The following is a 144,179-nucleotide window of genomic DNA, read 5'->3' as shown; positions in this document are numbered from 1 at the left end:
GCCAGACATAACGGGGCCCATGTCGGCCAAAAAGTTCCACTTTTGACTCATCTGTCCATAGAACATTGTTCCAGAACTCTTGAGGATCATCCAGGTGCTTTTTGGCAAACTTGAGACGAGCATTCATGTTCTTCTTAGTGAGCAATGGTTTCCGCCTTGCTACTCTGCCATGAATCCCATTTTTGCCCAGTGTCTTTCTGATGGTGGAGTCATGAATACTGACCTTAGCCGAGGCGAGAGAGGCCTGCAGATCCCTGGATGTTGTTCTAGGGTTCTTTGTGACTTCCTGGACGGTTTTACGTCTTGCTCTTGGAGAGATTTTGGCAGGACGGCCACTCCTGGGAAGATTCACTACTGTCCCAAACTTTCTCCATTTGGACAATATGGCTCTGACTGTGGTTCGGTGGAGCCCCAGAGCCTTAGAAATGGCTTTGTAACCCTTTCCAGACTGATAGGCATCAACAACTTTTGTCCGGAGGTCTTCAGGAATTTCTTTTGTTCGTGGCATGATGTGCCTCTAGAACCTGTGTGCTGACAACTTCACTCTGATGGTAAGGGCCAAAGTTAGTCAGATTTATATTGGGCAGGGCTGGCCCAAATCAGGCCTGGTTGTTAACCAAAGTACTCAAACAGCTGACCCTAATTATCCCTTTAATTGGGTTGAGTTAACTCGGGGGGGGGGGGGGGGCAATAACTTTTTCACACCTGAAGATTGCATGTTTGACTACCTTGCACACCAAACAAATGAAAGAAGCACCAAACTTTGGTGTCATTTTTTCTCTCAGACTCTCTCTATATACTACTAAAATGCACAAAAAAATCTGACCAAATACAATGTGAAAAACGTGCAAATACGTTTTCACGGCACTGTATATATAGAGACTGATATGAAAACCTTTATCTTTAAATAGAAAATGTATTCCTTTCTGAAATTACCTTTCTCTTTCCTTTATTCTGTATTCCTCTAAAAGCTCAGCACTACCTCTTTCCTCTGTGCTTCTGTACCCTTGCTCGTGCAGCTGCTGTCTTTCTTACACTGTCTGTCAATCTAAACAAAACAATGTTTTTAATGCCTAAATTTAAAAAAGCTAAAAAAATAAATAATTCACCAATAACCTATGATGCAATGTATATATAATACTATAAATACAACTGTTTTGTATAATATGCCTTATAGTTACCATTACCGTAATTCCACCTCTCATTACTGTAACAGGTCTCATAACTGACTTGGTAATGAGAAATGAGTGTAACGGTAATGAGAAGGCCTACCTTAATTCTGTAAATAAAATGTGTCAGCCACTTTGACTTTGAGAAATTTTTACTTTGAAACCTCAGGCGTTTTTATGGCTCTTTTATAGCCAGTTAATTTTTTCTTAAATCTAATTCATTTCTTATATTTTACAAATTACGGTAATGAGATTCAAAACTGTAAAACATAGGATATACCAAGGTAAATTGTGAATTTAAAAGAAAAACACAGAGCACATGTTCTCACCTTGTATCCATCTTAAAGCTTGCCTCCTTGCTGGTGCATCATGGGTAAATAAAACTTGATTTAAATACTTCCTGGATTCTCTGGAGAAACTTGAACAATTGTTACGGTAATGAGACAAATTGCTTCGGACACGTAGTTTTTCTCCAAAAAAATCAATAATTTTAAGGTGTACTTTTTTAACCCAAAGATTATAGTAAATTATGAACAATTCTGAACAAGATAAAAAAAAAAAAACTTTGGACGCATTACGGTAATGAGATTTAAAGTGGAAAAAGCGTTAAAAATGTGAAAAATGAGGAAAATCAATACATTTTTATTTACTAATAGCAAAGAATTGTCCTTCTCCTTTGCAGTGATTATATTTTTTTGTTACAATTATGCAGTCTTAAAAAGATATCCACCACGGACATGGTTTTACAGCCAGTTGGTGAGAATTAAATAGGTCTGTTGACACAAAGCACCTTTACATCAGTAGTAAGGACTAGCTGTTGTGGAAACCTGTGTAACAAGATGGAAATTGGCAACTAAAAAATACTGTTTGTGCTCACAAAGTTTTTAAATTTATAGCAGTTGTTTCCTGCATAAGATTTTCCTGCTAATCAATAACGTATTGGGATCTGGGGATGCAGTATTTCTTCTATATGGAATTGTCTACATGCAGTACATGTGTCACATAGGTAGGTCCTCTTGGTCTACTTTTTCAAAATACTGATAGCTGGGGATAGAGAATGTCGAGCAATTTGAGATACCAAAGTAATATGTTCAGTGTTATGGAAATATAAGTTCCCCCTGATCTGTGATTCATTATTTGTCATGTGTCTGAGATGTTGTTCAGTACTATATTCTTTTGATTTGAAAGTGTTTGGTTCAGCAATGTTCACATGCCACATGCAGTTTCTGTTTTATAATAAATACTGTGGCAGTGGCTTTGTGTCTTCTAGCATGTTCATATATCCCCAGCACTGGGCTTGTCAGGCTCATGTTGGCCTAGTTATTGCATAAAGCTTGGTGAATTTGGTCATTTTTTAAATTTATCAACCCTCTATTTAAAAAATAAATAAATACAAAACAAAAAACTGTGCAAATAACATAATGATGGTAGGAAAATGGGGTAATTTAAAATTTAATTAAATTGAATTACTCCTGTTGTGCCTGCTGTGATTTGATTTTGAGGTTTTCTGTCGAACTTCACTGTTTGGCTCATTGACTTTTTTGTTAAAAATGTAAGTGAGAAGTAAGTGGTGACCTCTCAGCAGAAGTCGGTGAACCACAAACTAGTACTCAGTGCAGCTATAAACTTTGTGTTAAAGGAAATCAGCACCTGTAACATTCATCACAAGGTTGTGGCTGAAGCTTGTAAGTGAAATACCAAGTGAGATTCTGGGTTTTGCAAGTAAATGCAGTGACAGTAAGGGACCTACAATTGCTAGCTCAAAATAAACTCCAGATGCATGAGAAATGTAAATGCATTTGCTTTCTAGGCATATGGAGTCCCTTTTGAAAATGTTTCAGGATTAACACAACTTTGGAGGGGTGTATTTAATTGTTTTCATAAATGAAACCTTTAAGAAAAAATAAAAATTGGAAGATATTACTCCAGATCTTTAACACACATTTATTTAAATAAATAATCTAACGTTCCACAAGTGCACTTGTTCTACCATTGAAAAGTGACTGGATGGGGTGACTGCTGAGATTGGTACAACATCCACTGTTCATCAGATCCATCTTCGGAGGGATTTGCCTATTTAAGACGGAAATTAATGATCTATTCATCGATAGCAACAGGAAACAAATACCCCTCCTCACCCCCAGGTTTACAGGAAAATGTGCACCCTAGTTTTGAGATGTTTTAGATAATGGGTGGTGATTAAACCCTGTTGGACATGCCCATAGCAAGTCATTTACATACCAGAACATAAATAAAAAAAATTCTGGTACAACAGTTTTATTAAATAAGAACTGTGACTTTTTGAGCTAATAAACTTTATACTGCAATTTGTTATACATGCTTATCTAAAACACAATAAACATGATTCTTTAAGTATTTGCACAAATCAAATTGTGTAATAAAGACCTGTTTTTGTATTTGTGAATAGTCAGCAATGATTTTTAAAACATGTCAAAACACATGACTTTCAAAAACTTCTAATTACTATAGCTCCCACTGGTAATGGCACCGAGCAGTGAATTCATGACTAGAATGTAATGAGCCATCATTTCTAAATCTGTCAAGTTGTGGAATTAGTCCCCAGATATGACATGTTTGAATTGAGTTTAATTGCCCATATTAATGGTCTTTTGTGACCATATTTTGCCATTTAGCTTGTAGTCAGCAATTACCCTGTACTACTAATGTGTAAAAGATAAGAGCCATGTGCTCTGTGTTATCTGGAGTGGGTGTGAAGAAAATAGAACATTCTACTAAATTGACTTAAACAAGTGGAAGGCTTTTAAACGTCAATAGTACACACCTCATTATACCCAAATGTTTTGTTTTTTTAACCATGATTCAGGCACATAATCTTATAATTAGGTATCCCCTATTTTTTGTAATTCTGTGCAATCATCACTTCAACTGTTCCTATCTCAAATGGTTTCAGATTGCAACATCATTTTCAATGTTATGGAAACCCCTCGGATGAAATGTAAGGTTGACCTGTGACTTATAGCTGCCATATCTTGGTCATGTTACTGAGATAATGGCTTTGTGTTCAATGATATTTTATAGGCTTCTCTTGAGTTTTGAAAAGCAACAGCTACCATACTATTACAGCCTCATCTACAGGAATATTTGAGATAGTGTCTTCATATTTACATGATACCAACAGGTATCTCAAGCCAAAATCCTAGCTCATGTAAGCAGTAATAAGTGGGTTAGAGGAGACTCGCTCTTTCAGTAATGGTCTCTGTAGTTGTGTGACAGAGAGCAAATGAATCCTAGTCAACAGTCTTCCGACCTGTGAGGGCATGGTATAACCGGAGCAGAGTGCCCCATAATGGATGGTTTGGGAGTTCATTGCAGGATCAGTCGGAAGCCGACCATCCAGAAAGGGGGTGGGGCCATGATACCAGAAGTCATCACCTTAATGCGGTAGGCGATGTGTCAGTCACGGGTTGGCGGATAAGTGATTGGCCGCGCCATTGAAAGAGGGCGTGACTGAGGATATTTAGGGGAAGTGGCCCAGCGATCAGTTCCTTTGGTTGTTTACTGAAAGGACCCGTGGGAAAACGGATGTAATTAATAATCGTGAGTGTTATTGTGTTTATCCTTTGTTATTGCTGATGTCAAGTGACATTTGGATTATAAATAAACATCATCATTTCAACAGTACTTTGTTGCCTGTCTTTGTATTGAGCACTGCATCACCTGTACACCTGTGCACTACTTACCACTTTGCCACAAGGTGGCTACTTTGAGTCCTTGTATGGCTGTACTGATAGTAACAATGAAACTGCAGCTGTGGCAGCTGTTTACTGGCAAGAAGAATTCGATTATGTCCTAGTTAGGTTACTGCCCCAGATTTGTGAAGCTTTTACTCAAGCACATGGTGTATGTGTTACAAAACAATTTAGGTGCACTAATGTATTTAGCATTTTACAAGTACAGTTATAGACTTTAGGGGTTATTGTCAAAGCTTTTTTATGTTTATAAGAATTTGTATGTACCAGTTTTATACGGTTTTAGATTGCTCAAAGAAAGCTGTAACAACATTGTTAATACTAGGACAATTCCAGGACTATGAGGACAGTCCATGTGTTTAAAAGCGTGCTTATGGCTAGCAGATGGTGAAACAGTGCACATTGCCTGTAACGTGTTCCATGAGGTACACAAGGAGGGGTATTTGGTTCCTTGTCCCTACAACAGAGCTGAAGAAAAATTATGGCACAAAATCATGTTCTACAGTACAAATATAGTCCCCCATTTTATTAACTCCATTATTGTACCACATAAGGAACAGTATCATGCATCTGTGTGCAGAAAATGTGTCTTGCATTTAGTGCTGTAACCGATACCATGTTTCCGATTCCCCATGGTAAACCTGCTAACCTTGTACAGTGGCCCATGTGGATTTTTCATTAGCAGAACTAAAATAGTACACAGGGGGAGAATACAGCACATTTTGAGGACTTGGGTACATTAATTTATGTATAAAATCCCACCATTGTTTAATTTCTTTTTAAATAAATAGGTATCTATCAATTTTTTAACAAAAAAAAATTGTACTCCAACCAGATGATATGAATCTGTTTTATTTGACTGAGAATATGCTATGGCAACAAATATGCAATTGTAAACATCAGTGTATTTGCAAAGTGAGTGTTGGCAGTACCTATTTTGCTGTTGGCATTTATAATCTTTCCTTCTCATCCCAAAAACATTGATGGATTTATATCAGGAAATGCCATACTGATAAGTCACTTCAGTGGAGGTGTGTTATTTGAAGATGAAACTTCATAGCTATATTTCTAACCATTTTTTTTAATTCATCTTGGTATCCTGAATGAAATTGATCACTTTCACTTGTTTGTGTCCCATACAGACAGTATATTGCGTCATCAGTATCAGATATTGTGACATTATTCAAACCTGTGTTGTACATTTATTTTGACAAAATGCAATACCAACACTCTTTCTAGAAATATGTTCTTTTAGTTTGATTTTATTTTACAATACGACATTCAATAGCAAAGCTTGCAGAGGGAAACATTGGATTGTAAATGCTTACTTTTATTACACTTCTAAAACATTTCCACCCCAGGTAGTTATACCAAACTTTACAATTTCTTCATCACAAAGCTCACCAGACAATTGAACACATTTAGGTGCTGAAATTGTAAAAACATTAAATGAAATTTTGGTGCAGAAATAATGTTAAGATTTGATTTTTATTTTTTCCTTTGACTGTAACTAACACAGTTATCTAAATTAAGTGCTTACTGTGTGTGGAATCCCAATTATCTGTCTGTGACCTTTCAGATTTGTTGGCCTTATCTGAATAGTAAAACACCAACAGTAGGGGGTTAAAATAGCAACTGAGGCCATTTACTTTTTAATTTGACATCATGCAATGCACATACAAAAAACATACCAGTTTTCTTTCAGTCATTGTTAATGAGCTATTAGATAAACATTAATGATAGCCTAGGTCCATACCATTGATGCTAATGCATGAATAGTATCCAAAATACATGCTGCCAGGACTGTTTGAGGTATGAATTTATGACAGATGGTAAAATAAATCCAGAGTGACCTTTTGCTCTGCCTGCTCTCATGTTCAAATATGATTGTCAGTTAATCTCCGCTAATCACATTGATATGCCCCTTGTGCATAAGGCAGCACATGCTGCCAATTTCTGCTGCATCCGCTCTTCTGAAAGAGAGCAACCTTCACTGTAATTAAAATCTTGGAACAAGGGTCATCTAAAATGCATGTTAATCCTGAATAGACCGTGTTAAGATGGCAGCCCACAAGGCATTGGTTCTTTTAGAATCTGCATGCTGGTGTTCTGCAGTTTGAAATTTGCAGGATGCCTCAACATATCAAAACTGCAACAGTAATTTTGGGCAATATCAGTGATCAATTCACTTTCACATACAAAGTAAAAGCCCCACTAAACACTGAATCTTAGCCTTCACTCATCTCTTGTGAGGCTGTTCCTTGTGAAGCATCAGTAATTTCTGCAGTCTGGGATACAGAAGCACCGACTTACCAAGAACATACAGCATGTCCTCTTTCAGAGCTTGACAACCCTGCTGTCTTTGTTACTGAAATGAACCTGCAACATGGAAACGCAGCTTTCACATGGCCTGCTAGTTAGTTGGGTAACATTAAACCTGTTGTTTCAGAAAGTGCTTATTTCTGCAGATCCAAGATACAATAATGCTGTTTTAATTGGAAAAGAAAAATGTTGTAGAAAAGTTAACATTGGCTTTGGTTGTTTAAAAAAAAAAAAAAAACGAAAGAAAGTTGATTCTAAAATATTTACAGTCTACAATTATATAGGAGCATTAATTTATTTCTTCTTGTCATACAGTGTGTTTCTTTGCCATTATCCTGATGATTTTTAATATGAGGGCAAAGCTCTAAAGCATGTTAAACATCCTCTGGCCATCTGCAACTATCTGCTAGTAGGCTGATTTTAATGAAGGTCCAGAGCACTGGCACTAATTGAAGGCTGAGGAATGTTGGACAACAGCTGTGTACATCCTGCTTCTTTCCAGGTGGTTACAACATGTTCCTGTCCAGGATTAAGTTATTCACCATAAAAATGGCCTTCACTTCATGTGTTTATATAGATCAGAAAAATCTATCAACTATGATTGAGAAATCCAGTAAAGATATGGTAGAAAGAGATCACGTTAGACAGGGCTGTGTGCTTTAGAATGGCAGTATAATGATCGTCAGCTGTTTGGATAAGTAAAATAAAATCCCAATATGACAATATTTCACAGTGACAGTTTGTAAAAGTTCAGTTTGGACAGGTAAAAGGTACCTGAATTGGGCTCTGAACTAAAAAGACCCACACTGTCCCCGTGAACCAGAAGCTATGTGATTTGAGCGTTTGCTTTGTTTTGTAATTACTTCTTGAAGGTGGCACATCGAGAAATCAAAAAGTCACTTATTTAATGTTTTTTTTAATTTTGAATAATATATAGTAGATCCTGATATGAATTAATGTATGTATGTGATCTGTGATACTTTGTATCAGATAGAAATTATGACAGTACAATTAGCTATGCTGTTTATTATTATTATATACAGTATTATAAACAAATGTATAGTATACGGTGTAAGATACAAGCTGTTTTTCACCCAATCCACATCCCCAATATACAGTACTAACATTTTTATATAGTTTCAGAATTGTTTATTTTTCACTAATTTTTACAGAGTATGGACCTATATGTTTAAGCACAGTAACTTGTTTAAGCACAGTAATAGAATATTTTTAACATGATAATTCAATTGCTTTTTAGCTTATTAATTTCATTTATGACTATAAAAAACTGTTGATGTTTTTTTACTTATCAGGAACATAAATAAACATGTGCAAAAGGTTACGTCTGACAGCTGAATCTACTAGAGGAAATCTCACCTTCAACAAAATAGCAGCAAATATTTCCTGATGATGCGCAAAATTTGCTTTAAGCTGCCAATGAAAACTTTGTAAATGTATTTACCAGATAAAACAATTTTAATAACAAAACCACTGAGGATTGAAATTCTGAATGCTTGCTAAATCCAAGCTTGTTCTGCCTTTTCACTTCATGAAGGTTTCAGTTCTTGTTTCAGCACCACAGTAATAAAAAAAGCAAACCTCTGAACTGTATTATACACTTGTATATTATGAATATCATATACATTTTTTTTAAATAGCATACATTATTGTTGAAAATCTAAAAGCAAGACCAGAATAGTTGTTTAATTATGGATGTAAACTAACTAAAATTGTAGTTGACAAACATTTAAACACATTTTTTTTATGGATGAAAGCTGGCCTATAGAGAATTTTCAAGAATTAAATGCATTGTATTAATGCAAATCAGGGTTTGTGAGTAGTCCTGATAAAAATGCAATCTGATGTGAGTAAATAAAACTGAACAGTCCCAAACTGTTTCAGCATACCTTGGCCCATTTTGTGGTCTCCCCAGCTTGACTGTTGACTTTTGGTATGTGACGTTAAAACATAGGCCAAACCTTAAGACTGGATCCTCCAGAGGGAGTTGATATTAATACAGCAGCGAGGAAAAGTCATAAGATCAGGGTGTCAGACTACAGTGAGATGACAGCAGCAAGGCACTGTTTCAGTTAAGATGCAAATAATATCCATACAGAATAAGCAGAATGATCTAGTGTATTGCAGTATATTTGATGATTCAATTTAGAATGTTCCCGTTTGATTGAAAGTGCTAATAGTGCAAGGGAAACAGGATCTTGCCCTTTACCCAAACAGGACGTAGATCTTTACATGCTCCTCTGAGAAGCATCTATCCACAATTTATGTCAACAGCAGATCTCTAAGCACACATGGTTTACTAACTTGGAGCTTCTTCATGTCATTTTTTTAACATAATTTCACAAAGATACATAGTAAAAGAAACTTCATGTCAAGTAAAACTGATTAATTGTTCTTCACAGGGGAACCAAACCCTGTTCGGTGCAGATGTCTTGTTACAGTGAAATATTTGTTATCAAATATATATAAAACATGTGTCACAGTTTTCTAACCTGCAGTAGCTTTACAATGTAATTTATCACATAATGGATTCAAAAGGATAGCTCGAGCTTTAACAAATGTATACATACTCTACTAAGTGAAAAAACAACTTGAAAATGTAGAAATATATATGGGAGCATGATCAGTTTATCAAACTGGATGATGCTTTTACTCCACCAGCTGCAATTTAAAATCCCCTAAGCACAACTCAGACCAGTGCATGACAGCACACTGATTTATACTGACTGAAAATTGAGTGTCAAAGGAAATACTATTGAGAGGCAACATCTTACTTTCTTAAAAGTCTATGACATGCCAATGCTTATTTAGCTTGCAAAATATTTTATGAATTACCTATTCAATGTAAAGACGTTTTCAAGTTGACCTCAACACTGTTATAGTTTGCGTTCAGTGCTTCACTTTCTGTATGTTATCATAATATTACCATATTCTCACATTTATAGCAGAATCTATATAGTACTTGCCTGAAATGTCTAGTTTTAAACATGCTTAATAACTCTTTGTCTGTACAGTTTTGCATCACCCTACAGTAGTAACACATTTTGCTTCATAAAGTCGAATGAAACCTGCTGAATAATGTTATGTTAACATTGAATTACATACCGCTTTATAGTTTTACATATGCTTAATGAAAAACTGACAAGAATTGAAAAATGTGGCATTTAGAAATCCAACATGAAATACTGTACTACTATTATGGCTTCCGGTAGACTTTTGCAATATCTAAATCTAAATATATAAAACTGCAGTGTACAAAATTGAAGGCATGTGAAAGAAAAGGTTTTTTTAAAAGATTATATTTTTAATTAAATTACATTTTTTACTTTTAAACTTTTTGTGTACATCTGGCCGGGCGCCTGCGGGCTTGCCTGTAAGCTGCCCTGAGCTGCGTTGTCCTCCGACACTGTAGCTCTGAGGCCGCTGCACTGTGAGTCTGCAGAGTGTAAAGAAGCGGGCGGCTGACTGCACACGCTTCGGAGGACAGCGTGTGTTCGTCTTCGCCCCTCCCGCGTCAGCGCAGGGGTGGTAGCGGTGAGCTGAGCCTAAAAATAATTGGGCATTTCAAATTGGGGAGAAAATAATAAAAACTAATTGGCAACGACTACATTTTAAAAGAAAAAAAAAGAATACATTCGGTTTGTAGATCATATTTTTGGGGTTTGAACACAAAGAGAAGAATCTCTTTTCTAGTTTCATAAAATGGTAAATGAAATACACAGTAATATTAAGGTGGACCTTCGATGGACAAGAAAAGAAATATAATTTTTATATTTTTAAGATAGTTTGTAAACTCTTGCAGATTCTACATAATTCAGAAATAAAATTAAAAGTATTTCATAAGGCACCATTGTAGCATTCAAAAGAGAAGCTAATTTAAGTGATATTTTAGTTCACAGTAAACATAAAATAATAATTGACAGAACAGGTTATACAAATACTTGCAATAGTACATGTAAAGTGTGTAAATACATGGACAAAAGTAAAAATATAGTTAAACATAAGAACAACACACTAAAAATGAATAGCTACTGTAAAAATAGCAATGTTGTTTATGGAATAGCCTGTGAAAAATGTGATGAAATAAAAGATGTTGGAGAGACTGGAACAACTTAATTCAGAACTACCTTTCATTAATTAGAAATAAGAAAATTAGTGAACCAATAGTACATCACTTCACCAGAGACATGACATAAATGATGTAAAGTTTGTAGTATTGGAACAGTTAAAATTAGACAATGTGACATATAGAAGAATAAAAGAAAGTAAATGGATAAATAGACTGAACACAATTATCCCAACAGGACTCAACAGAAAAGAATGAACTAATAAACTCCAATAAATATATAACATTTAAATAAATAAATAAACAAATTCATATCAAAAGTTGTGCTGCCCTGGGAAGGCCAAATCAAGGCTGATCCTCAGAGACAGCATTGCATGATAATATAAAATAATATAAAAGTTCATATAAATAGATAAGTAAAAATGTTGCAATATATACAACACCATTAAATCATGTAAGAATAAATCATGGATTTGAATGTTTTGATTCAAACACATGCTCCCTTGAGAAAGATATGTATAACATATCGAAACATTGGGTAGCTGGCTTTTTGAGATTATATATGTATATATATTCAGTACCTATAGAAAGTCTACACCACCTTTCAAAATTTTCACCTTTTGTTGCCTTATAGCCTGGAATTAAAATGCATTAAAATAGTTTTTTTTTTTCATTTATCTACACATCCTACCCCACAACTTCCAAGTGAAAAAAATATTCTAGAAATTCACATGATTTCATGATAAATTCAGCAGTTCCTGTAGGTTCCCTCTGCTGGCTAGTGCATTTCAAAGCAAAGACTAAACCATGAGCACCAATGCGCTTTCAAAAGAACTCTGGGATAAAGTTGTTGAAAGGCACAGACCAGGGGATGGGTATAAAAAAAATATCAATGCCCTTGAATATCCCTTGGAGCACGGTCAAGACAATTATTAAGAAGTGGAAGGTGTATGGCACCACCAAGACCCTGCCTAGATCAGGCCGTTCCTCCAAACCGGATGACCGAGCAAGAAGGAGACTGATCAGAGAAGCTACCAAGAGGCCAATGGCAACTTTGCAAGAGCTACAGGCTTTTATGACCAAGACTGGTCAAAGTGTGCATGTGACAACAATATCCCAAGCACTCCACAAATCTGGCCTGTATGGTAGGGTGGCAAGAAGGAAGCCATTACTCAAGAAAGCCCACCTTGAATCCCGTTTGAAGTATACCATGTGGCAAAACGTTTTGTGGTCTGACGAAACTAAAATGGAACTTTTTGGCCTAAATGCAAAGTGTTATGTTTGGCGAAAAAACCCAACACAGCGCATCACCCAAAGAACACCATCCCTACTGTGAAGCATGGTGGTGGCAGCATCATGTTATGGGGATGTTTCTAATCAGCAGGGACTGGGGCACTTGTCAGGGTAGAAGGGAAAATGAATGGAGCAAAGTACAGATAAGTCCTTGAGGAAAACCTGCTGCCCTCTGCAAGACAGCTGAAACTGGGACGGAAATTCACCTTTCAGCATGACAACAACCCAAAGCACACAGCCAAATCTACACTGGAGTGGCTAAGAAACAAAAAGGTAAATGTCCTTGAGTGGCCCAGTCAGAGCCCCGACCTAAATCCAATCGAAAATTTGTGGCATGACTTGAAGATTGCTGTCCATCAACGCTCCCCAAGGAACTTGACAGAGTCGAATGGTCAAATATTGCCAAATCTAGGTGTGCAAAGTTGGTAGAGACCTATCCCAACAGACCCACAGCTGTAATTTATCCAATTATGATCTTTCAGTTTTGTATTTTTAATATATACTTTTTATCTCAATAAAAACTTTTTCCCCCTTAACAGTGTGGAGTATGGTGTGTAGGTAAGTGGGAAAAAATCCTCATTTAAATGCATGAAACTCTGAGGCACTGACACAGCAAAATGTGAAAAAAGTTCAAGGGGGTGTAGACTTTCTATAGGCACTGGATAGATAGATAGATAGATAGATAGATAGATAGATAGATAGATAGATAGATAGATAGATAGATAGATAGATAGATAGATAGATCGATCGATCGATCCTAAAATTCTAGTTGATGGCCAAAGCTGTAAGCTTTATCTGTACCTGTTATGTCTCCCTTGGTTATATTGTGTACTTTACTGAACTATTAGAAACACACACACTGTTAAATCCCATGTGATGTGATTACCAACTATATACACAATAATTAAACAGAAAGTTTAGACCTATATGGAATCGGTGTTGGTTTATCTGCCTTAATGACATTCATTTCTATTTTTGGACCAACGTTAAGCAATTATAAACTAAATAATAATAAATGTGCAAAGTTGTCCTAATGTAACTAATCACTGCACCTTATAGATCAGCCCTTATCAAAATGATTTTCTAATTGGTGTTTACTCATTAATGAACAGATGCCTGTGTGTGTAGGTTCTGTGGCAATGGGGGAGCTGTGAGCACCTGGGTGTTTTGATGTGACCCTGCCATTCTCCAGTCAGTCCCCAAGCAGCCAAGAGAAACCCATTGTGAAGGGCAGCTTAGTATCTGTCCATCCAAAGATGAATTTCTTATTTAAAAAAGAAATAGTAACAAGTTCACCCTTCAGGTCTTCTTGTTTGAATAATTCATATTCATTATGAATAACACCAACTAAACCTTATGTTGCATAGCGTGCTGCCAAGTAGAAATGTAATATTAGTTTAAACACTACATTTCAAAATCAGTTAATACAGAGAAACTTTTTAGTCTGGTAGACGCACATTTCAACTATATAAAAAAAACATTGCTTCTATTGAATAAGAAGTTTCTTTTAAAACACCAGGCGACTTCTGCAACTTGTAGGAAATCTTTTTTTGAGCTACAAGTTGGCTGGTATTTCATGGGCTTTAGATTTAACTCAAATGGCTTACATAGCATATGTAGAACTTGTCATTTAAAAAAAATCTAGGCTTATTTTTTTACTGCCAAAATTGAATAGTGAAAATGCACAAAATCAATGAAGGGAATTGCCTAGTACAAATGGGCAAACTAGTGATGCAGGGCTTGGTGCCTGTGTATCAGTGCTGCTGCTTCTTTTTCTTCTTCTTCTTGTAAAATATTTTATAATCTTTTTGCTTAATATATGTTAGCAGTTAAAGAAAACAAAATCTTATGGTAAAGAATATTTAAATGATGTACAGTATTACTATCTCTTACACTGTCGGTGCACGCTTGGTAGTTGACATACATCACAGTGAGGTTTCTGTCAAGAAGAAAATTAGTATCTTTGCCTTACATTTAATAAACACAAGCGAGTTACAGCACTGGAAATTGTCAAACCCTTACGACTGCTTCAGTAATTCGCTTCTACAGGAAGGTAAGGTAGCACAAACCTTCCACTCCAGAATATTTTATTGCTTCATGGAAACCCCCAGAGGTTTTGGTGGGGTTATTATTTAAGTTCTTAGCAATTATAAAGTGTTGTCTGGCTACCTGCCCTCTGCCTGCAGAGTCTCTTCCAGCTTCCTCCTCGGAAGACAGGTTCTCTGCTCCAGCCCATTTTGGATTCTCCAGATGGGAAACTCAGCATAGTTCCCAAGTGTTATGTCTGGTTCTACCAGCATGGTGAAAAATAATGTTTCAGCCTAATGTAACAAACGCATGGCTGTTTCTCAATGTACCCCCAACTAATGACTAACAATGCCGTCGGTCAGCTTCCAACACCTGTATCACAGTCTTAGACCAGGTTGTTTTATTTATCATTTATGTGGGACATTTTGTAGGTTTATAGTCTGATAAATTAGATGTTAAACCACTCCTTTGGATGTAAAGCATATTATATGGCTACCTTGACAGGGTATATGTAATATATAGTGAACCACTGTGTACAATTTAGCTCTGAGTCTGATTTAACCAACCTGGTTAATGTGGCACTTTTCCAAATCTAGATTACAATAGGCTGTTTGGTTAATTACATCAGTGATGAGAGCGCCATCTCCTGGAAGGAAACATCAAGATTCACCACCTCTTAGTACTGAGCTGCCAACCTCAGTTTATTGCTTATCAAAGCATATATTATCAGCTTCTGAGCTCCCAAGAGTTGCTATGGATTTTAGAAAGTTTTATGTAATTCTTGCAAGAGAGATTCAGCAGTGGCAATCTGTCAAATGAAATGCTGAACATTTTTAAATATGTGTGTTTGAGCCATATATATAAACATAGTGTATAAAACAGTAGTCTTTAGAAGAAGAGCGCTATTCAAATTCAAATGTATCATTGGGGTATACATGTCATTTTTAAGGATAGGTAATGTAAATAAATAAATCTGATTTGTCCCAGAGGGGCCCACATAGTAAAAGCACGGCCGCAGACAGGGAAGCGCAGGTTCGAGTCCTGGTTGCATGAAGTCGCCAGTCTCCACAATTAATTCTGGATATATCTTCTCGTAAGAGCGCTTAGAACTGAATTTTGTTTCACAATAAGATTATCATTGATTGATCACAAGCAAAAATTGCTTTCAGTATTGTACCTGGTATAAATTTATTTTGGGAGTATTTTTACTTTTTTGTTTTGATTTATTAATAATAATAATAATAATAATAATAATAATAATAATAATAATAATAATAATAATAATAACATATTAGCATTAACATTAAAAGCAAGCACCTTTATTTGTATAACATATATACATTTGTTATTGTACAAATGTCTCTACTTTTGTGCTTTTATGATACATTTACCAACAGTGGTTAAAAAAATGAAGGAAAGTCTGTAGAGAAACAATGCCATGTAACATTACAAATTAGCAAACATCAAAATCATTTTTTTTTGTAGCAACCAATTTGTTTCTATTGGTTTGCCATAGTGCAAACTGTATTGTTTGTAAAACAGTTTAAAGAGTAACTAGCGGGGTTCCGAAAAATATAGCGTTAACAATGATTTTCTCTTTTCATTGTAACATCCTCACAACATTTTACACTTGTAACTTTAAAGTCTGTTTCAAAGCTCTTTTTTTTCTTAAATGGTCGCTCTAGTGCACTGGGGTTTGAGATCTGTCCTCTAAATCACTGCAGGAGATTTAAAAAAAAAACAAAAAAAACATAAGTGCTCTCGTACCACATCATGGATCATTATTGCTGTGTTACCTGTTTGACAATGTGGGCAATAATCCTTACACTATCAGTGCACTAGAGTGTCCATTTTGAAATGAGCTTTAAAGTTATAAGTGTAAAAGGAGTCAGGATGTTAACAATGAAAATAAATTACAGGTGCGTTATTTAAACAGTTGTAGCAGCACCTTGGGACGTGTGATGTTATATTTTTCAGAACCCTGCTACTTGCTCTTTAAGCATGGTTTTAACATTTAACATATTTTTACATTTCTCTGCCTTTTACACATTTACACACAAATGCTGCATTCCTAGTGCTTCTAATTCAAGTCCATCTTTCCAGCAATGCTGATATAAAATTACAATTCAAGTGTGTAGAACAGTTCAGGTGGCAATGTGACAGGAAAGCGATTGTTTACTGAACTATGCTACCTCTTATGTAAATGTTAACATTAACTGAAGCCTATCTAATCTTGAATTCAAACATCAAGCCTTTCTCAAAAAAACCTACTGTAGAGGCTCCTTAAATTCTTTCAGAAATCTCTGCATATATGAATTTTCTGAGATATTGTGTAATATATTGTTAGGTTGTCAAAGCTGGTGTTGAAAGGCGTGTGTTTGCATGCCTGTAAGAAGAAAAGGGATGCTAGGAGATGCCATGGTCTGGACTGCTACGTCTCCCTCTCGAAATCAAACCTCCAGCAGCCTCTTAGATTTGTCTTCCAGGAAGATTTTTGATGACTTGCTCAACATTACTTTTAAATCTGGAGCAACTGCCTCTATTTTTATTCTGTTGCACAGTATTTTGGAAATGCAGAAATCACTGACAGATGAAATCTCTCCATTCTCAAGTCCAGCCTCATGAAGGAACGGGCTTTGCTGGCAAGCTCATGAGCACCCACAGCGATCTACCACCATGGCCGGGATTGTGCCATATATTATCTGTTCTTTCTCATTGAAATAGAGCATATTGATGGGGGACATCTTGGTAGGGGTACAACAGGGCCCTGCCGAACCCCTGGGGTTCGCTTTGTGGACCAAGTGAGTGTGGGGGTATTTCTGCAGATACATGAACTCGCATTCTCCTGAGCAGTAATTGGCCTTGTATCGTTTAGGTGCGATAATCCAGTCCCACCCGAAGTCCTCGAAGTCCACAGTGAGGGGGTAACGACAGCATCGGGATTCAGGAGAATGCTCGTCACAGTCCAAGCCCGAGTCTCGCCTTGATCGCTTGGGCACATCTGCGATCTTCACTTCCAAGAAAGGCTGCTGTTGAAACAAGGACAAGGATCAATGTTATCATTAAACATGCACAGTCACTGACATGCACTCAAGAGAAACATCATTATTCCTGACTAATGATCCCCTTGTCTCTCCTAGTGGTATACCTTACAGGCCCATATTTTTACGCTTACATTTTTTTCCTGACAATTCCAGGGATGAAAATAAGAGCAAAACCGTCTGAGCCATTCCAGGCTTGAGCACCTTCTGCTTGTCAGAATCAGCTCAGACCTGGTATGGCTGTAAATGCTTTTCAATGGGAGAGGGATCCCTGCTGGAATTGCATTTCTTTCAAACTATTTCTTCTTCTTGAAATATGTTTAAATAAAACATAAAGGGTAACTTAGCAGCACTATCCAGAATGCAAAAGACATAGCAAACTACACAAGAGTTTCTATACTTTAAGACAGAGCATTGCTTAAATTAAGGCAAAAGACTCAACAGCAGCATTTTGATTGCAACACCCTTTAGAGGACGTTTAAAGACAAAACACTGAACATTTGAATAAATTACAACCGGAATGGGAAGAATTATATCAGTATTGTGATTTCATAAAGAAAACACCTAAAATTCCAAAACAAATCTTGCAACAATTAAAATTCTTCTGGAAAAATATGTGACCATTCCTCTGTGATTACTTGAATTTGTATTTCTGTAGCAAAGTTATTATAGAATAGTCCGTTGAGACTGGGTCTGTTTCCTAAAACATGAACAGCTTGTTCAGTCATGGATAAGGAAGCACCTGCCAACCAAGACGTGATTACTTTCAATCTTCTATCTGTGCACCTCTATCAGTTATGAAATTAGAATCACTTCCTGGAAGAATTCATTACATCTCGATAAGATTCGGTTGTTTTCTGAGAAAGCACAGCTAGCACCACTGCTTTGGGCAACACCGACACAATTTTAAATACAATAAAATGCGCTTCTTCTAAGCACATTCCGATAGATTAACAAAGGACGTAGCCTAACTAACAACACCGTCTTCAGTAAGAAGTACAATTAATACACACTGAAATACATATGTCAAAATATTACACTGAGCTGCATCATACGTTTACTTATAAGAACCACTTACCAACCCCTCCTCCCCCGGTTCCTGTGAAGTCACAGCCAGGTCATTTCCACTGGAATCGAACGCGCTGATCTCGATCCCCCAGTTTATGTCAGGCTGCCGAAACCAGGATTGTAATACTTGTTTAAAATCTATGCTTTGCCACGTGCTGGTCCCAGAGTTTACGTCGAGCTTCAAAGACCGGATTCTTGTGTGCCTGGTCCCGTCGGTCACTGGCTTGAGCCGGAGGATCTGCAGATAGACAGTCGTGGATTCCGGGACTGGCCGCAGGTGTATCCACAGTTGCGCTTTGACTATACGGTTGGTTTGAATTTTCGGGCTGAATGTGAAGAAACAGCACTCGGGCTTTCCATCAATCTGTACAATGGAGTCAGCTTTAGGGAGAAAAAACCAGGGATGATTCACTAACATAAATAAAACCTAAAGTAACAATAAGTTAATTCTGCTGGTTATATGCCACCAAATCTGACCTAACTATTTTTGCCAAGATACCTATTTTAGTTGAGTTGACATGTTGCATTTTTCTGTCCGCTACCTGGTCGCCCTTGCCAACGAGATGGCTTATCTGATTAGCAATTAGTTAAAAAAAAAATCGCAATAATATATACCTACTGCGAAAAACGTATTGGGTTTTTACTCCCCTTTATACGTTTGATATACTTTTCTTTAGGGGTGAATTAAAATCACAGTATTTGTAAAACAATCAGATACAGTAGTATTTTTGTCAATGTTTTGTGTTTCAGAGTACCGTACATAATGCAATTAGTTAAAGCTGACTTAGCACTTTACTACAGTCAGCTGCAATTCAACTGTCCCCTAACTCGCTGACGCCAGACCACCATCACTAATGGTTATTAACTTATTCTTCTCAAATGAACATGAATACGCCTTTGGGACAATGCGCCTTTCTTACACTCTCCAGAAAATAAAGAATTGGGTTAATTATATAGAGAAGCACGACGTGCTGTTTTGTAAACCGGAAACATTAGCAGTACACACAGTTCAGCTGCACAGCACCTAATCAAACGTTCTAAGTGGAGGAATCACGTATATCTCATTAGTCACATTCATTTAATGCACTGTACTTTCTATGGACATCTATTGCAACGGTTTTAGGCAGAAAAAAAATAATGAGGCAAGCTAGAAGAACTAACAGAGATGTTATTACAAAGTCCACTCAGTAGAAAAAAAAGCCATTGAAAATTACCACACATTTGGACAAAGAACAAAATAACGAGAAGTCGTATGGATAACAAAACATACTTGTTATTAATTTTGGACTCGGTCATTTTTTACCTACTGCTGCAGTAACCTATAAATATAACAGCCGTATAATATGGGTAGAAAACATATAGCTACTTGGTATATTTGCATTTCTGCAACAGAGACAATGCCCTGTCAAATACATCTTACTTATTTTCCACAAGAACATACAATACTAGGCAATATACTGATACTGCTGCTGTACAACTAACATCAATGCAAGTTTGCACTGTGGGGGTACTTACGCTTTGTAGCTATGGTGATGATGGTTTCGGTGGTGGCATGGTAATCATCATCTTCCAAGGAGCCGTCGTTATTATCATCCCCCAGGACATCATACTGGTCAAGCAGTTGCTGCATTGGAGGAGCTTTGGGTAAAAGCTGCTTGACAACATCACGGCTGATGTTTGGAGCCTGGTTGAGGCGAAGCTTGCTGAGGATTTGGGACTTGATAGATTGCAGTCTTAAGAGTTTGCTGTGCTGCCTTGTGTCACAAGTAGCACACGGTTCACTGTCCTCCGCTTTCTCTGAAGGAATATCACCAAGACCCGCTGGACCATACGCAACCAGGAGACACAAGTAAATAAGAATCCGTGAGTTCTTCATGTTCCCCTTTTTTTGTGGTGTACTTTTTTGTATGGTATTGTGTTCCACTTTATGTTATGCAGTGAGGAGTATACTTAAAACCATCCACCACACTGATAGGTGTCATATATTCTAACGGGGCTTTTTATACCCTAACTTTGGTTGCACTATTGTGTCGTCAAAATTCAACGATTGGCTGGTTGGGCAACAATGAATCTAGATGTCTGAAGTGCGAGCCATTTCTCTATCACAGCTTAAAGAGCCCTGGTAGAAACACATTCTCAAGTTGGCAGCTTTAACCAAGTAAGTCATATAAAAGGTATTTTCTGACTACAGGTGAATTGCCTACAGCAATTGGATACTCGTGTGCTAATTTAGCGCTTAAGATTCGATTAGAGTTACATAATGTCAATTGATTAGCAAACCACAATTCGTCCGTGATAAAACGATTGAGCCTGATATTAAATTAATTTGGGGTGAAGAGTAATGCCTCTATCACATAGTAGGCAAGTTAATATTGCCATTTACGTATATTGACATTTACAACAATACTTCACTTTTACAGGTGCACAATCTTTTCCAACCAGTCACGGTAAATAAACATCCGGAATACAGCTTTGCAAACAACACTGAGTGTACTGTAATACTTTGTAATTGTATTATATTTATTTAAGTCGTGTTATTTATATGTATTGCATTGTAGGCCTGTTACCCTTTTCATATCGATAATAAATAATACGATACTAGTAATTTGGTGTAATTTAGGGCAAGGTAGACCTTAAAGATTAATATTATTCGAACTTTCGTTATTACTTTAAATAAGAAATGGTGCACTTTTAAGTAATTTCACACATGAAATGAGTTTATAAATAAGTATGTACCTTTGTACACGCCTGCTTAATATTCTTCAAGGCGCGTCGATTGCTCAGGCGTTCTGGGAGCGCAGTCTGTCCCCTGCTGATCCATTTGAGAACTGCTACGTGAGTTTCAAAAATACGAACCTGTTGCGATCAGAATAATAACTGAAAAAAACAAACATTTACCACACTCACATTTACATCATATATAATACATACATGTGTATCTTTGTACCAAAAGGGTTAAGCATTACATTTGTATCCCATAAAGAAAGAAAGAAAGAAAGAAAGAAAGAAAGAAAGAAAGAACGAAAGAAAGAAAGAAAACATCCACAACAAATTGGCTACTTTACAGTATAGCATACGGTGGTGTTTGGGGCTTCATGAAGTTAACCGAGAGTGGTTTGAAATACCAGAAAAACAACTGTGAAAAAGAAATCAACAAAAAGGTATGCCAACACACAATAAGCTCCAGACAGGCGTACATTCCTTTGCAAACTCAACGTTTGTTAAATCCGCAAGAGGGAGCCAATAGCACACCATTGCAAAACCCCTGGGAACGTGTTAGGAATATCATATAACTGTATGGATTGGTTCGAGTTGGGATTCACCACTCAGAAATGTTAGTATATTAGGGTTAGGAATATGTTATATAAAGCTATAAGAGAAACAACAACACAATCTTCAGCTCCCGTTAAAATCTGTATTTATTTATTTATTTATTTATTTATTTATTTATTTATTTATGTTGCCTATGCAATCCAGTGTAACCACTGCAGAAGGGAACATTACTGTGGGCTAGTACTGTTTACTAAGTGTAGTATTTGTATTGTCCTCCGTGACTGATCAGCGCTGTTCGATACGGTATCACTGCAGTATCTTTCATGTGGGATTTCGAAAATGTTTAAATTAATCTAATACATTCATATGATAGCAATAAAGGGTAATCCATGTTCTTTTCAAATATATAGGCCTACATTCAAAATGTCTTATTGTCAATATCACTACGTAAATATTTTAGTAAGTGATAGTATTACCCCTATGAGATTGATATATGTCGCTCAAAATAATCCATAGCGTTTTGTTTACAAAATACATTTGTAAGGATAACCTGGGATTGAGAAACAACATGTGTATGCCAGCACTGCTCAAAACTCCCCCGAACCGCCAGACTCATTTCACTTGTGACTTAAGGCCTCAGGGGTGAAATTTTAAGTAATAACTGCACCTAGCCTAGCGATTGTTCAGTGACACGCCAGGTTCACCCTGTCCAAAATGTACTTATCACGAGAATTTACCAGGATGTTTATGAAAGCAGTAAAAAAGAACGAACAGGGGTAAGATGTATTCTTCAACCGTCTTTGTTAATTCTGTACCTTTTTAGTAAGGTTAGTGTGCAAAAACAATGTACGTTTTATAAATACTGTACTGTGAAAGCCTTATAATTATTCTTAGGTATGCCTAACCGACTATAATTCAGCGTAGACATTAGCTTGTGATTCAAAGCAATCCATGAACCTGCAAGTGGTAATGCTGTTTGTTAATGAATGAGTTTATCATAATTAAAAGGAGTAAAATACAACATCTAGTGATGATTTGAATGTATGCTTAGATTAAATATAGATTTCACTAAATACAAGATGTGGTGAACGCTGTAAAGTCTAAAGTCTAAGATGTACAACAACTGCCTGGAGAAGTCGCATTCGAAGAATCGAACACAATTATTTTTCCCTGCCTAAGTTTTGCAATTGCCTACCGATAGATGACACTATAGCAATAGAAACGCCAATGTATTACTTAATATATACTGTAGTGGCTATTTTATAACAACAACCAGATACTAGATTGTTCAACGCGATTTTAAACTGCTTGCAGTTAGGGTTCGGCATTGCAAAAGGGAATTCTTTACGTATGGATTATGAAAAAAAACCCTAGATCTACCAATGTAAGCATTCTTATAGAAAACAAGCAGCCTAACTTCAGACCGTTCCCTCCATTTCTTAAGCATAATCAAAATAACACTGGATTTGGAATCGGATTCCAGCATTGTTTTTTTTATTTATTTTTATTTTGGGGTTTTTTGGGCAATAATCAGACTGGCTTTTCTGTCTTCATGGTGCGTTGTGATGTGTGATTTTAATTGAATTTTCAAGTATTTGTTTTGGCTCGCTTTTTCAAGGGCTATGATGTATTCAATTCACACGAACACAGAACTGCTGCATATTTGGGAGTAAAAACCTGCTGTCTCCAAGAGATCGTTATAGGGCGATTGTCTGACTACAATATTGACACGTCTGGTAGTGGTACAGACACTACAAACCACAACAGATTGATCTGTGCGCATTATTTATCCTGAAAATAAATGCTACTTTTGTGTATTTTTTTCCCCACTGGATCTTAATGAAATGGACCTACCGCTGTCTTTCAAGAGTGTTTTAACTTTGCCTCTTACCTTTTAAGGTAGGTAACATTTTCATCACTGGTGTTATATAAGGTTCCGTGAACATGTGGCAAATGTGTTGGTGCTTAATCTATAAATATTTTGCGTTTTTCTCTGGGAACACAAACCTGTAGCAAATATCTAAACGTGATGAAGTAAAATAATTAAACAGAACTTTAAAATAAACAAACGAGTATCTGCACTGTATTTAAAACACAATGCACAGCACAATGAAATAAGTCTTTTTAAAAAGCTATTTTAGAATATATTTGCTCTAATATAATATGCTTACAGTGAATTATGTTGACCATTTCCCTTAGTTTCAAATGACCTTGAGTTGTTACATCAGGGTAGGTCTATCAATTTATGGTTTCGTTAATTGATGCACGCGAGCTCGCGACCCGTCAGTGCTCTGTTTATATTGCAGTGCAGTATATGCTCTCCTTAATTACCATCTCAGACTAAAACCAAATCCTTGTGTTTTGTAAGAATGTATATGTGCTGCTATTACTGTCGTTAGTCATATCATTTCAATTTATTATTTATAAACAATTACGTTATTTTGAGCCTTACCAGTTCTGCGTTTGTTTTTAACTGAACCTTTATGTAAACAAATACAGTATAAACAAATACAGTGAATTGCCCCACATTATGTGGGACCTCTTGCTTGATTTGTTGTATATAAACAAAAGCACGTGACCTACTTTCAATACATAATTTTGTAAGTGGTAGGGTTAGACAAAAAAAATATATTTAGCACATACTTTTGTTGTAAAGAGCAGCTTGGATGCAAATGTAACGATTGACATGTATTCTGTGATATATAAAAGCTGCATCTCCCTGTTGGAAATCAGTTTGTCAATGTGGACAGCAGATCCAAAAGACTAAAAGAGTGATTGTAAGCCCTCTCTCTGTTGGCAGCTGTTTGCTGATTATCTGGGATTTAAAGAGCAATGCTTAAGGGAAAGCTAAACTCTTACAATTATGCTAAACGTATTCAATAAGGTAATGGGAGATTATTCCAGATTTTTTTTGTTTTAGTATGCTGATTGATGAATAAATGTGCAAACAGTTAGTGTAAGTACATACTTCTTCCAATCACATATACATACGGTAGTCTATCCTTACTGATAATGTTATCCAATTTCACATTAACTGTAAGATTGAGCAGCCATAATATCTGATAGAAAACGTTATAGAATACTGGCTGGGTGGAAACGGCCTTTTCACACTTTTTTTCCCTTTCAAAGCCTGTTTTGCTTAATTAAATTAATTTAATGTTCTTTAAAAACTTTTACTGTTGTTAAATAGGCCAACAGCAGTCCAGAACAGTCCAATGTGGCTAATATCACTTCCCCTTTAAGGTTTTGTTTACACTTCCTGGAAAAAGTTGTTGCCCTCCTCTACCACGGAAGACGAGCCCGAGCTAATATGAATGACAAAAACAAACAACTGTCATAATACCGTCACATAAGGTGTGGGCATAGAGAGTATAGACGCCACCAGTTTGACATGACAGTTCTGCAGTGTGTTTAAATTGTTATTGAGGGATTAATGATCATTCCTCAGAGTTTCAGTGTTTCAAAAGTTTTATCCAAGCCTTTCAGCTCCTCACCGAGATGTTCTTGTATGCTATCTGTATTGCTTCCTCATCCTCAGTAACCATTTTGTTTTTCTGTCTTGTTGCCAGATTAGGCTGTCAGAGGAACAAGTCAATGAAACCATGACTCCACAATGTCTTTAGGTGCCTTGGCTGCCCATCCCTTCAAACTATTGCTGGAATCTGCGGCACAGCTACTAGCCCCAACAACCACTGGAAACACTTCAACCAAACAAGGGAAGGCATAGTACTTAAAGAAAAATAAGCGCTGATGCTGTATTATTTATATCATGGGATGCATAAAATCAAAGCACAGTATCCAGGCTGAAAATGCCAACTTGGTGGAGAAGACAGACAGCAAGGGAAAGACATCTTCAGAGGAAAAAACAGCTTTGGTGAACTCGGAACTACACTACAGGGAGAACGGATCCGCATTGGTCAATCCGGTGCTTCTGGACTACGCCCAGCGCCTTTCTGAAGAGATCGTGAGCAAGGCAGTGCAGCAGTGGGCAGTAGTAGACAGCAGGTACAGCAACATCCCATATATAGAAAGTGACATGCCCTGAATCATTTGCATGTTGCTGAAACTATTCAGGAAGCCAGCGTTTTCAGCAAAGCATTTGAGAGCTGGTGCTCATCGGCAGGCCCAGGGGGTCGGAGAAGGGAAATCAATATGCTGAATACTAACTCTTGTTAAAGCTAACTGAATAACAGCATGCAGGGGGAAAAGTTCCTTACACATATACACCCTACCTTCATATTCATGAAATAGATGGTCTTTTTAAAGGAAATTTCAACATGTGTGTAGTAATTTTACATTGTAATTATTTGTTTTGTTTGTTTGTGGTCAGTGACATCAACCACCATTTAATCAGTAATACACGGTCCACTGGAAGGACTGCTTCAAAAAACATTAGCAAAGATGTACAAACAATCATAGGTAGAATGCAAGACAGAAGAGTTGAAGATGGTTCTGTCCAGGCCAGGGGTTAAGGCTTATTGATGTGCCAGTAAAAAGAAAGCCCTGAGTTATTCCTGTTTTAGCTCTGTGCAACTGCAGTTTTGTTTCCTAGCTCAAATCAGCCTGAAAAAGTGCTTAAAAGATGAATGAACATGACACCGCCATCAGTGGAGTCATTAACCTACTGATTAGTCCCCAGTGGTTATGGCCTTTGTTTACATGTTTAGATTAATGCAGGAAATAACTACAAAGCTCCCTAGAACCTCGATGCAGCTACCGTACAGCATTCCAGAACAATGGCTCAGGTAGTGGCCATTTTTGGATGAATTTGTTAATTGATACACAACTAGTATAGACCACTTGACACACTTTTGTGTACGTAACACGTTTGGGGATATTTTAAACAGTTTTTTATTTTAAAAATGAGTATTTTTTAATTAAAAAAATATATTTAAATTGGTAACTTTGAGGTAAAGTTTTGATCCTACAAATTGGGCCACTTTTCCCCAAAAAAGGCCAATTTCTGTCAAAACATAGCACATATATACTGAATAAAGAGTAATTCCTTAATATGATGAGCAGCAGACTCGCATGACTCTTCATAATGCGAACTGCTCATCTCTACACTAACTAATCCTGGTGGAGAGATCATGCCGTATATCCCATGACCAACAAGATGATATAACAGTATTAAATTGCTTTTCAGAGATAATAGAATGGCTTTCATCTTCATTCATGACATGGTCTCTGCTTAGCTATAACTCATCAGGATGTGTGTTGCTTGACCATCATTGCAATCAAACAGCTGGTCAGGACAGACTTCAGCCTCACAACACAACACAACACATTGATTACATAGGAAATCTCCTTAAAATGTATAATAGACTTGATTCTTACTGTCAATTCCCTGTGCAATCTGCATACCATTGTACTGCTGTTTTCTGAAGACTGGAAAATGTCAAGTGTAAATGTGCAATATTATGCCCACATGATCAAAAGATTTATGGAATATACTGCCAGGTGCACTGCCACTGAGCACTCATAAGAAATTAATATATGCCCAGACTACATGACACGTACTGTAAATATATCAGTCAGTCACAGGTTTAAAACAAAAAAAGATCAGCAGTACAATAGCCTGCACAGGCGTGACACAAAATAATATATAAAAAAACAACATTTGTAGTATAACTTTCCTGAATAAACACATTATAAATAATTATAATTGATATGGTGTCTATTTTGTGAAAATTTACATTTTAAACAAATATATATTGATTTCATTTTTAATATTCAGATTGTTAACAATTATTACTTCACTTTTTGGTAAATAACAAAATTACCACCAGAATATTGTTTCACAACAAAAGGTTATTATAATAAATACCATTTTTAAAGTAATTTAGAGATTTTTTTTTAAAGTTGCCTTGCAAATTAAATGCATTTAACACTACATCCCTATAGCCAGGCATGTCAAGTGTATCTCTTGGCAGTCTGGCTGCCAATAACACACGCCACAGTGTTCAAATAGGGTACAATAGCCACAAGGCTAGGCTGTTTAATAACACAAGGCTAACTAAACCCCAAAGCATGCAGATAATGGACCACTGGAGTGTGAACTTTTACTCTCTTACCCATCCAGCGAGTGCTGGATTGAAAAACAAAAAAACGATACATAGGCCGTTGTGGAAAATCTTTATATATATTGTTTCAAACATTAACATACTGTACTAATTCTACCTCTAGTGTAAAGACAAATATAGATGTAAAGCCCAAATGAGCCCTTCCTAATTCCCCTCCCTCCTTCTTGCAGCCTTTCCTTTCTGTTCTCTTGTACATAGTCAGTGATGTGCGACACCACCCAATGGCATCCTATGATGGAGATTTCTGGCAGTCCTCCAACTGCTGTTGTCATTTCTATTGGAAACCCTTTTTTCATTACAGCAGTGTCTCCATGGGTTGAAAAAACTATACAGTACACAATAAAAAATGTTATGCAAATGTTATGTACAAACCTTAGAATCTAGAAACAGTTTACACATTGTCTTGCCAATATTCCCTAATTCTCAATGTGGGAAAAAAAGCTTGAACTCTTCTAGTGCTCTTTTTGTTCAATACTATTTAACCCAGTAGTGACGACCTTGCATTATGACATCCTTGGAACCAGTTGAGATTACGATTATTTCGTGATTGCTGATACATAACTGCTTAAAGATGTTGCATGTGGCCTCTGTGCTTCCTTACTCTACTAAATGATGAAGAGGGGCACATTTGCTTTTGTATAAATAACATTTATGTGCATCTTAAATTAACCACAGTTTCCATTGCTAAAAGATTATTCTTAATATTCTTTTGTATTAAGTTACAGTTGAAATGTTCCAAAAAATGTGGACATTTAAAGCAACCATCCCAGTCCTACTGGCTGATAATAGCTATACTTGCCATAAATTATATATATATATATATATATACACAGCTGGATTTAGGGCTTTCGTGATATATATATATATATATATATATATATATATATATAGACACACACACACACACACAGTACACCCTTGCTAGAACATCCTTCATTATAACGAACCTGGCCCCTGAACCCCAAATAAAAAAATTAAAAAATGATAATATAAACACACTCTGTCAACATCCCGGTGTGTATGCACGGGATGCCACTTCTGCAGTGAAGTCAACTCTGTTGTCTTAATAAAAAAGCGCAGGTTGTGTAACTGCCTCCGAAACTAAAATCATTTTATGTTGCAGCAAGCTGGAAAATATATTGATCTTTTGAAAAAAGTAGTAACGCAGGCATATCTTTGTCGTGTATATATGTTGCCAAAAAGCACTATGTTTTTTGGCTTGTTCAGCCACCAAGTGGCAAAGCAAAATTGATTAAAGAAAAAACAACAAAAACTTGAGGATCTGATGAACTTTTCATGTCAAACTTTTCATATCGGACTGATTTGGAATAAAAGCTCAGTTTGGGATTCTTGCATGTTGGATTAAGATTTGGAGCACTTTGAAATGATTCATGTCAGATTGATTTTGAATAAAAGTTCAGCTTCAATTCAAGATTTTTGCTTTTTGTACTGTGTTTTAATTCTTTAATGAATAGGATAAAGCAAAGACAGAATACTGCATGCATGAGACAAACAGGTACATGAAATTTCTACATTTATTCACAATCTCATCTCATTAACTTACTCCAACAGTTTATTATTCATTTTGACTGTCCTTTCACTATAACAAACCCCTCAATATAACAAACAAAAGGCTTGAAAAAAATAATTTTGTGTGAAAGTCCTGTTTCATGATGAATCGTCTACCTACAAAACTGTAAATAATGATTTGTTAAAACGGATACTCTCCTAACCTCAATACATTTTCTGTGTTTTATTTACTAGTTTATGACCGGGTAAATATGCATTCTTCTTTCAACCTTAAATCGTGTAATTAGGTCTTGCATTGCTTGTTTTAAAGTGGCATAAATGAAGAACATAATCCAGTTTCTCACGCAATATGGCACTCGGAATTATTTTTACAGATTCAACACTTATCGTTGTTTAACCCATACTTAATCCACTCATTTAATCCACTTACTGTATACATTAGTTACAGTTAGGAAGCCATTCAAGTTGCCTTACAGGAGCACTACTCATCCCTGTTGATTATTATTATGCAATTTACTACAGCTGTATTGCTGTCATCATCCTGGTGTTTTTGTCTTCAATGTCAGTCTTTCTAGTCTGGTGAAATTACAAAAATAAAATGTACTGTGTAGGTGTTAAATTCTAACCTGGCTCGACTTTCCTTTGCCTTAGTCATTTCACTCTGTAGGGATTCCTACACCTAAATGGAGACAGGGATGTGATATAAATGTAACCAAACCCATGAACAATGGAAGTGACGAGCCAGTTCTGTTCTCCAAGAATCTTAGGTGTAACTGCACTTTGGACAGGTGGTCAGACTAGTCCAGAGTGATCAACTTAGACCTATATGGACACTAAGCCACTCCAGATGGATCCCACAAACTATCCTGCATTAGGGTATCAAACAATATATTGATAGTATACTAACAGATCCATGGCTGGGGGTGGGGCATTGGTAGTTTATTTTCCCTACTCAGACACTTGCTTACTGGATCATGGCACAATATCCTTAGATAGATAGTCGTCCCTTCTTTAGATATATAGCTAAAAGATTTTAATTAACAATTTTCCAAAATATAATCTTTTTCAAGGAATGCAAAATGACTGGGACATTTGTTTCACCAAGAGAGAATAGAAATACTTCCTGTAATCTCTGCTCAGGAGGAAACCCAGCACTTTGACAGCTTTCTTCTGACAAACGTAATCAATCTTAATTCATTATTCATGTCTTACTACAATATTGCATAGACGACATTACTCTGCCTCTGTTTTGTTAAAGGATCAGTGAAGTGTTGCTAATCACTTTAAACAGTGTTGCTGAGTTTTTATGTTAATCTGGTGTAATCCTTTAAAATAAATATTCAGAGACGCAATGTACTTAAGTATAGAGTCAACTGCAACTGGACATATGGGCAGATCTTATTAAACAATGCATGGCTTAAAACTACTGTGAGTTTTGTATATCCTTCGGATTGTTTATTGTGCATCAAATAAAATATGCAACTGACCTTTACAAGCTCCAAAATAAAGGAGAAGGAAATTACACACAGGAAACGGATCATATTTGACTTCTTCAGAAAAGAAATGGACTTTAAATTTAATTCCAATTACATAGAGACATGTAAGGCAACTAACCTTTCACTTATTTAAAGCACATTGGTAATTAATGTCAGCATCTCTGCTGCTGTACAGTGATGAAACACATTTGTGCTGCCCTGAATTAAATTACTGTCATCCCCAATATATTATCGCCCTTTCCAACCAAACATAATCAATATGATAAACAAACCTATAAACCCATAAGAAGATCTATACTGACTGTACTGAAATAAATAAATAAAAAAACCTCAGTTAGTTACATTTATGCTACCAAACAAAGTCCAAACATCTCAGTGGAAGTTGTCAGTATGTTACCTATTGGGTCACATATTTATACAGCAAGTCAGGTATTCATTTGACTACACTGCAGACACCCAGGAGTTAAACCGTGAACTCAGTAATACCATAAAACTATCCGATAAGCAAGAGTACACAACATCTACTTGGATTTACAGTAATTGAAGTTGTTCTTGGCAAGTACAGTTAATTTGTTTTCTGTGGGCAGCACCACCTGCGTCCAAGGTTAAGATTAATAAACAGAAAAAAGTGCAACACCTACACATTTCTGAACAATATTAAACTCTCCTGTCCTGAGAGCGCTGTCTGCCATACTTTCACTTTTTGTAGAAAAGTTTAATAGGTTGTAAACACAGGTTACATTCCAGGAACAAAAATGTACCAGCAGACCTTTTTATGTCTTAATTGACATAAATGATTAACACGAATGCCTCATTAAACGCTATGAAGGATCCCATTTTTAAAACTAAAATGGCTGGCCAGTGGAGTGGCATTATTTTACAGGGGGGGGGGGGGGGGGGTGTATTTATTTTTTCTAGGGGACGGGCAAGCAGCGTAAAACCAAAAAGAAAAAAAAACCCTATTGGATGGTTTACACTATTGAGCTAGGCAGATTATGAAATCATTCCTGAGGAAATTGACATTTGAATTAAACCAGGTGACATTTAAATTAACGTTTTCTACAAAGGGTATCCAAAAGGTTATGAAATCATTAAATCTGTATAGTCACCAGGATGTAAAGTAATCTTTCTTAAAGAAATCTTAACAAAAAGCGGTCATGTCCATTTTTTATCAATTAAAAGTCTTTATAATGTCTTGATCAGTGGCAAAAACTCCTAATTAAATCCATTTTGATTCCATGTTGTAACACAATAAAATGTGGAAAAGTCCAAGGGGGGTGAATACTTTTGAGAGCCACTGTATATATATAATTTCTTTATATAGCGCCTTTCATAATGGACCACCATCAAAAAGCGCTTTACAGAGGTAGGCTGTGAACTGTGCATTATATGCAGAGTCACTTACAATAGGACATTAACATCTCATCCAGAGGATGGAGCACAAGGAAGTTAAGTGACTTGCTCTGGATCACACACAGTGAGTCAGTCAGTGGCAGAGGTGGGATTTGGTGGGATTTTACCTCTTTCAAAAAACAGGAGTTCATTAAAGGCTTGAGTAAAGGCTTTACTCCATGGCCCTACATCTGCAATGACAATTTCGAATGGCTCTTAAATGATTGGTGATGGCATACATCTGTTAATGCTTCTGTTCATGGGAGAGGGGTAATCAAGGGAAATGTGGATGCTTAATGCAGAGCTCCCAGTGTGTACTCCCATCTGGATGAAAGAATCACAACTTCAGGTCATTGCTTCCAAGGGACTTGAAACAGCCATCCACCAAATCCTCAGTCACCTCCTTCACTACTCCCAGCTTCCACTTCGGGCTCTGGTCTCGGTCAATGAGCACTGTAAGAAGACAAAGACAGTTTTAACAAAAAGTACATAATTACAGAGCCAATTGTTATTTCTCTGCAGTTAATCACATGCCTAGTTTCATTGCTCTACAATCAATGTGATTTCTCTGAAACACCATTACAAAGTGGCTAATTGACTTTATAATCACTCTGTATTAGAGGTTTATAGGGTGTTGGGCACTGTGCTATACTTATTTTTGCAGACAGCTAGGGTTTTTGTATTAGTAATTATGGAAATGACACTTGTACTTGTATTTGTACCTAATTGCTGGGAACACAAACTTAAAGACTGCCATTCACTTTGATACAACCATACTAAAATGATGACTCAAGTGCAGATAAGCTAATGCATGCTTTAGTGTGCCGAGTCAGCCCCCCAAGCTCAGCCCAGCATGTCACAATGAGTGGAAGAACAAAATAATGACTCGAGAGCTCTCTTGCCATTGCTGCACCCCAATCATGGATTTCCCAAGAACCTCCGATACCTTCTGTAATAAAACTAGACCTGTACGGGACACTACACCTTAAAATGGTAAGCCCTCTGGATGTGTCCTGATGTGATGAAGTTCTCTATAAAATTGACTTCTTGTTTTCGTAATGACCTGTGTGTTTGTTTCGTGTACAGTAACTATGCTGCTGTTGCCATCAGGGTGGCGCTTGAAACAAGATATTGCAAACCTGTATAAACATTTTATTGATTAACAACAATGTATATATTGTGACAATGTTATATTTTTCATTTTTCAATATATTCTGAATGTAAGTTTGGCAGGGATGAGTTTGTTTTATGTTTGTTTTGTTTAATACATTTAATGAACTACAGTCGTCCACCTGTGTGTCTGCTATTCCCTCTACATATATATATATATATATATATATATATATATATATATATATCATGTACATATATGTATGTACATATATGTACCTATTTTTAATATTACAGGGAGGATGGGATGTAATAAATCCAAAATAATCTACTATGTACTATGAGCCTCTGCATTTAATGTATTACATTTGAATGGTATCTGCCAGTACCTAACTTTTCATAGAATTGTGTCATTTTATTTCAAGTATTAGACCAGTTGGACTTTCCTTACATTTTAAAGGGAAACTAGAAGCTAAATATAAAGAGTAATAATATGTATTACCTGCCCTCACTCCTTCATAGAAATCATGACCCCTCTGTAAGACAAGACAAAGAAAATACGGAGATCAAAGGCAATGGTACTTATTCTGCTGTACATAAACATATCTACTGTGTACGTGCTAGTGCTGGGACAAGCATGGTAGTGTCATGTTTGCATATCCGTTAAAAATTCAGAATATTCATTCATTCACTAAATATAATCAAAGCCATTATATACAGCACTGTATTAAAGTAAAAAAATATCCTCCCAAGAAAGAATAGGTTGTAAAGGCTTACTTTACTCCACAGAGTTACCTAATAAAACAAAGGACTCTTTACAGTAGTTTAAGTTAAACATTGTGTTTCTTGTCTGCATTTTAGGCAAAAACAGTACATAAAGTAGACGCTGTGTTTTTTTAAAAACATTTTTATTAAATCTTCCCAAATCTGAAGCAGTACCCGTGACTAAGCAGAAATCAGTATTTGGCAGCTTGGGAGATTTGTCCCATTGCTAATATGTACATAAATGTATTATACATGGTTGGATAAAAAAAAAATGATGTGTTGCATGTTCCTTTTTGTGAATTGCATCGAAGTCCACTATATTCCACAAAACAAATCTGAACGACTTTAATAGAGGGCTGATGGTAGATGCACAAATGCCTTTTGTTTACAAAGCAGCAATCTCAAAACTGTTGAACATGTACCAGTTGAACAAAAAGTGTAATTAAAGCTGGCAATCATTTGAACAACTTGCAGATCTGCCATGTTTAATCAGTGTTGCCCTGTCAACAGCATTATTTAAGTTAACCATGGGAAATTTGCTATACTTTCACAATGCTAGACAGCAGAAAACTTGTACACAGGCAGATCAATCATTTCGTCTTTCAGCCCTTTCTGTAACTTTACAGAATAACTAATTACATAGTTTGTAATGGTTGTAACTGTTTAAATACTAATTTATCAGATCATTTTACTGGTCTGCAGTTTTGGGTGAAGTTACGGTCTGCAGATTTTCCATAACCTACCATGCATGCTTGGCTAAGCCTGTACTCCATAACTAGGACCTCTTGCAGGCTCATGGAGGCTCCGTCTTGCAGTTGCCTGAAAGTAATCTTCAGAGATGTAGGAGACATCTTTTTGAGAGTCTGTGAAAACAGAAGAACATTCAGGCTCAAGACAAGCCCAGTTCACCTGAACCAATCAGTCTACCTGCTTTTTTCTTCAATACAAGTAAATGACAGAATAAAGTCAATTGAAAAAGTAGCCACATACGTTGATCCCTACTGTCAAAGGTGAAGAAGTAATACTACAGGTTTTAAGATTTATGGAAGAAATTAGCATTTTATGATCAGCCTTTTAGCATATCTGACCCTTGAAGCATCTGCATATTTTAAATTGTACTGTAATAAGAATCTGCTGTGAACTTTGCCAGGCGAGGCTAACATATTTGTTGTTCCTTAACAACAATGAATTCAACATGAACATCAGAGTGTTGTTTTATATCCAATTCTGGGAATGTATAGGAATCAGCATTGCTCCTGAAAAAACCTTCACCATCTCAGTCAGACTTTGCAAACTGTACCTGGTTTATCTGTGTGACTATCTAAATATCATGCACACCAAGACTCTGCAAATTCCCACTTGTATTCATGTTCTAAAATAGGTAACCAAAAATGTAGCCTGGATTGTAGTCACATTTTCTGCAATAGAATCATTTAAAAAAAAAAAAAAAAAGGAAATGTATTCTTTTTTTGGCCTTAAGAGACAAGTGAACATTAATTCTACAGCTTTCATATTCAAAGACTTTCACTTGACACTAATGGACTGCAAATTTATCAAAGGGAGCTGCAGACTGTTCTCTACCTACAGGCACTTCATTGGAGCTCCTCGATTGCTGAAATGGCTGTCACATAAGAGACAGTTTGTCTGTTGATTACAGCCAATACTGTATATCAATTATCAAAGAAAACTGTCTGACACAATCCTCTTGTTTTGCCAAGTACTTGATTTGAACTACTTACCTTTATTATTGCCTTAATTTAACATTCATAATTTGTTCCCCAAATATGTATTGTCTAGCTATTTTGAGGCATGTTCACTGTTGCACAATAATTAGAGAATTCTTCGACGTCTACAACAAACAATCCTTAACGCTGGAGGCTGAAATGATCCTTATGATATAAATGGTCCTACCTCTAACTGCTTGAGTGCAAATGATGAGCCGTCCTCGTTCAATTTCTGCATAATATCCTCAACACTGCTAGCTTCAAATAGTCTGCAATTAAAAAAAAAAAAAAGAAATAAAGATAAATGGACAAGTGCCTTAGCATTCTGCCCACAATGACAGACATTTAAACTATGGCCAATGCAATTCCTGACAAATCTAAGGGGGCTCAATATGTATAGGCTTTAGACTTTAGACATTCAGACCTCATTTATTTATCTGATGACATTTATTATTTCATCCATAAGAACAGGCCCTCCTACAGCACAATGCCTAACACCATGCTGGAATATTTTTTTGTGATTTGGCCCAGAGGGCAGAATACCTGCCATCAACACCACTTCTGACACCAAGCTTAATTTCGCCAAGCCCCTGTGTGTGCAGTGGCTCAGACTACAATGTGGACTGGCTACAATCAGATCACACCGTCCAGCCGTTCTCATTCTAGGTGTGAGGCCAGGACCTCAGACCTAACTGTCTTTAGTGTCAAATGACAGTTGATACCCTGGCCTGGAGAGTATTGCTTTGTAATCTGTCAGGGTCATTTGGGAGAGAATATTTCTGTACATTCCTACTCTTCCAGCAAAGACTACCCTAGAATGACTAAACAGTTCCTCAAGTTTTTTTATACTGAAAATATAAATGGACATAGATAAATATATGCGTTTGGTCTGCTACACTACTGCACTAGACAGGTCCATCATTGTTTGTAGAATTGTTGTCCTGTACACAGGTCTGTAGTGTTTAAAGAAATAGACAGACTGACTCCAAATTGAATGCTTAGCTTTCCTAAATGGGAAGCCATGTGATCAGAATAGAGATTCAATATTATTAGCAAATACTGCCAGAGGTTTGGAAAGAAGTCTGGCTATCTAGCACAGAATATGAACTGCATTTGTGTAAGACTTGATATTAATGCAAGACAGGACCCAGCTATCCCAGTAGCATGGTAGCTCAAAGGTTTTGCAAGACATTTGTTTTGAGCAAAAGGACAAAGATGAATACACGTCATCACTAGATGCTGTAATGTAATAATTCAAAGAAGCTGCTGGCAAATGCCAGCCGTCTGAACAAGCAAGGATTATTCTATAGCTGTGCACCACCTTTCTCAATTAGATAGTGGCTCTGGTTGGAACTGTTGTGCCCTAATTACATTAGATGTCTACCTAATCAATACTAATCCAGCAACATGTACTTTTGTAAATGATTCAGTTCTGAGAAATAATTAGGAAAAAAACATTACCAGCATGTGTTTCTAATAGGTAAACAGCAAGGGTGGAAATAAGACTCCCACTGCATAGCAATTCAGCTCGTTACCTATACACTGTGGCTAATCAAGCTCATAAAAAAAGAAACCTGGAATGGGTGAAACTGCTATGCAGTTGTTTTTGTAAATTGCTGCATCCCAGAAGCAGCAATTTACAATAAGTACATACTGTCTAGCTACAAAATCCTAATCCCCCCCCCCCCCCCCCCCCCTCCCCCATCTGTCAGTCCATCCTTTTATGATGTATTTGATCATTCTTGATGATTCTGTTCTAATATTATGCTTTTTTAATAATTATTCTCCACTGCTCGGCTAACTGGCTGCAAACTTGCTTGCAGACATGTTTTGTTCATTTGTTTGTTTTGCTTCCAGGTTCTTAAAAAAATCATGTGATATTGTTTTGACCTTTCAACTCGGCTGGCTCCACCTGCTTCTGTCCAATATCACAAAATGATTTGTTAAGCTTTTGCTATAGTAATGTATGTGCTTGTTAATGGGTAAAATTCATAAATTGGGGAAGAACCAGTGCTGCATATTCCCCAGAATCCTCAGTCTGGTGATGCTGCCACTAGAAATAGTTGCCATTTCAGTGGAGTCATTAATTTGAGTGGTGCAGATGGATGCTTTGACTCCAGGGAGTAGCATATTTAAAGTAGAAGCATACCTATTGATCTGATCCATGTGCTCTGCAAGGATGAATGGTTTTCCATCATCAAGCTTGCTCTGTAAGAGAAGAGAAGACATGAAGCGAAACAAACAAACACAGACACACACATACACATGCACTTATATACCACACACAAACACACACACTTTTTTTCACAATGTATATAACTAGATTTAGCTTGTGTTTATGGAAGGGAAACTGTTTACAAGGACCTCTTCTACATAGATTGAGCATGGGCCTTTATTGATGGCATCTGATCATTTTAGCAACATAAGGTAGCTAGAAAAATGAGACAGGGTGCAGGGTATGTTGTTGAATAAAAACCTCCCCAAGAGGTAATATTTTCTTCCAGACTGCATACCTGTCTTCACAAAATGCAAACACACACTGACTACTGTATTAGATAGGCTATTAAATCTGAAAATGCCCATGAGTACATTTACCAGAAGTGTCAAGGAGCCAGAGGTTTATACAGGAAGCAGCAAGATGTTATCTAAAGTCAAAGTGCTGGGCACTACCTCTGGGGAGGGTTAGTAAGAGTTAGGGTCCCTGATTTTCTATTGGTGTGGTGTGTTTTCAGCACCATAATAAAGCCTTTAAGTCATGTAAACATCACTTATAAAAGTTTACCATAGTAAAGGCCTATCCAAGAGTAAAAAAGCATAGTGAAAGCATAGGTAAGTACTGTACAGCACAGGGAGGTATGGTAAAGCATATTAAAACATGGCAAAGCACAGTACACTATGGTAAATGCATAATAATAGGAAAAGTACAGCAAGATAGAACATTATACATTAGAGCAGAACTGTTTGTAGAATATTGTTTTACACAGTTAAACTTTGACAGTCTTAATTTTGCATTTATTTGTTTCTTAAAAATGTTCCTCCTTTATATCGAAACCAGCACAGTGCTCTGTCAGAGATCCAAAATCCCCCAAAATAACAAAGTAGTAAACCTCAGTTCATAGATGTTGTGCCATTGCGGAATTTTTAATAGACTGTTAAAAATATATTTGCTGCCAGGAATAAAGAAGAACATGTTGGATCAGTCTTCCTAAGAAAAGACAACATCATTTATGCAGCACCGAGAAGTCATACATAAACCAATGAACACTGCTGTACTCCTTAACAGAAAGATATTCAAAGCACAAGGCTCATTTAAAATGCATTACTTTACCCAGAGTTTTGATCAAAGGACGATCAAGTCTGACATGGAATAACATCATCAAACCAGAAATATACAGAACCGGGTTATTACATGCTCTGTAGCACTATTATATTTCTGTTTACACTGATAAATTTTATTTCTGAGTCAAAGTCAGAAATTATTTTGATAATTTTTTGGAAGTCAACGATGAAACGTCTCACCAGATTTAGCTTTTTACACCTTTAAAAGACCAAGCATGCATTTCAGATATTTATTTTGTGATTACAAACTGATATGTTGTACATTTAGAAAGAATCTTCAAAAAACCTGGCGAGACTTAATTACCTACCTAGTAAACAGTCATTATTTTTTTTTTTGTTTTAAATGTTCACGTATTTGTATTTATGGACCCTTTCCGCAAAGCTTAACTGGTGAGTTATTTAAATAATTTTTTTTGTTTGTTTTTTTGTTTTTTAAGTCTGCTTTTATTAATAAATTACAAGTTTGACTTTCCCTGTTGAGAGATCTCAACAAGTCCAGAGAAACATCATGAATATCAAACTATTCTATATTCATTAAACAAACTATATTGCTATCTGTCACTCCCTTCAATCACCAGCTGCTTCAGACATTCATCCTGACCTGAAAGAAAGATTTGTAACAAATCTTTTTTACCTGTGCTTGATACGAATTTAATACACCTGCCACATCTGTGTTGGATGGAGTCTTCAGTTGCACCAAATCTTTCTCTAGAGAAGGCAGCTGTTAGGAGGAAGGAAATCACCAATATGAGAAATACAGGCTGTTCCTTCAGTGCAGCTAATGAGATTACCTCCCGTTATAAAACAGTTCAAAGACGTTCACTTTAATGTCAACCACTGCAATGTAAACACTGTCAAACAGTTTACACTGCAAGGGTTACACTAGTGTCATTCACGTCAGCCTTGAAACAGAAATATTTTAACCACAAACAAATATGGGTCATTTACTTTGCATTTTCTGGATGTGAAATTAAAGCAAACTTGTGAGTAAACTCTAACAATGCCTTCCACTCCGCTCACCGAGAGCCCTTTTCCAGCCCATTCATAACTCGGAAAATCACAAGAACATTCTTTAAATATCCTCAATCTCGCCTCTCTGTCACACAAGCAAATAACCATTTACCAAATGCCAGCTCCAATCAGCTCGCTCCAGCTCAGCTGACCCAGCTATTCCAGGGTAAATGACCTTGTGGTAGTGTTGTAATTCCCATACAGAAACCAGTCTATGGCCGGGAGAAGTCTAGGAGCACAGCTTATCAAAGATGCGTCCAGCCGTCTAGCTTTCCTTTATCCGCCTATAATCTCAATTTCGCTAGAAATTGATACCTATTCGGAGTCCACAAAGTGGCTGGCGACTCCTGCTTGTTGAACATCCCTTCCTTTGATCCGAAAGCCGGTGAGCGCTAAGAAGAGGCCGAGCTTTCCTTGGAGTCTGGGAAGGAAGTAGCCTCCTCCAACATCAGGAAACAGGCCTGTCGAGAAATAAAGCTTCGGGTAACATAGGAAAGATATGTGATGTGAGAGTAGCAGTTTGTAGATGGGGAGCAGGGCTAACTTTGAACCACTCACGATTTCGACAGTTAGTGGGTAATGATTTTTTGACACCCCCCAAAAAAATAAACACACAAACATGCAAACTGTAGTACCAAAAATCTTCATGGAGTTTATTCTGAGCGTCAGTGGAAAGTGGTAAGTGGTAAACCGTGCGGCTTTTCATATTACACTGGCTGCGGGAAACCTTGCACATTTAAGTACATTTATTATCACATGTTAATGTTGAGAAAAAATGAATTTGATGAAGGATGTTAAGAAAAATATACTTGTGTATGTGTCATTATTAAAAAAAAAAAAAAAACATGCAGTGTTTCACTTGTGTAGCATTCTCCTGAGTAACCATTATATTTCTATTAATAAAAGTTATATATTATATATACACATTACAATTACATTATATATATATATATAGGAATTCAAGTTTGGTAATATATCCAACAATGAATCTTCACAGATAACTTGACTGAATAATTTGGGTGCCACTGTAGGCATGTGCATGGACGGTTTCTGATGTGTGTTGCTTTAAAAACACAATACAAACCCTTTGATCCTCAAGAGTCAAAGGCAAATACTGTACATGTTTTTTTCAGTAGGGATTTAAATCTTCTCATTACCTGTGTGGCTACCATTCTTGACAAATACAAATACAATCTCAAGTTCTGTATTGGTGTCTCATGCAAATAGCTCTTCAAACTGTATCCTATGTTATTGCTAAAGCTATTGTGTTTCATGCTTCACTGCCAGCTTTCATTTTAAGGAAGCTTCAGCTACATGGTTTTGTTTGAAGTTTTGTAAATAATAAAGCTCCATGGCAGCCCTTGCCCAGAGATCAGCACCCTCTTACATCCTATTACAGCTCAGAAAAGGAGATATTATCTGTTTACAACAAAGTACCATATTTTAAATGATGCGACCAACTGAAAACCCCCAAAACCCCTATTATTGTTCACCCTAGTGACTATTTTTTCATGAACAAAAATCAAGTTTTGGAAGGTGTTATTTATACCTAGTGCCCTTTTATATCAAACATAAAAAGTTATGGTAGTGACTCAAGTCTGACCGAAAGGAGGCAGAGGCAGTATACCATGACATACGTATTGTACATCATCTAAGTTAATTTTCTGTTATAGAAATACAATACCGTGCAATGAATACAAAAAGAAGTTAAAACAGATACTATAATTTATACTTTGGCAGATTGAGACCCAAGAACCGAAAGATGAAAACACTCATTTAGCCCCACAGTCTGAGCTCATGTCAGTAAGAATTTGTCTTAAATTAATCCTGTCTCTCAGCCATCAGACTTCTGCATCCTCTACCCCTGCATTCTCTTGCTATTCGGCACATTTGAAACCATTGTAGAGCATCACCAATGCTTTAAACATCCAGATAAACATCTGTGCATAAGACACAGAAGCTCGTACACAGTAGCTAAACTATTTAAATATTATTATTATTTATTTCTAAGCCGACGCCCTTATCCAGGGAGACTTACAATTGTTACAAGATATCACATTATTTTTACATACAATTACCCATGTATACAGTTGGGGTTTTACTGGAGCAATCTAGGTAAAGTACCTTGCTCAAGGGTACAGCAGCAGTGTCCCCCACCTGGGATTGAACTTACGAGTCCAGAGCCCTAACTACTACTCTACCCAGACCAATGTGAAATCAAGAAAAAACAACAGTTTGGGTTATCCATTGATCAGCTGTCAAATGTTATGATTAATGAAAGGATTCCTGCAGGTGACCCTAGTAACAATCCAAGTGCAGGTGGATTCCATGCTATAGCAGTTCTTGGTCTGCTGCTCAATATAACACATGCATGCACGCACGCACACACACACAGTCAGCGCAACAGCAAATCCCCAGTGAGTATCCTGAAGGCAGTCTAGTTCTAAGGTTTATTAAAAATGAAAACTGGGGTTTTTTGTGAATAAAAACAAAGCATCCCCAAGGGGCATAATGTAAGGGGAATGCCATATCAAATTTGTAAACATGGATGTGTGGAAAAGATCTGTATCATTCATATTTTACAGAAATTAAATGTGGGTGTGAAATTTCTGTCATGGACAGGGCTGTGGCAGCACTGTAAAATAACTGGAACAATATCGAAGACTGAATTTGCCCTAGAGAATCATAGAATACAGTTGTATACTGAGTATGCAGCCAACATCTCAAAGCGTTAGATCTTTAACATCCGGAAACCCAAAAAAGTCACATGAACCCAATATGGCACCCATCTTAGGTCACAGGTCCGCTAGATTTCCATAAAATACAAGTTGCCAGCTGAAACAGTTAACGAGATATTAGCAGTTATGGTGGCAACGGCAGATTTGTAAATACATAGAAGCTACAAGAGCATGGTAATTAGACAACATAATGATCAACAACACACTGTATTTAATATGTAGCTATCGCTTACCTCTAAACCAATCAATGATTTGGGTTCTGTCATAAACTCCCACATGAACTTCAGGACAAATGTTTATGCTATCTAATCCTGGCAAATTACAGAAATTGATGCCTGAGCAAAGCTTTCAGAGCATTGCTAAGTGAGTGCTTCAAGGTTTGTAGTTTCTTCAGTCCCGCAATAGCAGGTGTGGTGATTAGAAATCAGTGCTGGAGAATTTCCCTGAATCATGCAATACTTAAATGGTGTGTGCCTGTGGCAATGTGCCCCGCCTGTGTGCATTTGTGTGTTATATGTTGTATGTTGCGTGTGGTGTGTTAAATGTTGGTGTATTGTAGTTGGTACACGGGATATAAATGGGTGTGTGCAGCACGAGTATTTAAATGGTATAATTATATTTAGGCACGGGATTGCACCATCACTTCACGTGCATTTAAAGTATATAATATGTGAGCACGAGGTTGCACGTAATGAATTCACGTGCTGGGATTCAAGTGAATAATTAATTAGTAATTGAATCCCGGCACAACAGTATATATAGAGACACGTAGCACTCACTCGGGGTTGGGTGTTCGGTGAGTGGAGAACAAGTGTGGAGAAGGAGGTAAAAAGAATAATAAGAAGAAGAAGAAGAAGAAGAAGAAAAGAAGTGTCTCACTCACCGTGTTTTGTTTGTCTGTCCGTCTGTTTACTATTTAGTATGTTTTGTTTGTCTCTTTTATTTTGGCGTGAAGTGCCGTGTCCTGTTTTGTGTTTAAAACCTTTTTATTTTGCAATAAACCTTCTGAACGCTACCATTGCGTCTCAGCTTCATCAAAACCCCAAGTCTCTGTCTTCCTGTTTCTGGCCTGACGTCACCCACTGCAGCCGTCTTTGTGACAGTGCCTCAACACTTGAAGACCAAATTAAACACTGCTGAAAAAACACTGAAAAGTTCTGCTGTTATGTAAGACTGGTTCAAACAAAATGACAAAAAAAAAATGCAGAGACCTGGCTTGGGGACATGATGTATTTTTGTCCGAAAAAACAGCTGGGAACTTGCCATTCTGAAGAATGTAGTATTGCCTGGAGAAACAAACGACTTTGAGCACAAAACCAACCAGAGATGTGGAGGACAAAGAAAAAAAGACAACTTTTTCTGCAAAGCCGTCCTGTCTGAGAAGGCAACTCCTAATAGCATCACTAGATGATAACATCCTAAACTGCCTGCTACTCAAAATCTGGGAAGGTCAACACTTAGCAGCACCAGGGATTTCTGAGTTTCATGTTGAAAATGGAATGGCCATTAAAGTATCTTTCAGAAGGATAAAAACCTTAATCACTTGTCGAGGCTATGGAGAGATTATCTTGTCACAGGAAAATCTGTAATGGGAGTGTTTCTTTGTGACGTACAGGAAATTGTTAGAAACTGTACAATTTGTTAAAATGATCAATAGAGTATTTAGTAATACCACTTTAAAAGGCAGTTATTTAATGGGGACTCTTTGATTCAACTTAGTTCGGTCATTGTCCACAAAGATGGGATTGCACATTCTGTCCTATGGTGTGTTGTTTACAAATCTTTTGTCCGCTCAGTACTAGCATTCAGAGCAATCATTTTGTAATCAGGGGTAAAGGTGCAGCCTTTCACCCTTGTCGGTCTTAAACTAATGAAAATAGTGGACAGTAGCTTACATCCCAACCCATCCCACAATTCGGCACAACTGGTCTGAGTGGCAGGGTGTGTTCAGGTCTCTCTTGCAGAGCTACAGTGGGAGGTTATAAAGCCTGCTTGATTGCAGTCAGTGCTAAAGGGCCAAGGGATTAAGTACTGTACTTCAGACCATCCTTTCAATCCTGTTAAAAGAAGAAATTGTAATTTCCGTCATACAATACTAATGAATCTCCATTCTGACCTACATGGCATCTGTATGGAGTGTTACTCTAACCAATAGGTATAATTATTGCTTATAAATTAGTTCAACTACATGATGTTCAGATATATTTATGAAATAGTTGTATTAGTGTCTAATATTGTAGTGTAATAGTGTCTAAATAAATTAACCAACCATTTTCTTCAAATCAAAAATTGTCTGAATCAAACTACAATTACGTTTACTGACAATTCTTGGCCTCCGATTTAACAGGCATATAAAACTAAAGAGCGCAAGATCACAGGGGTAATGGAGATTCAGTAATGATCTAATGCATTTTAAACAGGGAGCCCTCATTCACTTTCTTAATTACAGTATCAAGAACTAAATGTCACAGCTCTCCTGATAGCTAAGCTATTCTCACACCATTTGCTTCAATGTATGCATGCCTGAATCTCCAGTGCAATGGGTAAATATGACAGCTAATTAACAGAGGCTCCCTTACATAAATCAAACATCTAACCGTGCAAGTGAGTTTAATGTATGTCTGTAAAAATAGGTAAAACATCAGGGATGGTTCTAATTCAGTGATTTAAAATGGTGTTTGTATTTATGAGCAATTAAATAGAAACCAGTCTCTTTATTAATCTCTCAACAGAACTTTTTTTGGGATACCCTGTTTTAATTTTGTATTATAATAGTCACCCATTTTCTTTTCTTTTTTTGGTGTGTTTTTTATTTAAAAATTAATAAATATGTCTCAGATTTACCCCAGGTGGAGCTAGACTATGAGATAAATGATGTCCCATAAAATGATAACAGAAACCTTAGATAGCAATCCAAACACATTTTGCTGTGCTATGCAGAGTATGCCCGTACAATTAAAATATAATTTTGTTTGATGTATTAGCTGCCATGGAGAACATTCTTTCCAAACAGAAACAAGACTAGGGACCTCTGATGTCCTGTACGGTAGATGTTTTTCATTAGATTCACATAGTTTTTTGAAATTTTGGCTGAGCTTAATACATGTTAACATGAGTAACTACAACAAACCTCAAACCAATGTTTTCACTTAAAAAAACTGCATTGGCACATACATTTGTTCAGGCTGTTGCAAATTACTGCACAAACTGACAAAAATGTTACTAAGGGGCAAACACTGAATATGCCCCTGCAGCAGAGAGATACATGTGCCATGATAGTCAATTAACTTAAAAAACGATAATATATATATATATATTTTTTTTTTCAGGACTAGTGTTTTGAAGTGAGTTTGAGAAACTGCACTGAGGGAAATGTTCATGCCAGGAGCTGACAGAGACAAAAACAATACAGACTCATTTAAGTGGAGCATTCATTTGAATAACCAACTAATAACACTTCATATCAGACGTGTTAGGACTTTACACACAAGCCTCTCAATTTTCAAAGCGTTCATGAGGAGTGGCTCATGCTTCCAGCCACATTAAATATGTTCTCAGCATCTGCTTTACCATGTTGCAAACGAGACACAGAAGAGCCTAGCAGTAATCTTCTGTATTCATTGTTTGCTAATATTACTGATGGCTCGGAAGATCCGATTAGGCTTTAAACATAACATAACTGCAGTAAGACTGAGACTGAAGCATGTCAATTTCAAAACAGTTAAGAGGGCTTGAATGTCATTTTAAGAAGTTTTTTTTTTTAAATAGGTTTTTAGATGTTATCTGAAGTTGGAACAAGAAACACACTTTTTGTTTAATTTTTTTGTTTTTGTTTAAAGAGGCAAGGACCCATGCAGTGGATATAAATGCTATTATGAACCGAAAAAAAGTTTCAGCACGTCAAGATGCATTTAAAATGTGTTTTTAGTTTGGGGGGTTTGCTCTGGGTTACAAAAGACTGTCTGTTTTAAACTAAGTCACTATTACAGTAATAATTCCACAATTCTAAAGCTCTATCAGGATGTCTATAGAAGCATAATGAGCACTCTACTCAGAACCAGATTGTCTAAGGGTTGGTTCATACTTCTGTCGCAGATGAATGTGATACGTCAGGTGCATACAGCTATAAAAGCTGTGCCGCTTCACTCCGACCATGCAGCAAATGTTGACATTTTTTGACCTTATGCGATTTCAGGTCGCAGACGCATGAGAAAGGGCATATGACTTTCCAAAAAAGAGTCACAAAAGAGTGTGGATGACCTCTGACTTGTCGCACAGGGTCGCAGACCCTCGACTTCGACCAGAAATGATGTTGGAGTCTGAAGTATGAACCAACCTTCAGACTATCCATGATTTTTTTTTTATATAAAAGTGCACAACAATTAAAATGTATTAAAAGCAGATTCAGCTGCAATGTCTTCATTAGATTATTTGACAGGCTCTTCTGATACTTGATGTGTTTAGTGCATAGACACACCGTTCCGTTGACCTACCCACAGCGAATATGCAATACGTGCATCGTCTCACAGGTGCACAGACAGGTTTTTGTTGAGGTTTTATTTCCTGGCAGTGATGACATCTTTACAGGTAATGCATTATAAACATTTAAATGAGACCGCACTCACTGCTCACTGGCAGCTGTCATAGTTTCAAATCTAATGAAGTCTAACAAAAGCAGGACACATTTCTTCTGTTTACCTATTCCAGTCTCCGGCATGGCGAACATTGTCTTTTCTGTAGCAACTCTGAAGCGTCCATGTACAGACAGGCCGACACCCTAAAAACAAAAGAGCAGTAATAATTACTATGGCTATTCAGTAGAATTCAAAAACAAAAACAAACCAACATTAGATGTCTATCCCAACAGCCTTAAAATGGGTTGGGAAAGATCAGATACAAATTTGAGACGATAGCCTTCACACCACAAGGAAAAGAAAATAATGAACTGCCGTTACAAAATAAACTATTCGCTGCAATTTTTACTAGCCTTCCCTGTATTCATCAGAAGACAGGCCTTGCATATATTTCATTTTGTTAACATTCTCCTGAAGTTTGTTTCAGCTGCTAGGAGACAAACTCCCTTCCCTTTGAAATCTGTGTTCTACTTGGACAGTCTGAAAAGTTTGTGAAGGTCAGTTGAAGGACATTTACTTTAGTCTCTGCCTTGACCTTGGTCTCAGGTGTCTGGCCTAGGATGTCCCTGGTCCCATGGCTTCCTGGACAGAGTATTTCAAAATGTTTATGTGTAACTTCTCGTAGTCATACAGTCAAGGTAGCGCTGGATCACGTCCTGGTTGTGCGAAGTTTCCGGTCTTTGCTGAGTATTCCGACTTGCTCTAAAAACTACAAATGGAGGTTTGAATGCGTTTTATATATGTAACGCCTTGACACTGGCCTCAATCTAAAAAGTGCCCAGATTCGGTCAGCTTGGCTTTAAGAATTCTGGTCCTGGACTTGAAGGTTATGATTGTCATCCTCAATCCTTGTCATGTTGATATTATTTTAAAGGAAATACAAGCTGTTTTTAAAACTTTCTGGGGACACTCTACCTTTAAGTTGAATACTAATACTAATGGTCAGAAACCATTAGTATTAGTATTCAACCAAAATTCAACCAAAATCTTTTTTTTTAAGAAATGCTATTTAAATATAAAAACTGTTATTAAATCTATAGATTACGAATGAACACTTACTGAGAGATATGACAGTATCTTCTGAATCCATACTATTGGTGCATGTAATACAAGACAGTGTTAACAACTCTTGAAAAATCAGACCTTATCTGGTAGCCTTGGGCCTTTCTAGAGATATACAGAGCCATTGTTTAAATTATCATGATTTCTGCTCACAACAGCAAACGCCAGGCTATTATTAGATTACAAAGACCCTGTCAACATTTGTTACATCAAAATCTAATCGTTACTGTCCAGCCACCAGACAACAACAACAACTTCTACTTGCACTTCTGTTGAGAGGAACCGAAGTCGACTGCATTTTAAATACCTTTTGATGTTCTTTAAAGGCAATGCACCTTTCTGGGGAGTGCGTGTTGCTGTGTTCTCTACACGATCACTAAATGAATCTCCTTCACAAAACAGATGAATTCATACTGTAATTGCATCTTTTTAAACATCTGATCTACAGTAGTACCTGCCCTACAATATTTACCAGTTATCATTAACATCTTTATCAAAAATAAAGCTCTTCATTTTTATTTATTTATTTATACAGGAAATTAACCTGTTGAGGCCAAGGCCTCATTTACAAGGGGGTCCCGTCATACACAGACACAATCATACATGAAACAACACAATTAATATTTGTGTGGTCCAGCCTTAGATAACAACAACAAACAAATGAAGGAGCTGTAATACAGCTGGGTTTTTATTTTCTTTTCAGTGTGGACTCAAAGAAAAGCAATGGCAAGGAGTTTTAAGCAAATCCCTAATACGCTCTTTATAACCAAAACATGAGAGGATATCAAATTGCATTCTTAAACCATGTGAAAAAGTGTTCCAGGTTTTTGGGAGTCGATAAGAAAAAGCCAATTCTCCTAATTGTGTCTGTATCCTTAGGACTACCAAACTACCAGAATCATGATAGATCGCACAAACTATAGCCAGTATTGACCTTTTTGACCAAAATAAGATAATCAGGAACCATACTTTTAATAACTAACCATACCTTTAATAACCATACTGGCTTTGTTACCATCACTAAAACAGCAAAAAGTTATAGGGTTTGTGAGGTCACAGTGGCTGAACGCAATGGTGCCTCCACCAAGCAGGGCTAGGTTATTATTAATTATGAACTACTGCACACTGAGCTCTTTGTACGTTATTCAGTTGTGCTAGTTGTATTGTTAATTCTATGAAGGGGGATGGTAACGTTTATTTGTTACAAAAAAAAAATGCTATCACAAAAGAAATAGGTCACATTAATGGTGCTGGGCTGTCAAGATGTTTTTTTAATAAGGTACATTCATACAGCAGCAACATCCTCTTGCTATTATCGATAAAAGGGGACTCCGTCTCTTGACCATTCTCCAAGTTGCACTGTTTTAGTGTCTATTCCTAGATAAGGTTTTCAGGTTAAATAGCAAACACATTAAAAATACATTGAGATGGATCGGAGCTTGTTTTAAACGTGCTGGTAAAGAAAGTTACTTATTTAGAACATAAGAAATAGAACAAAAAAGGCCATTCGGCCCACCTATGCTCGCTCGCTTAATGCAAGTGTGGTCCGTTAAAACTCAGGAGAGGAAAAACAAAAAAAAACCCTAACCATTTAGTTATCAGGGGAAATGAAATCTCTGGGAATCCGTGGCTAAGCGGACCACCTTTCCTCCAGGTGACTAGCTAAAGGTCTTACTATGGTCACAGAGAGGGCTACAGATGAATGTTCATGACAGCATCCAGTCTATTCTTGAAGGATCCGATAGTCTCTGCTTCAACCACTCTGTCCGCCAGAGTTTGTGTACTTACATCATCAACATCTACCTAATATTTCTTTTTTTTACCTGTTTCATATCTTATTACGTTTCACCTGTATTAGAGCTGCACAAATCGATTGTCTCCACAGCAAGCAGGTTATGACATCCATGGTTCATTTGTCATCCCAAATGAAACAATTGAAGAAACAGCTGCTTGAATTTGTGCTGATTACTGCTCTCCAAAAAAAGCAGTCAACTTTTCATAGCCTCTCAGGAGAGCAGCAGTCCTGATAGAAAATGGCTTTCCTATTTCACTACACTATATGGTAGTCGATTGAACAGGAGTTATCTAGGGACCATGGATCTTCACTGATTGAAGCAACAGTATGATGAGCCAATCAGGGAGAAGCTGGCATCATGACCCTCATCGCTCAGTTCAAACATCTTTGAATCCAATTCCACACAAAAAACAGATGCAGCCTCTGACACCATTAGTAATCCTTGGAGTATCCACATCCATTAAAGCCATGTCAAAAAAATTAGATGCATCTTCACTGCCCTCTTAATAGAATGAAAAAAAGCTGCTTTCCTGCCAATGGAAAATACCTCCCACTCCAGGCAGGCAGTCCTGTAGAAGCTTGTATGGAAAACAACATTTTAAACTGAGAGATTAATGTAACCTTGCATCCTTAAAAAAAATTATCTGAGGGATGTTTATGGAGCTGTATATCTTCCTATGACATATTGCATCCCTTGTCTTTTTTGATAAAATAATATTCAAATGCTGTAATGTTAACCATACCTTTTCCCGCAACATACTGTGAAATTGAAAACCTAAGCGGAACAGAAAGCTTGAAACGTGGAAAAAAAATTAAAAAACCACAACGCAGTGTGACATACTGACCAACAGATGGACCGGTTCCTCCCTATACCCCCAGATTATGATACTCTCGATAATTTATGGTTATGAATGCTGTAACAGTTTTTTTCACAATTGGATAAGCGATCCTCAAGATATACACTGGGGCAGCAGTGTGGAGTAGTGGTTAGGGCTCTTGACCGGAGGGAGACACTGCTGCTGTACCCTTGAGCAAGGTACTTTACCTAGATTGCTCCAGTAAAAACCCAACTGTATAAATGGGTAATTGTATGTAAAAATAATGTGTAAAAAATAATGTAATTGTATGTAAAAATAATGTGATATCTTGTAAAAATTGTAAGTCGGCCTGGATAAGGGCGTCTGCTAAGAAATAAATAATAATAATAATACATAAACCTCGGGTGCCTGCATTATATCCCTGGGATACTGAACTTACAGTAACTTCTAGTCTCCGAGAGGGCAGACTGGAAGCTCATTGTGGCAGCAATTATCTTTACAGGTTATGTATTTTATATAAATCTTTCTTTTTCTTTCATATTTAGATTGATCTTACTTTATAAACCCATGCTGAAACTATCACCTCTATAATTTCAGCTCTATCAAAGCTGCTGTGTGGCTGCAAACGAGAACAATAGCCAGGAAAGGTCTTCGGACACGTCTGTGCAGCATACTGTACATCGGGCTCATCGTCGATCACAACACGACAGCCAACATACTATACTATAATGAAAACCCCCACTGATCACTGATTTAGACAACGAACTTCAAAAAGGCAATACAATACAGCACACTTTAATAAAAGGTATGCTACAAAACAGAACTATATATATATATTTTTTTAAACGCACATCGCACTAACCCTATACACTGGCTCAGTGTTTCTGTTATCCTGTGCTGTCAGCAACATCTGCAGTATAATCCTTCCAGATTCAGCAATGCCAAATTAAATTTGACTCCCATAGCGTGGAGCTCTAAATATAGTGTCCCACTATCTTGGCTGTATTTCCCTGAACAGAGGCCCACTCTAATCCTGCCTTCTGGTGTGCAATTATAGGCACTGGGTCACAATCTGTAAGAAATCCAGGATTAAAAATGGCATTTATTATTTTTTTTCTGTCCATGTCACATCATTAACTTTCAAGACAATGCTGACACAATACATATTTTAATCAAAGTGATTGCAGACAGACACAGGTGACTGGTACAGTGCTGGTTGGCTGGAACCTGATCCAGGATTCAAAAGCTAGCTAGGTGACACACGACTGCAATATGGCAGTTCAGAGGTCAAGGTCGACTTCACCACCAAAATGTCTCCAATTTTGTAAATTCTGAGCCTGCAAATGTTAAGGCTGCATGTTCTCGAGACAGGGTCGGTTGAAGTTCAAGAAGAACTGTACTGTATATGCTTTGATTTTTCTAGAAATATAATCTTTTTAACGTTTTTTAACAGACGAAATGATGGCACAGAGAGATTTACTTGTGGAACTGGCAAGGCTGAAACAGCCACTGATTAAAATACTGCAGCTAGGTTATGACTCAGACTCTTTGACTGACAGAAAGAACCAATCTTTGAGAGGATCCCAATTACGCATTTTCCCAGAACAGTGATTTCTTGAGAAGCCTCCTTGCATTTTTCCACAAAATGGTGCTACTATCATGCTTTGAATTGCATTCTATGGGTAAACAAAAGTGCTTGTCAAGGGCCCTAAGTTTAAAGCTATTGGTGTACTGGTATATTACACAGTAAATGGAAAAGCAGGGCAATACAGGCTACTGCCTATTTAACCACAAGCATGCAAGAAACCTGACCTTCAGATTGTCTCCAAACTTAAAGAGATCGACTGGTTGGTCTTAAACGTGAACCAGTATTTTATATTCTAGTAATTAATGACTTATAAAGCATATTTATAAAGTACACATATTATATATATATATATACACATATACACACACACACACACGACTCCATGACTCCAGTGTATTTCATATGCACTTTCATAGTGCCCTGTTATTGTATAATGATAAACAATTGGGGCAGTGTGCCATTTTAAATAAAGTCTACTGGAAACTTGTAGTTTAAAACAACAACTACATTGCAATTACACAGCACTTTTCAAGACCAAAGCACTGAACACATTTTAAAAATAACCAGCAATGTTATGCATATTCAACCAAAAATTTACGCCAGAATAAAACTAAAGACATATCTTCGTCAAGCTGAGAATGGTTTGGGCTTTCGGCCTTCATCAGTTAAGAAAATGAGGTCACCTCCAAATATGCAGTGTGAATTTTATACATCCAGCCGTTCAATAAATATGTTAATTTCCACTGAAAGAAAAGACCCTGCCATGTGTACTTGTCCTGGCAATACCTCAACCACGCTTTATATTTCAACAGTAATTAGGTGCTCTTCAACACAGAAAGAAAAGGGCAGAGCTCCTGACCTGAATAAAACATACATTTCACTTCCAGGCTCCTACATTGCCGATATGGTTGGAAGACCAGTCCAATTAGGATTTTTTTTTTCTGTACCACATAAACCACAGTTTTTACATTATTTATTAATGTATTTCTTTATGTGGATATTTTACCCACTGGAAATTAACTACCTAGAAGACCCTTTGCACCTTAGCACAATTAGAAGGCAGTAGTGGCCGTGGCTCCCATTTGCCCCATAATGCCATTCCACTAGCACTGCATTGTCATTGGAACACAATGAACATAGCCTTAACTATGGCTCCTGACTAAAGTGTTATAAAGAGGTTGACCTGCACCAATCAGAACACTCCACCGCGCTGCATATTAAATTAATATTCCTTCTTCAACAAATCAAATACCTCAGTTTTAAAACAAAGAAATCAAATCAGGACTGCCCAGTCCCTGACCACATTCCGGCGCCTCCTTAAGACTCACCTCTTCAAAGAGCACCTGTAGAACTCCTCTGTTTGTATCCTGGGACACTATCACCCTTCATGTAAATGTGCTTTATTTTGCTCTTATCAGCCCCTATTTTACTGCATTTAATCCTGTACTTCAGAATACTGTAATCTGCCAAGTTTTTAACCTGTAGTACTTTGTATTTAATCACATCCTGATGTAACTATCACTATTTAATCATATCCTGATGTAACTATCACTATTACCTGCTGTATTATTGAATTGTGGTTTGTCAAACTTGTATTTTACTTGAACAAAAGTTATTGTATTTCTTGCTCTTATTGTATTACTTGTATTGTAACGCTTGAAATGTTTTTGCTTACGATTGTAAGTCGCCCTGGATAAGGGCGTCTGCTAAGAAATAAATAATAATAATAATTCTAAAAATATATATGATATTTTCCTAAAAATTGAATTTTACACCTTTATAAAAGAGCCAATGCCAACAAAGGATAGTGTCCTGGCCATATTGTGGTTATCAAATATTTTTAATTGTTCTAGGTGAATGCACTGAAATGTAGAAAACACAGACAATTATTTCTACCTAAAGAAATTACTCTAAAACAATCTCTGTAACTTATTTTTGTAAATGTCTTTATATGCTGACAGGTCTGATGCAGATGTGTTGGCAACACTCAGGAATAACAGGAAAAAACGATCAATGAATTACTGTATTAATCTTAGCTTCAGACACAATGTCAGACAGTGAGAAATTAGATATATCTTAGGCAATGGACTCATGGAATCTGTTCCTGTGGAGAGCAAACACTCACTTGGTCATGCAGCCACAACAAGTTAAAGTACTGAGGGTCCCATAAGCTTTTTCAAATTGTTTTCATCATATCTACATAATATTATTTGGATATCTAGCTCATTGTCATTTAAGGTGTACCTCAAATGTATTCATTCTCTTGATTTATAGAACATATGCATTTGGATCCTATAAAACCTACAAGTTTCACAACAGAACCCTTGTGAATTCTAAACCATAAGAACGTTTTCAGTATCTCTAAATTTATCAGTGGTTAATAGTCATACAGTTCTATACTACACATTATTAGCAGGCCTGAAAATATGATTTGCAGAACCTCCATGACAAGCACTAAAGATCCAATGTGTCTAGAGTGTGTGCTGGACAGTGGAGGGACAGCATTTTGAACACGTGGTAGTATTGTGTGGGTAACATGGTGGGTGGTGGTTTCCAACTTGGACAAAGTCCCATCTTTGTGAAACTGTACTTTTCTTTGGATTATCCACTTCTTTGTGTTTTCCAAGGTTTGCTGTGTTTACATTCTGGGCCCTTTTCTTTCTTTCTGCACAATGAGTACACCTAGCACAGTTTATTCTTTAGAAAGGTTCTCAGGCCCATTGTTCACAGCAGCAGTTCTATTAGTGGAGCAAACCTTGAGCTACCGATCAAGAATGAAATCCCTTAGCTAGGAGCCTCTGATACAGACTCATTCCTAGCTTCAGGAGTGTTTGAATAGCAGCCTGCTGCATTTACACAGGCAGCCATTACATGCAGTCTAAATAACCCCCCCGCCGACTCAGGAAACGGAGGCTGAAACACACGTCCTCCGAAACGTGCTCCTTCCAAGCCGTCATTTTTCGCACTGCAGATCCACAGCAATGCTACCAGACCTATAGTGCCGGAGGACAACACAGATCTGGCGGCTCCGCTGCAGAGCCACAGGCGCCCTATCGGCCACAGGGGTCGCTGATGCGCGGTGAGCCGTGGATTCCCCTGCCGACCTAAGCCCTCCCTACCCGGGCAGCGCTCAGCCAATTGTGCGCCGCCCCCTAGGAACTCTCGGTCACGGTCAGCTGTGACATAGCCTGGATTCGAACCAGCGATCTCCAGGCTATAGGGCACATCCTGCGAGGAGCGCCTTTACTGGATGCGCCACTCGGGAGCCCCCTAAATAAGACCTTTTCAATAAGTCAGATAGTAAATTAGACCAGAGGAGGCAGTGTTATTGCTATGGTCCAGATTGTCTTGCACTTTTATACTGTATTCCCAAATTCTCTAGTTTAAAATACCCAGGTTATTTATAAATTAAAATTTAGAGTTTATCAATTTTAATCCAATTCCAACTTTTAAAAATACTGATTTCTTATTAATAAATATTCATCCAGAGAAATCTGTGATGTTGTGGCTGGTCTGCCATTATGTATATTGCAGGGTGGTGTCAGAGGGCACTGAGCACTCAACCATAGATAGTATTTTGGGCAACTGTATGTGAGTGTGTGCAAGAACCCTACTGTGTTGCAATGCTTAAGAAATGCTTAAGTAATGTAGTGTGGGCACCCTCAAAACAAAATCCTCCCATAGTTGAGAGAAAAATAATGAATTTAAAAGTCAAACTGACTTCTGCCATTACAAAAGTAGTCATGTAATTGCCATCAGAAATTTTCCAAATCACAAATCACCTCAAGCACAAGCAAATACAGACTGAAGCAGCTGCAACAGTGTACAAATTAGCCTGATATAAAGCTGTTCCAATGATGGCAATCTTCTCATTAATTCAGCCGTTTCTCCTTTTCTAAGTCACAATGCAGATGGTTACATTTTTAAATACTGTCAAATCTGCTCTCCAGTTTTCTGCAGTAAAAGTTTTCTGCACAGTCAAGAAAACATCAATACACTTAATTACACTTGCAGAATGTCTTCTTAATCATGGATCTGCAACAATATTTCATTGACTTAAAATAATTCTTATTTTTTTAACATATTGTTATTTCAATGTTGTGTCAGTTTACATGTGTGAATAGTAATTTGCTGAGGGAATACAGTGCCAACAGTTTTAAAGTTAAAACGACTTTAAACTTAATGCAATGGTTGATGTACAGATTACAAAGCTTTACTGCAGATAGGCTCGCAGTGAGATTGTATTTTCCCCCCCCCCCCACATACAGTAGCAGTTAGTTTTTTTCCTCACTAGAATTAGGTTGGTAAATATAAACAGATACCTCACGGAGAATAATCATGGTATAATAACCTGCAATGTCAGCCCTTTGTTTCTCTGGTTATCCTGTCGTGCAGATGTCTCTTCTGTTTCACTAACCCTGTTGCTTCCCGAGTTTATTGATTCTTTTCGCTACATACATAGCTATAGCTCCAATTAAAACACAGAGGGTGTTTTCCAAAAGAAGCACGCCATGGTTTAATGATTTTACCCAGAAACTGAAATGTGATGGTCGTAAATAGGAACACAGATGGAAGAATTCCAAACTGCATGTTCATTATCTTGCGTGGAAAAGCCACCAAGTTAAATATAAGGTGGCTTTGTCCCAGGCTAGATCTGTATACTATTCTAACCCGATTGAAAAAAATTAAAATAATCCTAGATTTCTTTTTGCATCTATAGATAAATTAGTAAATCCACCTTCTATTACTTCTACCTCCAATATTGGTTCAATTTTATAGCTGCACTGAGTTTTAAAATTCTTTCAAAATAAAATTATTGACATTAGAGATCAGATCTCACAGACTCCTTCTATTATGGACCTTTGTTCCTACTTTGAATTAACTAGACCTGATAAAGTTATGATGCAGGCTTTCTCATTGGTTACTTTGCAAGAGCTGATAGCATTAGTTAGCCACATGAGACCAACCACTTGTGCCCATGATCCTATTTCTACTAAACTATTAAAATATGTATTTAGTGTTGCTAATGCAAGCATTTTAACATTTATAAATGAATCACTTTCATTTGGGAAAGTTCCCTCTGCACTTAAGGCTGCAGTGAAACCCCTGCTTAAAGAAATTAATTTGGATCCTACAGTTATTAACAACTATAGGCCGATTTCCAATCTTCCATTTTTAGCCAAGGTCTTAGAGAAATTTGTTGGCAATTAATTACTCAAATTTTTAGCTTGTAATGCTTTATTTGAGAAATTCCAGTCTGGATTTTGATCTGCACATAGCACTGAGACAGCTCTTGTTAGGGTAGTAAATGATCTTTTGATAAGCTCCGACTCTGGCTTTCCTTCAGTTTCAATTCTTCTTGATCTTAGTGCTGCCTTTGACACCGTGGACCATTCCATTCTCTTAAATCGGCTTGGGAGTTTAGTGGGTTTGGCAGGCAGTGTCCATTCTTAGTTTAGGTCTTATCTTTCCGATAGGTTTAAGTACGTTTGTCGGGGAGGTTGTCTGTGGTGTTCCTCAGGGTTCTATTTTAGGTCCCTGTTGTTTTCATTATATATGTTGCCATTAGACGATATTATCCGCAGGCATGGAGTGAATTTCCATTGTTACACAGATGATACTCAGCTGTACTTGTCTTTCAATCCAGACAGTCCCTCTACTGGTGCTCTATTAGCTGCTTGCTTTGCAGACATAAAGTGTTGGATGTCACAGAATTTTCTGATGTTGAATTCTGATAAAACGGAGGTCATACTTGAGGGTTCACAGCACCAATTAAAAAACGTTGATTTATATAAAATAGATATATAATAAAAAGACTTGTGTATATAGGGCAGCAGTGTGGAGTAGTGGTTAGGGCTCTGGACTCTTGACCGGTGGGTCGTGGGTTCGATCCCAGGTGGGGGATGCTGCTGTACCCTTGAGCAAGGTACTTTACCTAGATTGCTCCATTAAAAACCCAACTGTATAAATGGGTAATTGTATGTACAAATAATGTGATCTCTTGTAACAATTGTAAGTCGTCCTGAATAAAGGCGTCTGCTAAGAAATAAATAATAATAATAATAATAATAATAATAATAATAATAATAATAATAATAATAATGACATAGGTGCTATATAAATGAAAATAAACAAACAAACAAATAAATAAATAAATACAGCACCCAATCAAACTAATATCTTAGACAGAGGTACGACAAACACGGGTGGACCATACAATACAAACAATTGCTTCTACACCAACACCTAGACTAAAGATATCTGTGTCTTATCAATGTTTGTTATATTTCAGATGACAAGCTCTACCCCATCCCCCCCCCCCCCCCCAACAAAACAATTCAATTGAATATACTGCAACAATATGATAGTGAGTACTTGACTGTTAACTGTGGTTTTCATAAATGCATAAAAGATCCTTTCATTAGTGCTGCACTTTACAAGAGAACATGCATTACAATTAGGTAGCACAGAACATTACTTTAACATGTTCTTAATGTTAATCACTGCAATCTTTATTTATTCATTCCTTCATTCAATAAACCCAGTTAGGTTGCTGGGGGGGGGAGAGAAAGCACACTTATGCCACCTGCTGGAAATGAAACACACTGGTGTCTCCCTGCCATTATAGACTGACTGGCCAAAAAATTGAAGTCTGGATCCAAATGTCATGTGATCCACTAGCCCTGGTGTAAGAGTTGTGAGCAACTATAAGGCAGCAATAATGGGAAAGCCACATTCAAAAGCAGATTCCATGCCATCAAAGCATTTATGAATATGCCTAACCGTTATGCCAGAGAACGATGGATGGATGAAGTCCGGCAGAAAGATAATCTCTTTCTATAAATCCTAGTACATGTTCCTACATTGATAAGTGCAAAAAAACCATAATGGTGCTGCCCTGGTACTGGCTTCTTACAACAGAGAACCCATCTGTAATCTATCTAATTAAAGAGTACTCTCTGTGGGAATAATCTATGGGTCAAAAATATGATTACAGCCTAATACATGTCGCTTGCTGGTTTGTCGGCTGGTATTAAGCCCCAAAACTATACAGATTATTGAGTGGTAATCTATTATAGTTATTAGTTAGCCGGTTGTTTTTAATTCCTGCAAAGTACACATACAGTAGATCTGCAGTGAACATCAGAATAATACTCATATAGTATGTAACATCAAAATGCTACAATACCATCTGCCAGCCTGAATGAGTGATGAGCTTGGTACTATCACAATATCTGCAGACACAACCATGTAAAAGCATTACATTACAACAAAGATTATTTATGAGACATGATCAAATTAAAGTAAAAACTTAGTTAATCCATACAACCTATGAGGTACTACAAACAGATATTAAAAACCTTGTCCCGAAGTCGTCCACCAGCTGTGAAGCAGTGTTATTTTTTAGTTAGCATTATCAATACGAATGTGTTGTGCAGTAGCCACAGGAAGATATAAAATATGTTGTTATCTGTGAGCTCACAAGCGGTCATAGGACAAGCTGTTTGATGCTCTTGCTGTGAAGCCTCAATGGGAGCCGCAGCTCAGTTTTCAGATGAATGTAAATCCAGCCTTGTTAGAAGTGCTTTCTCCCCAGGAGTCTTTTGACAGTAGCTTGCAAGCTCTGACAGCTCTCTAAAACTGTGCCAAAAACAATGACAACAGGTTAACCCTTTTGGAAGCCCTGTAAATACAGGTCTTATCCTTTAGCATTGCAGACATAATAAAACAGATACAGATAGCAGACACCTTTATCCAAGGTGACTTTGAGACTAGGGTGTGTGAACTATGCATCAGCTGCAGAGTCACTTACAACAACACCTCACCCGAAAGACGGATCACAAAGAGGTTAAGTGACTTGCTCACGGTGGCATAATGAGTCAGTGAGTGAGCTGGGATTTGAACCAGGGACCTCCTGTTACAAGCCCTTTTCTTTAACCACTGGACCACACAGCCTCGATTTTTATCAAATGATGGCAATGTTCTCATTAATTCAGCCGTTTCTCCTTTTCCAAGTCACAATGCAGATGTTTACATTTTTAAATACTGTCAAATCTGCTCTCCAGTACCAGTATTGTGTAGAAAAAGGCTTTGAAATTGAAAATGCTGCATTTTTTATAAGCATATGTGCTTATTATGGCTTGTTCATGTCTGAATTATATAATGATACCAAAATACTGAATTGATAAAATAAATAATTAAATGAATAAATAATAATACCGTAGGCCACACAATGGAATGCATCACTTAAAAATAGGCAGACAAACAAAAGCAAATCCTAAAGAGACCTCTAGACAGTTACCCTCGGATCTAGATCAGCTTCTCAAGGCCTACTTTATAGAGATGCTCTTTAGAACAGACAGCATCTGAATTCGGATAAAGAAGAAACTGACCATCTAACTGAGAAGACTAGAATCCATTTGAATATCTGCATTAACACAGACCACGCCTTCCTGTCAGAACCAGAGGAGATCCCAATCTAAGCTGCAAACCCTTACATAATTAACTAATTAGCTAATTAACCCTTGCGTTGAAGATCTCTTGGTTCTTTGCTTGTTTTTGGCAAGTTAATTCAGGCTCTCATAAATCTGAAGTATAACACTAGATTAAAAAAAAAGATGGGGCTAGAAATATGAATAGAAATATTATGTTCAAATACAGTGATATGTGTTTTAGCTGTCCTTTATGAGCACATGACAAGATTGTATTCTTTACTGTATGTGTCAGGTCTCTCAGACTGTAAATACTGTATGTATAAGGTCTGTCATTCAGTGTCTAGTACAGGTTTGTTAGACCCAGAACATGTTGCTTTATTCCTGTCTAGTTTAAATGACACTTTGCTCCTCCCAATGCCTCCTGATTCTACAGGGAATAAATAGACAGTAACTCTGCAGTGAAAACCAAGGCCCTGAATTTATCCCAATGCCAGGATCCCAGAAATTCATTGTGAGGCATTGCAAATCTGCCACCTGCTGGAAGTTTGGTGCATTGCAACAGGCCAGCTGGCAGGCTGGACCCCTGGTTAATGCTGCAGGCAGTACAGTTAGTGCAGTATTCAAAAGCAAGACAAGGGTGGAACCCATTCAAAGGAACCCACAGGAAAAACTACAACACATTCATTTGTGAATTTGTTGTTAATATATATACATTTATCATCTCCAGATTTTCACCAATTTTAATCAATCCTTTATAAAAGTGTACTGTGGTATTTTTGCAGGTTTACCATGCTTTCTTCCTAGTTATATTATGCATTTACCATAGATTGCCATGTTTACTAATATGCTTTACCATAAACCTTGCTATTCTTTACAATGCTTATTTATGCATTACCATGCTTTCACTATGCTTTATTACACTTGGTTATCCTTTTATAAGGGATAGACTGTGCAGATAACACACTTGCTGCTGTTTTATATTAAGTGAGTGAAGTGCATCTGGTTTTCTGGTCCCACACTTTTAGATAGAAGCGGTCATTATCAATCAAACTACTTCTATCCTCCTTCAGCAGCCAGGTTACACAGAGAGAACAGAATGTCTTCACTATCAGCTCCTGCTGGGCTCGGTCACCTTGCAATATATCCCTTGACATGCTTCATTTGAAACAACATTTAAAACTGTCAGCATTTGACCTGAATAATCTGTTGTGACAGAGAGCGAATGAATCCGAATCACCAATCTCCCTCTCGACCTGTGAGAGCACTGTACAACAGGAACTGTGCACCTCGTACTGAATGGTTGGGCAGTTCATTCCAGGGGCAGTCGGAAGCCGGCCATTCAGGAAGGGGGCAGCGTCACGGTACCAGGAGACCTCGCCATAGTACTGTGAGGTGAAGTTTCATTCATGAATTGGAGGAGACATGATTGAACTAGCTATCAGAGGGGGCGGGGTTCAGGGTACTTTAGGGGGGCGTGACGCCGCAATCAGTTATTTTGTTGTGGTTAATGGGAGGAAGCAAGGATGAATAAACCGTGAGTGAAGTGTCGCTTATTCTAAAACTGAGTGTTTATCTCTGCCAGACGGCTAAATACGGATCTGGGAACTGCCACTTTACGCGAGCGATACACCCGGACTGCACTGCAACTGAACACACGCCAGCACCACTGTTTCCAGCACAGCACCTGCACTGAGAGCACGCACTGTTCGGAGACGTGTCTGTGTTTGTTATTATTATTTCAGGACTGCAATCACTTGGTTTTGACTCTGGCAATACCCATAGTTGGGTAGAGCCAGCATTATTATTTAAACGGTCAAGGAGACGCAAAAAGAAAAGAAAAGTACTTGAACCGTGAACTTTGTGTTTGTCGTTGTCTGCAGCACCTACATCACCCTTTCACCTATGCACTGCAACCCACACGTTCACATATGTAATACCTTTTAAATAAAAAAATACTTTGTCAAGATAAGGTTTAAACTATTTTGGCAGCAATCTAATTTTATGTAAATTCAAGTCAGACGTTGAGTCTCAAAAGAAAACCACTGCTTTGTTATTGACTTGATAGGAAATTAACTACAGTAAAAGGTTACTTGTTTTATGCATTTAATTGTAGCTCAATGTTTATATAAGCAGGTACTATCTGGCCACCCAAATCAGAGAGTATACATTCCTAGCTAATGCAGCTAAATATATTTCACAGACAGCAGGGATGGAAATTAGTACTATTTCATAGCAGTTTCACCTATTCCAGGTTTTAATATGTGCTTGATTAGCCCCAGTGTATAGGTAACAAGCTCAGGTGTGTCTTATTCAGTAGTGGCTGGTAAATTTTGAGACATGTGGGGCGTTAATGTAAAAACTAAAAATACATATATTAAGAAGGACGGGTTTTGGCAGAGTAGCTTTTTTCAAAGCTACACACATTAACTATAAATTGGGGGGGAAGTTACGAAAAAAAGATTTGGTGCGCGGTGAGCCGAGGACACCCTGGCCGACCTAGCCCTCCCTCCCTCCCTCCCCCCGGGCGGCGCTCGACTAATTGTGCGTCGCCCCCTGGGAGCGCCCATCCTCGGTCAGCAAAGGAATAGCCTGGACTCGAACCGGCGACGTCCAGACTATAAGGTGCATCCTGCACTCCACGTGGAGCGCCTTTACTGGATGCGCCACTCGGGAGCCCCCCTGAATCAGTGCTTTGCTGTTAGTGGGATCCTTTGTAAGATTTGTTCATGTATACCGTGTTATCGCAGGATAATCGGATAAGGAATCCCAATAACAGGGAATTACAGAGATATGCGCTTGTCATATATATATATATATATATATATATATATATATATATATATATATATATATATATATGACTGGTAAATAAATTCTTCATCAGATACTTTTATTTTTAGTTTTAATTATAGACGAGTTTGAAAGAAAAAATGGTTACTTACACCTCCCATTGTAATTCCGTCAATAAGGGCAACATATGGTTTCTGGTAGGTACCTTCAAAAAGGAAAAACACAGTAAGTACAGTGTATCAATCACAGATGATACCCATGAGTTTCTGAAAAACAGCCTCCATTATCCCACAAAGAAAATACTGCTTTGGTATAGTATGTGAAGTGCTCCGCTTCATACAAAAACCTGTTATCACAGCACATGCTGGTCTTACCCTGTGTTCCCTGATACCAGAAGATCTTTCTCCAGCAATCACTGCAACACATTACTTTGTACAGTATAACTAGCTTCAGTACACCAAAAACATTACTTAGACTTGGATTAAATCAAAATGACAGCAATACTATAGACATGTCTACAAAGACAGAGCTGCACTACAGTTATTGATGTACAGTAATTCAGGCCTTGGGCAAGTTTGGGTTCAGACATTGCTGTTATTGTTTAATGAGATGTCGACACCATCTCCCAGTGTATACTTACCAATAGCATTGTTTAAAATGTAGTCTTCCCGGAAGAAGTCTTGGGATAGCCTGTCTCCCACTTTTCCTGCATCTGTCACAGCTGGATAGGACAAAGAGTATGACCCTCAACATTGAAACAACACAAGACAAATGGAGGTAAAAGGCCAAGGCAAAAGTCCCAGTACCATACCATTTATTATTATTATCAGATGTCGAGATGCTTTTCTTTTAGGGCTATTCTGAACCAATGCTAAATTGTTTCATTGGTGTTAATTTAACAGGGGCCATCCAAGCTCTAGAGGACCAAAGGGGTGTTGCTACATTAATGTTATTTGTCTGGGTTATCCCCAACACGGAAACAAATGTGGTCAAAGGTCATCAGAATGGGCATTTTTGCAAACAGACACATTTTTCCCAGTGTGGGGCATTCTCTACTGCTCTTCTTTGGCAGATACAAGATCCTGGACCCCTTTTCTCCATCACATGTATCACCAACCATCAATGGAAAATATACATCTCCCAAGGATTTAGTCCACTGGAGCTGGTTACCCTATTTAAGATTTCTGCTAATTTGTAAACAAATATATAGGAGAAGGAATGGCAGACATCTCTTAATACTTTCTCGGGAAGAGTCTTGATACAATTAGCATAAAACATAGCCATACCTTTTAAAATGATTCATCTCTTTAATAAAACTGCAATGAAAAAATCTCTGATAGCAAAGTTAATGCTAACCCCAGAGTGTCATAATTGAACAATTTGTGTAAATCATACAGGCCTATTAACCTCATCACACAACTAGCTACAAATCTCAGCGCAACATTTTCATTTGTTTAATCGAAATAAAATTGCAACATTACACAGCGTCCTGTAAGCTCCTCACAATTTCAGTCATGGATAATTATTTAAGCAGTGGCAATGTGTTTAAAAAATGCATGAGCGTTACTGAATAATTTAAAAGCAGTTTATCTAGTCTTAATGTTGTCTTTGCTGTTGCATTTTTGGCAGTATACAACATTATCTACCCAACCCCTGACAATGGTTTATATCTAAAACATTTATATCTAAAACAAACAGTATGCAGCACTTATCCTTAAGTACTGGGTAGCTTTTTTGATCTAGCCCCAGTTCCCGGATGGTTGGTAAAATGCACTAAACTTAAAAGGCTATATCTTTAATAGACAAGTGGTTTATGACGCACTTACCACGGATATCTCCACTGGCACAAAAGGCTTTGCCCCCGGTTCCTTTTATGATAACAATAGAAGTTTCAGGGTCCTTCTCCCACTTCTGCAAACCCGAAGAATGATTCACTATTCAAACAGTTTATGCAGGCCATATATATTTTAGGAGCTATGTTCTGCAACAGCAAAATATTTGCTCCTTTTTCTTTCATTATTTGTATATTAGTTGGGGAAACGCTGGTCAGAAGTCAAGACACAAACCTTTAGCTGTGGATATATTTGTCTGATCATAGACAAGTTCAGAGCATTTAGCGCCTTTGGTCTGTTCAAGGTAATGACCCCAGCACATCCAGACCTCTCCAGCAGTATGTCTGACCCTGCCTGACTAGACATCTGTAGTGAGAGAGAGAGAGAGAGAGAGAGAGAGAGAGAGAGAGAGAGAGAGAGAGAGAGAGAGAGAGAGAGAGAGAGAGAGAGAGAGAGAGAGAGAGAGAGAGAGAGAGAGAGAGAGAGAGAGAGAGAGAGAGAGAGAGAGAGAAAGAGAGAGAGAGAGAGAGAGAGAGAGAAGAAGAAGAAGCAAGGCATTAGCCAGGAACATTCTTCCTGCACCCAACTGTTTTTAAATTTTGAATTGTACTGTATGTTCTATGCATGGGATGACATCTATACACAAGGTAAGATATACCGTACAACTTCAAATAATTGCATGTCTCCGATACGCGCCGGGTCTGCTGGCAAACACTGTAAATAAACGCTGGGTCTCTATTAAACGGCGGGTCTCTGTCATTGCAAAGCTGAGGAAGATGAGGAGGAGCTTGAGCGTATTGAACTGCTAATAAGTGACAGCGATGAAAGTGACTCTCATGATAAATAAATAATAATAACAGAAATGTAGGTCGGCCTACATGTAATGCATATTTGTTTAACGCAATTATTACGTTATTAAAAGTTTTGATAATTTTAAGCGTGCTGAAAGTGGGCCAGATACAAACCTCTTGGTGTATTTTAACGTGTTTTGCTGTATTAACAATGTACTCAAAGTTTGTTTCAAGTTTGAGATTAAACAAATTATTTTTGATAAGGATACATATTGCTCTTACTGTTCATTTTAAAAAATATTTTAGAAGTTTGTATTATTATTATTATTATTATTATTATTATTATTATTATTATTATTATTGTGCTGTAAGCATAGTCTACACGCCTGTGTTCTGATATCTACAGGACTGTCTTTAGTGGATGTAACTGTTATTATTATTATTATTATTATTATTATTAACAATGGTAGATCTAATTCCGTCTAATTCGTACTTCTGCTTGTTCATTTTCCAACGTTTTGCATACCGTATCCTTGTTAACCAGTGCATATAAAAATACTAATATTACTTTCACTTTATACATGAGGGTGTACAATAAAACAAAACTGTTACTTAGTTCCCACTGACACACAACCTTTTAACAAAGTTGCTGGAGTGTTTAAATTGAGTTACGATGTTGCTACAAAGTTGTGTGCTAGCAGCTTCTCAATGACCGCATGAAACATGTGAAGCTAGTGATCTAATATAAATGCCGGTCTCCAATACGCGCCGGGTCTGCTGACAAATACTGTAAACAAACACCAGAGGCGTTTAATTGAACTTTTACGGTACTATAATTGACAGATCCGTAATGACAATAGGTTGATTTGTTACAGGAATTGACCACAGTAGTGAGTTATTGAATGACTATGAAAGATAGCAAAGACAGCTGTAAACCACTGGATTTATTCTTAGAGTCACTTCAAGTCAATTAATCTTCTTATCATTTACTCCACAACAAGGCACACTACACACTTAGCAGAAACATACTGTGGTGCTGTTGCTGGTGGATGCTCATATTAAACATATTCAAACAAAACCATGTTACTAATGCAATGGTTCTGTTTGTAAAAGAAACAGCTGTCAGGACTCATGAGCATGTTCATACAAGCACAAATGTGTGGTGCCTTACTTATCCTTTCAAAACCAGACCATTGTGGTTGAACGTTGTCTCGTCACAATAACCTGGCTGAATCTGGCTCATTGTGATCATGTTAATGAGTGACTGAACGAGGAGCTAATGATAAAACAATATTCCCCTTCCTGTGTTATCAAGCCCATCAGTCTGTTTTGTTTTCCATGGCTGGGTATTACTGTTTTCTTATTTGAAGCCCCCTTGATTTGAGCAAACTGTGAAGGTTAGTTGTGCTTGGCTCGTATACAAGGGTCTTAAAAAGCTCCTGCAAAGCACCTCAAGCCTGACCTCATAGGACTTGCAAGCACAGACTGCCAACCGAAACACAATGTGTGCTGGTTTGGTGATGTGAATGACTGTCCAATGAGGATTAGAACTTGTGACCATAATCAAAGAGGGTTTGTAAACACAAAATGATTATTTCTCTGTACAAACATCTTTTTTTTTTAAAGAATGTTTCAATGAATCAAATAAAGTTTAATACTGGATATATGGACTGTTGTTGTTAAAGTGGTTCTAGCTAACAAAACCTGTTCCAGAAATCTTACCTGTCATACATGTCCATTTGCGTAAGAGGTCTCAAATGTGCAGTTTTGAAAGAAACACATGTTACAGCAATATTAGTTTTGAAAGCATGTGTTTTCATTTGAAACATGATTTCTGGAACACTAGGTTAAAAAATCTCTGTAAGCACTGCTTTCAGGTAGTCTTGCACTTCCTTTCAAAACTACAGATGTGAGACCTATACAGCAAATGAAAGTGCAAGACAGGTAAGATTTAGTAAATGATTTTGTAAGCTACAGCCACTTCAAAGTCCAATTAAGTATAGAAGTAACACTGTCTATAATGACCACTCAGTTGGATCCATGTGTGTATGTATTCTCAATATAATAATACCTGGATTCTAAGACCTGAAAAATCAGTAGCTCTTTTCATTCAATACATATTTTTCAATCAAATACTAACAAAAACAACAACAACAACAATGACTAATCAGCTACAAATTATCCTGCCTATCTCTGTCTAATACATTGAAATAATAATCTTCTCAGTTTGCCATGCACAGAAACATTAATTTCCTGACACGCTACAAAATTACAAGCATTGGTGTATCCTCACCAGATGTTGCTGTATCGCATGTAATCTGCAGAGCGTCCTTTGCCTTAATAAAAAAAAAAAATTATAAAGTGTCAGCCACAGAAACAGATACCTATTGTAACATGTAGGTCTTAAGGCTGTGGCGTTTCACAATCGTGTTAGTTTGTGTGTAAAAACAATATTGGTCTAATACAGTAGACCAGCTTAAAACAGCGTACTCAGAAGAAAAAAACATGCACTGCGTCACACTAACAGGAACTCTCCTGCAACAGTAAAATACAACAGCCAGAGATTATAATAAAGTTCCCTTATTCAGGTAAAAACTACAGGAAACTAAGTTTCTTAAATACAAGGTGTGGTCACTTTATTAGGGCACATAATAATGTAGGCACATTGCTATGTTATAGAATGGGGTTGAACTACAGTATATATCTAGGAAAGTAAAGCCATCGGTGACTTTATGTAACGACAAACGACTGATTGATCTACATGTCGTCAGTAACAACTGGTACATATAAGAGAAGATTGTAAAATCTTAGTTAGCAGTCAATACAGACCACCCCAAACGCTGCAGGTAGTGGACTGGACTGACCAGAACAATCATCCTAATAAAAATACATAGGGCTTGGGATTCAGGTGGGGCTGCAATATACCACCATCATGAACTTGGGGGTCATAAAAACATGTACCAGAAACGGATAGAAAGCTGTTAAATTGTGGTTCTTTTTTGCTTGTTTTTATTTAGCAGACGCCTTTATCCAAGGCGACTTACAGAGACTAGGGTGTGTGAACTATGCATCAGCTGCAGAGTCACTTACAATTACATCTCACCTGAAAGACGGAGCACAAGGAGGTTAAGTGACTTGCACAGGGTCACACAATGAGTCAGTGGCTGAGGTGGGATTTGAACCGGGGACCTCCTGGTTACAAGCCCTTTTCTTTAACCACTGGACCACACAGCCTCCTTTTGACATTAACTGTTCAGAACACTTGGCACATCCCAATGGGGGTCAAGTAACAGAGGCTTGTCTTAGTCATACTAACTAACTGATTATTTATTGTATAATGTGATCCTGTGCCAGGTTAGGTCCGTTTTTTGGAGTCAAAGCTATGCATCCGTGCAGTTTTTGCAGTAAGATAAAGCAGTTACAAATGCAGCTTTGTTACTACCGGAATCATTATCATGTCCACGTGGTTATTAATGAATGCTTAGTGGTATTCCTCTTTTTCAAACATCAGTAACTACTGTACAGTATTTTACACCACGAAAAAACTTTGTGTTTGACATTGACATGTTGCACAACATAACTAAATACAATGCAAATAATGGATTGCTATTCTCACAACCTACCTGAAATTGGAACGCAGAACTGTAACAAACATTACGGAGCGATACTTTAATGTCTTAACTAATGTCTTAACTGTAACCTAGTAGTTGTTCTATCGCCTTGTTTTTCTCTTTGATCAACTATTCACTCGCTCCAGCAAGCGTTTTACAAAAGACACACTGCTTTCATACAGCCATTCGTAAAAGTGAGCAAGTATCTTTGTTGTAAGTGACGTTTCAGCGCTGCAGAAGACAAGAGAGTTTCCAATTACGAACTTCCGGCACTTTCTAAAAGCAAAGCTCCGCAACACTGCCATCTGCAGATTGAAATGCTACAGAATTGATTGTGCAGTGCTAGTGAAATAGCGTTTGTAAACTCCTACCTTCTCTTTTGGCTTGCAGCAACAGACTACTGCAGGTATTTTGTGGCAAACTACAACAGCGTTATTAACAGATATGCTATTCTAAAATCTTAACGTTATTAATATAACACCAACACACGTGATATAGGTCACGCAGTCACCCAGTGAAAAACTGAGTCTCAGGATATTAAGATCCCAGCTGTAAACCTAACCTAAATCAAACTTGGACACATCTGATGAGGGACATGAACCTCAAAAAGCCAATAAATAAATATAAACTGGTCACTTTAAAAAAAATGCTTTTTTTTACATTCGTTTAAAATGTATTTTTAGAAGATAAAATTTACCATGTTTGTATTATTTTACATAATTAAAAACACAAGCAAAATTGACTTGGGGGGGGGGGGGGGGAAAAGATACTGTTGCAGAATGCGTCTTCCCCTGTTAAAAGTTCTGCCATTAGACGGTGGGCATTTTTAAAAATTTATTTGGGATATGCTCTAGATATGTGTAAACTTTCAGCTGTTGGTAAGTATTGGCAACATTAACTAGGAAAAATATGAAAGACAACCCATAAAACTAGCATATTGTGCCAATTAGAAACCGTTTTATTTTCTTTAAGGGATGAAACAAGCTGGCAAGCAAACAAGCTGTAGGTTTTAACGAATTACAGCGCACATAAGACATGTTTCATATTTCAGTATGACATTGAGCGCGAGAGGCATTGGTGCTTGATGCTGGTTAACTGCCTTCCTGCTGTTTGTGTTTTCTTGACACGACTGAGCCCAGTTTGTAAAATAGAAGTCACACAACTTAAATAAAAATACACACAGATTAATACATACTCTACAGTGTACTATTTTTGAATATGCTTCATTGAGTCAGGAAGGAATGGATCTGTTCTAGCGTGCAAACAGATATTTATGTTCCATCCTGAGGGGAAGCAAGGAAGCACAACAGCTACACCGGAGAACAGAGACCTGACACCGACAACAATGCAGGGCTAATTTGAAAGAAAACTAAAAGCGGCTAACCATCGACAGGAAAACACATTCTCAAGGAAGTTGGGATTGCAAACGCCAGAGGGAAATAAGGTAAGCCACACAACAATTTGAATGGAAACATGTTAGGCTGACCTAAATAGCAGATGTACCTTTTAGGTTGATAACTAGTTGTCAAAAATACACCGAAACAAATATTGTTACTGTATATCCTAATCTAGTTAAAAGATGCAAACTGATCGGCTAATGATCGTTCTAGGTGTACAGTAACAGTCCTAGTCATGAACGACATTGTTGAGGATGTAAGATCAGAAATATATCATGTTTTTGGTTTTTAAAAGGTACGATTAAAAAAAAACAACTCAAAAGTTGTTAGTGCAAATGTTTTTTTTTCTTCTTTGTTTGTTTGTTTTTTTAAGAATTACTATTGGATTGAATTGCTTTGGTGTAGCGGTTACCGTATGTTTTTGCAACCGAGTGTGTTCGAAGTGATTTAGGTAAACACGATTACTAGCTATGTGAAATACAGTAGGCCCATTTTGAAAAACACTTTGTTGATCATCAAGTGTGGAGTTTTGTTGGGTTGTAAAATCCACAGCTTATTTTAGTTTCTAAACAAAAAGAAGCAGATTTCACACTGGCGTAAGATACTTTGATACTATAAAAATTTGGGTTGCTGAACCCTCGATATCCCTGCAGCAAATTAAACCGCGATGTCTCTCCCTGCACAGTGAGTAATAGGCTCACTTATTTACTGCACAGCGTGCCACTTAATAACCACGATTTACTGTGCTGCCTTTTCAGCAATATCTAATTATGTTACTCTAAAACCCCATCACAAAAAGTTGCCAGTAGATTGCTTTTGCCTGTGTAAAACATTGAATCATGACTACATTTTGTACTGCATGTGTATATTGTAAAATAAAATGTAGGCCTTTATGGAAATTTATAGATTGTGAAATATATAACCTTACACTGTATACATTTACTGTTAAAAAACCACTGATTGATAATCCTTTAACTTTTTTTTATTATTATTTAGAACATTTTACAGTACTGGAGAATCCACCAGAATTCCTTCAGCTTCTCATTGTTATGGGTAATTCCAGGGTAATCACAGATTTACCCAATGTTGTAAAATGCACTTAAAAAAGATCACACTACAGTGTAATTATTGACTTGCATTATTTTTGTTCACACAAAATTGTACGGTTTAACAATAATGTTAAAAGTCTGAACTACAGTATATTAACCATTAGTTAAATCAAGCTTTGTTGTCTTTTTGTTCTTCCAGGAGTACAGGCCTTGAGGACAGGATGTCGGACGTGATCGCTGCTTTGGTCCACGCCTCTGAGAAGGCTGCAAAGATTGCTCGGGCCTGCCGACTGGAGGAGTCCCTCTTCGGACTGCTAATAGAAGAAAAGAAAGAGGGAGAGAAGAACAAGAAGTTTGTCACTGATTTTAAGACGCTAGCAGATGTTCTGGTGCAAGAAGTTATAAAGCATGATGTAGCAAAACAAGTAGGTTTTCTAATTTGGCAGTTTTTGTGGGACCCTGTTTGACCTACATTTTCACATTACTCACACTTTTTAAAATCAAGTGCTTGACGGGTGGATCACAGACCCCAATTAGCACTAATCTGAGGTTGCCCACAGTTGGAATTTTATCCTAATTGCTCCTACTGAGAATTGATTATTATTATTTATTTCTTAGCAGATGCCCATACCCAGGGCGACACAGTTGTATACAAAAAATACATATCAAGAATTACAGTACAATTAAGAGCAAGATACAAAATACAATGACTTCCGTCCTAATAAGAGCAAATACAAAACACAGTAGGATTTGATATCGGGGCAGTTCAAGTTGCAGTAGTCTAGGCGGGAGAGTACCAGGGCCTGGATGAGGAGTTGCGTGGAGTGGATGGTGAGGAAGGGTCGGATTCTTTGTATGTTGCTCAGGAAGAATCGGCAGTGGAGATGTGCTTGGAGTAGGAGAGGCAGGGGGTCCAGGGTTACTCCAAGGTTCTTGGCTGAGGAGGAGGGAGAGAGCGTGGTAGATTCCAGAGAAATGGGAGATAGAGAGATCAGAGGAGGGGGAAGAAAAGGAGGTCAGATTTAGAGAGGTTGAGTTTGAGGTGATGCAAGTTCATCCAGGAGGAGATAGTAGACAGATAGGTAGAGATATGGGAGGGGATAGTGGGGTCAGAGGGGGGGAAGGAGAGGAAGATCTGAGCGTCATCAGCATAGAAATGGTATGAGAAACCATAGGATGCGATGAGGGGGCCCAGGGAGTGGGTGTAGAGAGAGAACAGGAGAGGACCCAAGTCTGATCCTAGAGGGACTCCTGTTGAGAGAGGGTGAGGTGTGGAGGTTGAGCCGTGCCAGGTTACCTGGTAGGTGCGGTCGGAGAGGTAGGAGGAAAACCAGGCCAGAGCAGTGCCGGACAGAGGGAGGAGCAGAGGGTAGAGATAGCAGAGTCTACAGAGAGTTGGGAGGAGTCGATAGGAGGGAGGTGAGAGAGAGCGGTGGAGGCAAGGACAGAGGGGGAGAGAGAGCGGAGGGTACAACGGGAGGTGTCAGTTGGGGTAGGTGGAGTAGGGAGAGTCAGAGAAAAAGAGATGAAATAGTGATCAGAGAGGTCCAGAGGGATGACAGAGAGGATGGAGAGGCAGCAGGCCCTGGAGAAGGTGAGGTCCAGTTGATGGCCAGCTTTGTGGGTAGGAGGGGATGGAGAGAGAGCGTTGAAGGAGAGGAAGGAATCCAGCAGTGGCTGGGGTTGGAGAGATGGATATTGAAATCACCTAACAGGACAGTTGGGGTAGACAGAGAGGGGAGGGAGGGGAGGAGATAGTTGAGTTCATCGAGAAAGTGAATGAGAGGTCCAGCGGGACGGTACAGTACAATTAGCACGAGTTGAGGGAGGAGAGTTCAGAGGGGACAGAAAAGAGTAAGGAGGGAGAGAGGAGACCAGTCCCACCTCCCAGTCCTGTGAGATGCAGAGTATGGGACAGAATGTAGAGAGAGAAAAGGGCAGCAGGAGTTACAGTGTTATCAGGAGAGAGCCAGGTTTCAGTGAGAGCAAGGAAATCGAGAGAGAGGTGGGAGGCAAAGGTAGAGATGAAATCAGCTTTGTTAGCAGAAGAGTGACAGTTCCAGAGGGTAGAGAGAGTGCGGGAGGGGAGAGAGTGGTGGTGGGGGGGGGGGCTAGAGGGGTTAGGGGAGCAGCGGCGGAGAGAGGACAGAAGACGGGAGTGAGAGGACAGAATAACAGGGATGTGAGACACAGTCATAGCAGAACAGGTGAGACAGATATGTACAGTAGTAGTGGGAGCAGGAGCGGTGGGGGGAGGGTACAGATCTGTCTAGTAGTTGGCGTCTTCCAGAGCGCTGCTAGGTTCGGAATTTCTCAAACAGCCTCTCCTCGCTGGACTCCCGGCTCTTTGGTAGAGAGGCTGTTCGGTTGGCTGCTGCTTCATGCTGGTGCACAAATAGGCTAGCTGTCTATTATACTAAACTGATCTAAAGACAATACTTAAGCAATACAATAGTTTCAAAGCACTTCAATGGGATCACACAACTACAAAACGCTGTGTGGAAACCAATCAAATTGCAAATCAACCTCTATTCAATTTGACTACACTCACCTGGTACTAATCACAAACAGTAAATCACCTAATTAAAACAACACCACCTTTATAATGTTACTTAAATACAGCTAATGTTAATTACTTGAAGCAGGATCACTTACCTATCTACATATCTGACTCTGGTTACCTGTAGACTGCACAGAATGACCCTAAAGTAAAAACAAGGCAAACTTTTGAATTGTATTTGCATTTAACACAGTTGTCAACAATTAGATGATGTTTCTGGAACTTCCATTGAAATACTGCAAGAGTTTGACATCACAATTGGCATAAAGACTGCAGTGAAAGGTCAGCACGCTGATCTCACCTGTAACAGCTTGATGTTCCTGCTTGGTGGGTGGTTGTTGCAAGATTATTTTACCTCCACAATGCAAACCTCAGAGTATCATTATCTGGGGATATAAGGGAGTGCCTGTCTGTCTTTTGTTATATACATATTTGAACTAGAAGTCGGCACGGGTAGAAAATCTGGAACCGGGTACCCGGATCTTTTTCGGGTAATGATTTAAAAAAAGAAAGAAAAAAAAATCACATATAGTAATGTTTTAAGTGCATGATACATATTTAAATACTATATAGTACACATACATTTAGCTCCTTCAGACTGTAGACTTGTGTAACCTTTTTTCCGTACTGGAAACAACAAAATAATAATAATAATAATAATAATTAATAAAATACCTTCATTGCTCATTTCTTGTAAAGACGTCGACATATCTGAATTTTGTTCATCACAGTTTTCTTTTGAAACTTCTCCAATCACATGAAAATAATTCGTTATTTTCCTAATTTTGGTTTGACAAGTTTTCAAACTGTCATGGAAACGAGTAGACATCGCACTGATAAAATCAGTGAAATTGGCGGGGTGTGGGATTTGTAGTTTTTAATGTGTGATTAACAGTGGGCAGTGGACACCAATAAACTACATTCCCAGAGTACATTACGATTGAGCTATGAGAGTTTAGATCTGTGGGATTTTTTTAATTTAATTTATTTATTTATTTATTTATTTATTTATTTATTTATTAAATAATGTTTTATACTGTCAGCTAAAAAAAAGTTCACGTTTATTTTTTATAATCAGCCTTTAGGAGTTTCTAGTGGCACACTGTAGAGCCCTGTTATGCTGTTTTGTTTCTGATTTAGTTCCTGAGAATAGTCGCCGCAGTTATTATTAGTGAGGTGTACTTGCTGCTCGCTGTGTGTTATTGTTTTCTGTAAAACATTGATATCCTGTCAGTTAAGAAAAGACTTAATGCAAAAGTTTGTTTAAACGTTGTCTTTATTGTGCCGCCAGAGTCCCACGCTTTAAATTCTCAAATTAATACATCGAGACCCGGGTAGCGTTGGGTAATTTAAAACCTGGGTTTTCAGGTAACCGTGCCGACCTCTAATTTGAACGTATGTGTATGTCCCACTTATTCCACTTTAAAAGAACTAATTACGTTCTGAAACATCAATATGTTGTACATGAACATAAGGTTGATGTAAGTCAAGGTCACAGTGATCTATTTTTTCATGATGCTGTTTGATACAGTAGCTAAAATTTTGATCTAAAGCTATGACTGGGGATTTAGTTGCTAACCTACTTGTCATGTATAGAATAATCTTAAATTCTATCACTTTTTTACCATTTAGTTCCCAGGCATAGAAAATAACATCTTTGGAGAAGAATCAAATGAATTTATGAATGGACTAGGTAAGTTGAGTGCACAAATTAGTTCACGTGCTGGGATTCAAGTGAATAATTAATTAGTAATTGAATATAAGCACAGCTGTATATATAGAGTCAGTTTTCTCGCACACAGAGTTGGGTGTTCAGGGCGAAAGGATGTGAGAAAGAGAGAGGAGAGAAAGACAAAAATAGAAAACAATTGCTATTTGTGCTGAAACAGTTCAGCATGATACTTGTTTTGGTTTGTCCCGTGTTTGTTTGTCTGTCTTGGCCCTTGTGTTTGTGTTTTGTTAAAAGTCTGGTGTTTGTTTCACCGTCCGTTTATTCTTAATAAATACTGAGCGCAGCCATTGCGACTCAGCTTCACTCCATATTCTGTTTCTGTTCCGGGCCTGACGTCTCCTCTACAGCCATCCTTGTGACAGCCCCACACAATTTTGGAAGGATGTTTCAAGGGAAGGAAAAGCTTGTTTTGTCTGTTGCTAAAACTACCGCTGGACAATGTATATGAACTGGACTTTTCCATTTCCTGATAGAGTACAACAATTGCTAACCTATGAAAGAATGTAGTAATAGCACACAAATATATTTTTCTGTGAAATTGAACATTACCATGGGACACTGTAGCAATAATAACCTGTGAAGTTTCAGATTTACAGTATACCTATAGCTCTTGACTTTCATGGCATTGTCAACCACCTACGGTAAGTCATTCTGGGATGAGCACAGATAGGTGGTTGATGCAATCCTGGGTGATTCCACAATGCTGTAAAATGCTCCAGTAAAATACAGCAGTGTCTAATCCCGGATGGGTATAGGTTAATCAAACAAACCTCCTTGTGTCTTATAGTTTTAGGACCTGTATGGATTTTGTTGGTTGAAGTTTACATTGTTTTTGATGTGTCTTTGCAGGGGAGAAGATTCATGTTAAAGTTTGTGAAACAGAGCAGGAAACGGCAAAGCTTCTCAGTAAAGTCCTTGATGGCAACATGGAAGCAGCTGAAGTCCTTGCTCGATCAGCCCATCAAAACATTGTCATTCCTGACCTGGACACCGGGAAGATTGATATTCCACAGGACCGCTTGGGAGTGTGGGTAGATCCAATAGGTAAAGCCATTCATATAACAGTCTGGGGGGAAAAAAATAAATAAATGTGTTCGCTTTAAACAAAAATGGGTTAAGGATGAATTATGACTATTAAATATTGAGATTCTGCATATTGGAATGTTTCAAGTACGGTATATAGTTGCTGTGTCCATACAGATGGACCATAAATGGCAATTACATTAGAACATCACAGAAGAAACAACCTTCATAGTATGTGTGTCTTGTATTTGTTTGAGCAATAGTCTGATTATATTATCTGCTACAATATCAACATGTGTTTTTTTGTTTTCTAGACTCAACTTTTCAGTATATAAAAGGGATTTCTGATTCCAAACCAAACAATAACATTTACAGCCATGGTCTTCAGTGTGTGACTATTCTTATCGGCGTATATGACTTGCATTCTGGAACACCGATAATGGGAGTTCTCAATCAGCCTTTTGCAGTACAGGATCCAGAAACACAAAGGTACAGTGTTTATTGCTGAAATAAGCGCCATTGCATTGTGAATGTATATTGAAATGACAGGGAGTGCCGCTGTGGCACTGTAATACATTTTATGTCAAATACTGGATAATATTTTACCAGGCAGAACCAAATATTCTCATTTACAGTGATGCACTGGACAATTTAGCTAGGCCAGAGTTTTAACAAATTTGGATACGTCAACGTTTCAACTCAAGTTGACCAAATTCTGGGGAGGTGTTCCTTCATTTGTGGTTGATGTGATTTAGAAAATGGTTCCAGGGTAGGTGCCATGTACATGGAAAATAAGAGCTGTGTAACTCAGACCCCACAGGGAGAGAAAGTGTTGAATGTGTTCAAAATGCAAATGTTGATGACCTCATTTATCCATTACATTCCATTATCAACAACTACAGTCAACTTTCATTAATACGAATTTCAAGGGACCAGGAAAAAAAAATGTCTTCTCAGTAATTCTTGTTATCAGGAGTCTAAGCCATATGCATATTGTCTGTTTTTATTGAAGTTAAAGTAACAATACAATCTAATTTTAATTGCAGTAGAATGAAAACTGTTATAAATGTAAAAGTGCCATGCTTTTTATTGAAAATGCCATGGAAGAGAACTTTAAAAAGTATACATTGCAAATTAATTGCATTTGAAATCTATATGTCTTGTTCTGAACACAGGCGTTTTTAAACCACAAAAACAAGGCGTCCTCAACATCAGGGTGTAGAGCAAATCAGAAACGTTGCATCCACAGTTTGCTATTCATAGGCCTGTATTATTGTACCCCTGTTTTTCTAAATGATTGACATTGGCAGGAATGTTGAAACCTGCAGCAACATATTTTTCTTGTACTGCATTATCCACCACTTTCAACACCTCCGCTTTTGTTTGCAAGGATAATGCATGTTTTTTGCACTGCTTCATTGAAGTGGTGGTGCGTCATGCGTGAGTACTATGGCAACTCGAAAACTGTCTGTGGCAACAGGAAATACATTATAGGATCAGTTCCAAGACAGCACTAAAATACAGAGGCACTAATCTAGATGCAAGTTAATACATTTCCCAATATCCTTTACACTCAGCTGTTCAATTTGTTTTATTTCAATTGTTCTTCCCTGCGCAGGGCTCCAAAATCATTTGTGTTATTTAAATCAATTATAAGAAGTAATTTATGACTGCTAGATTTGGCTGGGACCATGTAGAAAATTCGTAGTATCAGGTTTAATCCAAGTTTGTTTCAATGAGAATTGACTGTAATTCTTCTTTGAGGTCACCCTAATGTATTAAAGACAAAGTGTAGCTCAGTAGCATGCCATTATTCTCTCCAAATATGCATATGCCTTTAAAATACAATGGACCACATTGATCAATTTCTAAATTATATTATGTTTACTAGATTTCTATGATGAATACTAAAAAAGGTTGCTCTTGAAACTAAATCATCTTCTGCTTTCACAGATGGAGTGGACAGTACTATTGGGGGATTTCCTATGGTACAACCAATGTTTGTTCTCTCAGGCCACATAGCAAAAACAGGGATGTTTCGTCAGAATCCAACTCCGTGTCTGCACCCCACCATCTGAAAAAGGGCAGCGCCGCCGATTTGGAAGAGGAGCATTTTTCAGCTGTCCTGAGCACAGGGGAAACAGTGTGTGTCAAGACCCTGCTAAAGGGGGCCTGTGGAGATAATATTCACTATGCAGCCGGAGCTGGCTATAAGAGCCTTTGTGTTGTGCTTGGATTTGTAGATGTATATGTGTTCTCAGAAGACACTACCTTCAAATGGGACTGCTGTTCCCCTCACGCTATCTTAAAGTCACTGGGCGGAGGAATGGCTGACCTCAGGGAGTGTCTGAGGAGGAGGCAGGATGGGAATCTGGAGGACTGTTCAGAGTTAGTCTACAATGCACCAGTGCAAGACGCCAAAGGAGCAGATAGGTGGGCAAATAAAGGGGGTCTTGTGGCATATAGGTCCCGTAAACATTTGGATGCTGTCTTAAACCTTCTGTCAGGTATTTCAGTATAGATACATACATGTTTGTTGTCTTAATCGCTTTATCGTTTTCTAATGGGCATTGTACTACAGTAAGTAGATTATACTGTTTGCATCTGTCGTGCTTCTCAAATCCAGTTCTCACTAACCACGGAGTATCAGTTCAGGTTTTTGTTTCAGCTTGATCCTAATAAATGTGTTTTGTAGTTTGAAGCACACAGAATACTTATTAAAGTTTATCCAGTCTAAAGCATGTAAATCCTGATTTATTTATATTGGAAAGCAGTGCAGAATTTAAAGGAAAATTAAATGAGATCCTGGTAAAAACAAAAACCTGGAGTGTAAGTGGTCACTGGCTACTGGAATTGTGGAGCACTGGACTGCTGTAAATGTGCCCCTAGTGTAACTGGAAGTGTTGTGTGATGCACTCCTATTACAGAGCTCGGGTACCTTGAGTGTTCATGTTTGTACCTAGCCTCTAATTAAGAGTTTGAACTTTATACTTTGCCTCAACCCATTTTCAGTATATATCATCCATAACTAATAAACATGCAATAGTGTTGCATTTAATAAAATAAATGTAATATATTAAATGGCAACGTTTTTCACTATATTACAGTTGATCATGTGACATGTCATGTGGTTCAGCTTCTCAGTGGTGCCACCCTGTATCTCTTGCACATTGTTACAGTACAATGAATTTCTCACATGAGTTTTTCAATATACATTGAATGCATTTTCTCCACTATGGTTGATCTTATTCATATATGATGCTGGCACGGTAATTATCCATTGAATATGAATGCATATAATCTGTTAGCATACTCCTTATTATTAAACTGTTTTTTTGTGATTGAAAATGTATCTATAATGAAGGTGCTGTCACCATTTTTATGGCAACAGTCACTTAAAAATGTAATCAATGAGTGTAGCTGTGATAACAAGAGAAACAATTTAAAGTGTGTACGAGTTACTAGAGACTGAGTGTAGTTATATTGTTTTAAGGACCAAGTTGTTGTTTTTGTTTATTATTATTATTTATTATTATTATTAATAATAATAATAATAATAATAATAGATCTGTAGTTAATCTGTGTAATGCAATATTTGTATGTACAGCACATACAATGCACTTTAAAGACTAAATTAAAGGTCAAGTCATGCTCCAGTTTATCTATCAGTTTTCAATTTATATCTATTAGAACGTTTAAGTTATTTTGTGTGGGAAATACAGTATGTAAATTAATAAAACAACGACATATTATTTTTATTGTCAACTGTTTATATACTTTACCCGTATATTGCATATGAATGGTTCAATAAATGGTACTTGTATTTGAGCAGATGACGTTTAAATTACTTTTTTCACCCGGGGTTCTCAGTGATACGATAAGCTCCTTAAAACCATGCTATGCAATGATTTATACAATGTTACGTTAAATAAAGGTGACATTTTGAATCTAATATTTTCAAATGACAGTACTAACTTCGAATTTTATCAAACGTATTATGGTTGGTCTCTACACGGAATGGCTGTTATGATAAACAGGTCATACTGTATTCAAAAAATGCTAGTGGTAACATTATTTACATCTAAACAGGTGTCCAAATGTTTTAACGTGAGTTTGAAACTCCAGACAATAATTCGCAAGCACAGGTCTGTAAAAAATGTATAAAATGAAACACCCTGCCAGTCTCCGGCTCAGGCGCCGGTGAATGGGAGGTGCCACAGTATTTCCGCTGAAAAAGCTTCAGCCCAAACAGAGCTGTCAAGCAGCTGCGGAGCGCTGCTCTTTGCTGCCGCTGGTAAGATTGCAGGTGAGGTGACGTCAAGGCCTCACTGACGTTGCAAGTCGAAATTCGAATGCCGTTCAGGGATCGTGTTCATCAATTTTTCACTCATCTTAAACTAAATAAATACAACCGCGCTTTCAGTTTGTACAATATCCAGTCAGATAACACTCGCCAGAGTGTCAGCTTGTAATACCATGATGATGCAGGAAAGGCGAAACCTTGGTAGATCAAATTAATTCACCTGTGATCGTGGGGCAGGAGGCTTGTGTAATCTTATACGTACCATCATCAAGACAATTTTCAGGTAACAGGAGTTTGTTTATTTAAATTGGGAACTGTGTTTTGGATATATCATGTTATTGTAACCTGGCAAATCGGAGTCATTAGCCTCCGAGTTGGTTTAGACGAGATACTGAGACGATGCATTACAAAATCTAGGAGAATATAGGTTTAAAATATTGTAACTTTTGATTACATTTATGTTGTCTTTTTTAGAGTATATAGATTGCTTAAAATAGCCTGTACTTGTTTTATGGAAATGTGATCATTTGCGTCTGGCTGTTGTTTTTTTTTTTTTTCTTCTTTTCTTCTTGTAGATTATAAATAATGGAATGAAATGTATGCGATATATATTCCACTGATATTTTCTTTACCTGATCATATGTGTTATTAAGCTGTAATTTACTGAAACACTGGGTTTGTCTGTCTGTCTGCCAGTCTGTCATGAACGAATTCAATGCTATTGTATTGGTAAGAGACTTCTGAATGTTTTTTTTTTTTTATAAATACGAAACACCCATCACTTCCGCAAACGTAACCAGGTTCAGACCAAGAATACACTTGCATTATTACTTTATTTTTCAATATCTATCCATCTATGTATGTATGTATGTATCTATCTATATAATATATATATATATATATATATATATATATATATATATATATATATATATATATATATATATATAAACAAGTCATGGTCTTTTGCTATCAAAATTGGGTTTTGACCTTAATATTAGCATTATGTCTCCTTCACCGCTTAGGGAGATAGTTTGTTTATACTGTATAAACCCTGCCGTGTGTCAAATATATATATATAATGATTGTTTAACCATTTAAACTTTTTGTGTACATTATTTTTATTTTATTTTTTAAAATATTTTTTCTTCTTATCAACCTTCATTTTTGTACACAACAGTTCTACCTTCTCTGAAACATATCAGACGTAATAATCTTTTTTTTTTCATACTGCAGACATTTTATACAATTGCAGCGAAAATAATTGGTAAAATATTTATCAGTTTACAAATGAATAGTACTTTAGCTATACTTTTACTAAAATGTATTCAGGAGTACTGTACTGTTTGTTTTCTTCTTTCCAAACAAATGGCATTTCTTATTTGAAAATAAATAACAATCAACAGAAGAGTTTATTAGGCAGCAGTTGTATTTATGTACAGGACATAAAATGAACAATGTTAAGCTGTATAGCGCTTCAAAATGACACAGGCTTTATAAAGCATAACACAAGCAAAATGACCAAATTAAATTTGCCCTGAATGGCTGGTGCAGTGTCTGTACAGTAAGTACTTCAAGATCAGCAGATACAGCTGCTTTAGTTGCCATGGCAATTAATGGATGGAAAGTTTAATAAATCAATAAATCTGAGAGAGGCAAAACCCTATGGCCTAACATAAGCTATAAAGGGACCCTGTACTGTTCTGTTGTGTTCTTTTCAAGTTTTTTGTTGTTGTTTGTTATTCAGTACAGTACTGGTATTCCAGAAACACAGATTTTGTTTAATATCCATGTCTTTATCTTTTCTATTCTAGCATACGTAAGATCAAATCCCTCATCAAAGCATGGCGAGCAATGACAGGGTTGCTATTTTGTCGGAAGACGAAGAAGATCAAAAAAGGAAGTATGTTCTGGCTGAGCCTTTTAACACTCTGTCCTTGGAACAAGTCACTGAGCCCCCAACTGTCCCACCCCCTTTAGAAACCCCTGCATCTGCCACTGATGATTCTGACTGGCTAGAAAGGCAGTGCATACAAATTAACAATGATCTCCTGATATCAAAGGTCTTTTACTTTTTCTTCTATTCTGCATATGGATCCTTGCACCCCCTTCTGCCTGTGTATTACAAACAACTGGGTATTTTGCCAAGTCAGAGCGGGCTGCTAGTGGGCATCCGTTACTTCATTGAATTCTGCAGCGCTCCATTTTGGGGAGTGGTGGCCGACCGTTTTAAGAAAGGGAAAATTGTCCTTCTGTTTTCCGTTCTGTGCTGGATTCTGTTTAACTGTGGAATCGGCTTTGTAAGGCCTGCTGCCATGACGTGTGTGAATCTACAACCTTCTAACTCTACAACAACTACAGCCGCCAAGGTAACATCCAATTCCTCCTCTCTCATGCCTCCAAATGGTTCTGTTACCAGTCATCGACAGAGGAGGGACTTGTATGCAAACAGACAGCTATCCACAGTTGTTTTTCCATTACCTTCATTTAACACAGAGCCTGTTTTCTCTCTCAGAAGTGCTGATAATGAGACTGCTAATTCAACTACCCAGAGACCAACCCCAAGCAAAACCACCACAAGCATTACCACTAAAACCACCACAAAATCACCAAACCAATATATTGTCACTACTGACAGTGCTCAAGTGGAGACCATCTTTCTGCTCATCCTACTAGTTATTATAATAGGAGAGTTTTTCAGCGCGCCAGCTGTTACCATCGTGGACACTATCACCTTGCAGTATCTAGGCAAGCACAGGGACCGCTATGGACTGCAGAGAATGTGGGGCTCTTTAGGGTGGGGGTTGGCTATGCTGGCTGTTGGCATTGGAATTGACCACACACACATTACAGTCTTTATTGTAGGCACAGGCTGTGACTTGCCAGATTACAAAGACTACCGCATTGCTTTCATTGTGTTTGGGGTCCTTATGACAGTTGCTCTCATAGTGGCCACCCAATTCCGCTTTGACTCGAGCCATTTGATGCAGGAGGATGAAAAAAGGGAAGAAATAGAAATCCCCCAGGTGGTTCGCAATGCCCCCGAGGAAACGGGTGCAGGAGATGGTTCTTATACCAGTCCACAGGCTAGCGGAGAACAGTTCGACTACAGATACCTACTCAAGCTGCTGTGCAGTGTTAAGTACGGCAGTGTCCTCTTTGTGGCCTGGTTCATGGGCTTCGGCTATGGGTTTGTGTTCACCTTCCTATACTGGCACTTGGAGGACCTGAAAGGGACCACCACTCTGTTTGGAGTCTGCTCTGTCTTGAGTCATGTTTCAGAGCTAGCCGCTTACTTCTTCAGTCATAAGCTGATCGAGTTAATCGGACACATCAGGTAAGTAGTAGCTAAAATGTGTTTTATTCCCATTGCTAAATTTGACATTTTGAAAGTTCTCACTTCGAACACACATCTTTCTTTGTCACATCACAGTCTAGAACATAACATCAACCAAAAGGCTAATTTTGGAGAAAACTTTGTGAGGAACCCTGAAGAACAGGGGTCTTTCTCTTCACTTGGTAATTTCCATGTATTTATGTATTGCTCCTGGCCCATTCAGCTCTGGAACTTCATAGTTTGAAGTAAAAAGAAATGTGCTTATCAGAAGACAGACATCTTTACGTTAAAACATGGACTCTCAAGAGGACGTTCAGATTTATGAATTTAACTTTGGAGTCATGTTAAAATAATGTTACCCTGTATCTTACTGAGACATTATGACTTTGTTCAGAATACTTACCTCAGCAAGTGGTTTTCTCAATAGGCAGTCCTGGGTTTGTGTACAGTAGCTATTGGCAGTCACATTTCTGTAATTCTGCAAGCCTGAGCCTGGCCCACTATGTAAAAACCACCGCCCAGTCAGTACAGTTGGGCTTCTTTGTTCCAAAACCCTGTGCATAAGTAAATTGGAGACTGAATTTGCTTCCCAGTTGAGTACAAAGTTGGCTTGATTCTAGAACGAGGGTATGTAACAAATCACATTCTGTATCTATTGTTCTAAAGCTGCTGTGAGACCTTAATTCTCCTGTGCTAGTAATCCCAGCCCTGTCATTACCACTGACTTCATCAATATTTGAGTTGCAAACCCCTGCACTTCAGTTTTTGATCTGTTCAGCTCACACGATACATCTTTGGCATCTGTTACATGAACCAGTGACATTTGCGTATTTAGTACAGTACAAAGATGGTTCTGACCAGCAGTTGCCCAAAAGGGAGTGTACAGTATCTCTCCTATACTGTAGCTGTGAATGATGGTGTTTCTATATGAAAACGCCATGCAGGGAGTGGTGCTCAAACATACCTTTGAGTATGACTCAGATGCAATACATTAGATACCATGGGATATATCTAGCTTATATTTTAAGTAATTTCCAGAGAGGCCAAATATTCAAATCTTTTTGTTTATGGTATTTTCACAAGTCAAAATGATGTTCCTTACTAATTCTGAAAGCTAGAAATATTGTAGTTTAATCGCTCTGGAACATTCTATTTCGGTTAAGGAAACTTTTAAAATGAATATTATACAAATAAAAATGACAACAATCTGTCTGAAACATTTCCTCCTAGTGTGGCTGAAGTAAGAACTATAGGTATGTAAAGTAGAAGAAGCAGACCTTTAAAATGTTTCCACAAACCCTTTTCATTTTGCATTGAAATATAATTGTTGATGTTACAGGAAATGGGTGGCTCCTTCTACCAATGACAAAGTAGGAGGCTGTAAAAAATAGTTTTGTTATTTAACTCCTCAAAACAGACATTAAGTAAAAGTACCAGTTACTTGTTTGGTTATGATACAGAATGCTGTTCTGAAAGGTCACCTTCATCCTGAGTCACACCACGATGGTGTGACTCAGGATGGCGAGGCAATTATTGTTGTATGCTTTTAGATTTGTGCCTCTGTCTAAACAAGGCTATCCCAGTAGTTTTCAATAGAGCACAGATGATGCTAGACAGCCATGATATGATAGATTTTGTGAGTTAAATAGATAACTCACCATCCTGCTTAGTTATTCAAAAATTATTGCAGAAGCAGAAGTGGCTGTTGTGGTTTGTTTACTTTCCCCTGTGGCAGAAATTCTCCTGATCAGCAATAACACAAGTAACCACAATAAGGGAATTTGGCTGCTACTGTACCTCTGGAGCTGTTCTTCAGATCAGCAGAACAATAGTTTCTTGTGTTGATAAAAACACTATATGGGGGCTCCCGAGTGGCGCATCCAGTAAAGGCGCTCCACGTGGAGTGCAGGATGCGCTTTATAGTCTGGACGTCGCGAGTTCGAGTCCAGGCTATTCCTTTGCCGACCGAGGACGGGAGCTTCCAGGGGGCGGCGCTCAATTGGCCAAGCGCTGCCCGGGAGGAGGAAGGGTTAGGTTGGCCAGGGTGTCAGCTCACCGCGCACCAGCGACCCCTGTAGTCTGGCCGGGCGCCTGCGGGCTTGCCTGAGAGCTGCGTTGTTCTCCAACGCTGTAGCTCTTGGGTGGCTGCATGGTGAGTCCGCAGTGTGAAAAAAAGAGGTCGGCTGACGGCACACGCTTTGGAGGACAGTGTGTGTTCGTATTCGCCCTCCCGAGTCAGCGTAGGGGTGGTAGCGGTGAGCTGAGCCTAAAAATAATTGGCCATTTCCAAATGATAAAAAATAATTGACAAAAAATAATTGACAACGACTACATTTTATATAAAAAAAGAACACAATGGCCTGGATTCATTTGGAATTATGGGTCCATTACATATAGCTATTGCAGTGTTTTGAACTAATTTTAGGTTGAATTGTGTTCTCTGGTGAATTGTGTTCTTCTCGTGAAAATGTTTTGTTTGAACATTTAGCCAAACTGAAAAACCAGTAGCAACCCCATTGTGAATAACAGTAGCCACAAATTATATTGTAAAGTATTTTAGAATGGTAAACTTATTTTGTTTATTTATATACTTTATATTTAGATCATGTTTAATTTGAAAAGCTGCTTGAGTCGTTCTGTTAATATTGAACATCTCTATGTTTCCAATTTTGAATTCTCTTTTATTTCATTCCAGGGTTTTGTATATCGGATTAGCGTGCAATACAGCTCGTTACCTGTACATATCCTACCTGGAAAATGCTTGGATTGTTCTCCCAGTGGAAGTTCTTCAAGGTAATTTATGAATCAATCAATAAATATGAATGCAACATATGCTACAAAAAAAAAAAGCTGGTTGAGCTGGTTCAACAGCAGCCCTGAAGTTTAAAACTGAGGGGTTTTTTTGGAACAGGTTCAACAAGTCTCGTGTTTGTATTGGGTGTTGACTCCTAACTCTGAGCAGGCCTGTGTTTAGGAGTACACACCCAGTGTAATTGAAGTGAAACTGTTTGAAGTAGTGCAGTGCTTTTAGCTTGGCCATCTACAGAGGCTTATGAGAAGTCATAGTTGAGCTTAATCAAATGGGTTCCCTTTCACTAGAATATTTTCCTAAGAACTCAATTTCCTATTAAGAAAAAGTCATAGTTGGGAAGGTTGGAGTTCATTTTTAGTTTAGATTTGGCAAGGCGTTTTTTTTTACCAGAGTGATACCATCTATTATGTATATTTCTATGTGTTATTGTGTAACACTGTCGCCATGAACACACATCATGGGAGCTTAAAATAGAGTTCATTCATAACTTGAAACGCTCAATAATATTTTTTCACGGTTATTACAGATTTGACGATTTCCGTGAAGTTTACCAAAATCTGCCGTGTAATATGTAGTTTCATGTGAAAATTCCAGTTTTGCTAAGATTACTGTAAATATACATATTTGTATCGCTTAAAAATAAATACAGCAAACGTTTGACACACTGCAGACGGTTTAGTTTGCTTTCGGTAAATGATTGAACATACTGCATAGAGCTGTATGATTTCTTTAAAAGACACTAGCTGCATCAAAGATTGGAAATAGTTCTGCTAAAGATCACTCTGTCCAATACATGAAGGGGGCATTTCATGTGCCTGTTATTTTTACATTTATTTTGTTTGATAATTCACTGATGGTGGACTTAAAAACAAAATATTCTACAATTTAGCATTTACTGTTTTTCAGGTTAGCATTTAAATATTTAGGAACATTTGTTGTCCAATAACTCGAGAAAATTAATTTTGAATGTGACAACACTATTTTTTAGACGGAGAAAAAGATGCAGCCCAAACTGTGGCAGATAAACATTCTAGCTAATGCCATTGTTCATTGAACTCAGTACCTTTACTTAGTTTCTTTTTTAGTTTTTGTACCACGTTTTAAAAAATTAAATGAGAAACAAAGGCTAAATGTTATACACCTCAAGGAAAAGTTCAAAACGTAGGCCAGTAGCACACCAGTAAATACATATAAGCTTGCAAATGATGCAGAACATAGTATGAAACCTTTTTGAGTCTTCAGTTTTCTGTCAAGGTTGAAAGCTTTTTTAACATTAACAAACAAAGAAATTGGACAGAGAAAACAACTAAAGTTGTGTACATTGCGTTTATTATTCTAAAGTTAGGTGACCTTGGAATCACTTAACTGTTATATTGACTGCTATTTATAATTGTAAAAAGTCACAGACTGTAGGGGAAATATTTACCACTTCGCATAACAAGTGTTTCCTGTTCTAAAGGAAGTAAGTTGCAACTGTTGTGGGTAACATATTACCATCTGAGGATCATCGGTTTTGCCCATGTTTAATAAAAAGAGCATGCTTTATACATTTTTATTTGTTGCAGTCTTTGAGAAACTGGACTGCAATCCACCAATCAGCACTGCAATATTTAAAAAAGGAAAAATTAATTATTAGTTTGTTTTTTTTTTCTTGTCAGAGGAACCAGTGGCTATTGTAATGGTATCGTTTTTGACATTTTGATTAGAACAGTCTAAAGAAGATTTATTACTGAAAACTCACGGTTTTAATAATTCGCTACAACATTTCGGCTTCAATATATTGTAGCAAGACGCGTGCAAATGTGTGTGTGATTTAATTTGTTAATTTTGTTTTATTGTTTTGGCAGTTGGCCTCATTATTGTAAATTAGAGCCAGCTGTCTATACCTGTTTCTCTGGGGCATATAAACCCCAGAGTTAGTTCAGTCAGGGCTCTGCTGTGTGAAGCAGCCCTATTCATAGTGTGATCAATTGTATTTAAAAAAAGTACTGAAGCCTTTTGTTTTTCATGTTTTGTGAAACTGTGTGCTCTTTTTTGTCAACCGGTAAACAGCTTATTTAGGGAGGTTCCTGAAATGTGTAGCTAGTGCTCAAAGAGAGCTAGGCTTTGTTTTTGTTTTGTTTATTTTTGGTATTATTAAAAGTGTGCGTCAGGGCTAGACTTCAAGTTTTGTGTCGGGTCTGTCATTGAAAGGGGCAAACAAACCAGAGTGAGTGCAGCTCAGTTACTTTGATGTCGACACAAACAGTGTTCCAGGAAAGCCAATGCCATTTTTCCTCATCTGTAGCTTAGGCGTTAACCGCATTTTTATTCCTTTCTGGGGGGGGGGGGGGGGGGGGGGGGGGAAGGGGTGCAACCTTTTAAAAAACTAGTAAACCTGGCACAATAAATATGGTCAGATTACATGAATGATCTGTTTTTATTTCCCCACTGAACAGGCACAGGCAACTGGCACCAATTTACAATAATTTGGCAACTGCTAAACATTTGACAAAAACAATTAACAGACATTTGCACGTGTGTTTGGCAGGGAGGATTTTAACCCCCTCCCTACCCTGCTACAGTATATATATATATATATATATATATATATATATATATATATATATAATATATACGGTGATCAGAAGTTTACCACAGTGTATATCTCAATAAATAAATAAAAATAATGAATTTGTTTTTGTTTAAAATGGTGTTTCTTGCTTGTTTTGTACCATTACAGTTCATGTATTCCTCTGAGAGCTTTCTCTTGCTTGACAACAGGATATACCCCACAAATTTGTATAGACAGATTTATAAAGACAAAATACATGTTTTTGTGTTTCCAGGAGTCACCCATGCCTCGGTGTGGGCTGCTTGCATTTCCTATCTGAGTGCTGCAGTGCCTCCAGCACTGAGGACGTCGGCCCAGGGAATCCTGCAGGGCCTTCATCTGGGGCTGGGGAGGGGCTGCGGGGCCATGGTGGGGGGAGTCTTTGTGAATTACTTTGGTGAGTAGAATCCTCACATGTTCTGTTCTTAACAAAAGCAGAACTACTTAGAAAACAATAGGCTGTAATCAGCTTCCATATGTAGAATTATGTTCGGTGAAGTAATAATTTGATTGTGGAATCTTCTGCTATCTATACTGCAAACTGGTCCATTTACAACCACTGTACATAGCTATATGGAACTTGTTGTGGTTAAAGGTGATGTGCTGTCATAACAAACCTGCTTTGATTCTTTGACTCTACTGTCTGTCCATATTTCAGGTGCGGCTAAAACATTCCGAGGAATTGGAATTGCCTCTCTTGTGATTCTTTTATTATTTGCACTTATTCAGTGGTTGTCTGTGGAAAATGAAGATGAAGGTAAGAAAAATAATTCTTGTATAAGTCAGCCAGGGTGCTGTATTACTGAAAACCACAATGTTACACTTTTAGTTCACAGATGAACAATTTTAGGGAGATGTCTTTTTTTGCTTTGCAAGGTAAAATACAATCTTGAAAACCAGTGGTTGGGATAAAACTGATATGTGTTGAAGGGTATGGTTCAATATACCCAAGGTGTGGTCACTGGTACCTTTTTGGAAAATGATCCCAACATGTTAATAAATACTGCTTTTTCTGTCCTAAGCAAATAACTATAATGAATGGCACTAGATCGACAACCGAAAACATCTTTTAGATGTACTGTCTACATATGAATGTTATTATTTGTAAAAATACAAAACTGTTTCATGTGTTTTGTGGGGAAAACAGAAGATAAGATGCTGGCAGAAAACATACCAGTTCCATCCAGCCCGGTTCCCATAGCAACCATTGACCTTGTACAAAACCAATCTGAAGTGGTTCTGCCCCGAGTGGAGCCCAAACTGCCCCTGAAGAAAACCAAACACCAGGAGGAGCAGGAGGACCTGAATAAACCAGCATGGGTGATCTCTTCATCTCCATGGGTTACCATTACTTATGCCATCTATCAGATGAAAGAGATGGTGAAGATGTCGAAACGCAATCGGGCTTCTGAGCACCAGTCTCAACAGGTGAGCTGCTTATTTAACATGGAGCGATAACAGCTATACAAACCACTGAGCTCATAAACTCATGTGTGACAAAGCTCATGGTACAGCTTGGAGAGCCTTATTTATATCCTGGAGAGGAATAAGTGAAGCTACATAAAAAGTGTCTGGCAATATAAAGCATTTTATGTCTCATTTCTTTAGCAAAGGTGGTTGTTAGTGATTCATATAAGGTTAGTCTGAGGTCGACTTTTCTATTGTGCCAAACATAGTGTGCTAGTTATACTATAAAGATGTTATTTTCTTCATACTTAAATGAAAGGAGTCTGGTATTGCACACAGACAGGCAGTGTTTGTTTATGCCATTGAGAATTTTTTATTTAACTCTTAAGATAACATTTATGAGTGATGTCAGCGTCCATGTTGCCACAGTGTACAGCTTGAATACTGGTATTGTGCAGTAACAGAATACATCTGGTGTCTTCTTTTGCATGCCTTCCTGGCTCCCCTGAAGAAAGGTGAGAAGGTATTTTATGCAATAGCGCAAACCACAGTATAGTGTTAAGCATCCATATAAGCTACATTCTGTGATCTTCTTGTTTAACATCCTGAGAATGTAGGTCATGTTGACTTGCTTTTTCACTGTAGCCACACCTGATTCTCTGAAATCTATATCTTGACAGTTTAGTTTGTCTGATTTTGATGGGCACTTGTTTCAAGAAATTATTTGATGTTAAACATGTAACTGATAAATAAAAAAATAAAAAAAACTATATTGTTTTCAGTATATAGTGATTCATGAATTTGCCCAAAGTTAGTACAACTTGTATTGAAATGTACACCTCACATAAAACAATATATACGTTGCACTGTTCACTAAAGAAACAATTTGTGGACTGCAAATCCTGTTCAAAAGCCACTTTTCGGAATAGAAGTTACGTGGATTTATTTATCTTTGCAAAGCAACCTATTTAGTCTTTAACAAAAACATTAGTTTGAGCTTAATGCGGCTAAAAGGAAATCTGTTCAATACATTCTGTATACATTACCTGTCACACTTGGCTGTCAACTGCTACCAGCCAAATTCAAACTCAAACTTGTATACCTTTCAGGAAACTGAACCGTGTCCATCAACTTCTCACGATCAAAGAAAGACTTCTCCCAACTTGAATGAAGCAGAAAAACCACTAGCGGCAGCAAAGAATCAAGACCCAGCAAGCACATGGGGTCCTGCAGCTCCGGAAGGCACAAACAACTCCCTGCAGGCTGCACAGGGCCTTCCAGACACCAGCCCAGCAGAGACTGTGGAGAACAGCAACCCCCTGCCAGGAAATATTGCTACCAATTCAGCCCTGTCTCCAACAAACCCCTTCCAGCAACTATAAATATGGAAGAGCTGTACATACAAGCAATATCTGTACATATGATATAGCAAGGCATTTGTTGCCTTTTTATTTTGTTTTCAGATTGCATCGGAGAAAATCAGGAAGCTACTACTCCTGGATGGTATTTTTGTGTTTGCTGCTGAGGAATGGTTCTCTTTCCTAAAAGGTAAACGTATTGGACAATATTAATAAGCCTTACAGTAGTGCAACTTGCCACCTTGGTAGATAGAGTATATAACAGGAATATTACTGGTGTACATCCAGTGATAGGCATTTTTCTAAACACTATTTAACGTTTCAGAATGTTTATTTTAAATGTTAAAACCCCAAACGTACACCTGCTGGAATTCTACATGCTGTTTTCAACATGTACCTGGTGTATGAAGTCGCCGCTAAATCAGCAACAAATTGGCAGTAATAACCAGCAAATGAGTCCGATATCTTTGCTTAATTGCCACATATTTTGAACGGGTCACGGGTGATAAATACTAAGTTATTGCTCTCCATAGTAACAAAATAGTGGTCCTTTAATGCAAACAATTTAATTCATTTTCTTATTCTGTGTACATGTTACTTGATAACAATGTGACTAACTGAAGAAACAGCCCCTACGAAATCATCTCCATTTTCATCAAAAACGACATCTTCATTAAGATTTTTTATTTTATTTTATTTTGTTAAGATGTGGCAATTAAGCAAAGATGTCGGACTCGTTCGCTTGTTATTTCTGCCAATTTGTTGCTGATTTACGGTGACTTCAATACCAGGTCCGTTCCAGGCTGGAGCCTGTTTGAAAACAGCGAGCAGAATTCCAGCAGGAGTACCAACTGCAAAAAGTGCCTAATACTTAGTACAGTACACATAATCGCAGTAGACATTTCAATTACATAACTTTATTTTTTTTTTTAAAAAAGCCCAGTTGCGTAACTTTTAACCTGCAGTTTAATTGGCAAAATGTTTTCCTGAACAGTGGTGTGCTAGACTTCCTGTCTACTTGTTGTTTTTGAACTGTTTGACAATTCCAGAAGAAATGTTTGTTTACCAGGACTTCCAGAGACGCCTGAAAATGAAATTGCAGTTTTAACACTGAATACTTTGCTAAAAAGAAGTTCATATTATGGGTTTAAAAAAGGTTTTGTAGGCTTTAGCATACACTGGAAAATGTAAAGACGTATATTTGTTAATTTACTGTTGAAGGTTTATGTAAATATTAATATATGTTTGCAATCAGTGTCCAGCACTGTAAACTTGTCAAAACATAGGTTGTGTGTGTGTTTTTTTTTTTTAATACCTATACCATCAGCTTAATCAAGTAAATGACTTGTGTATAATTAACAATGTGTGCCTTTAATCTCTTGTTTACTGTATTCTAATCAGTAGTTTTGTAAATGGTTTTGGGTTTCCAGCTAACGAAAGCTACAGTGTTAAGGAATGCAATGTACTGTAATGTTAAAACAATTAACTTGCAAAAAAATGAAAAGAATAAACTGGAAATAAGTATACTCTGCACTTTTATTAAAAAAGTTTATTGGGGAAAAAAGCAAGCTTTGATTGTAAATACCTGAGTGATGTTCCATTAAATAAATAGCACTGAATATACAAAGTCATGATGATCTACATTCACACATGTTCAAGTTTTTTTTTTTTTTTCAAATGATTCAATCTGAAGATGTTGTTTTTTTTATTAATCAAAACAAATGTTAAGCATACCCATAACCAACTTTAAAAACTTTCAGGAATAAAACATTTACTTATTTTTCATTTAACAAATTGAAAAAAAAAATACAGAAATACATGCTGGTGTTAAAAATGAATGAAAACTATTTATAATATACCACGGTATTTGGAAATAGGACTCCTGTTGCATGGCAGTTTGAGATTTTTTTTTTTTTTACAAAAACGCAGCCACTCTTAATCTATTTTTCATAATACATCAAACATTTGGAGCTTGGACTGATAAAAAAAAAATAACTGCATTTTAAAAATGTTAAAAAAGCACTTGGTGTGTTTTAATTTAGATAATTCCCTCCTGCAGTATTTTACATTTAGTTTTTTGCTAATCTGCCACGAGTCTAATGGACAGGTACTTGTATCAAACATTCTAGAAACCTCAGTGGGTGTCTAATATATACACTCAGTTTAAAAGTGTCATAGAAGAACATGGTCCTCTTAGTGCAAAAACAACATAAACTACCTGTGAGTACTTTAATCCCTTAAAGTACACAAGGAAATGAGCAGTTGTTCTAACATTTTTTTCTTAAGACATTTAAGAGTGACTCAAGTATTACAAGGAAACTGGCAATTTGGATAAAACAAATCCAACCTGTCGGCAAATTGTAAACCCTGTTTCATGCACCCTTGTACCTTAAAGGGTTAATGGCTGTTGCTCAACATTGACCTGAGTTTAACGGGTTAATATCAATGGCACATTTAAAATGACCTCACAATGCCGAGGCAAGCCTGATATGTTTCAACAAGGTATTCAGTTATCTAGATAACTGATTAAGTTATTGTAATAAAAACAAAGTTAAGGTAAGCAAATTGTCAAGTAAAAAAGGCAATCGGGATAGAATATTATTAAAACATGCACCTAAATTCTTAATGAAGCTAAGATCTGAAAATAATTTTTCTGAGGCGACGGTCTATTCTGATCATCTAAATCAGTGTTTATCTTTATTCTACACATTTTTATTTTATTTAGTGATATAGGAGATCATTCAGCTAGACCACTTTGTGACTTTAGAATAAATCTAAATCAACTGGTGCTAAATTGCTCTGTTCCGTGGGTTCGTAATACTCCAGGTCTCCCTCATCAACATCCTCTTGGGATTGCAGTGGATTTGGCCAATCTTGATCACCCTGCTCCTCGTCTCTAGTGGAAAAGATCCAGTCTTCAAAGTAGGTGCCGCCCAAACAGTACTGTTTGTCGTGCTCAAGGATCTCTTCATCAGTCACATGGGAACCCCCTCGTATAAACTCAGCCAACCTGGAGGAATTATTTAAAGAGAATCAGCTCAACGTACTGAAATAATACAGTTTTTATTTGATTAACACCTTTACACACACACAAATGCACACTTATTGATGATTGTGTTTGAGGCTACCAGGTACCGTTCATCAGTTACTCAACAACAGCTTTTGTTGAGTCGTACTTTGACAAAAGTACATCAAGTTTAATCAACTAATAATGAAATGGATTCAAATAGTAAATTGATATATGCATAAATAAACTCTCAGAGGTTGCTTACTTTTTTCCCAATGTACCATTGCATTTCTCTAATGAACCTGGTGCAGTCTGATTCTGTGAACATACTTTCATTGGTATCTTACTGGTTACTGTTACCAGCTGATCTACAAAGAACTTCCACATTTTTAAAGCAAACAGGCACATTTAATTTTGTAGACAGCAATCGTAGAATTCTACAAATATTTAAACATGCTTATAGCTGAACTAACAGGGTGCAGAAACCTTTTTTTATGTCAAATACATTTTTTCATGGTTAGCCCTTAGCATACAGTGGAACAAGTCTTTACCTTTTAGGAGAGTGGAGTCTTGACACTGCTTCCCATGCAGGGAATCCTGGCCTCAAACAGTTTTCACGCAGCTCCTGCAAGGATGCTCTGGTCTCAGTGTCACCCTGTTCTCTGTATTCCTCTTCACTAAGCAGTCTGATTTCCAGTTCCTTTGCTTTAAAGCTGCTTTTTGGAATTGGGAACATCCCTCTTATTTTTCTGTAGAAACTTAAAGTGATAAAATGCTTTTAGGAAATAGCTTGACATCAGGGCTCTACCATGTATATCTCAGTAGAGGACTCATGTCATTTCACATTATTTTGCTATCTATCATTAAAGCTTCTTTTGTTAACCTGACTTGCTGAAATTAAACATTACAGGACTAAAACAGTAAAGACTAGTACTTTTTTATGTTTCGACAAGTATTGTGTTAATGGGCTCTACTGATAAAGCTAAAGAACCTTTTAAAAGTCTGTTTTGGTGAATTTAATGAGGTTTGTCAAAAACAGGTCTCATGAGCATTGTGAATAGGGCTCGGCATTTCATTCTGATCGTGTGACACATCCAAAATCAGTTCTTATTCTAAACACATTTCAAATCTTATCAAGAAAAACATAGAGAAACGCCCAGTCCTGTTAAACCTGCTCTAGAAAACACATTCGCTAGAAGCCATCTTTCTTCAATGTCACTAGCACTAAGATACAGATAAGTAAATAGACAGAGAACAGATAGATCATGATTGGGCTCTATTTGTTTTAAAATGTCTTTTAAACTTTCGTTTTTTAGGCAGTTAAGAATTTATTGGGAAATCTAATTCACAGCAATATACAGACACACACTTCAAGACTACTTTGAATAGTAAAGAGCAAATCCCACTAAAATACCCACAGCTGCCACCTAGTGACGCTCCAGCATATGGCAAGCCTCTCAAAAGACCAAGCAGCTCCTTGAGAGGTGGCTTTTTCCTGTCACCTAATGCAAATGTTAGTGCATGCTTATGTACTGTATATATTTTAAATGATTTAATTAGCAAAACACCCAGAGCACAACGACAAGTTATTAGAACGAAATCTACTTTTTCATTTGTTGCCATATATTTGTTGTCAATTTAATGTGCCTGATGTACAATATGGAAATAATTCTTACTATTAAAACTACATGTTGTTAACAAATTATACCATGTTTTATTGTTTTATTTTAGACTGATGTCAATGTGACTTACCTGTACAAAATACCAGTAAATAACACCGCAAAATGCTTATAATTTACAAAGGTTGGCAATGTGGCAGATACATAAAAGGGCAGTCATTATGACCAGTTTGCCATTCCTTTGAATCATAATAACTTTCTTATTGTATATTAATGGAAAGGCACAACATATTAAGCAAAAAGCATAACATGAAAAACACTTGGCTTCAGTTATCATTTTCCTTATATTGCTAGATATAAAAGGGTAACTACATAAAAAATGAAACCGCACAGGGGAAGACACGGTACATATTGTTTTAACTTATATGAACAAGAATAAGGGAGTGGCCAAAGGATTTAATCAATGACTTTACACTACTGTAAGAAGGGAGTTATTACAATGTATTACAGTAATGATTTTTGTATAATACAATGAACTAATGAATCTACTTTCTGTATTAACATTCATTTTCAAAAGTAATAATAGATTTTATTTACCAAAAAAAAAAGAAAAAATGAAACCGCACTAATTTGGAATTAGCATACTGAATAAGTCAGCCCCAGTCTGAAGACCCACTAACCTGCAAATCAAACACCTTGCAAAAGCCAGGGTTTTTGAAGCGACTAAAATGGTGATGACTGCATATGCAGCAGGAGGATATGTAATCCCGAGGTACATTAAGAGCAGGGCGATGATCTGCAGTGTCCAGGTCAGGAGGTTTAAGCTTTGACTATTTGTTATTGGTCCATGCTTATAGCAGACAGCAAAGCTGAGAAATCCAGAAAATAACAGGTAACCTGTAATGATATTTAAAAACAAACACAGGAAAACATTGAAAAAGATTTACTGAAAATGAAGAAAAAAGGCTCTTGCAAAACCAATGTCTTCTGCACAGCAAGACTCCTGCCAATATCAGGTCAACCCATATCCGCAGACCTCAATAGGTGAACAGGTACATGTGAGGATATGAAACTGTGAAATGGTCAAAGCTATAATAAACAAAAACAAAAAAACTCAACAGGGAGAAAATGTAGGGACGGAGTGATGGGAGGGATGTGTTTACGATTTTCAATTTTGATAATAAATATATCAGTCATGTGAGGGACAGCTATTTACACATTCCTGTTTTTATAAATTTGATTCATTCATGAAATTCACTTTACTTACCAACTGCGTATCTCCAGTAATCTGTCCTTATTTCACCCCAGTGATTCACTATCTGCTGGACCGCCATGTAGGATAGATAAGAGCATCCACTGAGCATAAACAAAAATGTCTTTTTCTATAAAACAAAATAATAGTCCAATTAAGCCGAAAATGTGTGGTGGTTCTGAGTTGTGGACTTTGCTGGGGGCTAGGTTGAGATGGCCAGACTCATTCATTTATTTTACTTGTGACCTGAGCCAGTTCTGAACTCAAGCCTCCTGAGATGAAAGGCTTAAGAGGCTAGAGAATTAGCCTGCTGCACCATTAAGCCATAAGATGAAAAAATGCATCACTTTGCTAAAGGCACACCATTAGCATTTACATCCCTAATGGGTACAGCAGGAGTTAATGTAAAATATCATCTCTATACATCTTACATAGCCTTCATGAGCTCAGCCTATCAGGTGTCTGTATGGGAAAAAGTAACTGTACTAAAGATTCATAAACTTCTAAATGTATAGTGGCAACTATACATTTGGCTTGCAGTGCGCAGGTGTAGAGGTGATGCAGTGCTCAGACAACGACAACAAACAGTGTTCACGGTCCAAACAGTTTCTTTAATTTGTTTTCACGATTTGGCACCGTTAAATAATAATGCTGTCAACTACACAGACCCTGGAATGAACTGCCAAAAAATACATAAAGGGTTGCAGCGCCACATACCACGGAGTTATCCGGGCGTTGCTATCCTTCATCGTACTTAACCATCCTAGTGGGGCGTGGCCAGTGACGAGATTGAATTAATGTCCCAAGAGGTAGTAGTGTAAGGTCTGAGTGGCCCATTTAATGGCCAGACATTCCTTCTCTATGAAGGAGTAGTTACGCTCCCAGGGGAGCATTTTATTACTTATATAGAGGATGGGGTGTTCTACTCCATCGACCTGCTCGGACAAGACTGCCCCCAGACTTCATCCAAAGCGTTGGTATGGAGGATGAATTCATTATCAAAATCTGGTGTGATAAGGGTAGGGGCTTGAGAGAGTCTCTGCTTAATGGTATCGAACACCCCCTGACATTCTCCTGTCCATTTAATGAAATTTGGTGCACTCTTTTTTAGTGAGGTTTACTATAGGGCTGACCACTGTGGCATATTCGGGGATAAAGTGTCGGTAATAACCAGCCAACCCCAAGAGAGAACTCACCTAGGACTTGGTTTTTGGGATTGCCAAGTTCATCAAAGCCTGGACTTTGGTGGCTACAGATTTCACCTGCTCATGTCCCATAATAAATCCCAAATATTGCGTTTCTAATTTGGTAAATGCACATTTACCCAAGTTGGCTGACAGCTGGGCTACCCTCGTCAATATACGCTGCTGCATACTCACGATGGTTGTAAAACCTGGTTCATTAGTCTCTGAAAGGCAGCGGGCGCACCATGTAGCCCAAATGGCATGGTTATGAAAAGAAACAGACCATCAGGGGAAGAAAATGCAGTTCTCTCATGATCTGCGGGTCAATGGGATCTGCCAGTATCCCTTCGTCAGGTCCAAAGTTGAGATGAACCTCGCCATTCCCAGTCTGTCAAGAAGCTTGTCGACCCGAGGCATGGGATAGGCATCGAACTTGGCAATAGCGTTTACCTTAAGGAAGTCAACGCAGAAGCGGTTGGTGCCGTCCTTTTTGGCGACTATCACAATCGGACTGCACCACTCGCTCCTGGAAGACTCAGATCACCCCAAGTTTGAGCATCGCACACATCTCTTTGCTAACGCCATTTCGTTGACTTTCCGGTATCTGGTAAGGTCTATCTCAAACTGTGGTACCTGGGGGAGTGATAATGTCATATTCAACAAGGTTAGTTCTGCCGGGCAAGTCACAAAAAACATCCTTGAACTCCTCAATTAACTTACGCAGCTCTCTTTTCTGATCTGGAAGTAACTGCTCCCCCATCGGAGTGCTAGGAGCCTCTATACAGGGTCCAAAATCATCCTCAGCTTCGCCTGGGACTATAAATAAAGCCTGATAAGATAAGGGGCATTGAATCTACCCCAGCTGGAGGCCAACCGCTACCTCCATGGTAAGGAGGTGGGCTGGTCCATTGGGGTCGGTGGTCTGGGAGGTCTGGATTCCAGAGCGAAGCAAGGTTGTGGTGGCCAGTCCCTGGCTGCTCATGGTGGTGAGGGAGAGGTCAACAGGCTGGTCTTGGAGGAGATCAAGGAGCCCTCAAAGTCCTCCGCCAGTTTGACTGCGGCTGCCAGGGTGGCTGGATTGTGGCACCGTATCCACACCTGGGTCTCGGTGCTGACCACATGGCAAAACTGCTCCAGGGCAATGGCTTTGCACATGTGTACCCCTGTCCTCCTGAGGGGGCTAAGCCAGTGCACCATGTGGTCGCACAATCGCTGCGCAACCACCCTGGGGCGGGTCTCCGGTGTCCTTAGGTACTCCCTGAATTGTACCCGATGTGTTTCCTGTGATGTTGAGTCACCGGAGGATGGCCTGTTTAACCAGATTGTATTGTCTGGCCGCTTCATCGGTCATGGCCTGGAAGGCTGCTTGGGCCTCCCCGATTAAACAGGGGCCCAGCTGGCTAGCCCAGTACTCCTGAGGCCATGACATGGTGGTAGCCAACCGCTCGAAGGCAACCAGGTATCCCTCCGGGTCATCCTCTGCCGTCATTTTCTGCGCCCTTGCTTTAGGGGGCGCAATCACGGGTCCTGCTGGTACCTGGGGTACTTCCCTGCTGCTGACTCTCTCGATCAGCTCCGTGTACCTCTCCTCTGTCATTCTCTCCACAGCCTCCCATCTCTCACTTGTAACAGCAATGAAAGTGTAGTGACGTCCATAATCCAGTGTTCTGACACCACGTGTGGCAAATTGGGTTGCAGTGCACAGGTGTAGAGGTGATTCAGTGCTCAGACAACGACAACAAACAGTGATCACGGTCCAAACGGTTTCTTTAATTTATTTTTACGGTTTGGCACTGTTAAATAATAATGCTGGCAACAACACAGCAATGTGTAATTGCACAGCCAAACAATACAGGGTTTCAGTCCCGAAATAATAATACACAAAGGCAATGTACAGGCACGGCTCTGCATCCTTTCGCGGTGCTCCCATGCTGGTGGTGAATACACAGTTAATAATAATAATAATAATAATAATCTATTTTTATAAAGTGCCTTTTCATAGTGGACCACCATCACAAAGCACTTTACAGAGGTAGGCTGTGAACTGTGCATTATATGCAGAGTCACTTACAATAGGACACTGATTTAACATCTCATCCACAGGATGGAGCACAAGGAGGTTAAATGGCTTGCTCAGGGTCACACAGTGAGTCAGTCAGTGGCAGAGGTGGGATTTGAACCGGTGACCTTCTGGTTATAAGCCCTGGACTTTAACCACTGGACCGCACAGCCTCCTGCAGTTAAGTGTGACTGGATGCTGGCTTAACAGCGACAGCTCCCAGTTTGCTGTTATACAGCGCCCTCACAGGTCGGGGGGAGACTGTTGACTAGGATTCATTCGCTCTCTGTCACAATAGTTTAAACTGTACAGACCCACTGAGGATGTCTAAGAAGATAAATGTAAAAAATACTGTGCATGTTGTGATTCTGAGCTAAAGTTTTACTCTGATAGCACTTACCTTTGGTATGAACCTTTTAAGTACGAACAAAGTAAGAACGAATATGGAGATAACGCCCAGAGAAATACCTACAGTGTAATAAAACACAGTGTTCCTGTCAAAAGAAAAAAAAAGACATCATGAAATTACCATGGCAACAACCACACAACTTGGAAGTGAATGTGTGTCCACGTTGTTTTTTTTTCTTAAAATGTTATCATTGTTTATTATATGGAATTGTACAGTTCAAAGTTAATATTGCAATACAGTAACTTATTTAAATACTTGTATAGCTACATGATGCTGTTACAGTTCCTCAATTTTCATGAAATACAGTTTAAAAAGCTATTCTGTCTCTTACAGCTTGTATAAGAATTTAATCAGACACCCAGGGTTAACATCCCTCTTACACTTTAAAATAGCAAAGTATATGCATTAACATTAACTGTGCATCCCATAGACAGGACCATTGACTGCTTGGTACATTACACTATTCTGGCCCACTACAAGGATAGCTCCCTTGGTACTGAGCCACTAATACCATTACTGGAGCACTTGGGGTTCTAGGTACTGATCAGACTTAACTTCTTTTAACTTATGAGATCTGATATAAATACCCATCTGACAAATATTGCAATCTTAGAATGTGTTTAGAATGGTAAATCTTCACCTGCATAATCTGCGTGCAGAAACGAACAGCAATATTCCAATCACAAACAGGGAAAAACGATACAGATCATGCTCTGAAACAGAGAGAAACATTTAGCTGTTATTTCAAGAGTAAGTAGCCTCCACTTACATTAACTATCCCCTTATCTTTATCTTAATATGACGTTTTGAAGTTCCAGTTGCTGGCCACAGACATATTACCACGGGCTAGATCAGCAAATACAACATGTCTTTTTAGTTTGTGTTTCTAGTGCGTATAGCCAGCAACATGAAAGGAAACGTGATCCACAGCAGCTGTTCACGAGATGGTATGACTGTACAGACACTTTGGATGATCTAACCTTTGTGATATACATCTGTGGCTTGCAACTGGAACTGAAGAGCAGCCCCTGAACTCAGGTCAAAGCTCCTTAAACTATATTATATTACAAAATCGGAAGATTGCAAACCACTTTAAATTGTGCAGCCTGCAAAAAGTGTGAATTCTTGGCACAGGTTGTTGCTGTACGCTAGTAGAACAGTGTTGTGGGCTGTGGCACACCTTAGGAAAATACTGACCATAAACATATAGCTCAGGAGCTGCTCTTTCAACCTTTAATCTGGTAAAGGCTGAGCTTTGTAATCAAAAAAGTCACAAATTCAAATCACCAAGATCCCCTATTGATGGGTGCAACCCATTACACACTTTCTTTCAGAATTTCTTCCTTCAGAATACTGATTTTCCAACCATCTTTTTCACTTAGAGCGCAGATGTTCTAAACTATAATGGCTCATCCAGGGAAATCTAACAACACCATGGGTGGTCTTTTTTTTAGCGTTTGAGTGAAATTGTAAACTGCATCACATCATCAAATTAATCAGGGTAAAATGCTTCAAAATTAGCTCCCAGATTTAAAAGGAAAAGCAATTTATTTCCACTTACTTTTTCCGGTTACACGCACTGAGTATTTAACAGAGGGCTTGACTGATTTTACTCCAAAGCAGACTTCCTCATCAGTATGTGCAATAGTTAAGCTTGGTTTAGCTGATGCATTTGGAAAAGGCCAATAAAATCTTAAAACACACTGAATAAAATGTATGAATCGCTCTGGGTCTTTACAATTGTTATCTTCCATAGGAAAAACAATGTGGACATCGTCACGGCTTTGCACATTCACCTAAGAGAGTTAACATGAAACAAAAATGACAAACAAGACAGCAATTGTATTATTTTACTATAAATAATGTGGAGAAACACACATAGTGCATGAGTGGCTGGTGTAAGATCAGTGAAGCTAGAAAGGGTTAATACATCTTTAAAAAGTAAAACAAACTGAACAGACCTACAGTAAAAAACAAACCACAAACTAACATTTAATACATCACAGACCTATAATTCACAATTAAGCAAGATTGTTATTATTAACTTCACAATACTGGTATGTTGTTTATATATATACAGTATATATAATTATTATTATTTGTTTATTTAGCAGACGCCTTTATCCAAGGCAACTTACAAAGACTAAGGTGTGTGAACTATGCATCAGCTGCAGAGTCACTTACAATTACGTCTCACCTGAAAGACGGAGCACAAGGAGGTTAAGTGACTTGCTCAGGGTCACACAATGAGTCAGTGGCTGAGGTGGGATTTGAACCGGAGACCTCCTGGTTACAAGCCCTTTTCTTTAACCACTGGACCACACAGCCTCCTAGATAGATAGATAGATAGATAGATAGATAGATAGATAGATAGATAGATAGATAGATAGATAGATAGATAGATAGATAGATAGATAGATAGATAGATAGATAGATAGATAGATAGATAGATAGAAGCATGAGGGTAAACCTGCCTAAAAAATAAAATAAACCCTACAGTATCTGTAATATGAAATGTTCATCTTACGTGTGAAAATGTATGTTAATATTGAATGACATCAAAGCAAGGTTCACATAGTTAAGAACATGCAAATCGATTGAAATAGATCTTTTTGTGGTTTTGGTATTGCTGAAAGTCAAATGCATATACCTGGAATGTTGACCAGATGTCCTTCCATCCTACTGTCGTATTTAATCTGTAGCAAAAACAGTGCTCCTGGTATTGATTTATTTCCAGATTGTCTATCACTTCAATACATTCTGTAAAACAAGGCAGGATATAACTGATGATTGCATAACATTCGATATAAAAGAAAACACTGAAGGAAAATGTTTAACTTGTATAGCTCTACTTTATAGGACATAAGGCAAGTTATTTAAGAATTATGATGATGATACACTGGCAAAATCCCAACATCCGAACAGTACAGTAAGTATAGGCTACCTACGTATCATGTAAACAGCACTCGTACCAACACCATGCAACAGTACAGGCTGTTTTTATGTCACTCTCACTTGACACTATGCAGTTTATTACAATTACTGTGAACATGCAGAATTAAGGAACATTTAACAAGTGAGGCTTTTATTAATGTTTTTCATATTAAAACTTTGAACAAGAAACAATATACCTTACTGTCTGATGAAGCGTAGCCTACCAATATATAACAATCTTAAAGTTTCTAAAAATAAAAAAAAAACACGGAAATGATTTAGCAACTAGCAAAACATCGCATACGGTTGATGACACAATGTAATACCTTTAAATGTGTTACTCCAAGTCGTCTGTGCAAACCAGAATAAACAAACTCCTAAAATCTGAATATACTTTTTTGAAGCGGAGAGAGTCTTCATGATGAAATAGAAATACTGTAGTTTCATTCAAATTCGGTGGAATTTGGGCGCGTCCATCACACTAGGCAGATGATAATACACAGAAAGGAATATACAGTAGAAACTAACTTAACCAAACAGAAGATGTATTATACGAAAACATACTGTTTAATACTTTGCTTTACATGTAACAGTTTTTTTTTTCTTTTTTTCTAAAAAGTAAAATAATTATAGCTAGTGTGCGTATCTGAGATCTTCTAGTTTGGTCTTGAAGCTGAACGACCGTGCTTTACTTTCACATTGTGTCATGCAGTGTCCCTTTTTAATACCACCGGGTTAAACAAAGAAGAACGAAAAAGATAAACAAAAAGTTACGTTATCATGTATCACCTATGATGTTTGAAAATGTACGACTTGATAACAAGGTTGTTTATTATTATTATTATTATTATTATTATTATTATTAATAATAATAAACCTGTACATGTATTATTCAAGGCAATGCATTTTTTGAAAACAAGGAGAAACATCAACGATAAAATGGCCTGTATTCCTCAAAAAACGTCCTTACATAAAATAAGCCACCTAGTGGACGTAATTTATAGAACGTCGGGGAACCTACCAGCAAGAGAGCTAGGTTGAGCTCGAACAAAAGGTATGAGTATCGGCTGGGTCACAGACCCTTATTACCACTAGTCTTCCATTACTTTATCTAAAATAACATTAGTTAATCCAAGATTGGTGATAATCGGGGTCTGTGAAACCAGCTATATAAAATGTTGGAGCGACAGTGTATCACTGACAATGGTATGAAACCTTAACCAACAAATAACCACAAACCCCTTTGTTCTCTCCCACCACAAATGAATGAATGAATAAATAAATAAATGAATAAATGAATGCACAGTCAAATACAGCAGTAGATATTGCATGTATGGATTGCAATAGTCTTCAGTAATACAATGTATGTTCAATATGCTGCAATACAGTGTAATAATTAAAAACAAAGAAAACGGCCACTTCACTACAGAAAATGACGTACAACTCCTAATCTTGTGCTTTTAAGTGATATTATGTGGGTTGGAAATCTGTTTCATGACTAATAAATGTGTGTGATATTAACCAGCACCATCGACTCACAATATATCCTGGCTGGGACATTTCAACGTGATGATAATAAGAGGATGGTGACATTAAGCAGGTTTCTCTACAGCAAAAGAAGATCCAAGCCCAGTCACTGCCTCACTTGTATGTCTCAGCCCTTCTTAACAGTAATACTGGGCTAGAAGATTCCAGCAAAAGCTATTGACTCATTTAGTTAATTGATATCTAGGTGCCCTAATTTTAGCTTCCTCCTGGAAATTACGCTTGAATGATTTAACAGATTCCCTTTACCAGCTTGGTTGAGCACTGGGGGATTATAAATATGAGAGGAAATGGGGACTATTTAAACAACCAGTCTAAGAAAATAAGACTGGATTTTATGGGCACATACTCTCCCTCACAGTAACAGTCTGGGGTTATCAGTCTGGGGCGGTCTGTTTAATATTCTTGCAGCTGTCACACCAACTTCTCCAATTGTGAGAAGACAATGCATATAACATTATTTACCACAAGTTAGAGTATCGAAATTATGGGATATTGTTCATCTGTCTGTTTGCCACACATATTTTTGTACAAGTACTTTGTTATGACACTGATAGCTCTAATTTTGTATTTACAGCTGTGTCAGCAGTGTATACAAACTTGTTTTCAGAGTACTAATTTTAACAGCAGGTTGGTAACCACTCTCCTTGACAGGCACACCTACACACTTGAGAAAATTCATTGTTATATGTGAAATCTGACTGAAGTTAAAAGATAGTCTTGGGACTTATCAGAACAAAATAATAACAATAAACAACATGTTTACATCACTCTCCATTAAGTCCGCTTCGGTGTCTTTGTCCTATTTTACAAGGTGTGATTAGAAAAAAAAAATTGTTGCTATTTAAATTGCTTGTACTGTTATGTTTGACAGACATTTGCTACCACTGTAAAAAAAATCTTGTTATGGAAAAAAAAAAACTATGCTCTGTGTTTTTTGAAGAATGCTTCAAGGCAAGAGCTTTATGTTTTATCATTAGGAAACCACTTGATAAAACAATCTTCTAACATCACTCATTACTACAAGGCATCAAACAAGAGGTGTGAAATGGGTGAGGCAACCAATAAAGTTTTTAGAGAGATGCTAGAGTAGGAAAATGCTTTTGCAGGCAGGGATAGATCTGTAAAGGCTTACGGGGTAATACTGGCATCTGAGCAATTCAAAATGAAAAGTGTAGTTCAGGCCCCCGTGCCACCTATTGGGCTAGCTATCCTGCTTGAAGCTGGATCCCAAGGATAATAACAATTCAAAAAGGTTTCCACAAGGAAGTCTGAGTCATTTTTTTAAGGAATGGTTAAGATGGTTTAACTTTCTGTGTGCACTTTAAAGAGTAAGTAAATTACATTTAAATGACATGTCTCCCTTACTGTTGTATGGTCTTAGCCATCATTCTGAGTGGTTCAGGGCCAAAATATCAGGTTTAAACCAAAAAATATATACTACCCACTGCAGGCTTGGCATTCGCCTTTCACTGCAGACCTCCCAACACAGTATACACAAAGTTCCCAACTCACCTACACACCAACCCACATATACCATGTGGCTGGAGTCTGATTAAGCAATCATTCAATTAAGGCTCTAGCCACAGTCTCCCAGTTTTATGGCAGGGAGGATTTTAACCCACTCCCTGGCAACCCTATATTCCCAACACCCACACACTCTTTACATTGAGGGCTTTTGCCCAGTTATGATAATTTTTTTCTCCAAATCTGCCATTAACCAGCTTTGAGGTGCTTTGAGCTCGTCTAGCCCTTTAGGGTCAGAGCTATTTTTGCCTGTTTTTTTTTAGCTTTTTTTTTTTTTTTTTTACTGTTGTTAGATTTATGGCTATAACTCTTTAACTATAAAGGTTATAGGTACATGTCATACGTGAAATTAATGTGCACACACTATTATTATTATTAATTTCTTAGCAGACGCCCTTATCCAGGGCGACTTACAATCGTAAGCACAGTACAAGTAATAACACAATTAAGAGCAAGATAAATACAATGACTTTGGTTCAAGCTAGTACAAGTGTGACAAAATACAATTCAATGATACAGCAGTTAACAGTGTCAGTGATAGTTACATCAGGATATGATTAAATACAAAATACTACAGATTAAACACTTGGCAGATTACAGTACTCTGAAGTACAGGATTAAATGCAGTAAAATAGGGGGCAGAGAAGAGCAAGTAAAGCACATTTAAGGAAGGGTGATGTGTGTCCCAGGGGAAAAACAGAGGCTTTAATAAAAAAAAGTAAAAACTCACCCTGTTCAATACAGATAACAAAAAACACAGAAAAAGGGAGACACTTTTTAGAAAAAAAAACATTTATTGTTTGTAAGAAATATTTTTGCATGGCCAGCTAATGAACACATTGGTAAAAAAAAATAAAGGAATTATGGCCATATATACAAAAGGGACCAAAAGCAACCAAAAAATAAAAATGATTAATTGAAAATGTGCAAAAGAAAACAGCTAATAACGGCTCAGTATTGGATAGCAAAGAGACCATAGCCACTCAATAGTAAGGGAAATGTAAAACTAAAATTACATTTAAAGCTCCTTACTCTTTGACACTTTGGTTGTTTTGTAATGGGGCAGCCGTTTTTTCTCAGTTTACACTTTTTTATTATTTGCATACTGTCTAAAAAATATTTCATTAATAGAGGTCATTATTAAAGATCATTGGGGATTTGCATGCCACTACAGGTACTGATTTTGTGGGCTACATGAACAGTAGATCAATGCGAGAAAATTGTGTAGCATCGGGTTTGACTGTGTTGAATCGATTTACATCAACATTGATGCTGTTGTTTACAAACCGCCATGGACAATAGTGAAAATGTGATTCATTCATGTCTGTGTCTGTGAAGACCAAAGCAGTTGCTTGAAAATAGAATTCAGGGCTGTTTGAATTTACTGGTGTCCTGTTTGTCACCGGTCCATTTAATTAGTGTTGTGCACTAATTAAATCACAGGCTATTGATGTTACACGGTGCACTTACAGGAGATGAGAGTTCTGTGAGCATCACATTGTGTAACCAGGCTTTACGAGTGTGGTCCTCCAAGAGCAAGCCTCCAATGTGGGGAAGCTCACCAATGCTTTTGTTGTCTTACTCCATTTGCATAGTCTATAGCAGAGACTAAGGACTCTGCAGACATTAGCTTACTGAGTGTCGACATTGAATGCTGGGTTTCAAAGTGCCTGTCAAACAAGGAAACTCTTAAATTAGACACTTCATGTAGGATGGTGGCAACAATATAACAATATCTAGTCCCTCTGCTAAACCTTCCAACCCTTCTGGTGTTTTGGGGATCTGTGTAGGATACTTTCTTGTCCATTAAAGCTGAGCTGTCCCTCCATTGTGGATAAAAAGGAAGGATTGTATTACCCTTCCCAGATTATAGCTGTTCATTCAGCAAGATGTCTGCAGTTGTCTTTGCAGTACGGTGGCATAATGTGCTTTGTTATAGATTATGTCCCGTGTCGGTGAGATGTGATTAAAGTTAAAAGCTTTATAACCACGAATGCAGATGAGCCTGGCTCTTTTGTATAGTAATTAAGATGATTGCTTGAGGTGTGCAAGGTTGCTGCTTCACACCGAGCTTCCTTCAAGCTAGTCCCTCCCACTGAGTGTCAATGACTCTTTATTTAGCTGCTTCAAACAGTATTTCTGAACCTGGCTGTTATCACTTTATTAAGCAAGAGTGTATTTTGTACCCTCTGGAGTTCCCCCATCACCTCACTGGTGAGTGTGGTGTTCACATTGGAGAGATAATGTCAGTGTTGAAGGTAAGATAAGTAGGGTGTCCCACATATGACTGCGTGTGATGGACAGATAATAGCACATATTAGTTGTGTGGGTGGGTATGTATGTAGGCATGAAAATGAGCAATAGTCTTTTTTCATTCCTACTTGGTTCATTAGGGCTACCTGAAAGGATGTATAAACAGATGATTCAGGATGTGTACATAACTTTGTATTAGTAGAGGAAGACTCTACTATTCTCTACAGAATATGTCTTTCCCCGGTACTTTAGAACTCATTTTTAATTAAAAATGTCTTATTTTACTGAATGTGAGGCTGTGTGATTAATTGATGAATCCGTTGAAAAGGTCAACTCTACATCACTTAAAATGTATTAGAATGAGTCGGAATCACTGGTTCTCTTTTCATTGCAGAGAAAATAGTCTCAATATAGAGTAGGCCGCTGAAAAGGTTACTAATGCTAATAAGTGGGAGGAAAATGAATGTCAAAACCTTGGTTATTTATTAACTAATTTAATTGGTAGAGATAATTAAGGGAAAACATTTGCAAGGCCTTAAAAGGGGTTTTTAGTGAGTCCAGGCAGAACTGCTACAGTGCTTCTACATCCTCCTACTTCACCCACACTCACATATCCCCCAATTACTGTAACAGAGAAGTAAAGGTCAGTGGTGTTAATATCTTAAAATATATTTCTCAGAAAGGCTATTGACCATATTGCAGGCCTGGGGGAAGACAGGGTCAAGATTAATCTAGTTTGATTCTCTCTCCACCCACACAAACCCCAGGTCACATTTTTAAGTGGAAAACAATTGCTGTAGTTCTTATTGCCTAGACACCTGCATGCTCCAGTAACTAAAGATGCATACATTTCGTTACTGTTGAACATTATCATAGATTTTTGTTGATTATCATAGATTTTTGTTATTTGAAAAAAAAAAAAAAATTCTATAAAGTTATATGGTAGCAAGCCCCTTATTGTTTTACTGCTCTTTTTGTAATTTCTATAAAATTGGTTTGAGTATTGAAACAAATGTGTTCACAATAAATATATTACAGAAGAGCACTTTGAAATGTTAATATAAAGGGGCCAACATAAAGGCTATTTATTATATAACACATTTATGAGAAATGTCAACTGGCTCAAAAAAATATTATCTAAAAATGACCCTGTCTGGCATCAACTAAAATAAGATAGCTAGGTAACCCAAGGTTATATATGTATTCTATATCAATAAGATATCTGGCTTGGTAACCTTTTATATTGAGTTTCTCTATGACACTGTAATTGCACTTGTTCCACAGTAATAACATTGTAATGCACTTCCGCAGTCTAAAGTGCTACCTACTGTAATTACATTTTTAATCTAATGTGCTAATGAGGCATAGACATAGTCTACACGCACACACACACAGACAGACACACACAGAAATACATTAGGTTGGGAGCAGTGCCTAGTTGACTGTGTGGGTGGTGTCAGAGGGAGGGGCGAATGGCGCCTTTGTATGCATGGCTAGCTGAGTGCCGAATAACAGGGTATCTGGCAGCTGTGAGAGTCAGAACAGGTTTTGTACAGAGCTGTGTGGGCGTCTTCATAACAGAGTAAGGGTCTTTCAGGCGGACGTGTGGGTTTGTGGTTGCAGTTTTTGTAATTGGGAAAGTTTATGCACGTATGAATCGGGTTTCATGTGGGGCCGCATGACAACAAGCACAGCAAGGAAAGGAAGACAATGAACTTCACTGAAGTTGAGCAGTGGGAGCCTCAGCCCTTTACCCAAGTCCAGAAAACAGTCTACTGTCCCAGACACATTTTAAAAGAGCTTCATAAAGCTTTTGTTGAGCCAACATAGGCCTGGTATGTGATTCTTTAAAATAGTGCAATTTATTTAAAAAAAATCTAAGATAAGTAAATTCTGGAGAAATATATGTAACTGCATTATAAACTGTTGTCAAATCCTACAAATAATGGTACATTTTTCACCGTTAGAAAAAGTTAAAATAAAACTTGAATGGTTCTGTCAACTGAAGCATGCTAAGCTTAGTTCCACAAAATATTAACAAACAGTTGTCCCATTGAGTTTTAAAATGAGTTCTTACATATTTCAGAAGGCTGATGATCAGTTCTATTTTGCTTCCTGAGCCTCTTTCAAACCCGCCGCCACTTGTAGGAAGAGTGGGCGTGTCTGCCCATGGTGCCAATCAGGTTCCAAGGGGGTGGAGCTAAACCTACAGGTGGGGAATGTAAACAAACTTTCTGATAAAGTAGAATGTGAAGAATGCAGTTAACAGGGGGACACTGTAGCTTTTTTAAAAAAATGTGTTTTCTTGGTCAATTTCTTGTTTGTTTAACTCTCAGGCTGCTGTAAGGATTGAATTATAATCCAAAAACCATACACCATGGTGTGATATATTTAGTCTAAGTGAAGACATATTCCTGCTGCACAATTCTTCAGTTTTCAATGAGAACACTTGAATTGTACGGCAGGGCACAGGTGCAGGGAATCACTGTATACACTGTATGTCATTTAAAGGGACTGACGTGGGTTGTTAGAGTACACATTATTCTCCAATGTAAATGTCAAAAATACACCTTATTACTAGGGGTGGGCAACGATATGAAAATTGTATATCGATATTGTGCACATATTTCGATATCAATAATATCGAAGTCTTCCAAAACACAGAATAATATAATAACACAATTGCAATATCAAACATATATACATATAGACGTTAACAGATATTTACACAATAACTTACTTTATTACTCCTTCCATGCCATCATCAGCCAACTCAAACCCAAAATGATTCTACTTCACTGAACACAACCCAGAAGTAATTTCATCTTCTCTGTGAATATGCAGACAAGACACCTCAAAAAGTATGAAAACTTTTTTTTTTTTTTATGAAGAAACAGAAATGAAAAAACTATATTGCACTGAAATAGATACATGAAAATTAATTAAATCAGTCGGTTTCCTTTATTAAAGACTAATATTAAAACACATTGTCCATCAACATATTGTAGCATTTCGGTTTCTTTTTGGGACAGAAATGAGACTGCAACCGTGAGTAGATGAAGGCTGTTGATTATGACAATAATTAAATAATCACAAAATAAAATCATCAAGTGAAGGAAAGCGGACTGGGAGTCGAAAGTGAAAATAAATAATTGTAGTAGTTTTTCTTTTACCCTACCCTTTTCCCTGCACCCCCTTATATGCTTTTGTTTCCCACCCCCTCTTTTGCGCCAAACCTGCACTCCAATTCCCCTCCACACACATCCACACGCAACCCCTGCACGCACACACCACCATACAACCCCTGCACGCACACACCACCATGCAAACCCTGCACGCACACACCACCATGCAACCCCTGCACGCACACACCACCATGCAAACCCTGCACGCACACACCACCATGCAAACCCTGCACGCACACACCACCATGCAACCCCTGCACGCACATACCAAAGCAGTCGTTTTCCTTTATTAAAGGCTAATATTAAAACACATTTTTGAGAAGGAACATGGTATTCCAAAAAAAAAGGACATCTCATTTGCTCATGTAATGTAGCAATTTTCAGCCTCCAGCCCATTCACAGCTTGTTTGACACCCTCTTGTAGTTGCCCGTTTCTGCAAAGCAAAATGCTGTTTGTCAATCTCTTTTTTTCTTATAAATCAGTCTTTGCAGGAATCATTCCAGAAACACTTGAATCAGTTAGGGATTACCAGTCTGACACTACAGCCCTTTAAATTGAGTTCCTACGCCATTCTATGGCTGAAAAACACTTAAAAAGGGACGGTTTTCAAGTACACTGCAATATAGTGATTTGCGTTCATCTAAGACAAGCTGTGAAATAGGAACTAACCAGCTAGACACTTGTGCTTCTGGATTTATTATCTACATATCCTACAGGTACTCTGTACCAATTTCCAGCCTCCTAGCACATTCACTGCTTGTTTGACACCCAGTTATACATGCCCGTTTGTGCATATAATGCAGAGTGCTGTTTGTGAATCTTTTTTTTTTCTTATAAATCAGTCTTTGCAGGAATCATTCCAGAAACACTGGGACCAGTTAGAGACTACCTGTCTGATATCATATCCATTAAACTTCTTAATCCTTTCTGTTGCTGAAAAACATTTAAAAAAAACCCTGCCATTTACAAGTATAGTGCAAGAGTGCATTTTCGTCCATCTAAGACAAGCTGCTCCATGGGAACCAAAAGAGTCAGACACTCATGCTTCTGGATTCATTATCTGCATGTACTACAGATGCTCCGTGGCAATTTGCACACTCCTAGCCCATTCACACACCCAGTTGTACTTGCTTGTAACGGTATACCGCAATACTGCATTTCAATGCTTCTAAGAGATGGTACTGCATGGGGAGCAAAAGAGCTAGACACTTGTGCTTCTAGATTCATTATCTGCACATCCTACAGGTATTTTGTACCAATTTGCAAGTTGCTAAGAGGTTGTGTTCCTCAAATTTGCACTACAAAGTGATATTTTAAAAAATAGGGTATATAGTGCTTTTTGTTGTCTCCGGTTCCTTTGAGTTCGTACAACCCACAACCGCCATTTCCCGTCCCATACCCCGATGGTGTTTTTATAATAGGATTTGCCATAGGGAGGGGGGTGGTCTCTTATCATACCCATATCTCCACGACCCCTGGGCCAACAAACTCTTGCGTGCACAAGAGTCTTAGTTAAAGAAAGACATCGGCCACGTGTTTGTAAGACACCCCACCGCCAGATGGCGAACGTTACCCCGAAACATTTATGTTCATACAACGTGACTTTTTTAATGGGATTTGCCATAGGGAATTGCGGGCGGGGAAGGGGGGGCTGCTGCCATGCCCCATATCTCCACGACCCCTGGGGCATGGAACTCGAGAGCACTCTCTTCATGTGCACCCGGGTTCGTACGCCACCCCGCCGCCAGATGGCACGCGTTGCCCTGAAGGTGTTTTATAATGGGATTTCCCATAGACATTTTTCAGGGTGCTATATCTCAGGTTCCGGGGGTCCTTGAGACATGAAAATCAGTACGAGGGGTCCACCTCGGGGCCCCTGTCGATCCCTCCAAGTGACATGTACCCAGCTGGAAAGGACCCCAATTTAGACTTTTTTTGCCAACCTGGAGCTCAAAAGCTATTAGAAATCCAACCTTTACAGTCCATCATGCTGAAAATGTAAACATTTGTTGAAAATGTAGCATTTAAAAATGGGTGGTTCCACGTGAAAGAAGGCCCCCAGACATGACCCTAGGAAGTTCAACTCGGGTTCTAGGCCCTGGGGTCATGGAGATATGACCCCGAGAAGGGTCGTTTTTGGACATTTTTGATGGGGCATATCTCTGGTTCTGTTGGGGTTAGGAACTTTATTTGTTTCCTTGGCCCCCGCACAAGGAGTCACAGTTCTAGGTGCCAGGACAGCTTGGCAAAGTGAATTGTTGCGTCACGACTGTTTTTGGGTGAACCACCATGCCGTTTTAGGAGGTGGTTTGGGGCGCTCCCCTGAGTCTATATCTCTTTGAATGGTGGTTCTATGTGTTCGGGTTCGAGAGAGATGCCTGAAAATGTGTTTTTTAACACTGCCATAGACATGAATGGAGCTGAACACCCTGAAAATAGTTTTTGTAAAGAATTGCTACAAAACTGGGTATGTTACATTCAGGCTGGTCCCCTGGGTCTAGAACCATTTGAGCCGACTCTTTTGTACAGCAGTATCGGTGCTATGCTTCAGTGCAACTGCAAGAGGTCCCAAGTTCACACCCGCCCTCCGCCTGTGTGTGGATTGCCTCGCCCTGTGTGATGCGCCTGCCTGCCTTAACGGAGATCGCTACAATACTTGTGTGGTGTTTGCCTATGAGACTAACAATGATTGGTATGTATAGGGTTTGTTGTATCTTAATATAAAATAAACTTGATTATACTGCGTCTGTATTTTTAGAGGTATTAACAATAAAAAGTCTCTGCGAGCGTACGTGAATTAAATCCTACGATATCGCGATATGGAAATTATTATTGATATCGAACGATATCGATATCATATCAAAATATCGATATTAGTGCCCATCCCTACTTATTACTGTATTTTATTTAACTAACTATCACTATCAGCAAAAGAAACACCAACCTTAGACTGGCAAGCACAAGAAACAGACGGCTTTCACAAAAGTTGAAACACTTACCTAGACCTCTCAAATATAACCAAACATCCTGTTTTTGCACAAAGCGGAAAAAAAGAGTTTAGTGAGATGGTGGATCAAATCAGTTTCTCTGTGAACTCCCAAGTTCTGCAGCAATAACCGCTTGTATATGTTAGGTTCGCTAACTTATGATACACAATGTTCCTTTTTAAAGAAAATTAATTAAATGTATACATTATACCAGATGTCTACAATGTTCTGTAGTCACAATTCTTAGAGGTGAATATTAGGAAACAATGACTCCATATGTAACAGCCAATATTATTGTATGAGATATTACTTGATATGCTGATTTAAATGTTAGATATTTGCAATCTTTCTTTTTTGTTCTGTGACTCTAAGACTGAAATTCTATTTGAATAGTTTGTTTGTTCTGCACAGCCTTGTGAGGCTTTTTTAACATTATGTTGTATTTATTTTTTTGCAAAAGGTATTTATTGCTGAAACTGAAAGAGTGAATACTGAAGCTTTTAAACATTGAAGATCGTTTACCTGTATGAACACTCTGGGCCAAGGCTTCCCAACTCTGCTCCTGAGGACCCCATGGGTCTTCTGGGTTTCATTTCCACTGAGCTCTCAATTACTTAACTAAACCCTTAATTAAACTAATAATTTGCTTAATTAGACCTTTTTAATTGTTCTCAGCTTCTAAAAAGTTGCAGAGTTCAAGTTACCTATAAATGTTATAGCTAACTTGAAATCTGCAGCTGTTTAAGTGCAGAAAACAACTAAACAGGTCTAATTAAGCAAATTATTAGTTAAATTAAGTCTAGTTAACTAATCGAGAGATCAGTTGGAATGAAAGCTAGAAAACACATGGGGGTCTCCAGGACCAGGGTTGGGAAGCCTGCTCTAGGCCCTATTTCCACAGGGGACTTTCCTACTTTATAATGGATTGGGACTAAAAATGACATTTCTGTTATAGAGAATACTGACCCCTGCTGGTGAGATGAGGTACATTTACTTACTTGCTTTAAATGGATCAAATAGTTTTGTACACAACAGTGGCATAGCAAGAGCTCTGCCTCTAAATACTGTAATTGGTGGGGTTTTTTTGTGTATGTTTTGGTGGTGGTTGGCAGGGATGGGGTTAATTCCTGTCCCTGCCAAAAACAAGTGAGAATGTGGCTGCTCCTTAATAGAATAATTGGTGCTAATGTGGAGCATCCACGTTCTATATAAGGAGAGCCCAGGGCTCCGTTCAGGAGGAGGGAGTTTGGTGAGTTTTTGCTCTGTGTGTTGCTGTTTGTTTAAAGATTGTTCAGTGAAGGCTAATGCACAGCTTGACATAAGTTTTCTGTGTACATTTTGTTTAAACCTTTTGTTTTGGCCCTTGTCCCCTTTTGTTTGAAGTTCTTTTTGTTTATTAAAATGCATATCAGTGCTTAAACTTAGTTTTCCCTGTGTCTGAGTCTCCTTCCCTGTCGGTAACGCCTGGGCCCACAGCACTATCCTGTCACACTTGGTGTTAAAAGTGGGACGCAGGTACCCTGGCATGCACTTGGAAGCCTGTAGCCTGGTGAGCAAGTCCAAAGGTGGACTTGAGGCTAGCAGGGGAGAGTGTAGTGTGCACGGGGGTAGGGGTCAGGGCTGGTAGGTGACGCAATCTTAAAGACATAAGCCTGATATATGCTCCTGCAAGGGAGCTGGCTCATTTGTACAGTGGTATCGGCGCTATGCTTCAGAGCGGGAGGTCCTGGGTTCGTGTCTCACCTCTGCCTGTGAAATGCCCCTGCCTGCGGTAACTGCAGTTCACCACATTGGTGTAAGAAGTGGGATGGTGCCCCCTGGAGACAGAGCAGGAAGTGCATGTTTTTAAAAAAATACACAAATGTACTCAACAAACTGCTGTCAGGCTGGGCATTCGCCTTCACTGAACAGATCTTTAAACAAACAGCAACACACAGAACAAAAACTCTCCAAACTCCCTCCTCCTGAATGGAGCCCTGGGCTCTCCTTATATAGAATGTGGATGCTCCTAATTAGCACCAGTTATTCTATTAAGGAGCAGCCACATTCTCACATGTTTTCGGCAGGGACAGGAATTAACCCCATCCCTGCCAACCACCACCAAAACATACACAAAAAAACACCAATTATTTACAGGCTCTGCCACAACTCGGTATGACCCTAGGGTAACCATATGACTCCATGGGGCAGTTTGGGACAGTTCAATTTTTTAAACTTCCCTCTGAATACATTCTGGTACATTTAAACTGTATCAGGTACTTTTCACTTCTTTGTTTTCTTTAAGAGAAGCAGGTCTACACTTACCAGACTGTGATGTGAGTTTAAAAGACTGCCCCAAACTGTCAGGGTGAACATAGAGCCATGTGGTCACCCTACACGACCCTCGCTTAGGGACTGAATCCACCAGTGCAATAATATACTGTATGTATAGAAACAAACTTGTTGCTTGTGAAAATGTCAGCCTTCATGCATTAAAAACTATATGAGAAATATCGCTAAGCAAATTCTGTCCCTATGACCGACACACAGAAAAAGGAGAAGAGAAAACAACTGCACTGTATGTTGCCAAAATGCTGAGACATTCTTTGGATGAATACAGTACATTGGGTGCATTGAAGTGGATAAGGGAATACAATATGAATTTACAATGTCAAGGAAGTGGCACTGGGCTACATCAATGATAAGGTGACACTGCTCTTTTAATCTAACAAAGAGCAGATCACTGCTAGCTTCTAAAGGAAATGCATTTCACTGCTGGCTCCCATTAGCAGAACAGACAGCATTGTTACTTTTAATTAATGTATAGCATCGCTGGTTTATATCTTACCTTTAACATTTATATTCCTTCTGTGTAAGTCTCAAACTCTATGGCTTTAAAAGCAACACACATCATACAACCAATATTTTGACTTTAAAACATAATATTGGAAAGCAAACCCCGGAATATGAGACATATATAGGGAATGGCAATGTCATGATATTTATGGAAACCTTTTTATTAGGGTTATGAACTGTAACAGAAAGAGTAAAGTATACAAGTGTTAATTTCTATAAAGAAAAACAATAGTGTTGGTACTAGTTTGTATAACATATAGCCCCTTTAGGTTCTATTAACAAAATGAATGGCACTTATTGTTATCCTTAATAAAGGGTTGTATGTGAGAGGCTTGTCGTGATTCTGGGGGCGAGGGTACAGCTCCTCCCTATCATATCATTTGTCAGATAGTTTTAAATTGCCTGGATTTTCTTTCTCTTCCTCCACCTCACCGCCCCCTTTGCAGCTGTCTTCCCTCCCTAGGGGGGTCGATGAGTCCCATCACCCAGGCTTGGATGCCCTCTGACCGCTGTCAGAGGCTCACCTCAAAAGAGCGCGGCTTTCACCAGCCATAAGGTGAGACCCTGAGCCACAGTGTAATAATATAGCACTACATCTAATAAATGTTATTATTTCTCACTTTTATCTGAGCTTTTGTCTTGCTCATTGATTCACAAGTAAAGAAACATACATGCTCAACAAAGCAAACTGAATATCGCTGTTGTTTTTTTGTTTTTTTTACCAGGAGTGCTTTGCAGCTAAGAATATTTATGGGTATACTGTCACTAATTTAGACATCATGCAGATTAGAACTATTCATTTTCTATCAACAGGGAGAATGACTGCTAATTTCCCATAACAAAGAGAATGACTCCACCGCTTTTCAACAAGATTCCTGTCACAGCTAATTCAAGACAACGATTTGTTATTCCACATAACTACTAGCTTCTCAAGAACTAAGATAATTGGCCTGCTGTTTTCATTGGACATGAATGACACTGTAAGATGTCTTTATCATTTGGAGTGACACTACTGGCTTTCATGAAAAAAAAGAAAGGTACTGCGGATTGTTTAAAGCAAGTACAATGGCACTGCTACTTCTCGGCACAGCTAGTTTCAATTAAAGATGAAAGGACACCTTGCAACAAGTAAGAAGCTATGTTCTGAAAGCATCCTTTCAGTAGAACCCCTTCAACATTCCCTTTTTTAATTAGATGCACACAAAGCTGCAATCACATTTGAAACCTCCCTGTCAGGTATAGTGCATCTGGATTGTGCATTGAGTTACACACCCTCAAAAGAGCATCACATGTCAACAAATGCTACACGAATCAATCTATTCTATAGATTATTATTCTTTAAAAAAATACGAGTAGTTGTTACTGCCCAAATACATGCAGTGCCCCTGGTGGTCATTGTGCATTTTCATCTCAGACTTTGTATGTGTAATTCGGGCAGAACAACATTCAATATGCAAAGGCAGGAAGCAGTATTTTGGAGCAAGCAGTGGCCAGGTGCAGAAGCAACACAAGATATTTATAAAATGCCTTGGCTAACGTGTTGATTTAAATATGCTGTCTGGCTACTAAATGTCAAATATTTTAAATATAATGGAAAGTTCAGTCAAGTTCACCAATAACCTGGCAAAATAAACATTAAAACAAAGTTGCTGCAACAAATATACGCCTGTTTTCCTGAGGAACTCGAAATATAGAACGAGCATTCCATTGATTACAATAGTGTTCATCAATAAAATGCATTTTAACAATTTAAAATACAGTACACAGTACACATACAACACATTGTAATAATTAAAAATATTAGACAGCTGCACACGTTCTGTGTGCAGTCTTTTGCTGATATACAGTACATGTACTAAACATATAACACGTCTGCAACAATTGTGTTCGTCGTAGTATCAATAAAAAGCCTAAAGCTTTTCTAGGCCAAAATAATAAAAAAAAAAACCCTATTCACAAAATATAGAGCTGATGATCGTTATTTCATGAATGCATAAAAAGTGAAGCAGATGATATCCAGAGGAATATAGCATGACAGTTAGTAAACACTGCATTAATCATCAGAGTATGACTTTAATGACTTTGAGGTCTTGAAACATTTACATGATCACATTTGAGGTTTATTTTACAAGATGTGTATTAATCCTGTAAAAGTAGGCTACGTTTTGTTGTCATCGTAAATGTTGTGAACTAGTAGAAGAGTTTCTGCTGTACCCTCAGTTTTCAGTGAAACATGTCAATCCGGTATATTTTTATTTGATTGTGCTCAAAGGAAAGCAAATGATAATAAACACTTATCAGAATAAGGTGTAGCTGTTATTTTGAATGTGCGTGTGCGTGGGTGTTACGGGGGTGTTAGTGAGCTTTGTGACACCAAGTATGTAAAACTTAAGTTTTACAAGAAAATTAGAAACGCAACGCTGATCTTTCATCAACTGAACACAAGACGCGAAATGACAGTGGATTTTTTTTTTTTTTTTTACAAAGTGTACAAAAAAAATAAATAAAAGTTTATGAACTAATGAAAGACGCTGTATGGTGGTGAACTGCGAATAACACAAATTATTATGACAGGTAAATACAATTAAAGGACCGACATCAATGGAGGGGGAGAACGTCAAACACTGATACACGCAGTAAGCCATTTGCAAATGTTGTATTTAATTCGTGGAGAACGTGTTATTTTAGGTGAGGTCATTCTTTCTGCTTTCTTCCGTATGTTCGTGGCAGTGAGGGCGCGTTTGTGCTTGACTCCCTTCTTGCTGCCGCTGGTGTGCTGTGATGTTTGGTATTCCTTGCAGCAGCCTCCCACGCCCCGCATCCTCCCACGCCAGGATCTGCGTCACCCTGCAGTGTGGGAGTGAGAGTGCAATGAAGCAAGAGCGGAATATCCCAATATCACAACAGAGGGGAGGAGGGGGAAACCAACAGCTCCCAGGCCCTTCGTACTAAAAACTCTAAAACCCTCACATTTACGCACACAGTGTAAGGACAACCCAAAGACAGTGAACGGTGCGTTTTTTCATCAAAGCCTGCGTACACAGCTCTGGTGGCGTGGCAGAATCATACTGTGCGGAGTACTCATTCACCCCTTACAGCAGGAAGTTGGAAAAAGTCTCCATCCCAAGAAGAGGACTATCATTTTTGCAAGTTCTAACTGGACTCGAAATCTGAAAAAAAAAATATATATATATATATATATATATATAGTGAAGAAAGAAATTGTTCAACTCAACTGTAAAAAGGTATGTGCATTTGCAATTAATAATGGCAGCATTATTATGAATCGTTTATTGTAGGTTTGTGGTGTTCAGGTATTTTTGTTTTCTTTTATTAAGCTGGGGGTTTTGCTTTATATTTTAGTATATGTGCTTGTGACTTTTATAATAAAGAGTGCAGCCTTGCCCATTTGACAGGAAGGACGGGGTGGATTTCGTTGATGTGTGGGTGATTCCCAGAGAAATCCAAAAAGCAGGGAAAGGCTCAAGTGGGCGTTTTAAACAGCAGCTGTGCAAAGAAGAAAGCATTAAATAATGCAGTCCTGGCTTTTTTTCATCTTATTCCCCGAAACGCATATCAAAAAGTATTTTTCTTTTAACAAGATGCAAAGGTTGAAAACTTAGTTATAACTTGTTTAAAATGAGTGTGCATCGTAATAACTTTAATGTGTTATATAACGTCAATCTGATTTACACTATTCTTTTAAAAGCACTGTTTTATTTCTTTATAATTAATTCAGGACTGTGACATTGTTAAGAACTTAAGCCAGACAGGATACACACCTATTCACTTGCCCTTTAGTGTCATCCTATTTTCCCACTCATCCGTTGTTGCTTGATGAACTAAGCTGAATGAGTACTTCATAGACCAAACATTTATTTTAGCGAGTTTCTGGGTGGGAATGATAATTCTTTTAATGGCCTAAGGACTACATAGGATTCAAGGATAATTGAAGTCCAGTTAAACTGTGGCGCACCCATATAATCCTGGCATTTTCGGGAAAGTTTATTAGCAGGTATTACGTTGCAGTAGTTTTTGAAAATATATTTTAATCATAGAAACAATGGTATTATTATTTGAAAAGTTTGTAATTTTTTATTACGTTCAGTACTGTTCATATAAACCTGATGCATAATGGTTATAACTTGAAATCATGTGATACACTTGCAGTATATGTTGCCCATAGTTTTATACTGTACTTGTGATTTGTGGCATGTGTCTGGAAGTCATGCAAACAGTTGCCATACATTCCCTGAGATGTCAATAACATGTGTGTGCTAATACTGACTAAACAGAAAGCAATTGCTTTGTATACATATTGCAAAACAGGCCTTCCTGATATTTAAAACTTTTCTGAAAAATAAAATAAAACAACATCAATATAAAATAAAATTTTCAGTCATAATCAGGTTAAACCAAGCAACTGAGTTTACCAGCCAAACATTTTCTCTAAAGCCTAACTAACTACATTGGGGTAGACAAAACGTTGTCTAGTATACATACAACAGAGGACAATATCTGCAATTTGCTTTATTAGTTCCTTGTAAATTGCTTCCTTACTTAAATAATGATCTGATCTTTTTAGAAATGTCACTTAAAAAGGTCGTTCTTTTCATCCTGGTACAATTGCTTACTCTGTCCCCCTAGTTTCACGGTTTTCTATCTTTTTATGGAAATATGAAAACAATGTACAAAGTCATGTAACAGTTTACCATTTTCCCATGCACGTATTATGTTACCATCCTTTACTATAATAACTGGGATTCACCATGCTTTCCATGGTCTTACCATGCATTTACTACACTTTCTGTACACTTATCTGTGTAGGCTACCACAGTAAACATTCATAAATGACTAGAGTATCGGTACCTACTAACAGATAGTTCAAGCTGTAAATGCTCTGAATTTGCATATTCATATTTTTTATCCAGTGATATGCTCTTAATAATAATTTATTACTCGCTGATATTTGGCATATTTAATTTAGTCACCAGAATATTTGATCTTTGAGCTGGTCTCAAAGCAATGGGAATTGGCTTATTGAGGTCAGGATAAAAAATGCCATGAGGACACGCTGGTAATTTCTTTCTTTGGGTATTTATTCATAAGGGCTCAACAGGGACTGATATATTATATCACATAGAAAGACATTTTTGAGTAAAAATCAGGTTACAAGGTCCTCCAAACAAATGTACTGTTCAGTTAAAATAGTCTGTAGTATTAAGGCTTGAGAAGTGAGTATGGGAATGCTCATAAAAGAACAGCTCATATTGCATTTCTTGCACATCACAATTCATGCTTCTCTTGACTACTGAATGCGCCGTCTAACCCAAGTTTAAGTTGTAAAAACTATCAAATGGTTTATGAGTGATTTCGGGAAGGGGATATGTAAGCAGAAGCCACAGCCATTATTAATTCTAAGTGTGGTAATATAAACACATGACCGGTTGAGTGATCATTAGCAACTGATTGAAGGGTGGGAGGACAAGCACCTTTACAGACTGTTACAGACTGTTTCTCGCAAGTAAATTAGCCAAAGCTTGCTCAGAATGAGATATTTTCCATTATACTGTGAGACCCCCCCCCCCCCCCCCCCCCTTATTTTATTAATTTGTGCACTCAGCTATCGAGATCACTGCTGCCAACATCAGGGGACAATCATTTAGAATACAAGCGGCGTCTGTATGAGGCCACCCACGGATAGCAGAGGTGGAGTGTGGTATGTAGATCTCAAAACAGTTAAGGAGTCCAACAGACAAGAGGTTTTTTTTCTGGTTCTCTAACTGCAGCAACCATTTCATCTGCTCCCTCTACTTACTGACTGTTTTTTTTTTACATTTTTAAAACAGATTGTGATCTGGGTCAGGGATGGCGGCGACTTTACCGAGGACCCTTGGGGAGTTGCAGCTCTACCGGATACTGCAGAGAGCCAACCTGCTGTTCTACTACGAAGCCTTCATCCAGCAGGGCGGCGACGACGTGCAGCAGCTGTGTGAGGCTGGAGAAGAGGAGTTCTTGGAGATCATGGCACTGGTGGGCATGGCCAGCAAGCCCCTGCATGTCAGGAGGCTACAGAAGTCCTTGCGAGACTGGGTTACCAACCCTGCTCTTTTCAATCAACCTCTGACCTCCTTGCCCGTCAGCAGCATCCCCATCTATAAACTGCCAGAGGGCTCCCCAGGCAACAGTTACGAGAGGAACAATAACACCAGAGAACCTCACGTTAAGATCCCCAAAAGCATTGCTGCCACCTGTGTGGGGCCCAGCAAATCAGAAGCGTCGTCTAGCTCCCCCGTGCAGAGTGGCAGCGAGCCGAGGTTCTGGCAAGGGAGCCACGCTACTGAGAGCGAGCAAAGCCTCTCCCCTGCAGACCTGGGCTCCCCCTCGTCTCCGAGAGAAACCCTGGAGAGCCTGGACGCAGCGGCAGTGCAGTCGGTGGCCGAGTGTGTGGACAGGATGGCCCCGGCTTTGCCAAAGACGGACTCTGCGGAGGTGAAGGAGCAGCTGAAAAACAACAAGAAGCTGGCCAAGATGATCGGCCACATCTTTGACATGAGCGACGAGGACCCCCACAAGGAGGAGGAGATCCGCAAGTACAGCGCCATCTACGGGCGCTTCGACTCCAAAAGGAAAGATGGGAAGCACCTGACGCTGCATGAGGTACGGAAACAGGGCAGGGCTCTGAGTCTCACTGCAGCGAGACAGTGAGTTCCGCATTTTACCAGCAAGCAATCTTGTTCAGGAGAAAGGTGCAGTGCCCCGATGTGTATAATTAAGAAATCTGAAAATAATGCCTGGTCTCTACAGAAAAACATCAGTACAACATGAGCTGAACTGATCCCGAAGGTGTCATTTCTAACCTGCTACAGCTGACAATTTTATTTTAGTGTAAAACTGAACACGATTGTGGGGCACTGCAGGTATAAAATTAAAAGTATGCTATTCATGCAAAAAAAAATGGATATATGACACTTCTATAAATGCCCCGCATGAGCATTTAAATATCCCTCAGCTTCTGAGGCATATACCTGTACATGAAGTAGTAATAATTATTAATTCAAGAGTTGTTCTCTGAAAGTGTACCATTTAATGGAACATACTCCACTCATGCTGGGAATGTGCATTACGTTGCAGCTCTCACTTAAAAAGTACAAATCTTGAAAGAAACAATGAATGGATTTTTCATGTTTCTTTTTGCCTTGCTTTTGTTTTTAGCTGACAGTCAATGAAGCTGCTGCCCAGATGTGCATTAAGGACAATGCACTCTTGACCCGGAGAGACGAGCTGTTTGGACTGGCTCGGCAGATCTCTCGGGAAGTCACATACAAATACACCTATAGGACTAGCAAGTAAGTACATTAGAAGATTTTTGTGCACCACCAAAAATAGCGTTGAAATCAATCAGGCTAAATATAACTCTAACATTGTCAATACCACCTTCATGTGCACAATGGTGCCTGAATCAACATAATTATAATCGCATTTAATTATATCCACTACAGAACGTGCTTTTTTGTTCAGTTGCATGATTCAGATAAAACTGTATGCAAGAATCAAATCCACTGTAGCCACAGAAATGAAATATCCCACCAATCTTATTAAATTAATAATTTCTCAGCTTCTCAGGATCTGATATGATCTTATTGTACTCTGCTATGATTTGCTGCAATTGAAATGTCAACTAAAGGCTTTTTTTTCTTTGTACAAACATGCATTGTATGTTCTCAGTCCTCCATAGAGCTGGGTTCAGCATCATGTTTTTGTTATCTGATGACTATAGCACTTATCCATTATTATGGGAAGTTTTTTTTTTTTCTTTTGTTCCGGAGATTAAGGTCTAGGAGTTGATGCCTCTTCAATTCATGCTTTTGTAATACTGCGTTGCTCTGAGCAGTGAGCAAGCAGTGCGTGTTATCTGAGACCCCTGGCTCCAGTTTATACTGGTAAATTGTTGACTGGATTCAATGTAATCACTAAAAGGGATAAAGCCTACACAACAATGATACTGTATTTATTTGTTATGATAGTTTAGCAGTAAATGTTAACAAAGTAGATACTTTCATAGGGTTGAATAGGGCATATTACTCCATGACTAGAGTATACTTTTATTATAATATTGTATCACGTACATGCAAAAAATATATTCTTGTAGTTATACATTTTCCGACATCATGACGTTACCTGGTTGGCAGCAATTAAAAAAACAAACCGCTGCCCATTATCACTCTACAACAAGCATAGTGCAAAGGAGAAGAAATAATATATTCAAAATAAAGACATGGACATTCAACCAAACTATTACGAGAAATGAGGTTAAGACCAATAACAAAAGAGTTGAAGGAGACGTTTAAAAAACAAAACAAAAAAAACACACACTTGTGGATATAAACCTCACAAGGTCATATTTACGTTCAATGGGAGAACAGACACTTTTCAAATTCCATTTTGTAAAAAAAAAAATTAAAGAAATAAATAATGGTGAAGACTTTGAACAAGGTCTTTATTTGAATTTACAATTTCTCCATTTTACTCTGCTGGCTGTAGAGAGAGAGCGATAATGGTGGTAGTTGGTTTTTAAATATTATTCACTTGTGTATGCTTTAAGAAACACGATATAGAAAATATGTGTCAGAAAATATTATTATCACACAATAATACATGTTTCTCTTTGGTTTTGGGCTGGTAGTTCACTCATGGTGGCTGATCGGCCACTCATGCATTACTGACCAAAACCAACTTGAGATATTTTATAAAATATCTCAAGTTGGTTTTGGCCAGTAATGCATATATATATAATTACAGTTTTGTTTTTGCTTTTTTAGGTCTAAATGTGGAGAAAGAGATGAACCATCTCCCAAAAGAATAAAAACAGAGGTAATTTTTTTTTCATTTCAATCTTTCAAAACAAAAAACAAAACAAAAAAAGGACAGTATTAGCACACTGTTCTGCTGTTGCTTTTTCATATTTGGATCAGACCTTGAATGTTGACGTTCTTTATTTGTGGAATGGGATTGTAATCCTGTGGGCTGAGTGTGTAGGAGTGTCCATCAGGACAAATTGTCACAAGACATTAGATCCTATTAACACTCTGTATGTTTAACAACAGCACTTCTCAATTTAGGAAATGTGTTTAGTTCATTCTGTTGGACGCAGATGTCTGTTGACTAGCAATATACATTTGTTGTAATCAAATCTTGTATAAAATAACATTCACATACCATATCCATAATATATTTATAACAGAAACTGACCACAGGAATGTATACAGTTTAACTTCTCTTCAGAATACTAAAAGTGGTAGCAAAGCACTGGACCGTATATTTTATATCTTGAGGTTTCCATATTTAAAAAAATAATGAATTAATATTTGTTTGAAGCAGCATTTCTAGTTTGGTACCCTTGTAGTAACAATAGCTAAGACTTATGTCAGACTGCTGTGCCCCAGTGTTCTGTTCCCCACTATTGTTTAGTGTTTACTAAGGGGCATCCTGGTGTCACTAGGATTTGTATACAATAACATGGGGCCTCTCCAAGATTCTGTAGCTTCTTAATAGAATAAGCGAGCTCTTGTAACAACATTTTATTATTTTAAAGGTAATGTAATTTACTTGGGTTTTGGACAACATAATACTGGCAGCCAGAACCTACTGCTGTAAACAACACATTTCAATCTGGAAAAAATCCATAGAAAAGGCAACTGTATCCTTCATATTTCTGCATCTGTGCTGCTTTCTAAAAAACAAAAAACAAAACACATGAGCAACTTTTGGGGGATTTTAATGATTCCAGATTCAGTAGGCCTATGAGGATTCACACTATTGCTATGTCCATACAGTATTCAATAAATGACGAGTTATATGTCAGGGTTAGGGTTAGGCAAAAGATCAGAGGGAGGCTTGAAAGTATCTATATAAATGGAACAAATGCATTGAAGAGTCTCTCAAATATTATGCATTTCTAACTAAATATAGAATGCTTTCCTAACTAAAATTAAATGAAATATAAAAGTAAACTTGCAAGGTTATTTAGTGTCTTTCTGAAATAGTTGTCTATGCTTTAGAAAAAGTAATGCAAGACTCCCTCCCCACCACTGACTTTCTCACCCACATTGAAAAGGAAAGCCCAGATGAGATCAGTCGCGCCTACCCATAATAATTGAAGTACACATGACATCATTAAGTGGGTGCGCTAGGAATCACCCACACCCATGGCAGTTTACAGTCACTGCAAATTAATTTAAAATGTGTACACAGAGCCAGGGTTAGCTGAAGTAAAAATGTAAAAAAAAAAAAAGCTCAGTGTGGTGTTTAAATAATTATTTTTACAACACATTTTAGTGTAGTTTAGCCCTTAATGTACACAATCTTTTTAGATGCACATACAGTATTTATCTGCATTCTCAAGTAGTGATACAATTGTATGCAGGTATGCAAAAGTAAACCCATGATTAATAGTAGAACTAAAAAAAAAAATCTTAATAGCTGCTTGCCGACCATTCCAGTAAAGGCACTACCGTGTGAGTTGAGGGGGTTTTCTCGTTTGAATCTTGAGTTGCCGATTTTGACTGGTGGCCCACAGGGAGCACTGCTAGGTTTAGTTTGTGCTTCAGCACCCCCTACTGGTCAGGTGCCCCACGATTCCAGACAGTCGGAGTCCCAGACTTGAAAGTGTACTTGAAAAGATGACCAGACACCCTGAAGGGTCACATTTGTGGCTACATTTTAAAATCAGAATAGTCTTCGCTGGCTTAGTAGGTGGCAGTTTCATATTTAGAATAGCACCAGCTTTGTACTTATACCAATAATTGGAGGGCCAATCTACTCTATTTGAAAAATAGAATTTTATATTGTATGTAGGATAAGTCAGAAACACCTGACCTGGCTAAATGTTCTGGCTCAACTGTGTACCAAGGGTTAAAGAGATTGTCCTTACCCTGCTCCAAATTTCTGTAATATATCTTCCCACAATTTATCAGGCCTGCTGAATCTGTTTAGTTGTATTTAATCATGTTTCAGACATTATTAGTGTTTGCATCAGATATTTGGCCTGCTCAATTGGAACAGTATAGACCTGGACTCTACCAGTGCAGGACCGGTGTTGCAAATTCAAAGGGCTGGTTTGGAAAATATTGTTCCTTTTATTTATTATTGTGTTTCATTTGAATTTTTAACCTGTTTTCTTGTGCAATCGTACAGTGCTTTGTAAAGGGTTTAACGAAAGGCACTTTTTAAAGTAATGGTTGTCATTGAAAAGCCAATAAAAAAAACGTCAGCATGAACTAAGAAGACTCGCCTTCACACCCGGCACTTGAATGCTTGCTGATTTGAGTGGTTTGTCTGTAAATACATTAATGTTAATGAAATCATAACATGCAATTTTATAGAAAATAAGTCACACTGCCAGATGTATTACATGTTGCCACATGAACCAAAGGTGTAATGATTGATGGAATAGGTAAGGCCTTATGAAGGGTCTAAATGACCTGTTGATAATGAAGGGGATTTATCTGCCCAGACTGTTGCAGAGAATGACATGCGGTCAGCTTTTGTGTGCTATAAACGACTCTGATTTGGGGCTTAATGTCTTTGTGTTTGTTTCTAGGATACCTTTTTTGATATTCAGGAGGCATTGCATACCATACAACAGAAACAGGAAGCACTAAAAGAGCAACTAACATTGGCAAAGGCTAAAGGTGAAGAAATGGTGATTCATAATATTCAGGTAAACAGAAAAAAAACTAGTCTGGCTGTGTGTGTGTTTAGACTTCGGCCACCATTGCTGTTGAGAAGCACACATTCTGTTTCACTGTATAAGGCCCCTTAACAAATTCACTGTTTTCAATACTTAATTTTCTTTTTATGTCAAAGTAAAGACATCAAAACAAATACATTATAAATTATAAAATAACAACAAAAGAGCTCTATATTAAGATTCAACTCTGATCCTTTTAAACTACGAAAATGTACTTTGAGCAGGCTTGTTTTTCCACTGTAGCACAGATATCTAAAACGGACCAGTAATTCATTTAGCTTTTAGTCTGCTTTTAGCGTAGTGTGAAGCCAAATAGCCTGAAAGTATTCTCATTGGAGAGCATATTGTTTCTGAGGTGAGTTAAAATCTGAAATGTAATTATCTTTTCACACAGCATTTTGCCTTTTTAAATCAATATCGGATGACACTATTGATTAGTATCTGCTTTAGAAAAAGTGTGAAACTGAATGACTTTTTAAGATAAAAGCAAGACATTTTGACTTCATCGTTGAGTGGCATATTAGGATTCATTATGGTTGAAAATGCATGTGACTATATAAGTAATTAATAACTGTAAATAGACATTTGGAGCACTCACTGATGAAGACATAAATGATGACCGAAACGTCACAGCATTTTTTTGACAGTGACCCTCATAATTTACAATATTGTGAACAGTAACAGCTGCTGTTTTGCTTCAGGTCCAGCTGGAGAGACTGGTGAAAAAGCAGATGGAGCTCCTTCACAACGCCACAGCTCAGGAGAGGCTTCACTTCTCGGAGTGGCGTCTGCCAGCCACTGCTTTTAAGCGCAGTACAGAGGAGCACAACTCTAATGGTTTGTCTGCTGATAATGCGTCAGAGCGACAAGGTACAGTTGAGCTAATTAAATGACTTTGCAGTCTGCAGTCTGTAGTCTGGGTGGGGGGTAAATCATTGTACAACAAGACCAATTTGCCTCACCTTCGTTTTGTAAACAGCAAAAGCACAGCAGGGCCTTTAATCGATGGCTCACACTGGCCACTGTTATTCAAGCTATTACTGCTAAACCAGAACAGGAGCTGCAGGTTGGGAGCTTGGTATTAAAACATTTTCCAGTGCAGGAGGAGCTGTCTCAGAAATTGCACAAACAAGTTACAAGTAAGAATACAGTTTGCTTTGAAAAATTAATCACAACTGTGAAAACCACCTTTAAAGAAAGAAAGCCTTTCATCTCTTACACCCCCTTGGTAATTTATATAATGTAATGTCGAGAGGCGTCCCCCAAAAATGTCAAGGCTGATTGCCTGTTTTTTTTTTCATTCTTGTTAGGTAGTTGTTGACAGCAAGTATACATCAGTAAATGGGAAAAGGGAGAGTTCCAGGTATAATATATAAACAAATATTAAAAGAATATGTAATTCAGGGATAAGCGTGGGCACTAAGTGGTTAATTTGATCCACCTATGGGATAACAGAACTGGGGAATCACCCTGAAAAATAGCTGGGGATTCACTGGTGCTGTAAAAGATTCAATAAATTCCAAGGGTGCTATTATCAGTTTTTATTTTTTGTGCATGCTCAAAATATTATAATAAATCCCTCAGGTCCTAGGTCCTTATTGGAGAACTGTGCTGACAACATGTCGTAACATGTTTGACATCCAGCTTCCACCCACTCAGTCTTTAATGTAGCTGACCAGAAACAAAGATTAAATTGAACTTTATCACAAAGCCTGGAACCAGTCAGCTCAATATATATATATATATATATATATATATATATATATATATATATATATATATATATATATATATATATATATATATATATGAATGATAAATATATGCATTTGTGTATTACATTATACTTGCTCACAGAGATTGAGAAAATATGAATTGGTGATTTCATCTCTGAGATTTCAACACCAGTTTCACAACTGTATTGATTTAATGATGGTTAGTTTCTGATTCATCTCTTTATTACACTATGAGTTTCATGAACAGAAAAAGGGATATTGAAGAGACAAGATAAAAACTTTGAATAGCTGAGGCAACATGTAAACTGCGTGTACTATGCAGCTTTTTGCAACACTATCATTCGACATAGAAACAAAAAGAAAGAAGAATTCCTCTTTGTGAGGAGGATCTGTTTAGGGTGGCCTTCCTTATATATTACAGATCGCCTATTTTAATTAGGACAGTTTACCCTCTCTTTCCCATTAAACACTGCAGCACCGATAATAATTCTGTTTGTATCACCCATCGTATTAATTAAAGGTACTTGAATTACATAAGTATTGCACAGCAAAGCAAAGAGCTTTTGGTTCTTTTCATGACATTTATGTGCGTGTGCTTTTCCTTGCAATGTTACCATTCAATAGCAGTGATAATGTATGGTACATTAAAGGTTCAGAAGTATGGTCACGGCTACAAGACGTGAAACACATTGAGGCACGCTTTTTTGACTTTTATATGGTTTCCCTTTATGTTCCTGCCTTTTTTTCAATAACCCTTATTAATGAGTGTGGTCTCTAATGCCTAAACTTGAAACAAATTTTGAAAATGCCTTCTAGAGCTGTTTAAATGCTGAGTGGAGGATAGATTTATAGACACACCTGTTGACAAAACTTTTTAAAAACTTCTCTTTGCTCACTTTGACGTAAGAGACATAGTAAGTGTAGATTATTAATGACCCTCTTGTAGTTGCTCAGTCATTCTTTATATTTATAGGTTTTTGTTTCCTAATTGTTAAACGTCAAATTACATTACAATAATGATCTGGCTCATTCTAAATCCTGAAATCTGACGTGCTGTGCAGCATCAGAGCTTTCTTGCTTTGTACAGTAATATGGTTTTTCATTCAGTACCTTGATAAATGAATTTGGCAGTAACAGATCGCTGGGTGACTGTGAAGCGTTTCAATTGTTGTTGGAGCACTCTTGACAATAAAAAATGCAGATGTTCTGGGCTATGAAAATCAGCTATTACAGCGAGTGGCATGTCAAGCATCTTTTGTTTTTATTCCGCAGTTGAAAAACCATTAAACCTGAGGGTCCCCAGTCAACAGAGACACCGACAGCAACAGACAGCAGCAGAAGGGGAGCCTCTCCTGGGAAAGCAGCTGTCAAATGAGTTGAAAAGGTTTTATTCCACCAGCGAGGGGAAAACCCAGTCTACAGGTAGGATTGTGTAGCTGAGAACGGTGCTGCCCAGAGCCCTGTTGTGCACAAGGCTGTATAGTAGGCTATAACTGCACAAGAACGAAGATTAAAAAACAACAAAAAAAATGTCTGTTAACAAAGAAACTCTGTGCGAGTATTATAAATAAAATGCTGATAAAAAAAAATAAAAACTTGGTGTGAATAGAACATTCAAAAACCAACATAACACTGTCGCCAGGATCAGTACCGGTACATATTATATACAATAAGAAATCGAATGAAATGCTATCCAGTGCCTTGGGAAAAAAAAAAAAGTTGATTGCAGATTTTTTAATTTTTTTAAACAGACAGAGTCGGGTAGTTGTATTATTATTATTATTATTATTATTATTATTATTATTATTATTATTATTATTATTATTATTTCTTCTGTCAAAAACCCAAAACAAATGTAAAAACTTCATCTTGATGCTTCTGAGATGACAGTTACAGGTATTACAGGTATTATGTAATTTTGTTATCTACATGGATTTATACGTTTCGAGGGGACCGCTTGGCATGCTGACACGGTATAGCCAAAATGAAATGTGTGCTCCCTTGTACTGGAATGGTGGGCTTGTTCTTACATGCTGAGAATTTGGGCTTCATAATGTTTCTGTGTAGGCCAACATGTTGAAGTACTTTACAAGAGTAACCAAATGTTAAAAACTAAAAGTTAGTATCTTTAAAGTGCTTAAAAGAAAATATATCTAAAAAGCTTTACCATCACTGAGAGAGACACTGCTCCATGCAAAGCTCTCACTGAGTAGAAAATACTTTATTGTTTGTACGTATTGTTTTATTAAACATTTAACTCGAACTGTGGCAAAAAAAAAGTAGTAGGCTAAAGAAGAAAACGGTCTTGTGCGTGTTTCGTTTAAGGGTGCAACAAACACAACATATATTATGATAATGATAGGAATAATACATCTAATAATATTTGATACTGTAAATTATTAATTTTTAATTATGCAGTGTTGTGTGCAAGTGTTCGAAATATGCGGTCATTGGAGTGTCTTTAGGCATGTACTGTTTTTTTTTTTTTGCAAATACCAGGATGTTTAATGTTATTTTTTTTTACTATTTGTTTAATACACAATAGCTTTTGACAAGTTCGAAGTTGACTATAAAATCCGGTCCAGCAAAAGTCTTGCGATGTGATTTATAGCTGGAATTGTGTAGATTTGGTCGGGCTTAGCAAACCACTCCCCCTTCTCAGTCCACTTGTAATAAACAAGTTAGCTGTTTTTTGAAGGGCGAAAAAGGCTTGTTTTGGTTCCACGAGATTTCACTTGGAATTGTTCTTGTGTTGTATTGCCTACCGCAAATGCTTTTGCGTCCTCGTTCGCTAAGTGCTAACTTTGATTTGGTCCGGCCCTAGGTTTCAGGCCACTGCATGGCACACCAGGGAAGACTTGGGGTTTGATACAGCAAAGTTGCCTCAGACTAGGTCTCCCGGTCTAATGGAACCAGGTTTCAAGCTGAAAAAGTGGCTTTATGTTCCCTCAGCTTTACAGTTGCTGCTGTTTGCATGCCAGCCCATTCTGGACATTGTTTAATGCAAAAGAAGCTTCTAGAAATAATCTCATACAAGCACTTTTTTCCACATATTAAGATATATCTAAGAAACTAGCTCTGCAAAGCAGCCTTAACCTTTAATAAAGTGTGTCTTAGCAGGCGCAAGTACAGACAGGAATGGGCTGATCTTTGCCTTTTAAAGATTGTGTTTGACTATTCTGTGCTGGTTGTGAGATTTCTACTGGGAAGGAAGTGTGGGAGTTTATTTAAGTATTTTATGTTTTTTATACTATGATAGTTTGGTTATAATTGAAGACTCAAACATATGTAAAAGAGGTCTGCTTCAAATTTATGCCAGAAGATTGGTTCAGAATATAGTACATACTGTTCCTGGTAAATACTGTCTCTGAAATCGGTTATTTTTTTATGGCTGTATAAAGCCTCTGAAACTGGTTACAATGTATAGTAAGAAATGTTGTGTCCCTTTTATGCGTGGCATGTTTTGCTGTACACATTCTTATCATTGTCTCATTAACTGCACTGCCATATTCAATTATGGATAATGTGATTGTGGTTACTAACTTACATAAGAACATAAGAAAGGTTACAAAACCGAATAGGTCATTCGGCCCATCTTGCTCGTTTGGTTGTTAGTACCATATTGATCCCAGAATCTCATCAAGCAGCTTCTTGAAGGATTCCAGGGTGTCAGCTTCAACAACATTACTGGGGAGTTGGTTCCAGACTCCCACAATTCTCTGTGTAAAAAAGTGCCTCCTATTTTCTGTTCTGAATGCCCCTTTACCTAATCTCCATTTGTGACCCCTGGTCCTTGTTTCCTGTCTGCATATGACATGTCTTTTAAACCAGGAATAATTCTGGTTGCTCTTCTTTGCACTCTTTCTAGAGCATCTTCACTTTGAATAAATCACACTCTAGTTTTCATTTCTCTTGAGTGCACCCATTATACAATTGATCTGTTGTGTTTGTACATGAATATCAACAAGTCAAATTCCATTCTAACATGAGTTTTGAAGTCTTGGTTGTTTGTTGAGACCTAAGATGGATTTTAACTTGGGTGGACAGCTAGTGGGTTGCTCTACACATGTTAGTATGCCATGAAGAACTATTCCCTCCTTCTTTCTCCCCACATAGCTTTTACATTTTAGAAACAGATTTAATATTTATACATTTGTATTCAAAAAGCATTACCAAAGTTGTCTTGTGAGCACAATTGTTGTATCGTGAATATATTTTATAGTATGAATTTATACAACAGATACCACTGCGCTCAATTTCCAGATTTCTCTTTTAACTCATCAGTGCGTCATTTTCATTATTAATTCTTCATTTCACAGCTTCATTTTTTGAAGAACAAACAGATTCCTTGCAGTATATGATAAAGTAGGGAGTTGGGGGGGGGGGGGGGGGGGGGTCTTTTTATGTGGGCAAAACCACAAGCAATGTAAATGTCAACCTGCAAGCATATAGGCAAAACCGGCAACGAGAACATGTCATAACATTGTGTATGTGTTTTGTCAGGCTGCGACATTTAATGAACCTCTATTTTGTTTTGTTGCTGCTTCGAAACTAATGGTTTTCCTGTTTCTTGTTTGTTTTTTTTTTGTTTGTTTTTTTCCCCCTCAGAAAATGGCAGCTTCACAGATTTCTGCCACAGAGTCCTAAACCTTGCTGAGAAGAAGCCCATCAAATCGGAACCAGAAGATTCTAGATAACCTTGCATTGCCTCAGTTTTTGTACTGAACATGGTGTCTATTAGTAAATACTAAACAAGCACAGCTACAGTAGAGCCTTAACAACCAACCTTGCCTCAAACATGTTTTTTTGCCAAAGCGCCTGGAACTGGCAGTCTGCTCACAAAGAAGCAAAGAAGCTAACTGTCACTGGCTGTACAAATGTTTGCTGGTCACACTTCTTGTTGCTACATGTGGATAGATAGAGTAATATTGTACTGGAGGATGTTATTTAAGAATGTGCTGTGTATAAAGTACATTTATTTACTAGGAAAGTTATAAAAAAAAAAAAAGAAAATCAGTTCAGCCTTGTTCTTTACTGAATGGTGGGCTCTGTTACAGTTTGTGCTGAAGATTTTAGCATTTTGTTTTTTTAAGGTGTCATGTATTCTTTTGAGTTTAATCAAAGGGTAAGAAAAGGTGATTTTACTTACATATATATATATATATATATATATATATATATATATATATATATATATATATATATAAAAGTAGAATCATGACGATGACATGCACAATGTACTAAAGATATAATTGTGCTTACAAATGGACTTTCTTAATACCAGGACCACTAAACAATAGCAGCATCATGCCTCAATTTATCTTACAATGATATTTATGTTATCAAAACCAGTTTCAATAAATGTATATTGTAGTAGAGCAATACTGAATAGTCTTAATAATGGTGATCGTCTTTTCCTGTCTCCTGATCAGTGCACTGTAGTAGATGTGTGTTGAATAGCCTAGAAACTGTAGTTCACATGGTGTTCAAGATCTATTACCTATGAAATTACGCACAAATGTTTGCTTGGTTCAAAGTGTGTACTGTTCGATTTAGTATAGAGCATATTCAGAGTCTGTGTTTCAAATGAATTTCTCACTGTTGGTAATAAGTAGTTAGAAACATTTGCATATTCAGAGCATTGGGTCCCTGTGGGTTTTATGTTATGTTTTTGTTTCTCGTTCGGGTTTTAGACCGATACCTCTTACTTGTTTTATTTAATGCAACTCTTCGGTTTTTGGAATATGTCATTGTGTTTTTTCTTGAGTGCTTGCCATTTACTGGTGTGATAATCAACAGCACTGAATAATCTCTTGCACTTAAAACCACACTCCATACCATTCGCTATACAACTTTCAACGCAGGGTGTAAAAGTCAGTGGAATACTAAAAAAAAAAAAAAAAGTGTTTTGAAAGTATTGTGAAAGACACTGCATGGACTCCTGTCCTCTGCAGTGCCAAACGGATTATGGATGTGTGTGTGATAAAGACATCTGTGCACCATAGCACTATACAGTATATGCAACTGCCATTGGATTTTGTAGAGTATAATGCTATAATGTCTTAATTGTCAGCAACTGTTTCCTCAAAAGTGTACTTCTGCTATTGTTTTAGTATTGTGCATTAGAGGGTGTCCTTTTTCCTGTTAAGTAACTGCTTTTTTAAATGTGTTCATTAGCAGGTGTTCCATGTAAGTAGAGAGGAAAAACATGCATCTTTATCTATAGGATAAGACAGTGTTGATGGTTTGTAGTTGTATTCTGTTCTTATCACTTTTGCAGTGGTAAATTAAATGATGTTTGTGTCTGTGTAGTATGCACTAGTTGTTTTGTAAACACTAATATATTTAATTTGTTATACAGCACATAAACATTAAACTATATTTTTTTTAATTTGGACTGTGTGTCTTTTTTTTAAATTTTGTTTACTTATCTAACAATTAAAATATACACAGGTATGTAAGTGTTTTGAAAACTAACAACGCTACTGGGAAACTTTCCCTTGTTCACCATTACACACAGGCCTACAGCATTCTCAGTTTAGAAATGAGACACCCACCGATAAACTGAAAGAATAGCCTCTTTATAGGATTACTCTTATGCTAGCAGACTGGAAATGTGGTCAGACCATAGGGCCCCTCCCCTTGGATTTGCCTGCAGCAAGGTGGAAGCAGGTGGTGGGTTGATGTGTGACTGTGACAGCCAGTAAGTATAACAGGAGTGTATTCTATATGATTTTAAGACAATGCAGGGTCTCATTCCACAAAAACCATTCCAGTGGCATTTCTCATTAAAATCTGAAAGTTTGCCTTCAAACAAGAAAGATGCTAGCCTTTTTAAGGCAGCTTATAGTGTGCTATTAATTATTATTATTATTATTATTATTATTATTATTATTATTATTATTATTATTATTCATTTCTTAATTAAATACTACAGTACATTTTTAAAGAACCAGGCTTGGAATGATGTGTCAAACCTCTATTTGAAACTGCCAAGGCTAAGCCAGAAAGCATGTTTATCGTACACATTCCCCAACAGATTTATAATCCAAAGGAGATGCTTAGAAACAAAAGACAATTTCTTTAATAGCAACTAGAGCAGGTGGATGTAGTGAGTTTATGCAGAATTAAGAGCAGTTAATATTGTGACAGCAATTAATAAATGACTTATTAGCCTAATCATTAAGGAAAATACATTACTGAGGAAGGATTATAAAGGCTAAACAGCAGCATACAAATACTCTTTAAAGGGGGCTGTTATTAGGTAGACAGTTTTTCTTCCCCTTCTTCAAGCCTGATCACTTCCCTATTCTTGGTTGACCATTTCTGTCTATTTGAATAAGCCTACATTATTATGCTATTAACCAGTTTACTTGATGCAGTAAAAATTCTTTGTGACGGAAATGGTAGCACAAATACATTGTTTCCTAGTGGTGAGAGATAAGTGTGTTTTTTGTATTTATTGTAAATTAACAAGTTGACTGATTCTGGGTATTTCCAACAAGTCACTGAGCAGGCAGGTCTGCACATCTCAGCGTATCAGATGGACTTGCTTTGTGGTATCAACGGTAACAAACAATTCAGCTTTTGAAGAACATATGATGTGGTTTTAGTAATGTAAAAATGTTCATAGGACAACCCACTCTCTTCAGCTGTTTGAAACGGAGAACTGCAGCCTCCAATTCCAGATCCTCCTTCATAAATTCTGCAAGATTTAAGATATATATATAATGTACAAATTGTAGCCTAATGCACACCCTTCTACATCCTTAAATTAAGCTATGATATGTGATACAGAGGGTATTTCCAGATACTTAGGACTCATTTTTAGGCAGTACTGAGCCAAAGCCGTTGAGCCTGGGAATTCCCTATGTATTGTTCTGATAATGTTTCAAAGAAAATATGGAAGGTTTTTTTTTGTTTTTTTGGTTTTTCCTCTGGTGATGACGCCACAGACCAGTTAACATGGGATTATGGACTATCTGCAGTATGCGAGTTTACCACCCAGCTATACTGTGGCAGCCCCTTTGCAAATGTATTTATTTAGTTAATCATTTTTTATTCGTACTAATTATTCAAACTGCAACCACATTTCACTGTCCACCTGTAGCCGGGCTATTGCCCTGCACATGTGGAAATTGGTGTAATTTATATGGGGAAATGGGTTTACTGCGTGTGCATTTAGTTTATTTGTTTGATTAACGGATTGTTTACAGACAGGCTCTCTTTGAGACTTTGCCTGCCTCTTGGGTTCGGTTGAGAGGAGGGACAGTGGATGATTGGCTGTGCCGGTCCTCGATCAGCACGTGGGCGGGTCTTGACCGAGTGTCCGTCAGTTTAAAAACATCCTGTGGACATGGCTTGGGGCGATTGCAACGCCATGCCTCAGAGGGAGTCGCTGCGCACACATGAGGGGAGAGAGAGTCCGCTCTGCAGGAACTACAGATACGCAACCCTGAAACTGCAAGCGCTGCTTGTGAAGGCAATGCACAGGGCCAGATTAAATTTAATAGGGCCCCTCTTTGCATATTCATTTGCTTCCCTTTACAGTTTTACTACCACCACACTCGATTAACATTAATGTCAGATTATTCAGTCTTAGCTGATCCATATTTGACCTGATTCGATGTTTGAAGTAGCGCCAGTTTTGAAAGTGAGCATTGGCCACAGCGTTAGTTACTGGCAGTTTCAAATACAAAATGGGAAGTGCAAACTGCAGACTCTTTTGTCGGTAAAGCAAGTTATCTGGAAATGTGTTGTCCTTATCTCTTACGAATATATACGTGTATAATAGGTTTTTAGTAAATATATATATATATATATATATATATATATATATATATATATATATATATATATGAAGCCTGAAAATGTTTAGCAAATAATACAAGGATAGTACACAGCGCTTTCTTATGTAATGTTGTTATTATTATTATTGTATGTGTCACAGAGCTGCACACACAGAAATGACGTATTTTTTTGTTTTTTTGTTTTGTTTTGTTTTTTTGGAGACCAAATGAGGCAGGCTGTGTTTAAGACAACCTAAAAACTTCGTGGAAACCCAGTTTAAGAAAGCTGTACGATATCAGTAAGTCGCGCAAGGCACAAACATAGCCTCTTATATTTTAATATGAATTAGTTTATTTGCATTTGGAACGAGAATTGCTCAGTCTAAAAGAAAACTACATGGAAACACACACAACCTGAAATTACTACCAAAATAGAGTAAGAAAAATGTGAGACTTATTTTCTATGGAGATTGCACCACTGTAATCCCTATAAGCCAAGGTCGTTTCCTCCTGTTGATTTCTCTCCAATGTATTTTCTGAAGTACTGGTACCTTCACATACATTTGTTGGTATTGTATTAAAATAGCTTGTCAGCGTTGGTGTTTTGTTTTTTTAACATACCTTCCTCGCGACTGTACTTGTGTTTCTGCTTTTCAGCGTCGCTCTCATACTTCCTAGGTGCTGCTTTGCCAGACATTTACAGGTTCTGCTCTGCCGCAGCACACCTGATAAAAGTGGCACGTGACTTGGCAGTCCCTGCTTCTCCAACGCAATACGGCTTGGTAAAATAGACCTGTTGTTCCGATCCATACAGTCACACGCTACTTATTCATTTTTTAGATATTGTATTATAAATTATATATATTTTTTGGGGCCCCTCAAAATCTGAGGCCCTGGGCTGCAGCCCCTAAAACCCCTGCGTTAATCCGGCCCTGGCAATGCCCTGCCAAGACCCTATGAAGCAGCAGGAGTTGTCGTATG

At 37.8% G+C, this 144,179-nt stretch overlaps 5 protein-coding genes, 1 long non-coding RNA gene and 1 pseudogene across 10 annotated transcripts; 3 read left to right on the top strand and 4 right to left on the bottom strand.

Annotated features, from left to right (window-relative positions):
• Positions 1-15,906: 15,906 nt before the first annotated feature.
• LOC117427032 (growth/differentiation factor 8-like) lies at positions 15,907-21,053 on the bottom strand. Its single transcript, XM_034045381.3, has 3 exons — positions 20,252-21,053; positions 18,747-19,117; positions 15,907-17,656 (listed from the first exon to the last, which is right to left on the bottom strand). The coding sequence occupies exons 1-3, from the start codon at positions 20,610-20,612 to the stop codon at positions 17,276-17,278; spliced, it is 1,113 nt and encodes a 370-aa protein (XP_033901272.2). The 5' UTR covers positions 20,613-21,053; the 3' UTR covers positions 15,907-17,275.
• A 7,954-nt stretch (positions 21,054-29,007) lies between these two features.
• LOC117426326 (3-hydroxyisobutyryl-CoA hydrolase, mitochondrial-like) lies at positions 29,008-70,791 on the bottom strand (annotated as a pseudogene).
• A 2,386-nt stretch (positions 70,792-73,177) lies between these two features.
• On the bottom strand, positions 73,178-76,397 carry LOC117427193 (uncharacterized). Of its 2 annotated transcripts, XR_004548201.2 has the most exons (5): positions 76,235-76,397; positions 75,861-75,945; positions 75,655-75,702; positions 73,797-73,936; positions 73,178-73,313 (listed from the first exon to the last, which is right to left on the bottom strand). It is a non-coding gene; the product is annotated as an uncharacterized LOC117427193 (long non-coding RNA). The 2 variants fall into 2 exon arrangements; XR_009330558.1 differs by lacking the exon at positions 76,235-76,397 and having other exon boundaries at positions 75,861-76,207.
• On the top strand, positions 73,221-82,147 carry LOC117427192 (inositol polyphosphate 1-phosphatase-like). The gene is made up of 5 exons (XM_059033596.1): positions 73,221-73,424; positions 77,192-77,252; positions 78,141-78,335; positions 78,629-78,803; positions 80,268-82,147. Exons 1-5 carry the CDS (start codon positions 73,221-73,223, stop codon positions 80,833-80,835), a joined length of 1,203 nt encoding a protein of 400 aa, XP_058889579.1. The 3' UTR covers positions 80,836-82,147.
• Positions 82,148-82,536: 389 nt separating this feature from the next.
• LOC117427190 (major facilitator superfamily domain-containing protein 6-like) lies at positions 82,537-95,650 on the top strand. 2 transcript variants are annotated; one of them, XM_034045643.3, is made up of 7 exons: positions 82,537-82,900; positions 84,432-85,954; positions 88,650-88,747; positions 91,595-91,756; positions 92,018-92,116; positions 92,507-92,787; positions 93,876-95,650. In XM_034045643.3, the coding sequence occupies exons 2-7, from the start codon at positions 84,462-84,464 to the stop codon at positions 94,146-94,148; spliced, it is 2,406 nt and encodes an 801-aa protein (XP_033901534.2). In that variant the 5' UTR covers positions 82,537-82,900; positions 84,432-84,461; the 3' UTR covers positions 94,149-95,650. The 2 variants fall into 2 exon arrangements, with proteins under 2 accessions (XP_033901534.2, XP_033901538.2); XM_034045647.3 differs by having other exon boundaries at positions 82,543-82,900; positions 84,432-84,520.
• Positions 95,651-95,836: 186 nt separating this feature from the next.
• Positions 95,837-107,299, bottom strand: LOC117427191 (nuclear envelope integral membrane protein 2-like). Of its 3 annotated transcripts, XM_059033594.1 has the most exons (10): positions 106,915-107,298; positions 106,305-106,414; positions 105,852-105,984; positions 105,216-105,450; positions 104,295-104,367; positions 103,646-103,739; positions 100,018-100,132; positions 99,431-99,647; positions 97,683-97,889; positions 95,837-97,134 (listed from the first exon to the last, which is right to left on the bottom strand). In XM_059033594.1, exons 4-10 carry the CDS (start codon positions 105,406-105,408, stop codon positions 96,888-96,890), a joined length of 1,146 nt encoding a protein of 381 aa, XP_058889577.1. In that variant the 5' UTR covers positions 105,409-105,450; positions 105,852-105,984; positions 106,305-106,414; positions 106,915-107,298; the 3' UTR covers positions 95,837-96,887. The 3 variants fall into 3 exon arrangements, with proteins under 3 accessions (XP_058889577.1, XP_033901539.3, XP_058889578.1); XM_034045648.3 differs by lacking the exon at positions 105,852-105,984 and having other exon boundaries at positions 106,915-107,299; XM_059033595.1 differs by lacking the exons at positions 105,852-105,984; positions 106,915-107,298 and adding an exon at positions 106,786-106,852.
• Positions 107,300-123,687: 16,388 nt separating this feature from the next.
• On the top strand, positions 123,688-140,800 carry LOC117427215 (NGFI-A-binding protein 1-like). The gene is made up of 8 exons (XM_034045693.3): positions 123,688-124,166; positions 126,771-127,581; positions 128,137-128,270; positions 129,744-129,795; positions 132,524-132,643; positions 133,375-133,543; positions 135,682-135,831; positions 139,018-140,800. Exons 2-8 carry the CDS (start codon positions 126,790-126,792, stop codon positions 139,104-139,106), a joined length of 1,506 nt encoding a protein of 501 aa, XP_033901584.1. The 5' UTR covers positions 123,688-124,166; positions 126,771-126,789; the 3' UTR covers positions 139,107-140,800.
• The last annotated feature ends 3,379 nt before the right edge of the window (positions 140,801-144,179 follow it).

The sequence above is a fragment of the Acipenser ruthenus genome, chromosome 11, assembly GCF_902713425.1.
Source record: "Acipenser ruthenus chromosome 11, fAciRut3.2 maternal haplotype, whole genome shotgun sequence".
NCBI classification, from domain to species: domain Eukaryota; kingdom Metazoa; phylum Chordata; class Actinopteri; order Acipenseriformes; family Acipenseridae; genus Acipenser; species Acipenser ruthenus.
The sequence above is the reverse complement of the archived record's forward strand: the minus strand, read 5'-3'. Positions and strand labels throughout refer to the sequence as shown.

Coding starts and splice junctions, on each gene's coding strand:
- LOC117427215 (XM_034045693.3), top strand. CDS start 126,790: ATGGCGGCGACTTTACCGAGGACCCTTGGGGAGTTGCAGCTCTACCGG. Junction 128,271..129,743: donor TACACCTATAGGACTAGCAA/GTAAGTACATTA, acceptor TTGCTTTTTTAG/GTCTAAATGTGGAGAAAGAG. Junction 135,832..139,017: donor GGGGAAAACCCAGTCTACAG/GTAGGATTGTGT, acceptor TTTCCCCCTCAG/AAAATGGCAGCTTCACAGAT.
- LOC117427032 (XM_034045381.3), bottom strand. CDS start 20,612: ATGAAGAACTCACGGATTCTTATTTACTTGTGTCTCCTGGTTGCGTAT. Junction 19,118..20,251: donor CATCACCATAGCTACAAAGC/GTAAGTACCCCC, acceptor TTCTCCCTAAAG/CTGACTCCATTGTACAGATT. Junction 17,657..18,746: donor AACCGGGGGAGGAGGGGTTG/GTAAGTGGTTCT, acceptor TTGTTTCAACAG/CAGCCTTTCTTGGAAGTGAA.
- LOC117427191 (XM_034045648.3), bottom strand. CDS start 107,035: ATGAAACTACAGTATTTCTATTTCATCATGAAGACTCTCTCCGCTTCA. Junction 106,415..106,914: donor TTGGAGTAACACATTTAAAG/GTATTACATTGT, acceptor CTTGTTTTACAG/AATGTATTGAAGTGATAGAC. Junction 100,133..103,645: donor TTAAAAGGTTCATACCAAAG/GTAAGTGCTATC, acceptor TTTGTTTTATAG/AAAAAGACATTTTTGTTTAT.
- LOC117427190 (XM_034045643.3), top strand. CDS start 84,462: ATGGCGAGCAATGACAGGGTTGCTATTTTGTCGGAAGACGAAGAAGAT. Junction 85,955..88,649: donor GAGTTAATCGGACACATCAG/GTAAGTAGTAGC, acceptor ATTTCATTCCAG/GGTTTTGTATATCGGATTAG. Junction 92,117..92,506: donor TGTGGAAAATGAAGATGAAG/GTAAGAAAAATA, acceptor TGGGGAAAACAG/AAGATAAGATGCTGGCAGAA.
- LOC117427192 (XM_059033596.1), top strand. CDS start 73,221: ATGTCGGACGTGATCGCTGCTTTGGTCCACGCCTCTGAGAAGGCTGCA. Junction 77,253..78,140: donor TGAATTTATGAATGGACTAG/GTAAGTTGAGTG, acceptor GTGTCTTTGCAG/GGGAGAAGATTCATGTTAAA. Junction 78,336..78,628: donor AGTGTGGGTAGATCCAATAG/GTAAAGCCATTC, acceptor TTTGTTTTCTAG/ACTCAACTTTTCAGTATATA.